The following is a 144,179-nucleotide window of genomic DNA, read 5'->3' on the forward strand; positions in this document are numbered from 1 at the left end:
GCACTGAACTGTTAATTCCCTTAAATTTGCATTCTTTCTAATAGTCAGCAGGGGGCGACTCCTCTGGTTGCAAAAAGAAGTCAAAGTCCTCCGTAGACGACCCTCCTCTCACTTGATCTACTAACATTTTAAACATTAGTTTCAAGGTGTCAATCGCCAGATGCAAGATGTCAGCAACCAAAAAAACAAGGAGGCATTGATTTTTACAGCCATAGTTCACAAATCAAAGGGGGGCCTTTGGAGTTCATGGTTTAAAGGTCATGGAAAGGTTGCCCCCCCACATGCAAAAAACCTCATTACTCTCAGAGATATTCCTCCCATTTTTTTATATTACATCGTCTGTTTCATATTGTTATGACCAGATCAACCAAATGGAAGTGATTCCTCCCAGTGTCTTACAGGAAATCAGGCAGCAGAGTTTCAAAGTTTACCCTGATTGTGACTGATTGTCTCGCCGAGCAAAGGCTCAAATGACATTACGATATGCTGCTCTGATAACTGATGCAATAAGCCAATCAGGCTCCTGCTGTGCTGAACCCGACGGTTCCTGATGCGTCTCATCTCCTCATCAATCAATATACCTCACTATATTGTATGTGTCGCCTCCTCTGAAGCAGCACTTCTCTTTTGCGCTGAAAATACAGTTTATAAATGTGTGATCATTTTCTTTTGATGTGAGCAGAGGAGCTATTTTTTTTTTATGCCTGGAGAGTTCAAATAAATCCTCATAGAAATAGAAACATATTATATTGCATTATGTTGCTGCGCTTTGTAAATCGTGGATGTTTAATTTCTGATTTTCTGTGCTCTCGTCGATTTTTGTGAACATTTGAAGGGTTGCGAACTCCAGGATTATGATGCAGCCAACGCCAGACAGTCAATGAAAGAATAACTTATAACATTCATTTCAACATGCACATGAAAGGAATCTGTGTCGAGCTTCACCGCTGTGAATCAAAAGCGTTTAAGAAGCCGCCTCAAGTGCTTCACTCCGACGCTGCTGAATTCTTATGATCCTCCGTCGCTTTGTGTCCACGACGCGTACCGTCAGGTCAAGAGATTAGACTCCGCCCCACCGCCCCCCCTCCCGCCCCCCCTTTGTGAACACGTTTCCTTCTGAGCAAACTGTCCACATTTTCTGCTACACTGGGGTTAGAGTGGTTTGAATGCTTGGACACGTTGGGAGTGTCACTGCGTCTCAGCAGGCGTCTTGAAATAAACAATTAGAAAAAAAAGCCTCAGCCTCCGACTCCTGTTTCTCTTTTCCAATAATAAGTATGTTGACACCAACCAAAGAAAAATAGGAAATGACTGGCAGGAAGACTTCTGAGTTGGGACGCGAAATGTCATATCGCAGTGCGTGTGTGCGTGTGTGTGTGTCAGGTAAACAGTTTCCTTCCACCAAAGTAATTTCAAATAGTTTTTCCACACAATTCTCTTTTTGCCACAAGCTGTGCATGCACGATATACATTTATTAAATGTATTCTAAACTAAAGCCTTTTAGAGGCCAAACAATGTATGAACAGTGTGTATCGCTCACATTGTGTTGCCCTAATTTTGCAGTGTTGTTTCCTGTGTTCAGCGATTCCCTCTTGGATTTGAGGCGAACACGGTGTTGTTTCTCGCTATGAATATCAAATGCCGATGCGTTTTAATCAAGTCCCCTGGCAAGCCAGAACAGAGGCAACCTGCAAGAAGTTACAGTGAAGAGCAAACATCCTGCTGCTTGTCAATCAAAGTTTGCCTTCAACGTCTTAATTAAAGAGCACGGTGTACTCACCACTGACCTTACTCTTAGTAGGCAATGACTATGTTATTATGTCTACCTCCACTTCGCAAGAAAGTGAAAAACTTTTAAACTTATGCAAGCCTCATTTCCCTCATTCCTTAGTTTTGTTGAATTTGCTGAGGCAATCTTCCGCCCAGGATTTCAGGTAACACCAGGGAGCCGGCCTGGCGGGCGGAGAACCCACTCAAACCTCAAACAGACTCCAGACGTGCGACCCGTACAATCCCACTGATTTGAAGCGGCGCTCCATTGTATCCATTGCATTCAGAACAGCGGCAGCGTCAAACAATCAGACATTCTGTGAGCGCGCTGCTGATGCTGTTGCTGATGAAGGTCTGAACTATTGCCGCAGAACCATCAAGACTCGGTCGTTTCCCCGTAGGAGGCAATTGAGTTCAGTTTGCTGGATTCAACACATGGGCTCTTTAGGGTATTTGTACAGTGTGTGCAGAGGTACTTACCGAGCGAGGCTGCGGACGGCTTGTCAGGCTGCATGGGAGACCATGCACGCCGCCGCACCCAGTGGGAAGCTAATCACCGATGCAGCGCTAGCTACGCCACAAGGATTTTCTCCAGCAGAGCTTTCCAGCTCTCTGTGGCAGAAGGGGGATTTTCTCCGGTAATTGGAGCTGAGAGTGTGGGTGCACATAGCGTTCTGGAAGGGAGAGTGGCTGGAGTGAGATGCCATTGTTGATCCGAAACCGAGGCAGCTCATCGGCCAATCATCCTCGGGGAAACAAACACATCAGCTACTGCAAATGCAAACGATGAGGTTGGGAGCGTTTTTTCGCTAAACTGGCTCTCGGCGTGGCAGCGACGGAGCAAACTACGGCAGCAGAGGCTTGACCTCGGCGCGATGCGTTCACAACAAACAACGCCCCGCTTGGTTCTCCTCAGGCATGTCGCCCCCCCCCCGCGCCTGCGGGCCCTGATGGCGAAAGCACCTTTTTATTCGTTTGCAAGCATCGACTTGTGGAAGGCGCCAGAAAACGCTCGCCGCCGTATCCACGCTGCGGAATTTAAAACGTGTCGCTTTGATGTTATGTAAGAGGAAGATATGAGGAGACTTCGCCTCAAAATTCTCAGTCTCAACGTTGTTTTCACGGGAGATGTTTTCATGTGAGTGGCCCCGGAAGGATCACGTCCCCCCGGTGTTACATGAAGAAAAAAAAAAAAAGGACTTGAAGTACTCTGAGGCTGTGAATTAATGGAGGGGTTTAATTTGCTTTAAGCATAGTCCGCTGCCCAATTGTTTGGCCAAGAGAAAGATCGCCCAGGTGTGCTTTGTGTGCAGAGCCAGGTACACACACACACATATAGGTTTGCATGTATTACCATCCAGACAGGGATGTGGTGTGCAAGCACAAGGGGGAAACACTGTTTTTATATTTTGCCCTGATTTTTCCATTAAAAGCGTTTTTTAAATAATCATGGATGGAAGATGCTATGAAAGGGGTTGAACTAAATCATGAAAACCAAATCGAGCGCCTTGGTGGCATCCCTCAGTACATGAGGATGATAAAGAGGGACTTTCATATTATGTTTTGGAATTTAGCTGTTCACAGAGCTTCAGATGGTGGCTTTCATTGTGCTTTAGCTTCATTCATTACTCGGAACCCCTGCTGCTTGGAACCATTGTTGCCTTATTTTAGGTGATTATGTTGTTTTTCTCACTGTGGAACTATAATGGCATCAAGAATGGCTATATATCTACCTATATATATATATATATCGCAATACGTAAAACAAGTGTGAATTGAACAATGTGAGAAAGTATTATATATGAGTGGGAATTATATTTCTTAAATAATTTACTTTGGCTCATGTGAAACCTCCATATCTTTTCAAGGTGTGTTTGTATTCTGCAACAAGCCTGATATACCACCTGAAGTTGGTCCCCTTAATCTTAAAGCCGGTATTAGCCATAAGTCCCACAGCATCTGAGGCCCAGCAACGTGAGGTGGGAGTTTAAGTGGGCGCCTCTTATTTCGACTCTGGGCCCGTTTCTGCGACGCGCGTCGGAACCAATGCAGTGAACAAGCTTCCACAATACCAGCGCCCCGGCCCACCTGAGCAGAACAGGGCCCTGTAATTAATGTTTTCAATTCCAGTCGTGTTTGCTCTGCAGCGACGCGTTCAAATTACCGCCGCGTTAAAGGCCCTATATCAAACATTTGGCATTTAACCACCAAAAAAATGTAATAGAGCGGTAATTAAAATGATTAGAAACACCTGCGTTTGATGAGTCAAATGAATCCACTGCGGACAGAAAGGTCCGCTGCAGACCAGTTAGCGGCTCTCTTCCTACAGCTGATGAGTGATCACACGCAGGGCGTTTCACCCGCAGAACCGCGGTCGCTCTCCGTGGTGCTGAACAGTCCACGAAGCGCTGCGCCTCGCGGACGGAAACGCAAAAAAGCCTATTTGCTTTTTGTCAAACGTCGTATTTTTCCTCGTTGGGAAAGCTCGACTGTTCATCAGCAAATTCAGGGATAAACACGTCCAGAACTGTAAATCTAATCCGGTCCTCGTCACGCAGGCGGGAACCGCGCTCACGGAATTTATCAGTTCTCCAGAACCTCGGCGGCTTGTGAATGTGTTCGCATGAATCAGTGGTGGCCGCAGATCCTTAAGTGCCCGGAGCGGAATTCCAATGAATTCAGAGAATATGAACGAGCACCAAGTACTTCAGAAAAGTACAAGTGAGTCATGTTGATGGATGTGGAAATAAGTTGAATTACACGCGCCATGTAGCAGTAAAACAGAACATATTGTTGTTTTTGATCCCTCGCGTTGTCTTTCTGTATTGTTACTACAAATATCTTGCATTCTCACATTTACACATGCTTAACAGCATGTGCAAAAAATAGCTTAGCATTAGGTTAAATGTCATCTTAGTCATTTAATTGACTACCTGTTGAGCTAACGTTAGCATATTGTTGACACAATAAACGGTTCCAGTTCCAGATACGTACTTAAGTGTTATTTAAGAAACTCTTATTATTGCAGAGGAATACCTTTTCATAATACTTTTAATTTTGTCAGCATTTACTTAGCATTTTGAACCCTCCATCATGCTCCATAATACGACTTCGGTTGCACAAAAATCCCTGATCCCTGATACCAATGTGCTAACTGACAAGTTCCACACAAGGCCCACTCCCTGTTTCATCATAAGGGATGAATGTGGCTAAAAGTTCCATCAAATAAAAATAAAAAACTAGAAATACCATTTTCTTTTAGCAACATTGTTATGTCAGACAGATGTGGCGCATAATGTGGGGCGCTTCAAGCACTGAGCAGAGGTAACAGATGTGGAGCCCTCCACCCTGAAAAACATAATGCCTGCAAATTAGAGTGTGTTGTTTTTGTGTGGTTGTGTGTGTGTGTAGCTGTGTGAGGTGGCGTAGACTTGCAATGCTGATCAAGTCAAGCTTTACTCTTGCATTCTTTTTTTTTTTTTAGGTCGTTCCATGTTCTGTTGTCGAAATCTACACCTCTTTTAAGTTGTATTAACAGGAGAACCAATGGACAAAGACGTATAAACAGTCGCGAGTGGTGTAATTGAAAGTCTACCTGTGCTTGTGCCGGAGATATATCAATATTCATTTCCATGTCCCTGCCTCTAGCGGCTGGCAGCTCCGTGCTTAGAGCTCATTTGTGACTCTGAGGAGTAATGACACGCACGCCGCTGTGATACTGAGCAAATGCCTGCCGGCCACAAACACAAAAGACTGATATCCAGTCCACCATAGAAGCTGGCTTTCCCCACATCCACACATTTTTTCACATTTTTTCGTCGACGTTATTTGCAGCCGAGCGTTGTTTACCTACGTCTCATGCACTGCTTCCGTGTGACCGCGTAGAGATAAAAAAAACCTATGTGTAATGATGATGAGGTGCAGCGTTATCGTATATTAAAGACAAAAAAAAAAGGTCGTCAAATTACTATGATAGAAAAAAAGAACTGAGTGTCTGAGATAAGCGGAAGAATAAAATTAAAGGAAGCGTGACTGGAGTATCTTCAACTTGTAATAATGTTTCTCACCAAACCGACACAACGCACTTTATTTTCCACCTGATTGAATGTCTCTTCAGTTCGTCAGGGAAATTCAATTTTCTGATTGTGACGGCTTCACCGGTTTCATTCTGAACTTTTGATTCCTTTTGATGCTTGCATGCGCTAAAGATCCTCCAGCGTAAAAACTACGGACTCTTCTCACGCTTGTGGTTAAAGGTAACCGCGGTTGAAGAAGCAGCCCGTGAGTCTCTTGCTCCCTTTAATCTGTGAGAAGCAAAAACTCAACAGATCTTTCCGTGGTGATTTTTTCGCATTTTTTTTCTGGAAATTGCAATCCTTCAGAAAATTGGATTGCCTTTGGGAAATCCCCGCCCCCCGTAGGCGCATTCAAGTCTCATGCTCTCGCCCCCGGTGACCTTGAAAAGCCACCCGTTAGGTGAGCCCTTGGAAATGGCTTTCGAGGGAGTGACATTAAACTCACCTCCCTCCGCTTCCTGCGACAGCGGCGCTCTGATCCCCTCTTGTTATCCAGCGGAAAGGCAGGTAGCGACTCGCTAACACCATCGGGACTCAATTGCCTGGTGCTTATTATCCTTTGGCATAGAAACATCTCACGTCCTGCTCACTGCACAGGCTGACCTCTATTCCATCACTTAACCGCTGATGGTAAAATCTGGGGGGGGGGGGGGGACTCGGGCTGACTAATTCATGTTGAACAAAACCAAAGGTGAACACACGGCACGTCAGAGTTCCCGGGTCAATCGTGTTGACACATGTCAGCTGTTCAATGAATCCAAACTGTAGCAGCAAAGGTTAGCTCTGCGCGCTCAAGTCGCACGACGTCTTCCTCCCCTTGTGTTTTTTTTGGGGGGGGGGAGTTGAACAATGCCGTCTCGGCGCGTGAGATAGCAGCTGCGCTAACGGAACAACCCTGCACAGGGTAATGTGCCTCTGGATGACGACGACGACGACGCATGCCGTTACATTTACATTTTCAATTTTGTGGCTGCTGCGGGGTTTGTTCTGGAGTAAAGGTCGGCGGTGTAAGGTTGGCTGGGGACACCGGATGTCCGAAAGCTAAACCAATCAATGCTCGACCTTCGGATAGAGATTCATAGCTGCAGCCATTCTTGAATATTAATGTCAAGATTTTGGGGGTTGTGAAAGAATGAAGGGTTTCAAGCATTCTTGGGTGCTTGACACATAATACGTGCAGGAGGTTTTTCTGCTTGATTCCTTCTTTCTTTCAGTCTGTGCATTTGCCTGAAAACACACAACACGAGTAATGCCGAATGATTTCATGGTCATCTTAACAAATGCATCTTATATATATATGACTAAACTGTCCACCTGTATTGTTGTTGTTGTTCTTTTTTTTCCTTTCATAGGAAGAATGTGGAGTGATAATCTTTTGTGTACCCAGTTAATGGAGGATTTAATAGAACGTTCAATGGCTTTAGAAAAGAGAAAAATGCTGATAGTCTCTTAAGAGCTGATTTATTTTATTTTCTCCGGCTGTTTTCTCCATCATGTGCTCGGCAGTCGATTTATTTTGAGATTTAGTGTCCTCCTCGTTGATAATTTATTTTGATATCTTTTTAATTTACCATTGGGCGCATAAGAAGCCAATTAAAACATAGTTGGGTTTGTGCTTAATGTGCTGTGTGAAATAAAAATTACAAAAATCCCGTCTTTATTTAAATGAGTAGTTGCGGTGAATTAATCATGCTTTGACGTGATAACTAAACAAAACGAAAAAAAAGAAAATCTTATTTAATTTACAATCAGTATTTAAAAAAAGTGATTCTCGAACTTGTATCATGTCGGTGTTATGCACAAAATGACTTGTCGGGTTGGACATTTGATGACACTGCATCCACGCGGACACTTCTGTGAACCTGTGATGCATCTTCACGTGCCATCTGTACAATGAGAAGGTTCATTTAAACCCATCAACACACACACACACACACAAAATCAACCACTCTGCAGCCTTTGAAGGGGCTTTGCAGAGCCGTGTAACAAACACGCGAGTGTTTCCTGCACAGCCGTTGATGAGAGGAAGCCCCCCAAAACAATGACGCGGCAGGGGACAACAGGCACACAGTGGCTTAAATACACTAGGGAGGTGCAGGTGATTGGACACAGGTGGAAACAATCAGGCAATCACAGGACAAGGCAGGAAGTGAAGCTCACCCAGGGACACAAGAGACATGAGACTACAAAATAAAACAGGAAAGGAGAACCAAACAGTGACAGCATCATCCGTTGATATTCTCATTATTAGTGAGTATTAGTGTGTGTTCATTTTGTACCCGATAAACTTTTAGATTTGTGTATTATTGTAAGTCGCTTTGGATAAAAGCGTCAGCTAAATGACATGTAATGTAATGTATCAGTTGATTAATGGGTGGTGTAAATGAAATTGAATCATGGGATCATTTTAACAAACCTCCATTAGAAACCTCATGAAAGCAGTAGTTCTTGCTTCGTGTTGCACTTTTCCTTCAAACGGACCGTGTGCAAAGATGTAAACGGCCAAATCATGTTTTTTATTCATACGTTTCTTTTAAAAGGTTGCCCCTATTTGGAGGTGAATGCAAGCACCTGCTAAGACAAAAGAAGAAGTCAGCTTAAGAAATCAACTTTGATAAATAGAATCCAGCTACCGAGTGAGAGTGGACGTCAGGAGGAGAATAACAACGGGTTGAAATGTGTCTGTCAGACACGCACATCCACACACCAGCGGCGCTCACAGGCGGGTTGTGTGTCATCGCATCAAACTGTCAGCGAACAAGGCTGTCGGGCCAACCGTGGGTCAAAAGATGGACTCTGAAACACCGCCCGGCCTGTCAAAATGCGGCCCAGATGAAACTGCTCCATCCCGTTTTTGAGATGTGCAACGAGCGGAAACCAGTCAAACCGGTGGTTTTGGGGTCTGATTCGGAGAGTGTGAATCTGTCCCTTATTGTAAGTCGCTTTGGATAAAAGCGTCAGCTAAATGACATGTGATGTAATGTAATGTCCCTCACAGGAGGACGTTCATCTCTTCCTCCCAGGTCAATCTGAGGGATTCTCTCTCTTCTCCTCTCGGCTGCACGTTTAGATGAAAAAGCCCGTGTTCTCACTGTGTGAGGGTGGACTTTTTTCTCCAGTTTCTCTGTCTGCTTCCAACAGGCCAAAGACACGAAGTTCACGTTAGTTGATAACGAAGGCGTGAGTGGGTGTCCGTCTCTTTGTACCTGCACCTACCTGAGTTTATTTCCCACTATAGATGAACGGGAGGATTGACTTAATGCAGAAGGTAAATAGTAAAGCAGAACATAGTGTCAGAAAGGTCATCATTCAGCCCAAAACACGCACTAAGGTGAACACTTCTGTGAATACGGTTGCTTCTCCGCTTCCTCCTCTGGCTGCGATGTCACGGCGCCGTGCATGAGCACTTTGCTAAAAACCCTCTGAACTAATATGTGTAGCCCGGCTGATAAAGCGACACGCCGCCGCACACGGTTACTCCACTTTGTCATACCAGAGCTGACAGGAACGCGTTAACTGGGGAGCTGACGCGACAACACCCGGCATCGCAAACATCACATCAGTCTAATTACGCATTAAATGGATAATTAATAGTAATGAACATTTCCTTTTACGATATTACAACTCAAATGGCTCAAGATCATAGCCGCACGAGTACCGTGCGTGTCTATCTGTGTGTATCTGTGTGGGGATTAATGTTGGAAAATTACACGTTTCCCAGATGGCGAAACTGATCCTCCTCTGTGATGTCACAATGATGAAATAATAATTAAAAGCAGCGATGGCTCTGAGAGGCCGTGCTGCAAAACATTGCTAAATACCCAATAAACGAAGAAACTCCTTCTAGGCATTGTTGTTGTTGTTGTTGTCCGTTTGCACCACAAAGGTTCCTTCTCAGAGCTCGGGCCGCAAAGATTTCGCTGGAGTCCAAATCTCGGAGATCTGCCAAATGACGGAGTCGAACATCCAATCAGACGAGGAAAAGGACGAGGAGGGACGACGGCGCACCGCGTGTTGGCTCCATGTAAAGTATTGACGGTGCACCGCTGCAGCAGGGTAATCCTGTCGGGGACAAAGGGAAATGTAATTGCGGTCCACCGAGCAGGAATAATCCATTTCCCAGGCGGGGGAAATTAAACCCCGAGATGATCACCTATTTGTCCGCAGTTGCGCTTGATCTAATTTCGGATTCTGCATCTCCATTTAACGTCCTGCTGTTGTTTTCTTCTATCTTGGTTCACTGTAGCAGCCGTCATGGTTGACTGTAATGCAGTACCATTTCCCCCTTAGTACTTGGATACTTCATCTTGCATAATGCAGTACTTTTTTCCCCCTGAAATACTAGGTATTGAATAGCACTCATAGATGTAAACAAGTGAGGGTGGATTAAAGCGCTAGATGATCCAATCTGACAACACACATTGCGGGAAAGCTTTCTGAATAATCCTTGACTCCAAAGTGCTTTGTAGGTCTTTAGCTTCAGTCTCGGGCTTTAAGGGCTGCCCATTGTCATGTAAGGAAAACAAAGGATATTCATATTAAACATCTACGAGATTTATTCCAGCAGCGTTTTTTTTTTTTTTTTCCCCCACAAAAACGACTTTCTGCTTCACTATCTGGTTTCGCCGCATGTTGTCAAGGTGGTTTATTTATGGTCGGTACCTTTTGTGGGCGCAGCTCGGGCACTTGACGGTCTGACCCGCCTCCAAACACCTCGCGTCTCTGGCTCTGTGGCGCCTTGCCACCGGCAACGCCATCTGTGTTTAATGACACAGAACGTTAAGTTTACCGCACGTCTTTCCACTGACAGAAGCTCCCTCAGACGGAGATAGATTAGCAGGAAGATGAGTGCATCTGAACGGTGTCGATGTGTGAAATAATGCAATCGCTGATGTATGAAGCAAAAGCAGGTAACGCGAATCCCCAAATATCTTCTCATTCAGAGCCATCACCTCGACCGGGGTGGCCCGGGAAAGGACGACTGCCCCCTCCCAGAGCCCCGTGAGCTGTTAATTAGATCACACCGAACCACGAACGCTTCATCAAATGAGTAAAAAGTGAAATTCAGACATCCCTCTCCAGTTTGTTCTCAAAGCGGCGTCCAGACCTAAAGACGTTCTGTCCATGTCGTGCTTCTCACGGGGCGCAGAGGGTAGATCGGAACTTTTTCCGCTCAACCACGTGTGCGGGGCGGGGGGGGGGGAGAGGGCAACCTCTTCTGGCCTCATCAGGGCTGAATTGATTTCAATCTTCTCCCCGAAGACCCGGCTGCAAGGGGAAGTCGCTACAAGGATGGTAAATATTAACTTTAAAGTCGTTTGTTCGGCAATTATCAAAACCATTCGTTTCGGCACCTGCTCTGATTCAACTGTAGCTGCAATAATACTCACATTACACTCTATAATACTGAAATATTGCAACATTGAAATATTTGCTCTCCAACTGGGCAGAATCAGTGGTTTTGGTCGCCTCTCTCTCCTGTGGCAGAGGAGCCTCCTACTGGATGGATCGTTGGTTTGTTAACGTTGGGGCCTGCAGGGAATCAATGCAACAACTAAACCAAGAAACGTAAACAAATACATTCAGCCGTTGACTGTTGTTTGCGTTGCCTGGTGCCTCCTCTGCGTCGGGGGAACACGGGGACCATCCCACTCGCACGGGTTTGTAGCTGAGATGGCATTAAAAGACTTGAGCTGTCAATCGGGCAGTTGTTGCCGTTTTTTGGAACCCTAACGGATCTCCTCGATCTCCTCTGCAAACAACGATGGGTGTGAATACAGACGGCGAAGGCGACTAAACGTAACAACATGCTGTTTACCAGCGCGCGCGCGTGCGAGTGCGTCGGGCGCTCCCGGAGTTTTGATGTAATCCAAATGCGATGATGTTGTTTACAGATGTGATGATGATCTAAAAGGCCGGCTCTCTATTAACTTTAAAGCCACACAGGTTTAAAAGAGATTGTGGTGTAATGAGAGCAAGTACTTGGCAGTGCAGCTGGAAAAAAAAAACACATTACAACAAGTACAAACTTTGACTGCAGTGGAGTCTCTTACGTAACCAGATAGGAAAGTGCAAATGTTATTCCCCAACATCCTGACAGTGACAGTGACTCTGGTGAAGCGTCGGTCACTCAATACCCGGGGCCCCGATGGAGAAGCTGTGCACGGACCAATGGAGAAAAATAAGTGTCCACGCAGGGATTTTTTGACCATTTAAAAAAAGAAAAGAAAAACTGATTCAAGCTGGTTGTAAATAAGGTCTTTGTCTTCATTCAAATGTAAATATAAAGGAAGGAAAATTACAAAAAGTATCCAGGTACGTCGGGTCAGAGTTTATTTAACTCAAGCGATCTTTAAATCATTAACAAATGACAAATAAGGCTTTGACTCAACTAATTAACTCACTTAATACTTTTCATAATTGGCAGTTCGTGCATAAAACGTTTGTCGTGAAAACGTCACTGAAAATGTTGTAACACGTGTTACAGTTTAAGGCAGAAGAAAAATAATTTCAGATTCAGAATTGCAACCTGACTTTGATGATCCAGTCCAAAGCTTTCACAGCTTTCCGCCGTTTTCCACCATTTGGCATCAAGCGAGTCAAAACATGACTGACTCCTGCTCTGTCCCTAAAATACACTTTGATATCAACACCTTGATTTCACTTGTCAAATAAATTGACATTTCAAATAGTTCGTCCGTTTCCATCTGAGGAATCAACACTGCACGAACCCTTTGATACCATAAAAAGATAAAAAAAAGATGAAAAAAAAAGACACCACAATCTGGCACAAGTGGACACAGAAAGTGTTTTTTAATCTAATAGAAAGCTTTTGAGCTTTGAATTACGGTGTGTGTGGAGTGGAGGTAGTAATCCTCAGCCTGGCATGAGTCGGGCCTCTGAGTCCTCCCACGCTGCTGCAGGGCGACACAGACAGTCTCTGCACTTCCTCCTCCAGTCTTTGGCCGAGCAAACGGCGTATGAGAATATTTGTGAACAGCCCCGGAAGGACCCCGCGTCCGCTCAAATGCCGAAGAACATCCGCCGCACTGAAAAAAATGGGCCTCGTCCAGCTTCGCGGGCCGCGCGTCATCTCCTCTGTTGGACGGCGGCCGCGTGCTACATTAGACTAGAACGGTGCTTCATGCTCCATTTGCGCGTAAATACACTGCGCTTAGCGCAGTGACCTTGGCGCGGCGTGACATCTGGTGCCTTGCTCAAAGGCGTTCTCTGACAGTGATGGAGAGTTTTCTTTTTTCAATGCTAGCTGCTCTCCAGTAACTGGCTCGCAGTTGCACTCGCGTCGCCGCCCGTCAGCACATTGCAGTTTTAGCCCGACGCGCCTCGCGGTGGAAAAACATTTCTGTTGACCTTGTTTTTTTTTTTTCTCCCGAAATCGAGGGAGAGTGACTCCGTGTTTGGTTTCTTCTGTTTGCGTGGCTGCATGCAGGACACAGTAGGATCGGGAAGATGCACGCTGAAGGGAGAGATTCCCTAAATATCACTGTGGTTAATTGAAGCGTTGCATTGAGCGAGTCTCCAGGGCCCTGATCTTGCCCCCCCCCCCTCCCCGTGTCCTGCTATCCTCGCACACTTACAAACGACAGAATTGGACAAAAGTAGAATTGAACAGTCTTCATCTTCAGACTTTCACCCCACTCGTAAAAATTGCAAAGACCTGCACTGAACCGCAGCATTTATCTTTAACAGTAGATTGTCATGGAAACATTACATTATCAAGCATCACTGCACTTCCTGTGCCTAGTGGGGACCGATAGTTCACGTACACAAGTCATTGTAACGTCTTGATTAGAACCCAGATTCAATTTGATCCGTATAATCAATCAAATGCAGAGTACGGGGGGGGGAGGGGGGGGCGTTTAAAAGGGTCGGCTGGATGTGGCAGTCTCGAGTCAGACTCGGAGAACAGCTAGACTTTTAAAAAAAAAAACGTTTCAAGCGTTGAACTTCGGCGCCCAGACTCAGCACTGAAAGGAATACCAAAGATTTGAACACAGTTATTTTGTCATCCGACTTATGAAAAGAGCCGGTTTTGAGCTCCGGTTTCCCAGAGTGGCACAAAGAGAGAGAAGTGCACTGATAGCAGCCTGTCAAGGGAGCGGTCCCCATGTTTTCTTCTCTGAAGATCTTCTCCGCTTGCACTCAAACAAGGTGCTGATGCATATACCTGTCAAGATAGCAAAACATGTTTATTTAATGCACAAGCATGTGGGATCCACACCTTTGCACAAGGTGGCGACTCAGAATAACAAGTCTTATCTTCTCATATATAATACTGTCGTCGTCATATAGATTCTTTGGCTCATTTTAAGAGAGAATGATCATTAGACATCAGCCATGACTAACATTTGAGGTCCTTATGAGGGGTTGTTTTGTTCTTGTGAGACGCACTCAGGAAGTTGAAAAAAAGTAGATTAGTTGTACTATGAAATAGGAGAAACTCAATTAAACCGGCTGAAGCTTCTTAAACTTTTGCTTTCCGCTGTGTAAAACATGTTCCGGCTATTACTAATTATATTGTTTTGGCCCTTCTCGGCTTGGGGAGGAGGATGCCGGGTTTCAAAAAATAACACAAACAGTATTGACAACCAATATAATCTGTGAGTGGAGCTCAAAATCTTTCCTTTTTGTTCAAATATCTGGCCCACTGTTATGTTTGAAAGCGGCAAACCCCACAAATTATGAACATCCAACTGCCTCCCACGGCTCTCAACATGGCGGCGGAGAGATAGCGGCGGTAGTGGCGGTGGTTTCGGCTCGTGGGACACCTTTCGGATGGACCGAAAGACCCTCGGACTCACCTCAATGAAGACGTTCCCAATAGGGTTCCCAATAGCGAAGGTGGGTCTCACAGGGCTTCGCGGTATCGGAACCAGTCGGCGGGTTCGCCGGCCGGCGAAGCGCGGCCGTCTGAGACTTTCCATCAGGAGTGATAATTGTTGTCTCAAGAGGAGTTTTGGTTGGGGGAGGAACACCAGATGTTGCCGGCGGAATGAATCTTCACACCCGGGGATTTGGAACAGATGCATGTTGGGAAGTCTCAAACGCTGCGGGGCATCAACACTTGAAGACGCACACTAATGAAAGTGGATGTAAATGGTCTTCCACGAGAGCCATTTTACAAACCATGGGAAGAGCCCTGAGCAAGAGGAAGAATAACCGAGCCCCCCCCCCCTCCTGGGCCTTTCACTTACCCTGTTAGGTGATGTCAAGGAGGTGAGACCAGATGGCTGCTCTTTCCACTTGAAGCTTTCTAGACAATAAAATTCATTTATACCCTGGAGACGTTGAATTCATCTTGGAATGTAAATAGCAGGATGTCTAGAGATGTAGAACCACAAAACTTTTTTTGTTAAGTTGTGTGCACTGAAACAAAAGTCATTGCCTCAAAGAATAAGTGGGGAAACAACTAAATGTGTCTTATGGTAGAAAAGAGTCTTGGTTGCAGAGCTTGGGTTTATGATCTTGTGAGTCATAAGTTATTCCCATAAATTTAAATAAGTTATTGATTAAAACATTTAGACAGTTATCTAATTCAAGTATCCACTCTGCGTTGGGTTCCCGCACACATGAATACTAAATCATTTAAATCATTTTTACAATCTATACTCAAATCAGATATGCATTCATCAAAGTATCATAATATGGAACATAACATCCCTTTCAAACAATATCTTTGATACAAAAAGGACACTTGGAAAGTGTAGCTAAAAAAAAAAAGCAGGCATTCTGGGTTTATTCCAAGGCTCTTGTCCATGTGAGTCTTTCTTCTCATTGATTCTTAAGTGGATGATACTTCAAATGTCTGAATGTGATGGAGATCTTTTTTGTTCATTTCCTACGCTGAGCCCACCCAGTGAATCCCTCCCCCACCAATGCACAATATACCGCATGCAGGGAAGCTCATCTTATGTAACAACACCTACTGACTTCTATGCCAACTCATCCATAAATTCTCCACATGCAGTCTGTGGATTCCCTTCATCTCAGTGTTAAATTTGAGCCCTGATAGAACACCAATCCAACAGACGCCTTGGGTATTTGAAATGTTTGCGATACAGTGATGTACGGTTCTAGGACAGATCAAGGTTAGCCTTGTGTGGTCTCTTTACATGAATTATGAATAGCTGATGCAAGAGTGTGTCCTTTGTGTGTGGGCAGTTTTTCATACACAAAACTGCAGGGAAGAGTATAAAGGCTTAATCGCCCTGCGGCGATGGATAACCTGTGTTTGGTTTGTGCAATGTTGTTTTTAGTTTAAAAAAACTGAAAGGCTGTATTTGAGAATCTCCTTGACGAACTGAACTCTGTTTGCAGACGAGGCTGTTTGTGTTTTTCTCTCATCACACAAAGAACTACCTACACGCTTGGGACTGGGAGGAGGTCTTTGCTGACATCCCGCGACCCCCACCACTGGATGAGGAACGTTGCTCAACACTGCACTTCTTTGATTCTCTGAGCAAATAGACGGAGGAGATCTTATTTATTGAATCCACGCACAGATAGGAACGTAAAACAAAGCGGTAGCATTGTTGCAGAAGGAGCTCATTTGTGAATGGTTAAAGTATTTTTAATCATTAAACTCTTAGCGTAGAATTAGACAAGCTCAGTTGTCTTAGAGATACATATTTTTTCATTCGACTCGGAGAAAGAAAACCATTTTTCTCCCCAAATTTTGAACTATTCCTTTAAGGCCCTATTTGGAAATTTGCTGCGTCGCCTGTAAATTGATGCCCCTGGTATCAAAAGTATCGTGTTGCAAGGGTGCTTCCAATATTAATTGCGTCTAGCTCTTACACGCAGGATGATGCATGCGGCCATGAATACCAATACGATCTCAAGAATGATGTTTTTTGTACCTTTGTTCCCCGTATCGTGGGTAATTTAAACGCTCCACCTGCTCCACTAATTGTACATTTACCACAGTCTTGTCGTAGAAGCCTTGTTTGTGGACGAGCATAACTGATGGTAGAATGCAAAATGTTTTATTTGGCCTCAAGCTCAGCGCAAATGCATTTACCTGGCACAGATTACTTTTGAATTAAACTTAAATAACATGGGGTCTGAGCAATCACACCTTACCCGCTAGCTTCCCCGCGACTCATTTCTTTTAGCTAGTTTAATTTTCTTTAATGGCAAAGTCCGGCTCTGCATATCTGCTGAGAAAAAAGGGTCCATTCTTCATGAATCCACTGTACTGGTGGAAGGTGGTGCTTAAAGTAAATGTCTAAATATGGAAATGCAGTGAATGCGCAGCTACATTTGATCGTACATGGTTATAGTGTAAACATATTCTATTTTTGGTATTAAATAAGCCCAAAATATACATTGCAGTACTTTTAATATTTTATATTCGGTGAGACAATATTATCTCAACAAGCACTCCTCGCACAGCTGCCCATGCTTGAAAAAACAGAGCAAATAGACTAGTAATTGAATGAAAAGGGAGTCGGTTAAGAGATTTGCTTGGATATCAGCGGTTGGGTGTCACCGCCCCGTGTCACAGGAGACACGTAACGTGCTGTGCGTGCGTGCGTGTACGCTGCCAGGATTCATTTATTAAATTGCGTGGTTTTGAATAATGCAAACATGACCAGGTTGTCACGGTGGCGATATATATATCGTCGGCTGAGTCGAAGCTGGGCAGGTGGAGTCGGACACCCGGCCACGCGGCGTGTCTCCTGTAACATTCCTCTCGAGGTCGAGGGAAAGCCAAGAGGCAGCAGAGGGGGAGGGGGGGGGCGGAAAAGATACGGAGGAACTGACAGAATGTAATCGAGCTAATTATTTTAATGTGGGACAATCGGCAACATAATTAGTTGGTAACCGAAAGTCGTCAATTAAGCGTGCCGGTTGTATCAATTATATCTTGTTAGTGTCAATAACTATAGGTTTCTTTTCACAGCATCACAATAATGTGTAACAGCTGTAGCCACTTGAAATAGATCTTAATGCAGGGGAAACCTTGCCAAAAGTTTCTGTCATTATGAAATTGATCCAACACAGAATTGGTTGTTAAAATATGTGAATACAGGTTTATTCCATCAGAACCTGTGAGGACGGAAGTACATTTTGAAAATGATATGCATGTAACAAGCCAATATTCCAGCCTTTCATAGGAATATGGTTAAATAATAAAGGATGATTTTGACATGCAAATACAAAGAAATTAATGCTATGTAAGTTCCTTTATAATACTGTGTGAATAAGTCCTCTCCCTTACAGAGCTCATTAACAAAAGTAAGAAAGACCTGTCTGGATCTCTCCGGTACAGCCGAACCATGCCTGGCAATGGCTCGATACGGTATCCATGGAAACTAGAAAATAACCTGGCAGGGCTGAAAAGGGACCCTGGCACAAAAGAGATGGGTTGTCAAGTTTATTGGTTGAAAACAAAGCAAACAGAGTTGACGCTTCCTTCTCAAAAACAGTAACCCGACAAAATTAAAGTTCATTAGGAGAAGCCTTACACCTCACAAGGGACACACTGAAGTCTTCCAGGAGGTCTTCCAACATCGGTGCTTGTGGCTGGACCAAAAGCTACTGATATAAGTGGTTCTGCTAATGGAGCCTCAAAAATGAGAGATTGGCACTCATCCACTAAAATAAAATAAAATCTAGCTTCTTAAATAAAAATCTTCAATTCCCACTCAAGGTACACTGTCTGTTACCTCGAGGAAATCCTGCCAAATAGCTTTGCTTCGTACTTTTTGAAACATGAGCAAGTGAAATGTGCTGTTTTCTATCGCATTGGCTTCCAGGGTTGTTTTGAATGTCTTATTTGATACAGAGAGAAGCTTAAGCATCCTTGCGTTAACACAAACCTTTGGGACCGCATTTATTTAAAACGTGGCACAACCACTCAACAATTTGGAAGCTCTAAAGCGGCCCACCTGCACGAAATATATTGTCTTTTTCTTTTTTTTTGTCTTTGTAATCACAATCCGCACTAAAGCATATTTAAATTTTGTTTGCATTGCAACGGCCAGGAAGGATCTTTGCCTGGGATACGGCTGCACCGATTGACTTACTGCGTCAGCACTTATTTTTCTTTTTTACGATGCTCCTGTTTCATGAGCCGTAGTGTAACAACTCTCGTTTACGAGATGATGGAGCTTCGAAGTTCCCTTTAATGTTTCAAAACGGTCAAATCCCTCCAGGAGCGGACGGACGTGTCGCAGATCCTCCCGGGACAGCGGATTCAAGATGATAGTCCTTCCTCTCTGGCTCCGACCATGGTTCCAGACAGCCGAGCCTCATTCAGATGTTTGGCTCAGATTCCCAGTAGAGCAGCTCACGTCCTCAACGGGGGCCAGAGGTTCCGTCTCCGCCACGGTTTGTGCTTGAGCGATGTGATGTAGTTCAGCGACATACAATGAAGTGAGACAGAAAACAACACGTTGGTGACATGGTTTTTTTTTTCTTCTCGCATAAATGGAATAGGAAGAGTTCACCCCAAAAGTCCCGAGTGGGAAGACGCGCGTCGTACGCCAGCAGCTGTACGAATCAAATGCTCGGCCTTTATTTCTTTGGCAACACTCTGTAATGAGACACCAGCCGGTTCCTCCGACCTCACGTCGGGAGCGAAGTTGATTGTGGCCTCCACGTCAGAGAGAGTTTGTTGAGCCGGTTCTTGAGGGTGAATCGGGGGGCCTCCAGCAGAGGAGCGGACCACCAAAAAGAGCTCAAGAGACTTGTTTCTAAAAAATATATATATTGAATCTTTGTTTAGTGAACATGTTTTCCACAAGTCCATGTGATGTAACATGCAGCTGGATGAATGAACACAAAGGAAACTATGTTTTAAGGTTGGTGCTTCTGGAGTCTTTTTTTTTCAAATCCATGATGTGCAATTGAAAAAAGGGGGACATTCATTCTTTCGGTTTAATGGAAAAGCAGAAGTAGACCTGGTGGTCAGAGGCTTGCAGTCTGTTTGTGCAACATGCAGAACCAACCTGCCAAATGTGAAACCTCAGCTCAGGTTCTGCTGTGTGGTCAGGAAATGTACCTCTTAATTTGACTCTAAAGGTAAGAGAATAGGTTTTCTTGCTACAATCTACTTGCAAAAATACACAGATCTAATTCATACACCTTTTTGGTTGCTCCCCAACAGTCAGAATGTTTATTGTGTCATTGTTTATGTGTCATTTTTCTCTTCCGTCATCCTTAGTGACACGTTGTTTTTTACTTGTTTCCTGACACTTTTGTAAAGTCCCAGTTGCTAATTCATGTTATGTTAGTTATTACTAACGTAGACAATCAGGTTATGCTGAAAACATCTTTGAGGAATACAGATTCTGGATGAATATTAATTATTAAGCTGCTAAAAAGGACAAAACAAATTTTAGGTTGAGTTATTTTGCCGTAACTAGTTGGGTCACCTTTTTTCCTGGCTGCCCTGAAATTGCTAAATAAAATATATAGCTTAGAATACCAAAGGAATGTGTGTCTGTGGGTAAGAAATGGGTTTCTTGACTGTATGGTGGCCTTATAGTAATGACTACTGCATAGAAGTTCTGCCCTTTTAAAGCTCACGCTGAGGTAAGAACTTAAATCATCACATGGTCCATTTGTAAAAAGGTTGAAATCAAATAAAAGACACACGAGCGTTGGTATTGATGTGCTCTTGATGAATTAACAAAGACTCTGAACAGTCTAGATGAGTACACGCCGTGTTTTTTGTCGTTGTGTGATGGCTGAAATTCAGCGGGAACAAAGGGAAATAAAAGTATTTCCGATCACTCTGAATTCATTCATGAGACAGCGGATCTCAAGGGCTCTCCTCCGCGGTGTTATGTGAGGGAAACAGCATTTTCTTACACTCGCCTTCCTCCTTTGTGACATCTATTATCAAAGTTACTTCTAATTGAAGGCAATTCTGTCCCATGGAATGACGTACAAATGTTCTCTGGTCTCCTGTGGTGACAAAGCCCCCCCCCCCAAAAAAAGCTTGGATTTGTAAAATCTCCGAATGGCCATGGCTGTATTGCTCATCCTCAGTGCTTTGCAAAGAGACATTAGTCATTCCTGAGGCACTCAACTGGTTTCTGACATCTGCACAATTCTCAAAGAGATTGAGGTTGTCAACTGCAAACCACTTCTGCTCGATCTGCTGAAGTTACCCCCGTGGTGCAGTTATTACCTCTGTTGAAGATCAGCAACTGCCTCAGCAAATTGCTGGATGCCATAAAGCACACTCCACATAATGGCATATAATAATAATGGTGTTGGCAAATTAGCGTGACTTTATATATGTCTGTATTTTTCGAGAACAGCCTGTAATTAACATCAGTCAATGGTGACTGCTCTCACTTGTATTCGAACGACGATGTTATGCGCATAAAATATAAGCACAGTTGAGGGTAATGGTGACATGATTTTTAATGAATTAATGTGACTGTGCTCGATTTGGGTATCGTTGCTTTGATTTGGCACAGCTGTGTTTTGAGGGATTATTTAAGTGGGATTCGAGTTGGCAGAGAGTCAAGATCCTCCATCAACCGCCCCGGGCTGTGAAGGCTAATTCAGAGTTCCTTACAGTAAAGACACTGTGAAATACATGTTCTCATTTACCCTTTGCTGTGAAAGTCTCATGAGTGTTTGGTGTATTTTTATTTAACCTAAATAGACGAAAATAATGCATTTCTTTCTTTCAAATTAGTAGGAAAGCTCCCTCGGCCCGTTTTAATCCCATTGTCCTCGCAAGCAATTGATCTTTATCAAGAAGCGACCAACTTAGTCGAAACTCAAAGAGATCATTAATTGATTATTGCTCATCTTGCCTTCTCTGCGACACAATCGGGAAGGTCACTGAGGGAACTTCCAGGTCTGTCACCACCTTAGAATGATCATTGAGCTGCTACAGAGAAGGAACTGTTAGGAAGTGTTATCTTTTGTTGTGCTGTTTTTTTTGCATACAATGTACCTTTTATCACATCACTGAGATAACCTGACAGACAAAACATAACATTGGAATGCAGATGTTGAGAATAATTAAAAGTGAAACCCAAACTCACTAGCAGATTATGATACAATGCTGACAAATGGTAGTAGAGGTCTGGCTGTGATGTTTTGGTCAGATCCCGTCGTCCATCCAGCCTCCTACCTCCTGCCTCCAGCCTCCAGCCTCCTGCCTGCAGCCTCTAGCCTCTAGCCTCCAGCCTCTAGCCTTTAGCTTCCAGCCTCCAGCCTCTCGCCTCTAGCCTCCAGCCTCTAGCCTTTAGCTTCCAGCCTCCAGCCTCTCGCCTCTAGCCTCCAGCCTCTAGCCTTTAGCTTCCAGCCTCTCGCCTCCTGCATCCTGCCTCTAGCCTCCAGCCTCCTGACTGCAGCCTCTAGCCTCCAGCCTCTCGCCTCTAGCCTCCAGCCTCTAGCCTTTAGCTTCCAGCCTCTCGCCTCCTGCATCCTGCCTCTAGCCTCCAGCCTCCTGACTACAGCCTCTAGCCTCCAGCCTCTAGCATTTAGCTTCCAGCCTCCAGCCTCTCGCCTCCTGCCTACAGCCTCTAGCCTCCAGCCTCTAGCCTTTAGCTTCCAGCCTCCAGCCTCCAGCCTACTACCTTGTGCCTTCAGCCTCCTGCCTCTTGTCTCCTGCCTCCAGCCGCTAGCCTCCTGCCTTGTGCCTCCTGTTTCCAGCTTCCTGACTCCTGCCTTGTGCCTCCAGCCTCCTGCCTCCTGGCTCAGCTGTCGAACGTCGGCCAAATCATTTGCAAAATGGTCGCCTACTTCAAGGTGAAACCACAACCGAGCTCTCAATTATTCCACGCTGGCATATTCAGGCCTCACACAGGGGTATTGGAAGTGGAACAGAATTATGGGATGGATGGCCTCCTTACCTCCTCACCCCCATCACCTTGAGAAAAACTTCCCAGATCACCTTGCTGATACATCTGACTACCTGCTGCCCCCCTGAAGAGAGCCCAAATTACAGGTTCAGTATTGACTTTCCCCCTCAGCGGGCTGCCAAATAGACGGTTTTAATAGCAGACAGATGCAGCCTTTTGCCGGTCACATTTTCTTTTTTCGAACTGGAAACTCATGAGTCTTTCGCGGAGTTGTTGAATAAATGAAGAGGGAAGATTGAGTTGCCTGCAAAGACGTGGACTGCGGCACGTGGCCCCGGGGCACGAATGGCCTTTTTTTTTTTTGGACGCCATCCTGGCGCATGCGAGACAGCCACGAGGCGGGCAGGACGGAGGAAGAAACAGCAAAGCAGTCGAAAGCAACTAACAGTGGGGAGTCAGGTGGTTTTTTGTTGTGTAGCAGCAGGACTCGGGGAAGTATTTATTGACTGTGCAGAAGTGCCTGCTTAACTTCAAAGCAAACGCTGAATCCGCTCGTGGGAACCACAGCAGACATAAACCCCTGAACCCAGAAAGATCAAAGGCTATCCCATTATTCAACTTAAAGCACATTAAATATTCTAATATGTCTCAAATCTAAATAGACAACACACTACCAGGAAACCAACCTTTACGTGGATTAAATGGTAATCATGGATGTTTTTGAGATATTGTTCTGGGAATTGAAAAGATTATTATTAGCATTATTGTCGCGATCCACTTGTGCAACTGTATGTTAGTTTATTCTATAGTTAATCAATGAAAATCCGGCATGCACACGTCTTCTATTCAATTATTCATTCATTTTCCGTCTGCTACGCTATTGAGGATCCTGTTGGAAACGGTCAGTCAATGTCACGGTGGTATTGTCAAATAAAGCAGGCAGCATCCCAGCAAAGGGGGATTTAACGCAGGCCTGCTGCTGCTGTCTGGCTCCTGCTGGCATGGTAGCCTCTCAACCTTCATCATTCATGCCAGCAACAAAAGAAAATGTCATGCCCACTTTGCCCACCATGCTGAAGGAAGACTTTCGGTCCACAGCCTCCAGAACTGGACACATTGCTTCACACTTCTGAAAGGATGTTGCATCTTTGATTTCAACTTCCACAGAAACGCAATGAGACACTCGTGTGGGTTTGTGTGACTCCATAGAAGAGCTGCAAATGTTCAGCCTATAGGATTCATCAAAAGTAGTTATGGTGTGGTATGTTAACATTGAACGTAATATTTGTTTTAAATTGTGAATGGACCAGTGGGAGACACACAAAATGGAAGATTCTTTTCCCACTGGCAGGTTGCACCATTCTTGTCAGATTCAACTGATAACAACAAATAATGTTCAACTTCAGTTTTACAAAATGCAAAGCATATTTGCCTGTATTTAGACAAATAATCCACGCTATCATCTTGTAAAGCGGGCAAATTCTTATCAAAATAAAGCGCCATGTATGATGTGGAATTATGGACCTTGATACCGATTAGAAACAGCCTCCCTGTCATGGGTTTATATTCCATATCAAAACACAAATCTCAAATGCCATTTCATTTTATCATCTCGTTTTAGGCATCTGATGATTCCATTGTGTGAAAGTCACCGCCAAGAGGAAATTGTGCCTGCGTCTCTGAAATGTTATTAAGCACAGGGATTTGGATGAGTGCAAGGAGGAACCAGAGGTGTGTCTTTGTTTTCACGCTCAGTTAAAGAGAAGTGATTCGTCTCACAATGTCACAATCCATCAGCCTGTTCCTGACCTAGAAATATAAGCACGTATCTAATACCTGAGGATTGAGTACAATGGATGTTTCCATCACTCCGAAAGGGCTCTGAAACCTCAAGAATAGCTTCTCTCCTCGTCTTTTCTGCCTGTCTGTTCTCAAGTCAGATGAAAAATGAGCATGCTTTGATACAGCTTGGGGGGGGGGGGAAGGGAACATCAAAAGTCCCCATGGTGCCCTAAGCAAGGATGCAGGGATGGGGAATGAAAAGGAATAGGAGAGAGAACTTAATGCAGACCGGCACCATGTTTCATGAAAATGAGGCTGTCCTGCCGGTGTCCCTGGTCCTTTCCCATAACCTTCAAAGGGTAACCTCATTTGCTCATGTTTTGCAGAGAGACACCTCAAAATAAAGTAATGTTGCAATGTTACATAATTTTAAGGTTCACTAACTGCTTCTGTATTTTATGACTACAAATACAATATTTTTGTCTGATATAGATTTAAAAAATAACACAAGCCTAACTTCCTGTGTTAGAAATGTAGGTATTCTACGTGTTTCACTTTCATACATCTATTTTATATTATTGTAGAACTATGCATCATCTTATCTGGACCATTTTAGATGATGCATAGTTCTACAATAAAATGGATTAAATTAATTTTCACAGCCATATATCCCAGAACCAGAATAGCACTTAATGTGCCATTGGTAGAAAATAATGCTTCCCAACACATGCAGCTGTACCGCTAATTAAAAAAGAAAAGAAAAAAGACCATTGTATGTTTAAAAAAGTCCATAGATTGTTTAATACAACATACCATATTTTCAACAATTCAACATCAACGAAATTTTGTTAATTAAAAAAAAAAAATCTGCATATTACTGTTATTGCACAGAACAATTTGAATGTATTTTCCATAGATTTATTTTTTTGTATCTTTTTTTCAATTTTTTTGTAAAAAGTTGGCTTGGACTAGATGTTCAGTATAGCCCGGGGTCAAAAAAAAAAAAGGAATAACAGGAACCAAAAGAAAACTGAATGCCGTGGTCACTCAGGATCAAAAAAGGCTAGGTACAGTAGCCACACTTTGAACAAAGAGAGCATTCATTATCAGCAGAAGGGAGAACCATGAGCCATGTCCAGTGATTTTCTTCTTTTTTTTTTTTTCTTCTTCCTTGATGCAAAACGGATTACACCAAAGCTGCTTCGAATTGCTCCACGGGTGAAACCATCTGTGTCACTGCAACCATCTGCATATTCTGTCCATACTTGCAGCCCGTTGCTGCGCTGTTGTTGTCTGTAATGTCATCCATCATAAATAACTTAGCCTTTTTTTTTTTTTCTTCCTCACACACGCCCAGCTGTCCACAGTGTGCACTTGAAAAGGATGAAAAGGCTGTAACCTCAGATTCTATATGCAGGAATAACTAGGAGCGTACTATGCACAGTTCTTTTTCCCCTGACAAACATTGCACATATCCTGGGAATAGCCAACCTGGAAATTATCCTGGAAAGTCCTATTTCCGTGGCTTTAACGAGGGGAGCATCGGCACAAATAAACCTTTGATCTCCAAAAAACAATCAAGAAAAAATAACCAACAATGAAAGAAATTATTCTACAGCTTGAGGAGCACATTATATCCCAAAAATGCGGGCACCACAACCTTTGTTCCTCACAATCGCGTTGAGCAAAAAACTGCTTTCATATTATTTTTTGAAAGGTCTTGAAAACAATGTGGGGTAAACGCTTACACTGTTGTATTAGGGTATCAATGTCAATCTTTTTTTTTTTAGAAGGGTAAAGCCGCAGGATGGATGTTGCATTTATTCTTTTAACAGAGCCCCATCAGCAGCATCTCACATTTCCTTCTGCATCATGCCCTCCATCCATGTGAGGGCCCTGTCTGGCTTACATATGAGAATTAAGGATGAGTGACACTGATACTGATGTCATGTACTGGGCGCAGCATGTTTCATTAAAGCATTTCCCAAATGCTCGAATCCAATATTAAAAGCCACATTGAGCAAGCTAATTTGCTGCTAGTTTAGACCACTAAATACTGTTTGTCTATTCAAACTTACGGTTGTGAGAATTGGTATCAATAGTAAAAGTTGCAGAGATGTATTTGTATATCGCTCCGTGCACGCATTTGCCGAGCACTTGCATTTGTTTATTCCACATTTCACGTTACATTATGACCCATGTAAACATTATTCGTCATTGTACTTTCTATAAATGGTGTGAAATTAAAATCCGCTTTCATATAGTACACATAAAAGTGTTGTATTCCCCGAAACAGTATTTTTGCAAACCGCTTTTTTTAAAACTCAGGTATTGTGACACAGACCTACTGTACATTTGATGGATTACAGACATGTTACAGAATTACAGAAAACAGACCAATTTGAGCACATATAATAATGATGAAGTAGTTTGAATGCATCAACTTTGTATAAATGTGCTCATCAACCCAGATAAATCTCACTCATAACTTGACATCTAACCTTGGCGATCAAAAAAGAGAACAAACGGTAAATTAAAGATACAGACACAAAACAGCTATGGCCAAACTATGATCTGCCCCTCGCATTACGGTTGTTTGAAGTGTTTTTCTTTCCGATATATTTTTCCCAGTATAAATCTGCAGGAGTATGAACTGTTTATGACAAATTTGACTTCCAATTAATGCCCCTAAAGGCCTTGTAGGAGCCACCAATAGCCGTAGCGGTGGATGTGCTTTTGTTCCCTCTCATTTGCGAAAGTCAAGAACTGCCTTCCTTCCTAGTTCTTCGGTCAAAAAAAGAAAAAGAAAAATGTTAATAGACCAGAATCCACAATTTCGTAATGGGGTAAAGAAAATGTCTTCTTTTCCATTCGTCTTGTTTTTGTCGTGGCCGAAACTAGCTCCGTTAAATCATTTTCATGTTAAACTTGCGAGGAGCATCCACCGTGCCGCTGCTCATGCCAGCGTCCGATTTCCGGGGCACATACTCGATCTCAATGTTGTGCTTGGTGTTGCCTTTGCCTCTGCTCCAGAGGAAGAGCAGCACCAGGCAAAACAAGACGACGCCGAGGAAAGAGATGAAGCCCATTGTGGTGGCAATGATCAACGTCTTTATATCGAAGGGGAAAGGGGCGTTGGCTCTTGTGCCGTTGCCGCCGGTTTCTGCGGGCTGGTTGGAGATGAAGGCAAAGGTTTTGTTGGGCTGGTGTGGCCAGTCGGGCGAGTAGCTGTGAATGTGCAGGTGAGCGAGGGAGGTGTCGTTTCCCCCGGCGTTGCTAGCTATGCACACATATGTGCCATTGTCTTGAATCTGGGCGTATCGAACCTCGAGGGTGCCGTCCGGCAAGACCGAGAGCCTCCCGATGGTCTTGGAGGTGATGAACTTTTTCTGCGGGGAGAGCCACATTATCAACGGGGCGGGATCTCCGTCCGCCTGGCAAGCGAAATGAACGATGGCTCCCTCGTCGACAAACTTCTGCTGGGGTTTGCGATCTTTAATCCTGGACTTGCGGCACGTGAAGTAGTTTGGCTGCAGGACATCCGGAAAGTCTTTGAATTCTTTGCCTTGGACGAACTCGGGGGAGGCGCAGGTAGGCTGCTGCCTGTTGAAGTTCAGCCTCCAGCGTCGCCGAAAAACCCATAACAGTCGGCAGTCGCAGGCCAGTGGGTTATCGTACAGGGCAAGGGTTTCGAGGTTGCCGACTGAGTGGAAAGCGGACTCCTCTAAGGTGCTGAGAGAGTTTCCAGATACATTAAGGATCTTCAGGTAGTTGAGACCACGGAAAGAGTAGGGCTCAATCATTGCAAGTCTACCCCCGACCAGGTGAAATTCTTGCAGACGCAAGAGATCGTGTAGCTTGTTCCCCTCAATGGTATGGATGGGGTTATATGAAAGATTTAGAAAGCGCAAATAAACCAAGTGCCGCAAGGCCACATAGGGAATTGTGGTCAGGTTGGCGTTTGCAATGGTCAGGGAGGTCAGATTTAATCCATACAAGCAATTTGGAGTCATCGTATCCAGGTATGGCCAATTGGCTATTTCCAACACTTTTAGCCGATAGAGCCTTTTGAAGGAATAATCCCGTATGACATTGATATTGAGAAGGCGCAGCCTGAGCGTGATCAAACTGTGGAGGTGGGTAAACGCCTCCGTTGGCACAGAGGACAGGTTGCACTTCTCAAGACTCAGGTGCTCGAGGCTACTCAAGCCATGAAAAGCCCGGTGAGAGATGAAAACCAGGTCGTTATCACCCACCTCTAAAGATCGCAGGTTGTACAAATCCTGGAACATGTAGTCCAACAGGATGACAATCTTGTTCTCACTGATGTCCAGCTGTGTGAGATTGCTCAAGCCTGTGAAGACCCCCAGCTGGATCAGCTTGAGCTTGTTGCTACGCAGGCCCAATGTCCGCAAGCCGTAAAGGTTGTTGAAGGCTCCAGGTTCAATGGTGGAGATCGTATTTTCGCTGAGCTCCAGGTGCTCCAGGTTGGGGAAGATGCCAAACTCGTCTGGGTTGATGGTTCTGATGCGGTTCTTGCTGAGGTCCAGCAGTTTAGTTTCTGCAGGAATGCCCTCAGGGACTGTCATGAGCTTCTTGCGGTGGCACATCACGGAGCGCTCTTGAACGTTGCACTCGCAGCGGGACGGACAGCCTGTGGTGGAGCCAGAGAGTACAGTGCCCAGCATCAGGATCAGAATGGGCTGCCAACAAGCCACCAGGTAGCTGTGCCCAGTCGCTTCCCTGGCCGCCATCTTATCGGTTACCTACGGAGACGCAGAGAAGAGAGAAAATATTTAGTGACAAACCGATGATTTAGACTACCTTCACTTTTGGCAAATTCTTTTGAATATATATTTTTTCAAGCTACGGTCTGATATGCAAATATGCTCTCATAAATTCAGCAATTTCACATCATATGTGGTGGAAGTGGAGGCGGTGTAAAGTGTAAACCTACATTAAAACTATTGCCTTTGGTTCTTTTGGTTACTTCAACCATAATAAGTGCAAAAAAGATGGTGTGACACAATTCCGAACAGAACAGTGAGTATGAAAACTGCTGCGATATTCATGCTACACACTCGAGATGAATAGAGGTGGGTGGTTACAAGGAATAAGCCATGTGCTTCCATCAATGTGAGAGTGCTGACAGGTTAGAATTCTGCATACAGCACTTTTCTGCACAAGAGCTTCAAAGGGTATTTCAAATGCAAGTAGCTGCTGTGAATGGACTACGGTTTACCAAACCTATATTTGTGATATGAGAGAGGAAGATAGTTTCTAAACAATACAATCAAATGGCAAATGATGACACTGATGTGCATACATCTTGCACTGTACACTCATTGTGCATGCTGTCAAGTGCCACAGCGGCCCCTCCCCCCGCCCCGGGATGGTGGCAAGCGTGATGTATGAGCTGTTGCAAACTCTCGACTCTAGCAATCCTTTACGATAAAATATAGACCATACACCAACAGGGAATTGGATACAGAAAAATAAATACAGGGTTTTAGTGCAGAAAACAAACCTTTTGATTCAAATGCCATCTGTTAGCATGCCTCAACCCCTTCCACTAGCAATGTAATTAATAAATGATTGTGTCTTTTTAAAATGCGTCGTTGTTTTTAAACATCCATTATGGTACAAACATAATTGATGATAATAATTATGAAAAATTAGTTTCTAGTGTAAGGTAGATTAAATTAATATGAGGTTTTAATGATTCTTATTCATAAGATATATTTTTAGTTTTTCTAGTTTCTCTTGATTACAATCCCTAGTTTTAAAGGAAATTATTTTCTATGTTAAACAATGTATAGTTGAATTAAAATTCACTAAGGACATAATGCAAATGTGCAAGAAAAGTAAAACAGAAACCATGTAATTCACATCCATTTCACACTAAAAAGACAAATACAAAGCCTCTGGGGACACTTATATGAGTGATGGCTGTTGTCGCAATACGTAGAATATTACAAGTGGTACCAGGTTAAATTTGCTTCAATAGTAATTGCTAACAAACAAGGTTTTGTGAAGGATAGTGAAAGCACACGTTGGTCCTTTCATGGATCGTATCATATAGGACAGATAGAGACTGTACAGTAATGTGGGAAATATCTCTGACATTGTGGTTGTATGTTGTATGTTGACAGTTAATTACGGGGTGACGTGTTACTCCCATTGTGGTCAAAACCAATAACATTTTCCCACTAAACCCGCGGACAAACAGCATCACACTCATCCGAAGATGATTCATGGATTAGATTTACTTGACTCAATTTCATCTTATTTCCTTTGAGGTTCAAAGTTCAGATTGGAGATTTGATGACACGATCTATAATCAAGTGAAACCAAGAGATGAAGATGCGCTCAACGCCACGGGCTGAGCTGTGTCGGTCCTGCAGCCATCGTTAACCGTTATTCCTTAACCCACATTCATCAAGTCAGTGCTGAGGGCAGTGGGGCTGCGTACTGCATGATAAGACACGCAAGAAGGACTGGCCTTATCACAAGTTCAATTCCATCCGTCACCACGTATCATGAGCCCATTGCATATTGGATGTGTCATTGAGACGCTATTATGTCCATCTCTATTACCACTGACACGGAAACCCAATTAAGAAAAATGATAAAATCATAATCCCTCGTTGCTAAAAGTCGGCAAACTGCAACCTCAGCGGGTTGTGGCCCCCGGTCCGGCCCTCTCAGCGAGCCTTCGATACAAGGCGGCTCTGATGCTTTTCGGCTCCAGCAGCCAATAAGGGAAACGAGTTAGGACGGGGACACATTAGGATGAAGAATGCCGTCCACGAGGGGAACATTTGCGGCACTGTTTTGTTAATGATCTGGTGTTATCGTTCCTTACCAGGCATGTAGTCTGAATACACTTCTTCATACCAATCAGAGCGCGAGTGAGCGCCCGGAGAATTACATTAATCGAGGTGAAGTGGGAGGGGGCGTGTGCGTCAAGAAAAGCATGTGGTGGAGGAGACGAATGGCGGCGACGCTGAATAAATTAGGACCCGCTAGTAGAAAAACGTCACGTTTTTGAGAGTGAAAGTCCAAATCAAATTGCTATTGACTGTTACAGTTGCAGTCTAACGTTAGATCAAGCCAACGATTTTTATTTATTGTTCATTTATCTGCAATGAGCACAATCAAGCCTGTTTCGGGAAGAGCTATTGCAACCACACACGCATCCCCCCCCCACCCCAGTGTCCTCGCCTGCCTGTCGCAAGACATCACTCCTGAGCCTTGTCCGACACCTTGGTTAAATACCTGTAAGCTGCTGGGAAAGCCCTAAGATAATGCTGAAGTTAACTCCAGCACAAAGTGTTAAAAGCCTTTAAAGCCCCATTCCTGCTTAGTCAGCTGGGGGGGGGGGGGGCAAATCCCTGATGGACCCAGCGGCGGGAATTGATGCACTTGTTACTGTTTACAAGCAGTTGCTACATTCATCAATATCCTCCTTAGTGAAGCGGTATCCCTTTTTTTTTGTTGTGTTAATTTTAAACCAACACTATTCTCATTTATTGGGGTGTGTGTGTGTGTGTGTGTGTATACGATACAAGATCAACCACACTTTGGCTACACCCCAACATAACCAGGCGAGTGCGACCTTTGCCCACCGGGCTCCCTTTTCACGGTGCGATAATGCCGCCGCGATGAGTTTCGGAGGGAAAGGTCACCGTGGTGTCATTGAGAATCCGAGCCTGCCCGGTGAGATTGGACGCCGCGGTTCGTGCCCGCGAAATGGCCAGGGCTTAAACGTAAGCCGACGCCCGACAGATGGACCGGGCGAAAGCCCTAATCCGGGGGGGGGGGGGGGGGGGGGAGCCAAGAAGAAGCCGGGCCGCCGCAACAAGGTGCAGAATTCCAATCGGGCGGCCAGCTGTTTGTGCCGAACTCCGCCGTGACACGTGTTGACTCCAGTTCCTCCCGATCTTCAAACCAAAAGCGGGTCACGCGACGTTTTGCGCGGCGGTGCGCTGCTCACTGATGTCTGATCCCATCCGACCAATTTGAATCGGGGAGGCTCATGTCCAACGAGGCACTCGTCGATAGGCTTTCTTGTGCAGCTCGATAATGCAGATATCTGCAGAGACGGCACGACATCCGACGTCGTTTATTGTCCAAACATTCCGCGAATTTACATTAAGTTCATGTTTGCCAATGACCTATATATCGGATTTCACCTCATCCGGATGAGCTTTCCTTTTTTTCTACGAAACAAACACCGTGTGGATGATAGTGGGATTCATTTCGATCAGTAGTCTAATAAGGTAATGAAGGTAATGTTTCATTAAAATGAAACCTGTGAGCTCTTCCCCGACGTGTGAATGTGGGGTTCCTTCCTCATAGAACTCATTAGCCTCCGTTCAGAGGATCGTTTCACTTTCGGCTCTCCAGGAGACGTGAGACAGGGGAACAGCCTCCAGAATATCAGACTTCTATAAAGCGGATGCGGATGGATTTTGGGAGGACTCACTAATCAGGACTACTAATGAGAACCCGCTTTCCTTTCACAACCCCCATCACCAAAAAAAAACCAAATTATTTGTGTGTTTGGGGAATAACACAACAACTTCTAGAATGTGTGTCATTTTACAGAAAAGTTCTATATTAAATTTAATTATCGAATAACTCTGGGTCTCTGAATACCTTGTTTGCTTTATAGTAGGCAGTAGGCCTTTTGGAGAACGGAGCTAAACAGGTGCACACCTTCACGGTTCATTTCATTCATCAAAGAACAGTGAACGAGCTCATCATTTTAGCTCCTAATTTATGCAGCCTTCATGTCCAGGGAAGGACAACATTCTATCTCGCCAAATATGAACAAACAAATTGCAATGGCAATAATAGATCTTTCATCTCTGAAAAAAAAGAAAAATCCGGATCTGGTGACATGACCGCGAAGTTTATTTCTACACTATTCCATACCTTCTGCTGAAAGGTGTGCTCTGGCCGCACCTAAACACGGACACTTCAACTGGTGTACCACGTTAACCAGGCTGGTCGGGTGTGTAAACAACTGCTCACTGGCTCTCAACCCCAAGTACAGCCGAGGTTGATGGGAGCGTCGTTAGTAATGTTTACCGAGGTAATAAATCAAGGGAGAATTAGCGTCATTTTCTCATAGACCATTACACACAAAGAGACTTTTTGCAACCAGTTTCCGGCTTGAAAACACTTACAACATTTCTCCACTCTTAAAAAAACCTGAGGTCGACACCTGATATGTGGTAATAAATCAAAGTAGTGGATGATGATGGAGTCGGATGACAAGCCAGAGGATAACCTAAGCTTTCTATATATGCTTCTACACTGTATATATACTGTATATATACACACACACATACATACATATATATATATGTATACAAACTACATATAGTAACTTTAATAAGTAGCAGGCGTGGTTCCTTTAATGCCGTAGTACTAACTATGCAACACTAGGAGATAACACTATGTACATTTTGAGTGAAAGTAACTCTGTTGTGAACAATGATTTTCATATTTTCCCCCCTAAGGCTAAAAGAAAATGCTTCACAGGCAGGAGGGCTGCTTCTTACACACACACACACACACACACACACACACACACACACACACACACACACACACACACACACACACACACACACACACACACACACACACACACACACACACACACACACACACACACACACAGATGCTGTTGAATTATTCTGCCTGTCTGCGTGTTGCTTTGTCCCATATTGCGCCCCCTCCCCTCCACCGACAGGCTCTCCGAGGCCTGATCTTTTGGGTTTGGGACAACTTGCTGACACAGCCCCCAGGGCTCAGGGGGGGGGGGGGGGTTGATTGTGTCCCGGCGGCGGGCGGTTACACGTGAACTGTTTTTTTTTTTTCCAGCGGGAGAGACGGAGACCTTCGGTGCTACGGAGCATCGCTCGCCGCTACGCAGGAAGCGCTGACAGCATGGCAGTGGGGGGGGGGGGGGGGGGGGACTGAACCTAGCTGGTTTAATTAGTCGGAAGGATTGAGAGGCCCAGTGAGATGCCTAATTGCCAAAAATGATCATTGATGTGATTCATCAAGAAAAAGTAAATGATTCGCTGGATCTTGATTACATAATTGGATTCGAATATCTTTGTCTTTTTGGACTGTCGGACAACGCAAGCAAAAGCTATTTGCATTCAAATTCAAATGTAGCAGATTGTTGGTAAATCTGAATCTTTTGAATTTGGACAGGTATAGATCAAATGTTCTGAAGTAGAGAAAAGGAGAATCTTTTGCTGTTAATGGACTTTAATTTTGCCAATATTCCCCGATGATCCTACATTAGTTAAAAGAGGATTACGTTTTTAATGAAAATGGGCGCAAACATTTGGTTCAAAGTTTTTGTTATACAAAGATAAAAACTGTCAGTTTTACTACATAGTTACAAATAAAATTCCTATTTGTTTTTTATGACCGAAATGTAATGTTAATCCAAGGTAAAAAACCTCTTTACTTCTCCTGCATAAGCTCCTCACAAGAGAATAAACACTGAAGTCTCATCGTTATTATTGTAATGAATTCACAGGCTGTTGTTCAGAAAGTGAAGGACCCCCTCGTTTCCCCCCCACGCAGCCACGAAAAACCATCCCTCGTGAGATCATCCTTCTCATCTTCACCTACACGTGGCATCTACTTGTCAAACCAGTAATTGTTGTCATCATTATTATGTTAAACCGGTTATTTCCATTACCTTCTGTATGGATAAAAAAAAGAAAAATAAGCAGTTGAAGTTCACATCCCCCAAATGAAGAACGTGAGGAGTTCAGTCTCTGTCAACTTTCTGCCGCCAGTATCTAAACTTCTTTAAATAATCCACATTATGGCTCAGAATTAATCATTCATGAGTGATGAGTTAATATTATGCAGCTAAATCAAGCCTTAATTCTGTCTAGATTTAATTTAAGAATGAGGCCGCTTATGGAAATCAGAGCTGTTAAATGGAGAAATGATCTGCATTTGAAAGGTGAAAATGTTAAAATTGCACACAACAGCTTTTCTGTATATCTCCAACTCAATGAATCCAACGCTTGGCGGGAGGTTAAGGGAACCTTTGGCAAACGTGTCGCTGTCCTCACCCAACTTGTGAGTGAAGGTGTCCTTTACTTGAGAGGGAGTGAGTGAATTTGACGAGCGAGCGATGACGACGCGAGGCTTTTCCGTGGGCGTCCACGTGGAAACACGCCTTCATCTCACGATCGATCAGCTAAGCAGTATCTCATTGGCCCATCTCTTTGGGTGCGATGGGCACCGCGCGCAGCGCCTGAAGTGCCGTGTTGTCGTTTAATTGTGACTGGCGTCCTCCCAGGGCTGCGATTAAAATGTCCCCTTTTGCTCAGCTGACCCCCCCCACCCCCTCCCCCCCCTCCCAGTGAGGCCTTTTAAAGGGAAATGAGCTGTAATTAGTAGATGGAGAGGTGACCACTTTGCAGGAAAATGCCACACACGTGCTTTGGGTTCAGACGGGCGGGGGGGGGGGGGGGGGGCGACGCCGTCGTCTGCTGCTGAGGAGGAAAACGGCAAAGATGGCAATGAGTCCCACTGGAAGAAGCAGAAAGCTCGAATACAACAAGGGGACGTGATCTTCCCCCCACTGCTCACATTTTGATGCTACAGCGCCCCTCGTCTCCGGAAAAAATTCTACCGCAACAACTGACCTGAAATACGATAGAGATGGTTAATGTCAAGTTGAGTACAAAGGAGTGCTTTTTTTACAACAATAATTCCGTTCGCGACAAAGTAAATAAATTTAACATTAGCTAGAAATGTAACCGCATGCCTCTTGTAACGAAACTGCCTCACAGATCAGTGGCATGAAAACCACTCATTGGTCGCCTGGAATCAGTGGCGTTAAGATTCTGTTTCAGCACCACAACAAAACAAATGTTTGGGGGGGGGGGGGGGGGGGTTGTGTCGTTTTTCCTTTCTGCTCCGATGTGAAAGAGTCGAGAGGTCCGTCAGATTTGACCTTCCGAGCCATTAACGATGGGTCTGGCGGTACATCACGGAGGCCCTTTCTGTTCACTCGCTATTTAAAAAGGCGAAAGTACACCGGACAGGTTTTTTTTTTTTTTTTTTCTATGCGTTGACCCGGACTTTCATCGGCGGACTTTCGACACTGGATTATATTTCGACGACGGACCCCCCCCCCGGGGAACAACGGCGCATTTTTAAAATGCATGCGGTGTTTTGTTCTCGCATTGCCAAACGGTGACTCAGGATCCCTGCTTCAACCCCAATGAATCACCCCCATTGTATTATGCAAACAAAATGGCTCCCGTTGAGGCAGGCAGACTTTTTGTAAATGAACCGTCCGAAGGCTACAGTCTGTGCCGGATGATCGATTCGATTGGCTCGGTGCCGGGGAAAGCGGGCCGGGCCAATGGCACGCGCCAGCATCGGAAACTAATGACAGTGTTAAGGGAATAATGGGATTCGTTGCACGTTGCATCTGATATGTAAGCATGAGACGGATGCTTTTCCGAATCGAATGTATATACTCAATTATTGAATTCCTTCCAAAAACGATACGACTGCAAATCAATAGATCCAGTAATTTTCACGTTTATCATCTATCATTTTCTCTTCTTTTTTTTCATGACTGCTATTTCATAAATAAACAAAAATCTCACGGAGAGCGGCGCGGCTCCAGTGCAGCGGAGATAGGGGGGGGGGAGTTTAATCCATGTCCTCCGAGTGATTGCCCTGAAAGATGAAGTCTTAATTAGGCTGATAAAAAGCCCCCATCATGGCGCGATTGACACAGGGCTGGGAAATGAGAAAAAATGCAGAGACGACGGTGTATAAGATGGCTGAGACGGGCTGGGGAGACAGTTTGGGGGGATGGGGGGGCGGGGGGTGAAATGGGCTGTTCACTCTGGTTCTCCAGAAAGAGGGAGGGAGAGGGAGTGGGTGGGGTGGGGTGGGGTGGGGGGGGGGGAGCATTGTCTCATCTCTCTGAGCAATCCACCTGCTCCAAATTCCCTCATAAGAAGCTTAGAGAAGAATGCTGACCTTCATATATAATCAAAGATTATGCGGAAGGAAAAACAACAAGAGTTTTTCGGAGTACTTAAGCGGCAGCAGCACCTCGTGGGACGTTCGAGCAATTAAAGACAAAATGACTTGACTAAGCTGTCCTTGCATCCTCCCCGTTCCTTATCTCGGGTTCCCTGTAGAACGAGAGGAGGTCAGGAAGATAGTGAAAGGAATAGAGTCACATCTCACTCGCTCTGCTTATCCAAAGGGGGGGGGAGGGGGAAGGGGGGGGGGGGGGGGGGGGGGGGGGACCTCGGCTCTAGAAAGACAATATAGGTGTTCCGCATGCGACGCGCGGATCAATGACAAGGTGACCCTGTGCGGTAATGGCAGATGGCTTTAGGGTTGCCAAAGACGCTGCGAATCCCCCCCCCCCCCCCCCCCGTCGACACTTTGAAGAAGTGAAGTCACACAATTAATGCATTTTGAATTCTGTCCCCTTTTGAACCAGAATGAGCGGCTTTTCCCTCCCTTTGGCGCCCTCGCTGAGGCAGGCCCGGCGGCCGGGGGGGGTGGGGGGGTATTCGTTCCATCTTTGACGTCGCGTCGCGTTTGCCTTGTTGTGACGTTACTCGACATTTACAGAGGAGACGTAAGCCGACAGTGCCGAAACGCAGCTACCTGCGCCGAATAGACCCCTTTTCCGCGTTCCTTTTGTCTGTGACTCAACGCGATGATATTCACGGTGTTGACACGCGGCTGAAAGAGCGGAAACGGAAGCGGATGATCAAACACATTCGTACCTGAGATCTAAAAAATTGATTATAGAGAATAGACAAACAATTTCCCTGCAGAGTTTCATATTCAAATGACATTTAAATGTTGCATTTTGAATTGTAGTGTTGTTTGATTTTCATTTCAAAATACCAATTTGCTACTTTCCTTTGACGGGTGTTTCTCCACTATTTTTTGACCATGATTTAAAAAAAAAAAAAAATGTTCATTACAAAAATGATGGCGGAATTCACATGATTAAAAAATGCTTGGCTTTTCCTGTCCTTCTTGGGTCATATTTCCCTTATTGCTCTTTCGCTCATTATTGCAGAAGCAAGCACAAAAAACAAATGCAAAAAGAGCTGAATTATTTATCTGGTATTTACGTATATACCTCAGGACCAGGGTGACTGTATTAGTGGGAGAAGATTACTCTTGAGGTTTTTCTTTTTTAGGGCATGCCGTAGGACCAATTAACTGAATCCATTACTTCAACCATCAAAAGCAATATTTTAATAAATTGAGTAACACTGCAAGCGACGCAAAACTATCACCTGCCTCCGTCACGGCAGTAACGCACGCTTTCCCCGTCTTTCCCCTTTGCTAAATCCGTTATTCCAGAGATGCCGGGGGGGGGGGGGGGGACTCGATCCCTCGCTCTCTCTCTCTCTCTCCTCCGGGGGTCCCCGCAGGTCCCCGAACTACTTTGCACTTCTGTGGCGGCACGTCACTCGCGTCAAATGCAAGGTCAAATGCCATTTGGTTTTTCTCGCCTTTGATCGGCCGCCTGGTCCCTTTCATCAGTCCCCACCTGCCACCACCCGACCCCCCCCCCCCCACCCAAACGCTCACACACTCACACACACACAGTGACAACGTGACTGGCAGCAGCCGAAGTTAGAAGCTGTCTCTCGAGGGGCGAAGCGCACAAGCAATCAATGAACTTGAACTCAAACTCCCGACGTCAGAGGTTCGCTTTTGGAGGAGGAAAGAATCCAACTGGACCTCACTGTGCTTTTTAAAGTGAGTCCAACAGGGGAAAGCGTTCTCACAATAATTCATCTGTGGTTCTCTGTCCCCTGATTTGAATACGGGGGGGGGGGGGGTCATTAGTCACATGTCACCTCTCCACCACGACACAGAAAGTACCCCTAAAAAAAAAATACAACTGGAGTAATTGGAGTACCTGTTAAATCCAGTATGTTACGCTTTGAAGCTCACAAGTAAAGAATGTTGTAATAAAATTGGCCTACTATGGATAAAGTGAAAATTTTAAATGATCCTGATGTTATGTTGAAAAACTATTCTTATTCGTTTACATTAAAATAACACACATGAAGAAAATATGTACTATAATACTTATTTACGTGAAATGCCAAATTGTCCTGCTGTATTTTGATGACTTGATAAATGGAACACAAGATTTTTGGACGCTGCTCACACTGAATATGCAAATGTGATGCATTAGTTTGACAGTGGAAACTCGGGGATTCATCAATATTGTTGAAAGTTGCTGTAGCACAAATGAGGATGTTTGGATAACATTGTAATTAATTATTTGTTGGGACCTTGTTTGATTCAGGATTTTTATGCTTCATAAACATGTTTCAGATTTAACACAAATGCAGGTGGCCAAGTAGCAAGAGCTCATGCATTTTACATTGAACTAATGAAAGAGGACGTTATATGTTATATACTACACGCCTTATATGTCACACAAATCCAAGCTCACGCACTCAAGTGTTCATTTTCCAACAAATAGCCGTATCCCACAACGCAAACTGGATTTGGCGCCGACAATCAGTGCCAGAGCACAAGCCGCCGTTATTTCTCCGAGAACTCTCTCTCTCTGCAGGTGAGATTACTGCTGCTGCTGCCTCGTGTCTAGCAAACAACGTCTCCTCGTGTGCCACCCAGCCGGGTCGATAGCCTGAAATCGGACCCCTTGTTTCCTCCGTGCACTTTAGCTCTCCTCCAATCGACGGCATTAGCGGTTCTTTGTTACAACGCGCTGTCAATCCCTTCCCTTTCGCTCCCTCTGCGTGGTGACAGTGAGTGGGTGAAAGAACCGAGGGAGGGAGAGAAAAAAAAGAGAGAGAGAGAGAGAGAGAGAAGAGACAGAAAGAAACACACGGAGAGACGGAAAGGACGGACGGACGGACGGGGGGTGGGGGGGCTTCTCGGGGAGTTAAACAAGAGAGAGTGCGAGCGAGGGGGGAAGAGCACCAACGAGGTGGAGGGAGTGAGCTTTTAGGGAATTGAAAGCCTTTGCCTCTTTTATGCCTCAAAGCAAAAGGCCCCTGCTGTCTTGCATCACATGATGAATAGGTGCAGACGCCCCGATGGATGAAAAGCACCTACACATATCTGACCAAAAGGAGAGCATAATGGGCTTGAAGCACATTAAAATGTTTGAATGATCGGAGAACACTTTAGTTCATGTATCACAGAGGGTAGCCTCTTTATACCGTGGCAGAACAATGGAGGGGGGGGGGGGTCCATGGTCATAGTGAATGCTAATGGAATTAGCGACTGTTAATGGCGCTTTCTGAGTGCCGAAACAGGAAAACCTTCAGCGGATCCCACGTACGCGACAACTTTCCCCTCTGAGTAGATCCTTGGTTCGGACTGCCACGCACAGAGGTGCTGAGAGCCGAGAGTGCTCGTGTGCCGCGTAAACACTAGACTCGGTGAACTCGGGATCTCGACGAGGTGTTCTAACAGCCATCGAAATCAGGCAGGTGGGGCGGCAACACTAATCTTCTCGACACTCGTGGAGGATATCGTTGGCTCCGTTGGAGTGTGGCCGCGTAAGTGGAGCTTCTGTCGCTCCACCAAATGGGTTTCCAGTTGCGTCCGTGAATATTAATTGGGGACAGTTGCATCGTAAAAATAGTGGATTCTTACTGTACGTTGAAAAGAAGTCCCTCATTGTTGATGCCTCAGCAGTTCCTTCTCTCGAGCTGCCAGTCTAAAGGCAGAAAATGCCTTTTCATTTGCCTCCGTGCCCAATTACCTGAGTAACGTGCATCGTACAATCGTCTGAAAGATGGGCGTCTTAATTTAAGTCTGCCTGGCAACAAGGGCGTCAGCATAGGCACTGACTCGTCCCTATAGGGACTGCATATGCAGAGAATACAAATGTCCCCTCTAGTGGGTTGGGGGGGGGAGAACTTTCCAAAAAAGCATTCCAACACCTCCCCAAACCCTTGGGCCAAACCGTCGGCACCACCGACGCCGTCGAGGCGGTTCGCGTCAGGAGGTTAATCCAACATTGGCATTGACGCAGAGGTTGCATATTTTGAATTGTGCGTGGTCTAGATGATCATTTTATTGAAAGCTGGAGATAAATCCACGGTGAAGCAATGTTGGAGTGAAAATCCCGTGTTTAGGTGAAGACTGAGGAGGGTCGAGGCTCACAGCACAGTACACGCGGGCCAAGGATTCATTCCTGCTCGCTGTTGCCGTTTGAAAACATGTGGTAATCCAGCTTTTCTTTGCAGGCACTTTGGATTTTTTTTTTTACACAAGCATAAAAGGTGAAATTGCTCTCTCGAGGCCCCTTTGGCTGAAACTCTCCAAAGACATTTTTCACAACACTGTGAAGCTGATCAGGATTAGGTGCACCTGTATGAGGTTACATGGCTCCTTTAAAAGTGAATGGTACAGGTTAATAGAAATGCATGACATTCATTAAACAGGCCTTTATCAAGGCTCTTCATGCAATCTTGATTAGTCCCTTCAGATGGTTTCAAACTTCAGATTGCTTTGATTAAACAGCCACTAATAATAAATGCCAAGTCACAGTGAATTGTGGATGTTATCACATAGCATCGAGCGTACAGGAGTGTACTATTCTTATTTTTGGAGCATTGCGACCGGTAGCATTAATACGGTGACTGCAGAATCCCAGATTTTGTGGAACTTCTTGATTGCGATTCACATTAATTATGTTAATGTGTCCACCACCATGAGATTCAGGGCAACGCCATCCCAGTTGAACAAATTAGATTCCAGAAATCACGCAATGAAAAGCCACTATCACTCCGATGAAGGTAAAATGGAGGGCAAAGCATTGGCTGCATGCCCAAATGTGTGTTACTGTGCAGTATTCACTGTAGGAACCAAGGCTACATTAATAGATATTCAACACAGCTTTGTTGAAGCAGCATGATTTGTTTTGAGCCGACAGCGTGAGACCTTCAGATGTTTGGTCACGAACAACCGTTATAAGGAGAGGAAACACTTCAGAGACAGCAAAAAAAAGGACTTAGAACTGTCCACATTTTGTTGGACATTATTACAATGTCATGCTTCCTCTTTAAAATGTGTGTGGGAAAAATTACATATTTTTGAATTGGCGCAAAATACTTGTACAAGACTTTCACGGCAGGGGGGCCTCCAGATGAAGGCTTTGGGTGTTGGCCCGATCGCGTTTAACGGACAAGCTTCGTGCCCCGCTGTTTGCAAGTGAGTGGAACCATTACCCTTTGTGTAAAGCAATATCAGCCTTAAATCAAGCTGCCTCATAGATTTGTAAAACAAAAAGATGGCAGTTCAACGAACGTGAATATGCCAAATCGTCCGTACCGGATCTGCCCCCTTTGTTACTGACACAGACCCCAACGATACACTTGAAAGCTGCTTCTCTGTTCCCCTCACATGTCTGAATCCACCCAACAAGACCAACAGCGGCCTGCAAACAGCTACTCCGGTCCCACCGGAAGGCTTTTTGTCAACACACCGCCCAGCCACGGGCGTCGTCGTCGTATCCGGGGCGTTCGCACCCAGCGGGACAGGCGGCCCGGATCGCACGCAGGACAACAAAAGTGCCTCCGAGGGGTCGAAAAGGCTCCCAGCGACCGTCGGGGTGTGGAGTCACGTGGGCATCGCGGCCTCACCGCTGGGAGCTAATAGACACCTTGTCGATGCAGTAGGTGTCGGGTTCACACCCAGGGTGAGTGTCTCCAGGAGACGCGCTCACACGTCACGAGGCGGCATTATCCCCGCCCCCCCCCCCCCCCCCTTCCCGACCCCCGCCGGCGGACGGCATTGGTCATTTGGTGCGTTTGTGAGGGTTAAGGTCTGTGAGGCCTCGTGGTCGGTCCATCGCGTCCACGCCTGCCCCCGCTCAAACGCTCTTCCGGCCCCACGGATCCGTGGAAAGGGGGGATTTCTCTCACGGGGGTTATGAAAAATCGTTAACATTGGTTTGCTTCCATTCTTTCTGCGTGTGATTGAATTCACAAAACATGCCCAGATGTGACCGTGTTCCCTAGAAATATAATGATGTTACGAGGGGCGTGATTTTACTGTGATATCCGATACTCTGTATTATTTTGGCCACTGTGTGGAGGTGTAGTTTATTGCAAACATTGATCAATGGGTCCACAGCAGCGTAATGTGGAAGATGGTACGGGGGGAGGGGGGGGGGGTCTTTTCTACCGCGTCCTGTAGCCTACTGCGGGGCAGAGGTGAATCCTACTGACAGCACTCGCAGCCAAGGTCAACGGCTGCAAATTTGTTTAATGAAGGCAGCCGGTACAGTCTGCACCAAGCGGATCAAACAACCCGGCCGCCACCGCGGGCTTTTTTTTTTTGCAACGCAGCCATGATTGAGTCAGCAGCCTCCCGATCATAAGATGGGTAAGGCCCGACAGAAATACGTGAAGTTAAAAGAACAACAACATGGAATATTTCCAACAGAAGTCACTGTGGAGTGCCTTAAAGAGGCTCTTAGCGAAGGGAAGACTATGAAAAACGAGGAGTGAATACCTCTCTGGGTGGGATTGGCTACAATGCCCCGTGTGAAGCCTCCTGTGCCACACCCTTTGCCCCCCCAGCATCCGTCCGATACCTCAAAGTGCATCAGCTCTATATATCATCTCGGATGTGGAGGCCAGATAAAGCCGGGGTAGAGGCTGTGCTGCTGCTGCTGCTCGAGCTACCGGAGGCTGCTCCTGTTCTATCTGTCTGTCCGCTCCCTCCGGCTATTTATAACCAATAGAGATCCAGCGCTTTATGAATGTCCGCGGGCACAGCATCACACACTCTTCTGATACTCCGCAGCAACTCTTTTGGTGTGTCATAACAATAAGAGGCAGTGGTTGGAAAATAAAGGGGGTGGGGGGGGGGGGTGTTGGAGGAGGGAGGGAGCGGGGAGGGAGGGTGGGGGGGGGAGGGTACATTTCAGGGGCAAATCATATTATTCTCCACGAACGCTGCCTTGAATAACAAACAGCAGACGGCGTGTGGCCCGCAAACGCACGCACCCACACACGGGTTTCACCCCATGTCCTGTGCAGTCGCAGCTATATATAGATCCCATCACTTGCTGGACCACCCCCCCAAACTAAAATGTCCAAAGTCGTTCTGTGAGGATCGATGAAATGCACGACTCCTTTTGCAGTAGGAACCCGCTCTGCTGCCCATCTCACAGATTGCCATCTTTTGCAGACGAATAAAATGGCACATGGGGAGGATCACGACTACCTCACACTTTCCAACACAATAAGAGCCGTTACTCAATACAGCCTATATGTGGCCAAATAAAGGCTAGATCGAGATAACATTTTGCAATTCACCTCCCAATCCCCCCCCCCCCCCACACACACACACACACACAAACTCCACATCTTCTCTTTCACACACATACGTTTTCCGTACAATTACATTTGATTAATGGCTCAAGCCGTCTTCCTACCAGACACGTGCGCGCGCGCACACACACACACACACACACAAACTCCACATCTTCTCTTTCACACACATACGTTTTCCGTACAATTACATTTGATTAATGGCTCAAGCCGTCTTCCTACCAGACACGCGCGCGCGCGCGCACACACACACACACACACACACTCACCAAGAAATGAGCGGACACAGCAGATTAGACGTGTGAAAATTGTGCACGGAAAACACATCTATGGATCCATCTTGAATGTGCGGGTATTAGATGGTGTGTTTTGTTTTTTACCTGCAGAGGACGCGCCTAAACACACACACACACACACACGCGCACGCACGCAAGTCCTAGTTGTGCTTCTGTCCTGTCAAACCCATTCGTCCCCAATCAAAGCGGACTCAAAGGGACACCTCAGCTGATTTGACATCGGAAACGAGATCCGAGGAGTTTTGCAGCTTCTCGTACGTGCGAAGGACGTTCTTAAGTATCCCAGAGAGAGATCGCCCTTCGCTTAAAGCTCGGCCCGTGATCCAACTGGAGCGACATGACAACACACACGCACTGAGAACATTTGGGACACTCACCTGCTGTTTCCTTCACTGCTTCCGAGCATCCTCTCGCATTATTTCGTCCCCGACGGCGACTCCCGGCCACCGAAACAATCAAACCGACACGCGCAGCCTCGAGTCCATCGCCTTCAGACACCGCGTCAAAGCGAACGCGGGGTAGAGAAAAAGCACTCAAATTTGTCGCGGATTGCCGGGGAGTTCCTCCACTACGGCAGTGCGGCGGTTTTCTCGGCAGACAGCTGGAGTTGAGGAAAAAAAAAGAAAGAAAAAAAAAACAGCGCGCAGCCCACACGCACGCACAAACGCGCTCACCGGGCGCTCCTCCCTCGGCAACGGGACCTGGCGGGCAACCGGACTCGCGTCCAAACGAGTGTGGAGGAAAAAGGAGCGATGGAAATGCCAGGTGATGAGACAGAGATACAGAGACACAGAGAGTATGTGAGAGAAAGAGAGAGAGAGAGAGAGAGAGAGAAGGGGGGGGGGGGGGGCGACAACTCCCACGCACACGGTCTCCGATGCAGGCGCGCAGTCCTCGCTCCTTGACGCGGTTTCTCCACAGCCTCGCGCTCACCACGCCGTGCGACTGGCTGTCGTCAGAGGCGCAGGCGATCTGCCCGCCGAGGGGAGGGACGGGGGAGGATCGGCGGAACGCACCCTGCCCGGTGTCCTGCTCAAGAGTGAGCGCGCGCTCACGTGCCGCGTTTGCCCAAATCCGTTTGACGACCGTGCGCGCGCGGTCTTTTCATTGTGTTTGGACAGCGCGTTTTGTTAGCCGGACTTATACCCTTAAAGATGTGCGCATCCCGAGTCGCAGCCTGTTAGTGCGCGCGCGCGCACACAGACGTTTGCGCGGGCGCACGGGTAAAGGGGAATTAGAAACGAAATAGTGCTCGTATTGCATGTGAATCATGCACATGTTGCAACGACAAGCTGCAGGCATGTAGAAATGTAAATGACATTCAGGTGTGTGCGATCGGGGGGGGGGGGGAATGCAGAGAGATTGCTCTGTGAGAAGGTAGCAGTTCCTCTTTTGAGAGCCTGATGGCACTGTGGGCTTCAGATACAAACACACACCAGGCCATGCATATTTAATATCTGATTTCTTGTCTATCTCCTGTGATTTTAAATGGGGTGTCATGCACAATCCGTCAGAGATTGTTGGGGGCTTTAAAAGCACAAAGAGTAAATATTTCATTTGAGCAAACTACCATCTTGTCCGGTCCACCGTTCTCATTTAGCTGTCTTTGATGTGACGCCAAAGTATGAGAGGATCAGATTGATGTCCTAAAACATTGAATTCAGCATCACTGGAGCCCCTTAAGTAGCCTGCCATCCATTCAGGCCGTGTGAAAGCTCAGGGTCGGGACGCGTTTCTAATCACGGCCAATGGTGTTCTTTGATTAGCTGAATTGTGTGAGAGGACAGAAAATGGGATGGATTCCTTACTGCCGCTGGCTGCTCATCCACTGGAGGCCCACGGTTCGTTATTATTAGTTGGTTTCACGTGACCAGGGGTGATAACTATTTCACATGTGGAACAAGAATTCAGTCACCCGTTATAATTTGAGGTGAGACGGAATTGAACAGGAGGCTGGAAATAGAATTCATCTCTCGATATAGTCCACTTTAAAATAAAAGAGAATCCTCTCAGGTACTTGGTGTTAACAAGAGACTCTGCAAACAAGAACCATATGAACCACTGTTGTATTTGGTCTGTTCACATTGAGTAACCCTTTAGGGTTCTTGGTTGAATAAATGCAAATAATTGAATAGTTTCAATGGAATTCGATTTTTCTACGTTTTTGTCTGGTCTGACGCCACGTGAAACACTACCAAGTAGTGAGGCTTCAAGACGCAAATGACTCAAAGCACGACCTCGGCCCTGTGTGAAGGACCCTTTTTGTAGCTTCTCTCTCCACATACAGAACCAGCCTCCACGCATAGAACTGAAATGTATTCACAAAAATATATCCTCAAGTTATTTGCCTTTAAAGAAAATGAAGTTAGTAATAATAAGTGTTTGCCCTTTCGACATTAAGAGTAACTCGGGCATTGAAATCCAAATTACATAACCTACATCATCAAACACGCTCATCGCTTCACTCACAACCCACAACAGAGAAAATTCCACCAAAGCCGTCGTGTGGTTAAAATGAGCCTCTGCTGCATCCTCGAGCTTCTCTGCACGTACCCTCAGAGCTTAAAACCACTGAGGCGTCACAGCTACATGTGAATGTCATCAGCATCAGTTCACGCATGGCCACGGCCCCCCCTGCTATGAATACAGGGGGTTTTCTCTGTGTCTAAGAGATGTTTCCCAGACCATTCCTTAAAGGGGGGGTGGGGGGGGGGGGGGGTGGACTTGGGCTTCATCTTTTCCAGATCAGCACACTATATCCAACCAGATACGAACTTAGCTGCCCTTATCCTGAAATCTGCTTGACATTATATCTCCTTAAGGATATGACGTTAAAGTTGCTCAAATTGAAGTGAGAGCACGCACATGGCTTCCGCGACATGAATAAAGGAAACTGACAGTGTGAGAGCAAATGTGTTCTTGGCTCAGGTAAACATTACTCCATCTCTCCACTTAAAGGAGTACTTTTCTGCCGTATCTCATTCCTAGCACTTTCACAAATACACTATTTGAATGGATGATATCATTTATTTAAAAAAAAAAACTTGAACTTGAAGGTAAAGAGAGAGACTAAGTCTGTGGTCTTTATCCCCGTCATCTCCTTCCCTGTTGTCCTTGATAAGAGGTGCAAACAAGAAAAGGGGGAAACAACGGATACCTGGTGACGTCACAGGGCTTTGAAAGCATCCCATCAATAATTCATTTGTTTCTGCTGTGTTCCCCCGTAGCGGCACGCATGCTTGTCCTTAATCTTTAGCCATACTAGGTGTGCGATGTCAGTCACTCTTGACTCTATAAAAAGTTAATGGTTCCGCGATGAGATGATTAAATAACCATTTGCTCGTCCTGATGGAATCGTTTTCCTCTGTTGTTCAGCAGGTAAGTGGTTGTGCATTCTAACCCGCTGTCATTGTAGCAATTCATCTTTATTGATAAGCTCCGCCTTTTTAATGAGCATCAATCCTGTCCTCAAATGGACACGTGTCACAACATGCTTCCTGTGCTCCTACCACATACCATTTTGGTGTTTTTGATGCACTCTTGATTGAAACAAATAATATCTGATTGAAATAGATCAATAATATATGTTTTTGAAATAAATAAGCAGTAATGTATTCAAAGAACAATATGCACTTGCTCTAACAGATGGCCACACTGGATATATTTCTTAGCACAGTTGTTCATAATGTCTATATATCTATATCACAAAAAGGCTGAGGAAGGCAAATACACCCTCTAGGTGAGCTGGTATATTTCAACAGTAAAGATGGATGTGATGTGTCAATGGAGGCTCAAAGGTTTGTTTTTATGAGGGGGAGGTTTATTTCTTTTTTTCTTTGTTGTTCGCAGGTGCCGAAAGTGTCTTATCGGAAAAGTTTTTTGACTCTTACATTGAAATTCAAATGAGATGAATTGCTTTTGTTCTCCCCAGAACCAGAAATAAATATCATCTCTCTTGTTTCTCTTGATTCAAGATGTATTAAGTCGCATTTCTACAGCCCGATATCACGCATTTCATCCAGGGTGGTGCAACATGGACACATTCTATACCTTTTCAGCTGCGCCGTACGATTCCAGGACCACGGAGAGGTCCAGCCACCGGCCTGCTTCTTATTGCGCTCAGCACCACGGACAGAACCTCGCCTTCTCCTCTCACAGCGGTTTAGAAAGGAAGCTCAGATGCACTTTATTCTTTCCACGTCAGCAACAGGGAACGAATCTCGCTTCCTGCAAGACAGGAGGCAAGGACGCACATATTCTGCTCCTGGGTGCGACAGGGTTAATGTTCCTATTGATATGCTGACATGCTGCCTTTTCATAAGTTGCTGTTAAAATAAGTGCAAGCATCCAATTGTGGGAGCAGTATTCAGACGCTTTAGTTAAGTAGTAGAGGAGGAGAGGGACTAGTACATTTAGTCATATATTCAACTTAAGTACATTATTTTTTTTTAGATGCTTCAGCTTGAGTTTTTTTCCATATTCTGCTACATATTGACGACCTTTCAGAGATACAGTGCAATTCATACTGTTTACACCACATTTATTTGATTGTAGTCCCTTTGCGCGTTCTGTTTAGCAACACAGAATTTAATCAAGAAATAAGTCAAGATATATTGTTATAGATTGAAGCAACCCAGCAGAATAGAAAGTAATTAAAATGAGGTTAACTTAAACAACTACAACATTGAAGAGATGAAGACATTGTTGTTGTATCAATTACAATCCAATTATTGGTTTAATTGTTTTGAAATGGGTTATCCTGCGTAATGAGTACTTTCTCTCACGTATCTTTTGCGTGGGGGATTTGTACCTAAACAATGTGATTCTACACTTGAGTATTACTACTTTAAAGTTTAAGATCAGAGCTAAGAAGATTTTAAGGTTTTTAAGGTTTTAAAAACGTCACCAACAAAGCAATTAGAGTACAAGTACCTTAAACACATGGTTATGTGGGAATTACAATCAATGCCCCATGAAATATGACAGAGTATAAATGAAATTTAATTCATATTTAAACACAAAAAATGTTTCCCCTGAAACTCTAAATTGTACTAATTGTGTGGAACTTCATATCACAACGTCTTTAAGCTCTGATCCCCCTTTTCAATCTGCTGTTGGGTCGGATTAACACCCCAATCAATAACGCTGCCGTTTGTTAAAGCGTCCCGAGCGTTGCCACAGCACCACCCATCCGTCCTCCCGTGCTCCACCTGTCGTGGCCTTTGTAGCAGCGGCCCGGCCGCTAAAAGCCTCTGATTTACCACCATCGCGCAGCGTGCGTATCCTTCTGACCTTTTCAGCTGAATATGCTTTCGTGGCGCCGGGAACTTATTACGATCCTGAACGAGCTCTTTGCACTTCTTTGCGGTTTCCTGGTCAAAACAACAGCCGGACTCTCTTCACTTTTGTCTCCTCTCACTGGGCGAAGACGGGGCGCGAGTCGTGGTTTGCAAAGCAGAGGCCGTTCCCCCAATATTGCTTCACAAAAGCACTATTTTAAACGAGCAATTGTCCCAATGTGACACCATTTTTTTTTTTGTATTTCAACTTGAACAACTTCTCAAATAGAGACGAGACAAACAAAAAATCCCCTAAAGTGACTATAAGGTGTTGTGTTTGTGTTTCTATGTATATATTATTGCCTCTTTACTCTGACTTGTATTATTGTGCTACTACTGTATGTGAAGCGCCTGCTGCAGTAGAAAAGGGAAAGCAGTGCAGCCTGGCGAGGTTGGAGGGGAGAACTACCCTCAATGGGCTTTGAATTGCCAAGATCCTGAATAAGCATTGTAACATGGGCATGCAGGCAGCGACCGAATGTGCATCAAAATGGATCTGGCATTACTGACATCTAGTTTTTACCTTTTGCAAAAGCATCGCCCACAATACGTTGTCAAAATGCAACACTAATAACATCCTGTCATAGTACTAAGTATATTATTGAGGCACAGCATGGGTTTTACAGCCGGGCCATTGTGGTCGCGCGCCGTGACGTCCTCGCGTGAAAGCTGCTTTAATGGCGGCGGGTTTGAAGCCGTGGGGTTGGAAAGTTGTCGAAAAAAACCGACGGGGATGGTGAGTCAGTGGCAGCGGACCAGAGGACAGCCTTTGTGACGGTGCCAAAGATGGAGGAATAAGCACAATCAACAGCGAGCAAGCGCCGATCTCGTCAAATCAAATCGCTCATTGGTTCCGTGGTTCACACACACACACACACACACACACACACGTGGTTGGAGACACACGACGGAGGCCAAACAGCCGCCTTGTAACTCATCACTTATCGACTCATTTGCTGTTATCAGGTCGTTTAGTGCACGTTAATTCTACAAGACTTTCTATCAGGGTGACATTAGGAAAAATATCTCCTTAATTTCAGGGAGCCTTAATTACAACAATTAGACCTAGTTAGGTCAGTGGTAATTTGAACAACACTTCATATTCAGTGGGTTACATTTTCCCACAAAACAAGTCTGTCTCTCTCCCTGAGAAAAAAAACCCAAACAGATGCTCCGGTGCTGCTTTCACACACTGCTTTGGGCGAACTATCACTCCCATTAAACTACAGTTAGCCTCTTATCACACGATGCCTCGGCAAAGTCACTTTCACCCTTGAACATAACACAATGTCTTTGAAGGCTGGGGCTTAATCTATCGCCGAGGCCCAAATTACACTGCATAATCCTGTGCAATTTGCCTTCTTATACGTTGTACATGTCACATTTTTTTTTGTACACAAATTTGTGTTTGGAGGACAATAAGGCCATTCCTCCACTTGAAGAGCAGGCAGAATGTAATTATTAGTGAGCTCAAACAACAAAGCAGTGTATTAAGGATATCATACAGGATTAGTCGTCTTACAGCGACACTCATTCCGTAAACATCACACTTGAATGTGCACCTATTCAACAACGTCTGCAAAGTGTTTTCCTTTGTATTTTTGCACAACTCAGGAAGCCAAACACCGTGCATGAACATGAACGTGCGTTAGTTGAAGGCCTGGCGCGTCTCGTACGGGTGGGTCGGAAGGGGGACTCCTCTTCATCGTTAATGTGAGTGTGTCATGGTGCACGCTCCTTCTTGGATGAACATGGTTTTTGTAGAAGTAACGTTACAGGTCTGTCAAGTTATCAGTGGAAGGTGAGATCGTTCGGTTCGTCAAGCGCGACGTGCACGGCATTTAGTCTTTGCGCTCGAGTTTCGGACATGTTTCGTACCTCTGATACGTACGGAAAACGATCATCTATTTGGTGTTTTGTTCCTTATCGGGAGAGTGGTGAACGTATTGATTAGGTTGAGGGTACCTTTCCATAACCCATCAGATGTAAATCCTGGGAGAATAAAGCGTTCATCAACATTTCCAACTCAGTCATAGTTAAATTCTGCCTCTGATTTCAGGGACAACTGCTTGCGATTGGATTCCTTTGAGCCCATTAAAGCAGGGTGAGGCCTGATAAGGCTGGTTTTATCTGAGAACTACGTACTGCGATAACCTTGACGATCCCAACCTTTTTTTTGAAGATAACCCAAACATCAGAGTTTAACGCCGAAATTGGACAAAGACTTGTGTGTTTTAAAAGGAATCGTTCCACCCTAGAAAACAGGCTCGAAAACAAAAACACGCCAATCCCCTATAGGAGGCGTCGGCCCGGCCGGAGTCGTTTGGGAGAAATGAGTCTTAAGTGCATCACGGGTGGCTGAGGGGCCCTTGGATGCCATCTAAATCAGCGCATTGTGCTGTTGGCGTTGAGCGGTGAGGGTGTTTAAGATCTCATGGAGGGGAAAAAAAAGAGCATCAGAACTATTAGTCTGGATGACAGGCACGGCTGGAGGCCTGACGGGTTTGAGGAATGGCATTGTTTTTGTGCCATCACCTTTAGAGTCATTGGAGTATAATTTGTAAGACAGACCTGTGAAAGCATTCTTCACCCGTCAACATACAATGAATAACTCACATTCCCTTTTGACAGCGGCTGAAGGTGAAACTCCGGCTTAATTTAGACTCATAACAGCCAGACTTCATAAAAGGAGGTTTCTGTTTTTATATATATATATATATTAGCAGCTAGTCTTTCAAATAAGGCCATTTAAGAAGTCGATTGTCTTCCTTGAAGGGTCCCATTCACGCGCTGTACGGCTCTCACACCAAACACAAGCAGCGGTTTCATTCTGGTCATTCTGGTCCTCAGACAAGTGTAACAAATGTGCGCCACTGTAGACGAGCCATTACGAGCGGCGCTTTAGCCTCAGACCCCGGCAGATATTCTGCTCGTGGCCTCTGAAACAATGGCTCCATTTTTATTTATTTCTTTTCATCTGCGGGGCATCATCCATTGTGAGGGCTCCTCATCCGTCAACCCCGGCGCACAGACAATAGCTCCCCGACACCGGAGCCCCCTTGTAAAAGATGTTTGCCACACGTGAAAGCGTGAGCGCACGCACACACACCCACACACAAATCTAATCTGGCCCTGAATCAAATCCCATCCTTTTGTTTTTCAGACAGTAAAGGAGGGAGAGGGAATTGTATTGGGAGTACTGCTCACTGGAAAAGTAATCACAATTTTCAAGCGGTTTTGGGGTCACCCCCCCCCCCCCACCTCCCCCCCTTCTCACCAACACATCGCACCATTCAGAGAGGAAGAGAGATTTCAATCACTTTATAGCTTCCACCGTGGCTTCACTAAGTTGTTGACAGCCAAATCCATGTCGATCCGTTGAGTGATTACATGCTGCGAAAGGTCTAATCTCATTTCCTCTCCAGCTTCTCACCCCTCGTAGACGAGCACACCTCGAGTTTCACTCTATATATATATATTTTCCTCCATGCAGCGTGCGGTTGTTCCATGCAGAAAATGCGATCAGTGAATTTAAGGGTAGAACGTCTCCAATCAACGTTAGAGCCCTACAAGGTGATGCAGATTTTCCTAAATCTATGTTTTTATTTTATTTTCATGCCATTTGTACACAACTTTGTTTTAATCTTGTGCATTAGAGCTCTTAACTGCCACAAACTACGGCGCGCAGCCTCTGAATGGTGAATGAGCCTCTGAAATCCATTCTATTTCACTATGTGATGCAGTCAATACACGCTGATGTACATTTTACACATTATAACTGGAATGGAACAGTCCCGTAATGTGTATCCGAGGCCCTCCCCTCTTGAGTTTATCCTCCGCTTTGCAACACAATAAACTGTCTGATACGATGGAACTGTCTGTCATCTGCTGTCCATCAGAGCCCCTAAATGCAAAACCCACTCCTCTCGAAACATTGTTTTCTTTGAGGGGACATTTCCACTCGGAGAAAACGGATAACTTTCTACACCTCATGTATCTGGCAAGTGAAAATCTGAGTATGCAGAAAGCTAATGGCTTGCGTCTGACGCCTCATTGGATCATGGCGGCCCGTTGGACTAAAAAGATTCCCTCTCCATCATTGTGTCTCTTAAGGCTAGCGCCATTAACCCTAATGCGCCCACGTCATGTCTGTGTTACCGGCTTCACCCTTTTAGAACCCCTGGACCTTTCAGCATGTTCTTACAGGAAACCTCACAAAGGCGGCCATATTTTGTGTCTGGCGGGGGGGGGGGGGGGGGCTGCTAAATTGTGCTGAAAATATTTAAATAATGTAAGTAAATGATTGAAAACAACATTTATGTAGCAATGATTGCGTCCAGTGTTTTGATCCATACACACCGATCATTGTAACCCTGGTGGTTTGATGCCATACAACATGTGCGATAGCACTGGAAACCCTCCTCCCTTCCCGAACTGTCGTTTTGAAAGCTGCTGCTCATGAAATCTCTGTTTCACTGCAGTAATTAAAAGGTCACTGCATTCACTCCCGGCCTCGTCCCATTTCCCACGATTCACCTGGGACTCCATCTACGGCCGTCCAGTCACAGTGGCCATAATTCAAATGTTCAATGTCTGGAATACACCGGACTTCTCGGGGTGCTGTTTGTAGCCATGTAACCATAGCGATTGGCAGCTAAATAAAAAGGGTTACACACCAGGGCCGCATTTTCATTCTGGTGCTGGAGATTTTAGTTTTTTGGTTTTGATCTTGCTTGTAGTCTTCAAGATGATTTCAGAGTTGACAACGGAACCGCGGGGTACGTGTGGCTTATTAATCTGAAAGATTCGGTCTTGTTTGATTTATGACGCTCCGGCGCGGACGACCCGCTGTGATCCCGAGTCTGTCAGCGGCGCAGTCAAACAGTCAACATTTACTAAAACACAAAACAGAACAACCAGCTTTTATTTAATCACCCTGAGGCATTCCATCTTTTATTTTATTCCTTTCAATTTGGACTCAACCAGAAGTGCGACGAGTCTGGAGATTTGACAATTTTCTCGACTCGAATGTGGAATCATCTCCACGAAAAGATCCCAATTCGTGAACTTTATTGATTTCCGTGGAATTAATGTTTACCACCCAGGTCCAGGCTCCTGATTGGCTACAGAACGTCACGACATCTCACAACGGTTGAGAAATGTTGTCCCTCAACATTTGTATGTGTATGTAAATGATCATTTGAAAAGAGCGTTTGGACAATAGAGAAAAAAATACTAGACTTTTGAAGAAATCTTGCGGGGTTCCCTCTCTTTTCCACTCCGAATCCTACACAATCACAGTTTCTTATTGCCGAGTTAGAAGCAGTTGTTTGACGGTGTCATTTCTTTCGCGCTTTTTCTCAGGTTTTAAAGGACCACTGTGACACAGGCGCGTCGTCTCGGGGGGGGGGGGGGGGGAGGAGACGGGAGTTTCCTCGGCACAAGCAAATCAAGCCATTCTACTTCTTCACACACACACACACACACACAAACAGCCAAGCAAGCAACATGGGGAGAGGTTTGATAGAACATATATTGCATTCACTCTGGCCTCTGCATTGTTTCAGCAGAATCTCATTAACGTGCACTTTTTGAGGCAATCATTGGAGGGCGGGCGGGGTGGGGGTTGCGGGGGGAGGGGGACCGGGGGTGTCTCTTTTTTGGCTGGCTCTATTAGTTCCAGGGCTATGACCGTTTCTCATTGTGTGGCTGCTAGTGGCTGTGTGTGTGTGTGTGTTGCCCGTTTTTTGGTCCGAAGCCGTTTCGATTACGCCAAAACAACTGCTGGGAGTTAAAGGGTTACACCAGTGTTTTTTTTAACCCGCCCCCCGTCACGCCATGTTTTCGTGTGTGCAACCACCTGGCGGGGACAACGGTGTTTCCGAGCCGCAGACTGTAGCAGCTAAACAGAGTCAAATGGAATAGGGTCCATTTGACCGTAGGGTCCTTTTCCTTAATGTTCTCAGACACTTCAAATGAGCAACTCCGAGCCTGACGGTGGCCTCACGGCTCGTTTCCTTCCCGTTTAGCTGCATAAGTTCATCTTAAATTGCAGTGAGGATCCATAGGTTTGAAACATGACATTTACTGATTTGATGTCATGACGTTGTAACAACAACAAAAAACCACTAGTCACCCGAGAGCCGGTCGGCAGTTACTTCCAGTTAGAGGTGGACAGAGAAAAGCTGGATGACTCACGATGTTCATTTTTCCAACGTTGGCAAAAAAAAAAAAAAAAAAGCCACAACAAGCAGAAACTCTGCTGCCAAACCAGGGCCCACTCGTCTCCAAATAGCCACCGCTGCTGTTATGTGTTCTGACGTCACTGGCTTACTACAGACGAGACTTGCCTCTCTGCCTCTATTTCCATCACGGGGAGGAGAGAGATATTTACAGACGTCAAACCCCAAAAATGATGCAGACGTACCGATATCTAAACCCTTCTGTGGCCGCTCTGCGTTGAACGGGATCGACTAGGACTAGACTTGAGCTTTATTTACACTGTTCTACTGTACCAATTAGTGGAAATACCAAAAGCGGAGTCAGAATTCTGATGAGTCATCATAACAGGGCAGTTTCTTTGCCCCCCCCCCCCCCCCCACCACACACACACACACACACACGCTGATGGCATCCCAGCAGAGGCGAGACCAATCAAAATCACAATCACATAGAAGAATGTTCCCTTTTTAAGCAGAGGAGGCCAATCGGTGTGATTCTGCATCACGAGTCGTTGCTCTCTGCTCCAACTCCCACTCAGAGCCTCGAGGTCGGCGAGACGGACCCGACGGCGGAAATTAAAGGTGAGGCGAGGCCACCACAAGCGTCCTACTGATACGGAAGCCAGCAAACACTCGCGGGCTCCCAGCTGGACTCCGGTCAGCACCGGAGGAGGGAAGCAGCGGGAGGAAAAGGTCTCCCGAACGATTGCGAGGCCAAGGTGGGCCCGGCGGAGTTTCCACACCGGTGTGAAACCCGAAAGCACTTACTGTTGCTGCATGATGGAAGTGCTGCTATTGTTCTTCACAATGGATTATCACAAAAGTTGATTTGTTTCTTCCATTCCTCCCTGGGTTCTTGCTGGTTTTGTATTTAATAGACCGGTTTAATGTGTGAGGGGGGAAAATGTCATTCCACACGGCCAGTTAACCTCCCTCCGATGTATGGATTGGAAGTCTGCAAATACTCAAATTAATTGTTAATGAATCAAAAATAAAAATAGAAGATTGTGGATCGCAGCCGTGTGTACGTAATTTCTCTTTTTCGATATCACAAACCTTCAGCGTTTGCTTTTCATATGATAAACAGTGCCTTTTGCCACTGACGCAGCCGACAAGAAGAAGACCTTGTATCTGAATGTGTGATGCATGTGAAGCACTAATCAGTAATTCCTGGCAGCAGTTATCTTTACATTCCTAAACGACGGCGAGGCGGTGCGCTTTTCAACAGGAATAAATAGAAGGGCGAAGTGGTACTATTAATATTAACTGTGTGGGATCTGAAATAGTTTATCATAGATACAGACTGGTTACAGTGCGTGCTATTTAACTGCTAAGTCCAAGGCCTCGATTCCGGCCTTGGGACCTTTTGAGGACAATAATACCCACCTCTGTCCTCCATTTTACACGGTTGGAAATACAAATAAAAGATCAATTGAAAATCAGTGTGAGATTGGTGGGTTTTTGAAAAACTATTGCAAGTCTTTGGTCATTTTAAGCGTCACTCTGGAAATAATCTCCTCCTCTCAGAAAGAGCCGAACACATTGAACGACTCTCTCACCTCTGCAAAGAAGCCCTTCCTCGGCACGTATAGGTCCGAATGTGACCTTGCGCGGCCATATTGCGCAAGCCCCTCGAGTCCCAATTAGCCCGTTACTTTTACAGCCATTGACACGTGGCTGTGGGATTAAAGGACAAACAGGCTGCAACTGCTCAAACGAGGAGCCCTTCTCTCCGAAGGGGCCTGTAATGCAGGGGCATTGCCTGTAATGCAGTTCCCGTGATATTCCTGTTATGCAACGTTGCTTCCACCTTCCTGCCGCGACGCGCTCCGAGCCGCCAGTAATCATGCGCTGGAGGAACCGATTAGAAGCCGCTGATGGGAGGGTTCTGCCTCTGCTGTCACCTCGGTGCATCTGCTTTTTGCAAAAATGATTAATTGGCCTACGCTCTTCTTTTTACCTTTACCGGATCATTAAAGCACCTTTTGGCTTGAACCACCTCGGTGTGGTACCCATCATCCCCCCCCCGGAAACGCGTCATCGCCTGGGGGGAGGGGAAACGGAGCGCCCTCCTCCTCTCCTCCTCTCGGGTCGGCCCGAGTTGGCAGCGGACAGAATAATTGGCCGTATCAATTAAGGTCTGCCGACCGTCTTACCATCACGCCGCTCCCTGGGTGGGGGGGGGCGGGGGGGGGGGGGGGAGACGAACAAAGGATGTTCAGCGCTACCCAAGAAGCAGTTTAGTTTTGGTCATTTTGAATTAGCTCAGCAGAATTTTTCTGTGGAATCTGCAACCTCTTAAAAAAAAAAAAAAAGGATTCAAAAGATCTGCCTCGAAGAGCTGCCAATCTTTTCTCTCATCCTCATTTTGTCTTGAGGAGGAAACAGACAACACGAGTGAGGAAAGTGAGCTTCAAATTGAGCCAAAGTGAATAAAAACATAACTTTTTTTTTGCTTTTGAGAATGAAAAAAAAAAGCAATTTCTTGACTCCTCAGTTGCTCAACTTTTGACCCTGAGGAGGATCATTGGGTCTTTCATTCCATCCTGGGTTGCTGTTATTTGTCTGACTTTCCCTACGTACGAGTGACTCAGTCTGTTTCGTTTTTTGCTTAATATTTTGTTCAATCATTATTTATGACAAACATTATCAATCCAGAAATCATAAAACTGAATCATAAAACCCCTCTTGAGTATGTTATGAGATCAACAGTTTCATGCAATAAAAATCAGACCGAAATTTATTACTATGATATCAAATGATTTAGATTTGACATTTTTGGGAAGAATTACACTTTCTGTTTAGAAAGGCAAAAATTATATAATAAAAAACTTTAATAAAAGATGGAATGACACACAATGTTGACACCTAAATATTTTTTTGTAGTTTTCTGACAGAAGAAATGTTTTTTTACATCGTGTGGTCTACAATTACAAACTAAATTTGTAGGTGTATTGAACACTTTATACTATACACTGTGTATAATCAGATTTTACACAAAAGCCAAGCTGACAGCAGTTGCATTGTTGATGCACCACAAAGCAATTGTAATCAACTTGTCCACTTAAGGGTGACCTAACAGGCAGAGTTCTAGCACTATCACAAACGGCCTGCCAGCCTTAGTGATTCTAGGATAGAAAACAGCACATTTTGGATCAGGCGCAACAAGGTCACGCCACAGACCCAAATCATCCCTTTTTTGTGTGTTTTGGGGCGTTTTGAGATACCTGTGAACATCAATCGGGTTACAGAAATACAATACCTAGCTCGTGTGTGATAGAAAACCATCCGTGGAGGCAAGGTGGGTACCGACAGAAAGGAAGTTTATTCTTCCCTCCCTAAAAAAAAGACTATTTAACTGAATCATGAGCACACGGCAGATTCCTGTTTCCACATCTGGGCCACATCCCTCGCTGCCGGCTGAGGGTCGCTCCCTCCTTATGAAGGTAATTCACCTACAAAACCAGAATAAGCAATAAACCGACCCATAACCAAAACACAATAAGCTAGCGTTGGCCTCTGTGTGCGTGTGTGTGTGCGTTTGTGTGTCCTTTTCAAGGTGCCAGAGGAACCTGATTCGGTGTCTAGCGAGATAAAAGTCTCCCTCTTCACTTCGTACTGCACAGCACCTCGCACGACGTCACCTCCGCACACCCAAGTGAATGCTACTTGTGTCGCTGACTCACAACAAATTTGCTGTATGTTAAATGACTTTTGTCTGTTCCAGCGGAGTGGAGAAAGAGACACTTAACCTTCAGCGAGGTGCTAAAGTCAAACAGACTCAATTGTAGTAAATCAAGCCTGATAAGATTGTCTGTCGAATGTCAAAGACAGGATGGACACGATGAAACTGTGTGTCAAATAGGACTAAAATAACTAATGTTGCGGTTTATTGTGCAAAATGTGTCGACCTCATCCATGTGAAACTTCCATGATTCATTCATCATTGTGTTGTGACCTTTTATCTCTCTCTGTGGTTGAGGCCATGGCACACAAAGAACATATCATTGGGCTTACTGAACAAATCCACAATGTGTACAGTTATCGCAACTTCATTTTTGGACTCATCCAGCCTTACCTTGGGACCGATATTCTTTTTCTTGGAGTTTTTGATACTCAACACACTTTATTATTACTGCATTTCATAAATTTACATCCACGTGACTCTCCGACTCTGTTTCTTGCTAAACTGCATCCACTCTAATCCGTTTCTCGTCAGTTAAAGGCATCAATATTTCATGCACAATGGCCTCTGAAACCACTGAAGCCAACCTTGGATGAAGCTCAGCCGCGTAATCTCCGGCAGCGCGGCGCACCCGCCGATGACCTTCGTGACCCTGATACTCTGAAAATCGTTTTAAAAGCAGAACCTCAGCACAGCCGCATGCATATAAGTCTGAACCCTTTTTGAAAGAGGAAGTTCACCCTTAAAGCAGGCGTTCTGTTGCCAAACGGAACTATTCAACAGTTCCATTCACTGTTTTTATGAGTTGTGACATAACAAGAAGAAAGAAAAAGAGCGATCCCGTTGCCTGCTGCGACTTTTCATTAATTCAGCAACTACATTGACGTCCTGCAGTCAGTTATTCCGAGCAGGATCCGTGTGGAAATAATTACCAAAGCTACTTCATAAATTTGAGATAAATGACTATTGAATATCCATTTGGAGGACCATTAAAACATAGATCAAAGGCAACGTAGATTCATTCCCAGGGGGACGCTTTAATGTCAACACACACGTACAAATTGTTGGAAAACGAAGGTTAGGGTTAGGGTTAGGGTGACATTCACACTAATGCCGCTCTATGTTAGAGACGAGCTTTGTGTCCGTATTCACTTTCCAATCACAAACACCATGGTAACGAGGCGGGTGAGTTGCCGCGAGAGCGTACGTTCAAAGGTGTTCTCTTTCCTCTTCAGCCTTCGCCTGGCGTGCCATGTTTGCATCGTGTCAGTGTTCACTAAAACGGTAGCAGAGCACTTATGCGTTACGAAGCTTTCCTTTCACACGATAGCAGCGTGCCCCCCCCCCCCCCCCCCCCCCCGGGATCCTGCAGGAGGCTGACCTTGAATTCTTGTTTTGTGCTGAACAAAGATTACAGGAAATCTTTAACAAACACACGTTTCCGAGAGGCCTTTTGCCTCCGCTTTGTTTTGAGCTGCAATGTGTTTCTGTGGATTTTTATTATTTTTTTTATCTCATCATTTTCTTTTTGTGAGAAAAAGTAGGTTGGGCTGAAAGACGAAGCGACTTACTGATGTTCAGTTCTGTGGGAATCTTTTACGGGCCTTTTAGATCTCTGTCACGGCTGCTTTTTACTGAACTCCTTGCGCTGGTACATGTCTGGACCGCACAAAGTAAACATCTCCAATTAATCCATCATTAATGGATCGTGAAAACTCCACCAAAGGTGGGGAGGATTTTTTCATGTGCGATGTGAACTCGATGTAAACGTCCATCCTCGGTCCAAACGTAGCATTTCAGTCCAGTGGTTCCTCATCTTGGTCATTAATGCACTTCACGGACGCGCTTGGAACATCTTCTGATCACTGAAGCGCGCTTCACGCCGAGCTTGATGTGTGGGGCTGCTTTGATTACCTCCACACGGTTGCTTTAATATAGCACACTTGAAAAGCTAATGCATTCCTTGAGAGACACCTGCGCAGGATGAGGATCCCTCTTTGAAGTAAATGGCTAATGGAAAGATTGGCAGCTCGCTATTTGACATTCTACATGTTGCGTTTTATTGTTTCTGAATTTTAACAACGCAATTTATTTTAAGTCGGTTGCCTCTTGTCGCTTACGACATGTTACCGCTACCTCCGATAACCCAAGTCGGACAACAAGGACGATGAGAGTCCTCGATAACGGACGCCATGCATTAGAAAAAGCTTGCATGACGCCGAAGCTCTGTGGCTCGAATGCTGGAACGAGAGTAAACACTGACTGTAGCCCTGGAATATATATTACGCCTGAGCCAAGGTCATGAATGAAAGATATCCATTTGTTTGGTGGGGAGACATATGTGGGAGAAATAACAGACATGGCACATACGGAAGCTGTTTCTTTGAGACTGGTTACATAACAGAGAAAAGCTCTGCTGGTTTTGTGCATATCTGTGAAACTGACCATTACTTTTATTTACTTAAGTTATTACAGCGCAAACAACTGATCAGGGTCATGGTGTCCAAACACGTTGAAATAAAGCGGATCCGAGGGAATTTCGTGTGTCAACTTGCTGTGGATTAGTAGCCCTAGTGGAAGTTGAAACTGCAAATGGAGTTGTTGAACACTTTTTGAAGAACATACTATTTTCTAGGGGGGGAGGTGTAAGATATTTTCACATTAAAGGGCTGAAGTCAAAGGATGGAGATGGTTGTCCACTCAGCACCTTAGCAGAGGATGACATGAATCTATTCTAACAAATAAAGCCTTACTCACTTCCCCTTTATTTCCGTTTTCATCTCTCTGTCCTCATGCAGCTCCTTGATATTGAGCGAACGTTTCCAATAACACATAGTTATGGTGTGATATGCGATGAGTTGTTATTTGTCGTTACACTAGCAGGACATTTATAATGCTCACACATCATATTCAACACACCTACAGCTCGGCAGTGTGGGCCCATGCAGAAGGTAGAACACACACCAACACTGTGCTTTCGGGCCATTTTCAGCATATGAATACTTCCGTATCAGAGCAGATGTTGATGGAGCAGCACCAGTGTTGGATGAAGTCCTGGACCTCCGTGTGAGGTGGTGTGAAGTGTTGGAGACGGGCGACTGGAGAAGGTGGGCGGGGTTTGGGGAAGGTGGGCTCGGTTTATGGTTTATGGGCGGGGTTGGGGGAAGGGGCGGGGTTTGGGGTAGGTGGGCTTGGTTGGAGGAAGGAGGGCTCGGTTTGGGTAAGGAGGGCTTAATTTGGGGAAGGTGGGCTCGGTTGGAGGAAGGAGGGCTCGGTTTGGGGGGAAGGTGGGCTCGGTTTGGGGAAGGCCCAAGTTGCTTATATAATCCCATCGAAGGTGGGCTCTTTAGCTTTGAAAAAATGCAGATCGAGGATTCAACAAAATAGGTTGTTTTAGAGAAGAAAAACAAGATGTCATGAAATCTAGTCTTAAAAAACATCACCAAACAACAAGGGCCAATGAGATGAAAGGTAGATCATCCAAAGCGGTTTTGAAAGTGGGATTTTTTTCCTTTAATTAGTAATTATAACCAATGCACATTTCTGGACAAATGGAATTAAGGGAACTTTGATGGATAGAAAAGGTCCAACACTTTTATCTCTGCCTTTGTTTCCTAATTGCTAAAATTCTAATATTGCTGTCAAAGTCATTTGTCCAAACAGCTTTGATTGTTAGTCCAAGCAGAAGTATATTGCAAAGTATTTTGTTCCGGGAGATCAGACGCAGCTTGAAAGGATTCTACAATAATACCCAACGGAGAATTCCGCTGTAGCTTATTTGATTTTGAACGGTCGGTGTGAAGCGATCCTTTGCTGAAAATCAGAATACAATTATCTACTTTTGAAAACTTGTATTGAAAGCTGAAGGGTTAGAACCAGAGGGATATTGTTTCTAATTGGACAAAGAATGATTCACTGTCCTGAAGCACAAGAAACCAATTATGTTGCTAGACGCCGGGTGCAAACAGACGTCTTCAGTCAACCGTTCTTTGAGGAGACACTTCTGAAATGCAGATCAATCAAATACAGTCAGGGGGTGTAATGATGTGTACGGATAAATATTGCATTTGCAAACCAACAGGGCAGCATGTTTGAAATGCAGCCGCTGTGACGGAGACAAGAGGAAACCCAAGCTGACTCTGCGCCAGCAGCGCGTAGATGTTGGCTCTCCTTCAAGAATCTGATAAACAGGTTTTCATAAAGTGAAATGAAGTGACTCGTAGCCATGAACTGAATATTCTCCCGGGATGTTTCACTCACGAGTACTGCCCTGTTTTTGCTCGGGAATGGATGCAGTTACACGCAGTGGAGGATGTTCATGATTCAAAGGTCAAGTCGTAGGGGTTTTGTATGCAGGGTCGAGTGCAAGTCACAGGAACAGGAGCACTTCTCATTAGCCCCTTTTCCTGAGAGGTGTCCCTTCATTGTTGTTATGCAAATTAGGAATCATCTTCCGATGCTCTACACGGCAGATATCCTGTGCACCAGAGTAAGTCAGCTCCATTCTTTAGGTACAGTACACGCTACGACTACGGCTCAGTGACTCCATAAAGCGATGTTGAACATAAGAGGATGACGTGTGACGTTTTGAATACTACTGAATATGCGTTGATTCATATTAGATATTTAAATTGACTGTTTTGTGCACACATTTAGTGAACGTTTAAGAGCCAGTTTGTTTCTCTTCTTTCACTGTTTGATTTGGGGGTAAAAATGCACACTAGAGACAAACAACACAATTTGGACCCTTTCTGAGGGAAGCGACAACATCTAAGAAAGTGTAAACAAATAAACTGTCACAGAAATATAAGGACACAGATGTGTGGATGCTCATCTAATGGTTCATTAGTGCATTTTTCATACAATGCACACAACTCACAGCTTGGTAATAAAGAGTCATATTGTGTAATTAAGAGAGTAACATACAGGTAATAGACTGTGGGTATCTCTGGGTAATCAGGAGAACCTTCATACAGGGGCCACAAGGAGCCAAAGGCTAGTAATGCTGAGACATTTGAACAAGATAAAAGTATAGCGTTAAATCATTGCAATATTTAGAGGAAAAAAAATAGTGATATGGTTGCATTAATGAGGTAATAACCACACAGCTTGATACATTTTAAGTTCACAGGTATTGAAAACTGCTAAATCAAAAACAGGAGAAAAGGAATGAAAGTAAGCACACGTCCTCATTCAGGCTGCTTTTAAAACAAACCGCAGTTGGTTTCGTTGTACAACGACCGGTAACTGGAGCTGGTTTATAATTTGGAGAAGCCTCACAAAGACACACAAGAGATGCCGGGTAACCTTTGGGTGCAAAATGCTCCATTCAGTCAGAGGCGCATGGCCAAGCTTCCCTGTTCTCCCCGTCAGCACCTTACGACGGCGCTGAGGAATAAAATAAAGAAGAGCCCCACTAGCCTGCCCGTATGTCTCGTACATCTTCAGTCATGCGGAAGGCCGTCCGTCAATTTTACTGCACATCGGCTTCCTCTCCACCGCGGCGTCGATGATAGATGGCCCTAAGTGCAACTAGATAACTACGGCAGGGGATGATAAAAATGTGAAAACACACACCCTAGACAGGAAATTGGCCATTTTGGAGCAATTGACACAGAGGAGCTCGGAGTGATGGCACTTCCTGTAATGCTCATCCTCCGTAAAGCCGAGGTGTCGGGTGGACTGCTGGGAGATGGCTACAGTCCGCTGGACAGATGGCTGACTTGCCAACCTAATGGATCTCATTTATTCCTTTTTTTTCCTTCTCCATAGCGATTTCTTCCTTTCAAAGGGTCAAACCTAAGATGAAAAAGTTCTATTTGATATCCTCTTAATTGTAACAAGTTAGGATACGGGGGAGCTGAAAATAGGTAGGTAGTAAGTAGTACGATAATTGATCGATGGATCCATCCCCGAAACATTCATCATTGACCTGACCATGTGTTCACATGGCAAGATGTCGTTGTCCCTGTTTTAGAGCCAGCGGTCTGTACACGTGGGCGTGAGTATCACTTCGGTGCTGATTAATAATTCATCTGTGTGTTGTCAGAAAGTGCAACTGGTCTAATGCTCGCCAAATCGCGTTACCTCTGAGACCAGAAGATTGCGTTGCAGGAGATGATTTGCTTATGGAACCGGCCAAAAAATACAATTTTCTGCCGTTGATTGGGCAAAGCATCTCGAAAAGGCAAACGGGCCGCTACAACAATCACAGGGAAAACACGTACATTCGACTCACGTCAAGCACATAATTGAATAAATGCAGCTAAATAGAAGTGCACTTTAACACGGTGCAATTACAACCCAGAACTTTGCCTTCGCCCACATTCAACGTCAACTGGATTATTACGGTCAGCCAGAAACTACATTCATTTACGACTAAGTTAAACAAAAAGATTTTTCAACCCGGAAATTGACGCCAATTACTGTTGTGCAGTGCCTGCTGCAAACGGCGCGTGAAGCCCCTGAAGTTCATGCATCCTGAGATGTGTTTTCGGGCGTTCATCAGCGATGTTGATTGGCGCTAATTAGGACACGAGGACATCGGGAAAACCCCACTTTTTAAATGTGACGGCTGCGAGGTGAGTTCGTCCGTCGACCTCAGTCGCGTTGTTCTCTCTCCGTCCTCAACCGGCGTCGAATGTCGCCGGGTTATGAAACACGTGTTATTCAGTGCAGCCCGAATTTAGAGACGACGTCTGCATTCTGCATGATTTTTGGTTGTGCAATGATACTCACAGGCAGTAATTGCTGTCCTGCTGATTCCAAGGAGCTGCTGGAGCTGCTACTGCGCAGAAAGCTGGAGGCTGGAGGTGTGAGGCGGGCAATTTCTCCCCTTAATCCACATTCCCTTCGCAGCACTCCTTCTTCACTTGATCAGCCACCTGCAGGGACCAAGCAACAGTGGAAACCTTACTCCCAAGCTGCCAACTCACACATGCGCGTATTACCGCGCCTCTGTTGCCGGGGAAACATTTTGACATCGTAATAGGACCCTAAAGCACCGATGCATCTCATGTGGATGTTTCTGCATTTGTTCAAAGTCATTAAAAGTTATGTCGTATGGAAGTTATATATGTCACAATAACAAATATGAAACAAAGCATGGTTTACGTTACATTGTTAAACGACATTGTTTCACAACTTTTATCCAGGGGACCACAGTTTGTGTCTTTTGTGTAAGCAAAGATGCGCAAATTATTGAATTAAACGTGGTTTTGGTTCAGAAAAGTCAACATTCGTTGTACCTTGAGAAAAGTACAATGGCAACATTTCCCTTTGCCGACTGGATTAATGAAGTACAACTCATTTACTTGAATGAATTGCTTCTTTAATTACATTCTTTTAATTATGCGCCACATAGTCAAAAGCAATTTCGAGGAAGACATGTTTCAGTGCTTTTTCATCCTGATCTTAAGAGAGCTTCTACTGAAAGACCTCACATACCATCACCGTGCAAAACACAGTCATTTCATGTTTGTCTTTAATTAAAAAGACCTAAAACATTGCAGGTATGTGGTATGAAAAAAATCTCCTCCGTTACTGAGAACAGTCTTTTATGGTTTAAATAAAAAACTGGTATAAACAATCAATACGAATGGAGGGCATCTTTACACCTCAAGCTGAATTCAGAGAAAAAAACGTTGGAGTCAACTTGAATGTCAGGTTGAATTAAAAAGATGAATAGACTGAGCATAATCAAAACCTCATATACTCCTGATGTTATTAGTAGACATGACAGCAATATCATACCAAAGAGGCTATTCTGCTCTTGAATACTTGCTGCCAGTAATAACCATCTGCTCCATTTCCCTCTCTGTGGGTGACCATCAGATAACGTGCGAGACAACAGATAACAAAATGATATTAACAATAATACATGAATAATTGATTTAGTTTAACCCTGTTTTAGATGCCAGCAGGGGGGGCCGCGTGTTGTCCGTCGTACTGACGTACTCGTACCCTGAACGCGGTGACACCCGCAGACCGGCAGCCGTCATCACACATTTAATCTTTCACACATTTTGATGCACACGCCCTAGAAGTGGCTGAGGCATGGATCAGCGGGGATGAACCTCCCTTTGATTTCCTGGCTGCTGGAAGTCAGACCTTGGATCCAGAGCAACGTGCCGCTGTGGTTTCGTCTGCTGTGATTTTTGGCAGAAGCGGGGACGCCTCGTCCTTTCTCTGCAAGATGTTCTTCATCCGCCTCGCCACAGGCGTAGCAATTCCGTTTCAATGGTTGTTTTTTTTTACAGATTATAGCATCTGTTTCAAGGTTTACGAGTCACATTGTTGGTGACGTATTTTTTTGGCACAGCCGCAAACTCACCCGTTGCCTCTGTGCTTTGAGCTTTGAGCGCACTGTTACCGACAATGAATGAAATGTGAGGGGGAACATCCGGATGTATAATATCATTCTGTGTGTATACACTAGGTGGCGCTGGGCTAAGGGCCTCATGGGTTCATTCAAGGAATGATGGCATCACTAGCCGAAACTTACTAGGAATCCTGGACATCAACTTCGGGTGAGTGAGTGAAGCAAGGCCCGCTTGAAAGCTGTCAGCTCGGGCCTGCCAAAGTCCTTCCTGCCACTCCCTCATTGAGAAGGGACCTCCAGGAATATCCCCCCCCCCCCCCCCCCCCGCTGCCACCAATAGGCATGTTTACTTATGGACCTTTTAAAGGCCCCTCTGACGCTAAACTGACTGAATGTCAGGGGATACCTGCAGGATTCATGAAAAAGAAAACCTTATAGACCCAAAACAAAAATCCAGGGTGAGAGTGTGAAGTGAGAAATGACATGAATGACTCACGCCGGTAAAGACTTCGGGAAGAAAGAAGACTTTTTGCTCGTGTAACTTTGCAAATCATCTCCGTAAACACAAGTCTTAGCTACTGATATTGTGGCTTGGAACCCCCCCCCCCCCCTCCTCCCTCCCTGGCTCTGTGACGAGATTAGACTATCTCTAGTTGTGCACATGGATGACTGACTCCTGGGGGCCGGTCGCGTCTCTCTCGCACGCCCCCCCCCTCGACCCCAAGGCGGAAAAACATACTCGTTTTCAAAAGGGTTAGCTCTCAACACGAGCCACCAGACAGGCTAAAGCATCAACCGCGTGGCCCCCCCCCTCGCCCTCCTCCCCCCCCACTCCCCCGGGGCACACAGCAGCACGTCTCATTGGCCTCAGCGACTAACACGGGGTCCCGCTGTGCGCGCCGCTGTAAGGTGACGCGCACAGCGGGTGACGCGGTTGCAGCTCCTTTCAGAGACGCCCACCCGCCTCAAACATCAGCTGCAAGATGCAAAAGTCCCTCGGCAGAGGTTAACAAACTGCGTACTTGGGGTGTTATTAACTTAATAGGGTGGGTTTATAAAGTTGTTTTGATCACGGCCCTTTGCCAATGCACCGGATACATCGCCTTGCAGAAGAAACACTGTCGTTGTGTTGGTAGTGACCGTAGCAGAAATAATGTTTAAATAGTTTGCTATCATGCAAACTGCCTTTAAATTGGTTTTCATGATACTAAATTCTGTTTATTATATATTATATGATTTAGCCAAAAAACTCTTCAACCATAATTTGTTTTTATACCACAAAACCAGGAACAGCGGTATTGAGAAAAGGTAAATGTGGCAAACTGCAAGCTGTTACCTTCACTATTTATGGACTTGAATAATAGAAATAAAGCATTGTCTTCTATGCTCTATATTGCTGATTTTCTAAGACTAATTGCCATAAAGGAAAATAACTACAACATAACCACATATCAAAATGGTTTAATGATGGTGTGAGACTTTTGATGAACATCACACACTTCACATCTTCATTAAGGAACAAATATCTGTGTTCATTCATTTTCATGTTTATACTCTTATTGATGACTGATTCCATCTGCTTCCCAATATCTTTTATCGTTTATTTTCCTAGTTTGTCAGTTACAGACAAATGAAAAAGCAGGTCTCTTTTGATCCACTGTATATTTTACAACCTTTTATTCATTCATCAAACGTCTCCTTCTTGGGAGACAGAAGTAAGTTATTTGAAATTCTAATTTGAAGGAGAAATTAAGAGCAGAATATCACATTCATCATGTGTCTACCTGTTTGTCATTAGTCACGACATGAGGCTCAGCCTTGATTTACAAAGCCTGTGATTAGTTTGGAAGTTTTTAAGAGAAGTGGACAGTTCAAATGAATAACTTAACGTTCAATAAAAATAAAAGAGAAGAATTAGTCAAAGTGCTATTTACTGTGTGTGGTCCTTGGCCAAAGATTTACAAAAGTCTCACTAGAGTACATCAGAGTATAAGCTACAGCACAGCGGGCCGCTTAAAGGTTAAAAAGAGGACACGCCGGTTAAAAGCACATCAAGAGATGGCGACATTTGGACAACATTGCAAACAAGGATGACATTTAGTCAAAAGCAAGAGAGTTTTTTGCCAACACGGAAATGCATTAATCATCCTGTTTTAAGATTTACTAGTTGTGATTTGGAATTATATTCCAAGCATGAATTATTTTTGTGAGCTTTTTGTGCCAAAAGATACACTTACTGTGAGATTCCTTTCGAGGCATCAACTGAAGTATGATGGTGGTGCGTCGGAGAAGCCCGGTGCGCCGGGAGCCGCAAGGTTATCGGTTCAAATCCTGGCTGCCCCATGTGTCACGTTGAAGTGTCCCTGAGCAAGACACCCAACCCCTAATTGCTCCCCAGGCAAGCGATGTAATGCATGGCTTATAATGCAATGTAAGTCAGCTAAATGACATGTAATGAAACAAAGTGTGTGATTGGCGAACACAAGACTCATAATACGAACCGCGACCAGATGTCCCCTGTGTTACTTCCAGCGTGTCCCCTGAAGGAAATTGTCTTTTTGTGTAGCTAAAAAACAAAAAACACAACCCCCCCGCAAAGCACAAAGAAAAAACACTTGCAATGCAAAAGCAATCATGCGCTCCCCGAGCCTTTGTTTTCACGGTTCATGATTCCTGACACCCCCCTCGACCCCCCCCCTCACACACTCTCAAAAAGGAATTTAAGTTAAATGACTTCATATGAAAGTAGAACACAATCAAGGCAGGGCAAAGTTTCAGGTCTAAGCCGTTCTCACCGAGGGGGGTAGACGCCGCCGTAACATCACGGGGTCCAGCTCTCATTAGTGCTGCGTTTTTTTTAACCGGGGGCAGATGAGAGGGGGTGTCCAGGGGGCCTCCGCGGGTCCACTCTAATTAATGAATAGGCAATTAATCAATCACTTATTTTTGAGGAGCAATTAAAAAAAAAAAGAAAAAAAAACGACGGCAACATGTGATGTGACCTGCAGCGTTCTGGGTGGCGCTGCAGGTTCGAAGCCCGCCGTCACCGTGAAAGGTCCAGCGGCGCCTGAATCCGCCTCGATTTGTTTTCGCCCATTTTTTTTGCGCACAACGACAAAACTGAGCGCTGTCATTTTCTCCGTTCCTTCCCAATTTCCAAGTAATCCGTCAAACAATTGGCCCCACGCAAGGAAATGAATCTTCGACGTATAATTATAATATCATTAGGAGGCTGTGTGTCGCTGAAAATGATGCCTAAATTATTTCATAAATCATTCCGTCCACAGTGTTACAAAACGCTGAGATGCAGATTCCACTGCATCTTTCCCCAAACACGTTTTTTTGGGAGTCATGAGCTACAATGCAAAGTTATGTAAAAGACATTGTTTTGCATATGATACAGCAGAAAACACATCAGGATCATAATGGATGCAATGCTTCATAGTATCTCATACGCTTCAGGAAAAAAAAAATCTATTAATACCCACTTGGTTTTAATAATGAACAAAAAAATGAGCCATTTATTTAAAGGGTTCTGTGTTAACTCTTTCAATTAGTGTATGAATTATGTATTATTTCATTTTTTTTAAACTTAACAATGATAATTATTATTCATGTAATATTAATAAAGAAACAAGACATTTTTGACCATGGTTGGCGTTCATCCAATGCCTAAAAAAAAACGGCCAATGAAACAGCCAGATGTACTTTTGTGCTGCAATGAAATCATGTTGAATTTACAGCCTCATAACTGGATGCTTCCGCCAGACAAATACATCAATACGTCTTTTAACCAAATGCATCTTCTTTCTTTCTTCAGTTTAAATCATCCTAGTTGGTATCTGTCTCATAACAAAGTATTAAATATTGCCTTCACTTACATGGTAATCTGGGTTAAAGCTTATGTAGCGGCGCGATTGCCGTATTAAAAAAAGTTTACTGGAGGGATCAAGTTGAACCTTTTTACCTCCACAGCATTTTTCTAAAGGGAATATCGTCCTTTCAGCGGCCATAAAAGCACCAGCATCGCTTTGAAGGCCGGGTCTTCGGGGAGCGGTTGATGTAGCAGCACAGAGCTATGATGACAGTGGCTTAACTTCAATGAGGTAAACAGCTTCTAGACGGACCACTTTACGGTCAAATCAATGACTGAAGGACATTACTGGGGACAAGTTTTGGAGTTTTTTTTTTAGAGACGCACCGATGCCGGGCTGGTATTTTACAGAAGACATTGAGATGAAACAAATGTGATGTACCATGAAAAATCTCAGTCTCTCAGCGCCAGTGCATTTGGGAACTATCAAATCGCAAACTATGAAGTGACCAAGTCGGCCTTGTTCTTCTGGCGCATTGATTAGAAAACACACACATCAACAAGACCATTTTCAGAACAGCTTTCCAGCTCCTTTCCCAGAAGAAGATGTACAACCCACACTACCACAGTGTGAAGTTCTGATGACCCCGACCACAGGGAGATCTTTTGTACAGCGTTAAGATGGTGTAATGGCGGATCTTCTTTACCAAAGTATTCCAGAATCTCTGTCTAAGGAAAAAAAACACGGCCTTTGCAGAGGTGCACCATATTTCTCTTGCAATCCCATCACAACGTTTTATTTTTGGGGGAGTGGCTGTAAGAGATGGGTGCTAAAGTGGAAACACGAGTAGGTATATTCAGACAGTGTGAGACTAAATGGTTTTAGTATTTTTTTGTGCATGTGCACATCCTCTATTGGAAACCCACAAAACGAGCATCAGCCTGAAAGCAGCCATTCGTCCTCTTTAAAGCTCATGAATAAAGCTGATAAACGTACTGCATACAGTATTGGACGCAGCTAAGCGCTAAGAGGACAACATGTTCACGTTCAAAGTGCGTGATAGCTCCACTCATCAATGGATCTCCACTAGAAACTAAAACACAATGTTTTGGTGTGATGACCGTCTTGACAGAAGTGTCCACCTACACCTGCAGCCTGCAGACGTAAACGCTGCATGAATAGCACATGCGGCAAACAGTTGAAATTCACCAATTTTATGAAGAACCGGAAAAAAACTGCAAACAAAACGGCAACAACTATCAACATATGCGCTTCGCTGTGAGCATGTGTCTTCGCATGCGTCGACTGTTCGATGATTCATTTTGCAGCTTCGTAACAGCTGCTTCTATCTGCATAACATGCCCTGACTGCGGCAACAGCGTCCCCCCCCCCCCCTCCCCATAAATGATGCTGCACTGTATCTGATGGCCAGATGCTACTCTGACGCCACACGGCACACGGTCCCGGAATACACACACACAGATCTTCTTCACCTTGGACCGGCCGCCATCAACAAGGTCAGCAGTGCCTCCTGCTTGGTGCTGACACCATCGTCCGATCCGAATGGCCTCCGAGTCGAAAAGGGAAAAGAGTGTCCCGCTCTTTGTCTTCGGGCGTGAACAATCACCAGCGCAGCGGCACACGGAGCGCCGCCGTCCTCTTTGATTATAATGACCCAACAGCGGCCACGGAGTCCCCGGACGCTTGCGTTTAGTTTTATTCCCTCAGCGATGCTAGAGGAGCGATCGGTAACCCTGCGGCCTGATAGCGTATTCGGCCCGCGTGGCATGAGAGGCGAACCGGTCTAATTTATACCCGGAGACGTTTAATCCACAAATGGATTGAGGAGTGGTCCAAGGAAAAGAAAGACGGGAAGAGGCAAATTGTAGAGCAGCAGATGGTGTGAAATTACTCGGGATGTTGGTGTGAAGCAACTCGAGATTTAGTGCAACAAACAAAATGAACGCTGCCAAAAGCAGTCAAGCTTAAGCATAAATGGGATAAAGTGCAATAGAGTGGCATTTTTGGGTCTTGAGATTAATGGCGAATATGAATTTCTGATTTTGTAAGACGTCCTGACTGGCTGAGGCTCAGAAGTACAAACAGTGAAGAATGTGGGTAGTACGATAATAACATGCTGACACTTCATTCAGTTGGCCTCTATCAGTGGTTGGAAATTTAAAAATATATATATATTTTAGCTCTGTTTTCGATTTGATATGTGAGGGAGACTTTACTTTTGGAAAAAAAGGGGGTTTAAATGCTAAAAAACAGTGTCTGTAAATCTCAAAATGTGAAGCTGTTCCAAGACGCATCACAGAGAACATCTGTCTGCCAGTTGTTTCCAAACTGGACTGCAAGAGTTTGCAAGTCAAAATGTTTGTTGTAACTGTGAAATAAAATAATTGGGATGAGAAGTACCGACGTGAGGTGAATTTGAAGGTCTTAAGATTGGAGCACTGCTGACTGCATGGTAACCCCCCTCCCCCCTCACCCCCATCTCAATAGCCTTATCTGTGATGTGGACTGATGAACTCCTGGAAAAACTCCCTGGGTTGTGCCCGTATGGATCGTCTGGCGGAGGGAGGGGAGGCGAGGGGAGGGGCTCTGCCCGTTTCTCTCCCCGTGGGAGATAAGCCTCGTCTGTCAGCTTGAGTGACGCATCAAAGAGGTGCGGCCTCGGCCATTGTGGGGCGACTCGACTGCGAGGCGGGCCTTCTCAGTCATTCCGGACCAGGCAGCCAGACGCAGATGCTCTCTTTGCAGCCACAAAGAGGTACCACGATGCTGCTGGATGTTCGCTATGAAAAGAGCCCAGGATTGAATAGCAGGATGCAGCAGAAGCAGAAGGGGGGCGAGCCTAATGGATTCGAGATCCGGGATAAACACCTGGAACGGATGATTGAGGTACAGGTATACAGTGTACGGGGTGCGTTTGTTTATTACCCCCTGAAGTGGCATCGAGGGAACGCGGTGACTGCAGCCCACCCCGGCCCGAGCAAACGAGTGGAATACGGGGCCTCTGAGCCGCTTCATCAATCTGGGGCATCGCGTGGAAGAAAATGTTGATCTGCAGAGGCTTATTGACTTCAAAGTGTCAGTGGTGAATAAAAGACTGTAAATACTGACCGAGAGGCCAACTCACAGGGAGCTCTCCTTTGATACGGAGGGGGGGGGGGGGCAGGCGGTTAGCCAAAACTCCTGTATCCTCGGAGACCCGCTGCTCAAATGAGGCTTCAATTATTTAGGGAGATACAAGCAGAGAAGGAGGAAGAGGAACCTGTTTTTAGCGCCAACCGGGGGGCTCTGAAATGCGTTCCTCATGGTCTCCACCCGGCTGGGGCCCGCTTGACGGAAATTGGCGCCGAGTGTTTTTCGAACCTGCTTGGACCTCCTGCTCCGCTCCTGTTTCAACATGACATTGCATTACGACCCGCACAGGAACAACAGAAAAGGAGCGAGGAAAAGCAGCCATACATATTGCAGACGTGGGCTGTGGGGGGTGGGGGGGGGTTATACATCAAAGGCCGGAGGGCCGCCAAACCTCACAGAAAGCCTTTTTAGAATTCTCCTCTCCGTCCTTCAAAAAAGCTGCAAAAATACCGTCCAGACTGGAGAAGCCTGGGAACAGAAATCCCCCCCCCCCCCCCCACCCCTGACCCCCCTCCACGAGGAGCCATCAGTGAGTGATAGCGGTAGGATTTTTAGTTATGGAAGGGCATGAAAAAGCCTTTCCATGTTGGGTCATTCATTGCTTTTATGCAGCAGATGCTGATCCCAGTGTCATCTGGCCGCTTCACGCTGAGACAATTAAAAAAAACGCACATCTACACACTGACATATCACTCTTATCTAGTCGCTGTGATCAGGAATAAGGTCTTGTGCTTATGGAGGTGAGGGCCGGTCGTTCCGTGTTACATCAGAGATGGAGGTGACCATCTGCAGAGGGTCCCACCCTGCGTTCCTCCAAAGCTCCTTCTCTACACAGTGCATTGTGACTGTTTACCTTTTTGGGCCCATTCGGGCTCCAATTGAGATGCGTGTTATTTATTTCTTGCCTGTTTGCTGATGTGACTTTTTGAGGTTGCCCGTCTTCTTTTAATTAAACCAGATAGTGCACACAGGCAGTGTATCAGGGTTAATTGGCTGATTGATTAATTGACTAATAGCTCCAGCTTCAATTGCGGTACATTACTTGACGGAGTGAGATAATTCAAGACAAGAGAATAAAACCCCAAATTGGTTTTGTGCGTTTTAATTCTTTCCCAATGCCCATGTTTTTCTTTGTTCATTGCCTTCTCTTCAGGATGATGTTGCCTTTTGCTTTCTTTCACTTTCTTTTTTATGTCATTATTTTAATCAAATCTTTGTGGAACTATTCTTTGAGCCATGTAGCTGGGACAGCAATTAGATTTTTTGTTTCTTTTATATGCAACAAATTGATCCAACAAAAATGCAATAATTGTTTGTGTAAAGTAATAGCTATTCTATTGCTGTACATCACAAGACTGTTACCATTAAAAGCTTCCCTCATGTCTTTCATGTACTCAATTAGTGCTCTTTTCATCTGACGGTAAAGTAGCCTCCAGGCCTCAGTAAGTGTGAACAGCTCACAAACGTTTATGTCTAATTAGTTTTGGCAAAATTAATCTTTTACCGGAACAACAAGTATTTGGCCGATTTAAGTTATTGTCGACCATGTCAAAAAGCTGTTAAAACAACTTTACTTCGCCAAGACTGAAAAATAAACCAGTTTAATTTTTTTTTTCTCCCCCGGTTTGTTTACCGAAGTCGACTCTTATCTCCTGTCTGTTTATTGATACAGCATGCCATCTGTGAGCCCCTCCCGTCCCAATCCACACAACGACCCCCCCGCGGGCGTGCAGGGAGAGGCGCAATCAAATACAAGAAGGAGAAGAAGAAGGCGTATTTTTTATTATTATCAAGACAGATTTCAAGGTGGCAAGAGAGGTGTCGGCCTTTTGATTGATGGCGCCTCAACTCCAATGAAGCCCGAGGACGCGCACGGCCGAGTCGGACCACCTGGATCGATGGAGCTCCAGCAGGCCGAGATGGATGTGCACTTGTCTTTCCCGTGAAAGCATTATGCAACCGTCAAGTGGCGTTGGTGATTATATCGTACCCTAACTGCCAGACGTTAGTATTAGCTTGGGGGGGGGGGTCATGGTTATTATTATTGCCAAAAGCAACTGAACACAAACAAGGGGCTAGTTTTCACAAGATGTGACAAACAGAAACAATTCAAAGGCCAAACAGCACTGAAATCAATAGTCGCACTTTGCCACTTTTTTAAAGTTCTCTGTGTGTTCGTCTCACAGCTTTGAAACACGCGTCCTGTCACGTCCATTAAAGTACATTTCGTAACCTGTTGACTGGAATTCAGGCTGTAATAATGAGGGTCAAGTGTGTGGCCCAATCATCATACAAGAACACGTGAGAACCCGATTGTCTTCCCCTTTTGCGAAGGCAAAAAACTCTCTCAATCGACTTAATTTTCACTTTAAATTCAGCTGCACTTTCAAGAACATAAAACCCGAGTTGTGCAACAGAACGGAATCTTTCACTCAGGTTGCTCAGCCAAAAGACTGCACCAGATGCTTCTGTTAGATTATCATGCATACTAATGGCAGCAGACGCTTCCCGGTACTGCATCAAAATTTTAATTTCCCAAAGATGAAATAATCTACCCTCCTGCAGTTTTAATTAGCATTTAGTTTGTCTGTAATTTTACAGACAAACTACAGTAGTGTGTTGAAGCCTATCCGTGCAAGCTATTGTTGGGGGGGGGGGGGGGTTTCGCAAGTCAGATATTTATAATTTCTTCTTCGACAACATGGCATCCCATAGGTGCCTTGCTTTACAGGCCGCTGGAAAATGTCTCACCGGCAGCATGAAATGAAGCCAGCAGGGAGGAAATGCAAACGTTTACATTTCCAATCCTCTTAGTCAAGATGATTCTGGATTATTTAAATCTGCACGGTATAAAAAAAGACTAAATTGAAGGAGCCGTGCAAATCAGAATATACCTAAAATGAATTTAATGTATTTTGAATCAAGGGGTACTTCATCCAATCAAATGCTGTGAGTAATCACACTCTTCCTTAATGTTTTAGGCTTTCTGAAATGGTGATAGCAGAGAGACGTGAAAACAAGACTTCTCCCAGACATGAACCCAAAATAGCACTGCTCAAAGGGTTCAGGCTTGAAACCAGACCAATTGAACTTAGACTTCAAGTGCAAACCCTCCTCTTCCCTCTGTTCTAAATAGTCTCCTGATGAGAATAAAACCTGCATTTCCCAAACATCTCCCAAAGTTTTGACAAAATTCTAAAAACAACCCTTCCGGTCAACAAACGATTGTTGGTGAAACACAGCCTTTGAGTTTCATGTTCAATCTCACAATATTCCCCATTAAAACTAAAAATGTAATCTAAAAAGCCTCTCCTCGCACACCACGTGCGCCTCTTCACTAACAGCCGGATGCTGACCTGACTTTTCTGTGAGCGAGAGCAAACACAGACAAATATTATCCACGTTGAGAAAAAGGCTATCTGAGGTTTTGTTTAAAGAGAGAAACGGGATGCGAAAGAATGCTTCACAGCCTCACCTCCCTACACTTTCCTTCTGTCTTGTTCTCAAAGCTCCAGGGAGCTCTTAGAGGGAGTGAAAGGGGATATTTTTAGCAGAATCCACAATCCCTCCTGTAAATAATTACCCTTGTTGGCGTCGAAGCTGCCAGCTCATTGGACCGGATCAGCGAATAGCGCGAAACGTCAAGATGAAGCTGACGGGGACGGAGACGCCGCGTCTAAACGGGCCCCTTAGTGACGAGAGGCCGCCGTGTTATGGGAACGCCGGGCTGATGAAATGTAGTTGGTGGGGGGGGGGACGTGAGCCACATATTCAATTCCCCCCCCCCGGTAAGAAAAAAACTGACCTGCTTCAGGGAGCTATTGACGAGAAGTAAATGGGGTATACGTAAAGAGCGAAATGGTGCTGCTTAGTGGCCAACAGTCCCTGTCCCCCCCCCAATCGCTCCTATTCCTGCTATAAACAACAAAATGCTCTTAGCAGAGTTTGCCCTTTGTGGTCAAATGAGGACGGAAGAGAGGAAACAAGAAGTTCGTTGTTCTCTCGCCTCTTGCTTTCGCGTATTGTTCCTGATACGGCAGGGTCAGTTTGAGTATTAACGGTGGTGTCCTTTCATGTTTGTTTGTGTTCCCTCGGAAAAGGGGATGGTTTCCTCATGTTAATACGCAAGCACTGTGCAAGCTGCCCAATTGTTCCAGCTTTTAGAAAGTACACTTCTTTGCTTTCTGCTGGGAGGTTCAGCACCGCTCTCACCACTGCACTTTGAATATTCCCCTTATAATGGCCTGTGCATTGTGTCGTTATTTTAACTCTCTCTTCCAGAGAGGGAGTGGGATTACCTTTGCCCTGAATCTCATGGTCCAGTTGAATCATTTTTACGCGAGACGATGCCCATCAAGAAACCCGCGGCCATGACGACCCGGTTCACCCCTGTGTGTTCAACCACAAAGTGATGAAAAGTAATTATCGAGATCCAGCAATTTGTCAATTAGTGTATCTTTGCAGAAAGACAAGACACTAGAAGCATTGGCATGCATCTGAATTGGCTGTTGGCGGTTTTACTCTTCCGATGCTTGTATATTGGAAATTTGTAACCGACCATTTGACTTCATTCCCCCACTTGCCGTCTTTGTGCTGAATTGAGGCGAGGCGAGAGGATCATCTACTTATTCATCTCTGTGTGAGAGACACCATCAAAACAATTAACTTTTCATCAAAAATGTTTTGTTTCCCAATCTGAAAGTTGAATAAAGATGCTTTGACAGGGGCGTCGCACCTCCCCCCCCCCCCCCCCCGATGCTCCTCAGAGCTTTTCAGGGCAGAAAGTGTCGCATTGTGATTACAAACACACCGTCAACACAATCTCGTGGAAGAATAGACATTCGGCTCTCCATTGGTAATTTATTAGGCCCCGTTTGAAGAAGCTGACGCAATTCTCCCTCCTCTGTGATGTCACCGGTGTTAACGAATCCGGCTTTCATCCTTTTTGCGGCTCCACTGCCTCTTAGCTGCTCCTTTTCTCTCCGTCTAAAGCCTGCCGTTGAGTTCTCCTCCTCGGGGGGGGGGGGTGAATTAAAGAAAGCTAATTTCGGGCCAAACAATGGCGAATCCTCCAGTGACATTTATCAACCGTGGAGCCGATCAATTAACATGAGTCATTGACATTCGATACCCCTCTGTCAAATATGTGTCCCAGAGAATGTTCCCAGCTGTCGGTCCAAACATTCCCGAATCAGAGCCTTGCTTTATAGGTCAGGACACAATCATCACATCATCTTTCCTACGCACAAAAAAACCCAAAATGTTTTGTTGTATTTCTGTGAGGTAAAAGCAGCAGATTCCTCGACGGCAAACTTTGGACCTCGTGCGAAGACGTTATCCTGTTCTCATCTTACATTTCTTTTGGTATTTCATGTACCCTGAGCTTGTAAAACGAGTGGCGCATTGGATGCTTCTGGCGTGAGGCGACAGCGTTAACATGATGAATGCCAGCAGTTTGTTGTGGTTAAAAAGATTTTCCCATGGCGGCGGTGTAGAAGGAAAAGGATAAAAAAATCCATTTCTGTAGTTTTAGATGTGTGCGTGCGTAATACAGGAAGTTTTTATTGTGACAATATCACCGACAGAATAATGTTCCATTGCAACTAAACTGCTTCTTCAATTAAGTTCTGATGGCCCGGTATTTTCTGCTGTATCACAGTCAGAATCTAAAACTTATTAAGGTGGTTTATAGACCCAAAATAAACCAAAGAATGCTAACACATAAAGTTCAACATACCTGCTTGGATAGTTTTAGTTAAAAACATTACTATTTGGCTCAGAATGACTCTAAAGAATAAAGAAAAAAACAACTAGATACATACAAAAACTACCATTTCGTTGAGTTCAGGCCCAACTTTTATTAACTCCAAACACAGGTACGGTTAAACAAAGCTGGTTTGTTTATTATATTCATATTAAAAAGCTGCATTTTAATTACTCTTTTGAGCTCTCGATGTCTCTGGCTGACACTCTGATGATGTGCCTCTTAAAGACTTCAGAGATGCATCAGAACAAGGGGCCCGTTATCTCTCACATAGCATAAACAATTCTGTTGTTACAAGGATGTTCAGAACTCCCAGAGCTTAGTTAGTCATCACAAATCGTGGTTCTTCTCTTTTCAGATCTGGATTATCTCTCATTTTATGTTGCCAACGCAATATTTCCATCATCTGGGATTCTGTCAGTAGACTGACATTAAAGTCGTTTTAACGAAGATCAAACTGTCTGTGCAAACAAAATGACAGTTGTTCATAAGTTCATATATACGCTAAAGTATAATTGTTGTAATGCTAAACATTTCACACTATACAAAACAGCAGTAGCTTTAAATGTGTTCTTTTGCAAAGAATGAAGAAAATATTTGTTTTGTTTTTTTCATTTTTGACAGGAACAGTAAATGAGTTAAATTATTTTTTTCAATGTCTAAGCAAATAGATTCACAAAACATCCCAGTGAACAGTGAAACAAAACAGAAGCTCGAAGTGCCATTTGTGAGTCAGGCCCTTGAATACCTTAAAAATGTCATATTTGTGTTATTTCCATCGTTAGCTGATGCTCTCCGAAGGAACGACAACAAGCCTGCATAGTTTTGGGGTTACTTTGTGTGGCTTTTTACACATAAATGATTCTTTGAGATATCTTCAGAAAGAAACAATCTGCTCGCAAGCTATTAGGGAAACCTGAGAAAAAAATTCTGCTGACAATAGATCACCAATGACACATCTGTGGCAATAAGAAAGATCCTCCCTTTACACTTCAGGCTGGGTGATTCAGGTTCTTTAAAGAAATACATTAAAAAAAGACTTGAAGAGACAGTTTCCAGAAAAAGGAGAATTGTGTAATTCTTCAAGCTGAAGAAGTAAAGGATGACGTTGGAATTCTGAGCATTGGTCTCAAAAAATGTTTTTTTTTTTAAAGAGTGAGGGAGGTAGAAGGAAACGGACAGATGATAAAAAAAAAAAGATGGCAGAACTTCTAAGACAAGAAGCAATTCTCCCCCTGTCCCTCCTCCCCTCCCACTCACTCTCATTATCGCCGCGTTCTATGCGGCTTCTCTCAAAGTGTCAAGCTCAAGAAAGGATGTCGCTGTTGTTGTTGTTGCCGAGATTACTAGTGCGTGCAGTTAGAGGAATGCGTCTTCACTCCTGGCGCAGGCTGGTAGAAAATAAACAACTGTCAATCAGCAGGGAGGTAACGTGGTAACGGGTAGCACATGGAGCACAGAAGCTAGCGAAGACTCGGTGGAGAAACCGTTTCTAAAGAGCGTACTGTCCTCTACCTCCCCTTTGATCGAAGGTTCTGTACGTGGGATTTTGTTACAGCTTTGCTTACGGTCAGCTCGGTCTGCAACATTGTCCTTGTTGGCACCGCTAGCACCGCTAGCCGCTTGCTGCCAGCTCAGAATTCCGTATAGAGATCTTTTGAAGTAGACAATCACTTAATATAAGTCAGTGAATTACCCCTCCCCGCCCACACAGTTTCTTCTCCATCAATGCCGCCGTCAACATGTCTGCAACTGCAGGGTTTCAACAGTTGGGTTAAGTCTTTATTTGACAAAAAAAAGATACTTCTTTGTAATTCTCCTTTTTCCGAACGCTAGGTTTCCTGACTGGGATTACTAATAGTAAATTCTGACTGAAAAATATTTGTTTTAAATCCCTTAAGCACTAATCAAGTCAATCCAGCGTCGCTTAATGCAGCTTTTCAATTAAGTCAATGAAGAAGAAAAATAAAGTCATTAAAAAGCAATTGAAAGTCAGTCCTCGATTCCTCGATCATATCTCACCTTTTCACTGATGGAAGAACACAATGTGAAAGACAATCAATGGGTTTTGAAAGCGTGAAACATTCTGCACCCAAACAGATGGTTGATGGGATGCCTTTTAAGACACTGAGTGAATGACTCATTTCCAAAAGCAACAAACAAGCTTTGTGTGTTTGAGTGTGTGTAGGCCTCTGTGTGTGTGTGGTGTCCCCACTTGACTCCCTAACCGAGCCCATGTGAGCATCCAAAACAATGATCGTCTCTTAAATCTCCCAACAGATCAAAACGCATTAACGAATTTAATGTCCCTCTAATTTATTCATTTACCCTTATTCCAATAGCTGAATATGTTTATTAACTTGGGCGTGACGAGGGATTTCTCTTCCCTTATGTCTCCAATATCTTGTATAAAGAGAGTGCCGAATATTAACAAACTTGTATGAATTTTACCCTCTGCTAAAATCATCTCCCGTGCCAAATTGTCTTCCTCAAAGCATAAAATTGCGGCGCTAAATCTAGCATGGCCTTCAGCTTTGGGTGCCGCTGTGCGTCACCAGAGTGGTGTCTCACGATGGCACCCAACCTGCTCTTCGTAAGGCAGCCGATTGCCGATCTGTATTGATTTCATGCCATGTCGGTGATTGCCATTCCAGGGGAGCAACTGGTGCTGCATCAACATTTTCCCTCCACTCTGACCCGTTAGGATCAGACAGGTTGACTGAAGTTCACGGTCACCTCCGATTGACAGCAGAGGTTGAGGAATGGAGATACACAGAAGGTATGCGGCGGGGTTTATTTACATGAACGACATTGATTTTAGATGTTGATCTATAGCCTGCAATTAGCAATGTCAGTTTACTTGAAAAAGAAACCACCAGGAAAAATAACCTTGTTACAACCTCGTGTCACATTCATTTCAGGAGCATATTTTTCTTTTCTATAACAGATCACACAATATATATAAATTGATTTATAGATATTGATCGAAACCCAAAGCGTAAAACCCATATTTGCTGTCCCTTGTACAGAGGAATATGACGCTGACCAATCACGGCCTGCGTGTGTACCTCCAGGTGTTTCCACGTTACCATGAACCTGCTCATGAGAGTAAATGTTTGCTTTTATAAGGAAGAGAGTCCAGCCGTAAACTAGTTCCCTCTGAATGTGCCGCTGAAAAGAAGACATTCCATCCAAGCAATGTGAGAGAGAGATTCCTGTCAGCTTTGTTAATTATTGAGTTATTAAATGTAACTGCGGGGCATCTCTTGGATCTTTTGGAGGGAATTCAGTTTTAAAGCACAGGAACTAATCACCAATTTGGCGGAGTATTCAATAAAAAGGATACAAACCCTCCTGCGTGGCTTCCTCCCACCGCCTGTGCTGAGTGTGGCAACAAATTGGTGCTTCGCGTAGATAAACCTGCCCAAACATGAGAACTAAAGCACATTGCTAATAAGTTACAGCATTGGTTTCACCTTCCCGCCGAGCCGCAATGACAATAATTCTGCGAGCCTGCTTTTAATAAGACAGGAGTCCTGTATTAATTGCTGCAGCAGGAGTCATTACAACCCACAGCATCCGTGCAAGCGGGGCAAATAAGTCCCGATTCACAAGACGCTGAAGCCCAATCTCTCCGGTCCGACTCCATTTTAATATCTGACAATACAGCAGTTAACACACGGTCGTCTCCTGTTTAGATGTTTCCTGTTTTGGGGACAAGGACTCGTGTAACTCTACTGGCTGTTCACATCCTGGAGCGTTTTCATTAGTGCTTTTAGAAACGTCAAAGACAAGAACCTGTCCTTCAATGCCTGTAACGTTACCATGGAAACAAGAGCAGAAGAAGGGAACATAGCAAGTAGATTTATATTTTCTCCTCGAGTACAAAGAATACAGTAAAGTGCTAAAACTGAAGTGCTAAAACTGTGGCTAAAAAGAAGCGATAGCCCCGACAAATAATGAAAGGATATGAAGGTCCTTAAAAGTATATTTTATATATCATAACACAACATTAAAACCATATCATGGTGTCATTATTGTAAGTTATCCCAGGGTTTATAGTGTAGGTCAAATAGCTTCATGTTGAACCACTGTAAAAAGACATTTTCTATTTGTTTGCATACACTGATTTAAAGGTTTCACTCTTTCGGTATGTGGCAGAGGCGACTCCTCTGCGCACATTCCCACAGGATTGACGCACGGACACCAGGCAATTTGGTATGTCCGTTTTTATTGTTCTAGTGTTTCAGGTGGTCGCTCGGGTTCAGAACACCACCTCCAGTCCTGCTCACTCAATTTAAAACCCAGGAGAGACAATCAGGCTGATGCTCCTCAGCTGTGCTCGTTAGCGGCCTTCCCTGAACCCCTCCCCCGAGTTCCCCCCCCCCCTCTGCAGCTGAGCTAATCACACCCCACCACCACACGGTACTTTCGGTAAAGTCCATCAGATATAAGACAAGGAAATGTACTTTTTACAGATTGTGCAGATTGTTAATTGATAAAAAAAATGGTTAAAAGCGGTTAAATAATGAATATAATCTACTTTAGAATGTTTTAGAGCAGTTGTAAGCAACCTATTGATATAAAATACCATCTAGACACATCTAATTGTAAAACATCAACATCTGGACCTCTGGGCCGTATGTATGACCCAAAGGTTGAATAGTATCAATGAACGTTAGTCCTGCAGGATGGATGCTCATTGCTTTGGTGTTTCTTTTGGGACTTGGGCGGCATGAGAATGAGGTTTCTAAAAATCATTTTTGATTGAGAGCAGCCTTCGTGAATACACTCGTCTTAACAACAGCACTAAGCTACAGGGTGCCTGAGGGAAATAAAGAGCTCTTGTGTGTTTTGGGAGGCCGGCGTTGACTTTCAGAGTCACAAGTCAATAAATAATTGAATAGCTGCTCTTGTTCCACAGGTTTCTCCGTCTGCTTTTGTCCTTAATTAAGAGGTGACAGATTCGCTAATCCAGAATTGGCGAGACCAAAGTCACAAAGTACAACGTGAGTCTTAACGCGTGACCAAACTTTCCCAAATAAGGACCATAAAAGTTGCAACTTCACCCGCACCGACACACACGGACGCTCGCTCTACCCCCTTGTGAGTCTTTTTTTTTTACGGACAATGACACTGCAGTACCTTCAAAAACAAAAAAATCGGACTCAATTTGTGAGGATTGTTGATCATGAGTATGCTACGACACCCCTCGCCTCGGACTGTCGGCGCGGCAACGACGAGGAGCAACGACCTTCCTTCCTGCGCCTCCCCACCCCCCCCGGGTGAAGCCACCATTCACATGGTTGTATTTGCATAACTATCCCCACCTGCACCGAATTATTCAAATAACCTTCAGTCGGCCAGTTGAATGGGGTGTGACTCATTAATTGTGCAGTTTGCGCTCGAACCTCTCAGACTGCACCGACGGAACACAGGAGACACGGAAACACAATCGCAGATTTTTACAGCCATAAAACTCTTCATTGGCTGCTTGAAGCCGTAAGATCTAAAGGATGCAATTAGACTGCGGAGTGATAGCCGTGGTGGTGAAGTGGTGACTTTAGCCATCTCTGCTCTGAGTAGGGAGATTGAAATAATGCATGAGGTCATACGCTCTCATCCTTTTTGTCAAAAAAGAACAAGTTAAACACGGGGAAACATAGAGAATTACATTATATTTCATTCTAATAGTGGCACGCGAAACCAGAGAGGAAGACGGAAATCTTTTTGACTTCCATCAGACAAGGACCAAGGCCTTCAAGCAAGACACTGAATGCTAATTTGCTCTTTCATAAGCTCTTTTTTTCCACACCAATGTTGAATGGTGAATCATGTGTTTTATTTTGCCATCCAACAGTTTGATAGCGTCAGATATTATCAGGGAGGCGATGAAAACGTTGGACCCTGATTTGCAGGCAGCGGCTCCTGATTGAAATGAAGGAAACCCGCTGAGTGTAAACATTCTGGAGAGAAATGACAAAGCAATGAGCGCGAATCCAGCAGATTGGAGGAGTTACACTGGCTGTTTAGGATACCAATCAACAGCAAGCCCAAATAGAAATGAATATAAATGTGGTAACTCTTCAAACCTTACAAATAAGAAGAATACAAATAGTAGTAACTGCACGGTATTTACTTTTTCCTCTCGTTCTTTTTTTGCAGGCATTTCTGGCTGCGGTCTTCTCCCCTCATATGTTTTCAATATCAAACAATAACAGAAATTAGAAAGCTCTCCTAAAATCTGGGCTTTGATTGATTAATAACCATTCATTTAGCATGGGTCGAGGGCTATTTGTCAAGGTATCAATCAAAGAGCACCTGATATCCGCAGTCTGTGTGATCCCGCCGCCATCAGCAGAGTGGCGGCAGCCGGAGGGCAGGACTTCACTATAAACAAACCAGCAGCACGGCCATGAATTCCAATGAGAGCTTCTCCACAACATCGCCTCCTACGCAGCAGCACCCCGGCCACTAACTTTCACCCGTGTGCTTAAAGACGGGGGGAGGGGGGGGAAACCCGGGAAGGAGTGGCCACGCCAGCAATGGATCAATAATCAGATGGGGGGGTCACGGGTAAGCATTTGCAAAGAAAAAGTGGTCAAATTAGCCTGGGGCAGGACGCGTTCTGCACTTAAATGGCCTCCTGCATGGCGGGACCCGAGCAAAGTAGGGATGCATGAATAAATTATGAAAAGCAGTCGGGTCTGGAGTCAGCGGGTATGTGTGGGGGGGGTGCTGGTCTCTTCCAGGACAATACGGCCTGCATCCAACGCGCCTTTCGCCTCATTACAAACACGTCAAGAGCCATTTATGGCGAAACACGTTTATTAATTGCAATGAAAACCCACTTTCACCTTCGATTAAAAAATGGTATTAAACATGTTTTTTTCGCTTGAGCTTATCATTATGAAGTAAATGTCGATTGCCCAACGGAACGTCCGTAGAATAATGACCATTAAACATTTCACTTTGGTGGAATAACATTTTCTAATTAGCACTAAACACAAAGTACAGCTGAGCGTGATGGGATTTCTTTTGCAGATTTTCTCTTAATGACCCGATGATGGAAGTAGAAAACGAGTCATGTGATCTGAGAAAAAAAATAATGAGGATTCATCCTCCTTGAAAGATCAATATGTTCGGCTAGTTTCATGCCCATCCATCACATAATTAAAATAATCTCTCATTCAGGACCACAGCGAGAGGCCGACATGGACCCGGAGCCACACTTTATAAATAAACTCCACAGAAATATTACTGAGGAGATTTTATCATTTTTGCTCCAGTGAGTATATTTTATAAGTGTTTTGTGTTTTCCAAACCACGGCTACAGCGTTCCAACGTCGGGTTCCAGCTGTTTTTATGAGACACATATTGCTTTTGTCAACCAGTCGGGAGGTAGCTGTTCTTTAAGCCCGTAAAAACACGACGCCCTCCTGCCCAACGACTGCGACGCACCTGTGTCACCGTCGATAGAAAAAAAAAAAAAAAAAGCGCCTCACTGAGCGGTTTTAAGCGGCTCCCATCACCGCTGGCAAAACTGGGATGGCAGGTGGATTGATATCGTAAACCATTTCCAGATCAAAGAGAAAAGGAGATACGGAGGAAGTGACTGTGGTAACAGATGCATCTAAAGGACGGGGCAGAATTCGTGTGATCGAGGGTGCGTTCATGCACAACTTGAATCGGTCCTGACGTCTGCTGTGAAGATATTTTTGTCTTGTTTTTTATTTTTTTTTATTTTATTGTTCTTCCTAGTTTTTTTTTTTTCTCTGTGCAAATGTAGGATCTAATTGAAGAGGCGCAGCTGCAACAGATTGACTGTGAATCTGCATGTCCTGCCAGGAGAGACTTCACTTGCTTCCGTTTTTTTTTTTTTTCCGAAACCCGCGTGACACCGACGGAGAGTGTTGTGTGCCACACAACCGCACAGCTTTATAATTACACCCAATTACACATGTGAAGAACACAATCGGCTCCCAAAAACAGCCCAAGCTCATCTCAAGTTCAGTCGGCGCTCACAGCTATTTCAGTCTTGTCGTGTATTTCTAGGTCACACAGATTGTTTGGTGCTACTTAAAGCTGTAAGTAATGCAGCGGCTGCCATTTCATTGTTATGTTCCATCGACAAGTGGAAATAACACAAAAATGATTGACTTCCAGAGGAAAGTAGCTGTGTGATTTGGTTACCTCGGTTGACTCACACCGGGCTCTCTGGAAGTACCTCCAGCAAATAAAAGCGACAAAGTATCTTTAAATATGTACCACCAGTTTTTCATTTCATTTATCAAATCTAATATCTTAGCCACGAATGTGACTTTGACCAAAATATTTTAATTCAAAAGAAAACCTGGACACCTGAAAACACCTTATTGTGGATTTGTTTCCTCCTGATGGGTGCTGCCATGCAAGTGTGGCATACTGTGCTACTTCCCCACAAACAACAAGGCTATATTTAACATTACTCAAAAACAGATTTCCTCCTGTTGACAAGCGCAGACACAGCGACTCCCCGCGGCAGCGAGGCCAACGGCGGCTTCCAGGGAGGCGGGTCAGGAGGGACCGGAGTTGGCCTCGAGCACACTTCATTCCACAAAAAGCCAAACTTTAAATGAAAAGTTTTATCACACAATCTGTTATTATGTCAAACATTTCGCAATGTTTGGTCTTGATTGATGATTCATTTTGTAATGAAGTGTTTTCTTTCAGCAGTAATGATTTTTTTGGAGTAGCTTATGAACATGATGAGGACGCTGCTGCGGTACCTCAATGCCGGAGATGAAGAACCATCCTAAATACAGCAGCTCACATCTTATAAAAACTTTGAATGATCCTTGTTGTCACCGCATGCTGTGTAAAAGCTGTTTGGCATCGCTGATATCACAAAGCAATCCCATACCCCAAAAACAATGTTCATATCTGTAGTGAATTTATATTTTCATTTCAGCTGATATTTCAGGAATCGGGTGGAGATTTGGCCAATGTTTCATTAAAAGCCATCACAACAGTTAATGTAATCATTTACATCCATAAGCAGATGCTAACACCAACATAATTAAAATCATTGTAGGATGAATCTTGCATAAATAAGTTACATTTGATGATGCATCAAATTAAGCCACTGAGGCTTAACAGGAGCACGATTTTGCATTGATTAATTCAATTAAATGCAACTTTTAAAAAGTTGCAATAGTAATCACAACATGTTGAATCCAATTATCACTACTATAACAGGATGATAGTAAAAGCCAGTGCATACAGTATACAGTAATATCCTCCTAGTACTCAGTGTTTTCCACATGTACTGTTTGCCCTCTTGCAAATGCTATTAGTAGCACTAAAAGGAAGCCGAGGTACTTGCTTTCCTCACAGATCGTCTCTCAGGATAGAGTGAAAGATGACTGAAAACAATAAAAATGTCCGTACTGTTCTTAGTGTCCAACACCGGGACCAAGCCCCGCCCCTAACCACCCAGCTGCCAATGGGATGCAAGTACCAAGTGTGCACGATTGAGCAAGAAAAGTTAAAAGTATTCAAGTAAAGATTGTGAAAATGTGTGAAATTAGAAAAGATGAGTGAGATGTTAGTGTGAGACGGGAACTAAAGGAACATCCTCTTTTAGCACTGAACTGCAGACAGAAATGGAAACAGCGGCGGTGTGATGAGCTGGTTTTTAGCAGCAATAAGCTTTAAGCTTTCGTAATTTTCTTCCTGGAAATTGGGCCACTGATGGTGCAAACAGTGAATGGATCCAGCGATGTATAAATATAAATGTAAAGGGTTATACAGAAACTAAAAGATACATTTATATGCATATATAGGACACATGAGTAACATGAGGATATCCGTAATGCACAACTTCAACACAACATTTCATAGTTACTCTGCTAGTGAAAAAGTCGCCTTGCCTTTGGTCTTATGGGTGTTCATTCCCAATTTAGAAAGGATGCCTCGTTTTAAGGACATTTAACATTTAACACTTTAAGCTAAAGCAAGGGTTTCACCAACGTGCTCAACCGTGAAATTCAGCTCTCAGAAATAAATGTAAAGAGTGAAATACTTAGAATGCAGTATTGTAATTAGAAAATAAATTCAGTATGAGACAACAATATGATAAATGGAATGAAGATATTTTCTATTTGTCTTTTGTTTTTGAAAGCTTGGCTCACAAAGCACCAAATCTTTGAACATGTTCAAGCGGAGCGTATACAAAGACCGAGATTTGAGTGTGAATGTGTGTGTCGATGGCTCTTTATCTTATCAGAAACTCCAGATGGAAGTGCAATATGTACAGGAAGATGACAGTGTGTAAGGCACATGCGAGTTTATTCTGTTGTTATTTGACTGCAGAGATAATCAGACTTTATTTATAGACCAAAGTAGCTTCTGCACAAAGAGATAAAAACTTTCAGATGCATGCATCAATTTCACAAACAAACCGAAAGACAGACGCCAGCACGCCGGAGAGATTCCGCTTCTGCACTAAAACAGAACAACGTTGGCAACGTTTTACGAGGCACGATCTGACCCAAAGGTCACGGAGAGCGAGCCTTGTCTGTAACCCCCGGCTAACGAGCCGAGACGACCAGGCCTTTCAGCTCATGAACTCTGTTTCCTATCAGAACGTTTCTTCTCGAGACCCGAGGTTTGTGTCTTTTTGTTTGTATCCTTTTGTGATGAAACGAAGGCCTTTGTGTTACACGTGTGGTTTCGTAGGTCATCTCGTAGCCATTCAGGATCTGAGATAATCACCTCCATAAATACTTTATACGTATTCCTAAAGTAACGGGGACGAAATGTGTCTCCTTCCTTTGGTCCTCCTCGTCCGTCTGCACCTTTTTTGAGGTGTTTTTTGTCCACAGTCTTCTCACGTTGTAACACTTTTTTATTTTTTTTCTCCACGCGCCAAGTCCACGCCACAGACTTCGCTTTGAACTGCAAACGCAAGACGCTCTCCAAAAAGGAGCTTCAAGTTGTCTTTAAAGGCTCAGTATTCACCTTCATTACTGTCGGACACTTTTGGATGAAAGAAAAGAAGAAGAAAAAAAAAGTAAAATGTTATGTATATTTAATGATTGCGTTTGAAATTATGAAAAGGTTATGCTTGCACTCGCACTCTCCAACGTGCACGTGCACATCCGCCGCCGTGTCCTCCCATGCAGTGAGAGCCAGATTAAGAGCAGAGAGGGGGCACCTCGATTACAGCAATAAAATGACCCGCTTCGCACACAGTTCACCTCATTTTGGCTGCAAATTAAATGTCGGCTTTGGTTTAGCGAGCTGAGCAGCGAGCCTCGCGGAATGCGAAAATGCTGTGGCCATTCCTCCACATCATCCTCTATAACCCGATAGGGTTTTAAAATGAAATCAATCAACAGTTCTTTTGCTTTCAATATATATATTCATTTCATTCAAATGTGCAGTGTGCTCTTAACGATGAAACAGGAAGCGTTTTGTCGCAGTGGGAATACACAAATTGATCTCATCAGCTCCAATTAGACTGTAGCCTCTGTCGTATCAACAATTCATCATCATCATTAGTTGCTTGACCTCAAGTGTAATCACAGTGTGCTGCGGGTCATTCCAGCAACGAGGTGCAGGCCGCGTTCAAAGCCACGCAGTTAATCTGCTCCACGTTGTCCCCCGGGGGGGGGGGGAAGTAGATATCACCTTCTTTTCTTATATTTTATATTATATGGCTTTAGTGGACAAAAAAAAAAAAGCATGTTCCTCATTGGTTGTGTCTGGATAAACCCAAGAGTCAACCTTCCTTTTTTAAGCCTTTACCGACTGTGTTTTAAAGAAAACAACAAAAATGATGAGATCCAAAATTCTGCCCTGAAGCTGGGCTCGGAATAATACTTTCCTAAACCCCCTCACGGACAGATCACTGGCTCACCAGTGCCACTTAGCCTTCTGCGCCGAGGGTCTTTTCCAATTTGGCTTAAGTGTGGAAGTCTCACCTCAGCCCGGGCCGACTGGCTGAAGACTTCAGTTACAGGTCGCCTCCTCCCCCGCCTGAACCTCTTCCATCCTAATCCTGTCCCTCGCCTGCTGACGGTGTTTACTCCTCGCTGCAGGAGGTGTCGAGGAGCAATGCAGCGTTAACGTAATGCTATGTAATCACTTGGAGAGACAACAAGCGGCTTACCCTTTACGCACAAGCAGGCTCAGCAAACTTCACAATACAAGCCAAGCTCTCAAGCGCTTTCTTTAACTTTTTGAACGTTCACTAGGGCTGTCAATGGATTTGTAAAAATGAACAACAACAAATTAATCGCACACTTTGACACTCATTAATGGCGATTAATCGGGATCTGGGTCGGAAGACCGGAAGTAGACTAAATATCGTTAACTGCGTTAAAATAACCAATAGATCAACTGAATGTTTTAATTTACATCAAAGGGATTCACAGATGGGGTACTGAGTGTTGCTATATGCTGATGACCTATTTGTTTATGTTTCGGATCCGGTGGAATCCGTGCACTAATTGAGATTCTGAAGCAATTTGGGACTTAACTCAGAAGATAAATCGGATTTTTCCAAAAGTGAATGCTTTCCTCTAAACAATATGGACATAAGTACTGCAGGAATATAACTGCCTTTTCACAAGTGTGTCTCTGAATTCAAATATTTTGGTGTCTACATCACTCGTGAATTGGAAAGCTTATACAATAGAAATTTCTCCCTATTAATTAATCTCATGTGGCCCCAATATTTACATATATAAAAGAAAATAACATGCGATGACTGGAGTACTCAAAGTGTCTCGATCGATCAGACAGAGACAAAGCTGCTGAAAAAGACGGAGACAGATGAGCAGCACCCCTGTGAGGTGATGACAGACCAACTCCCACCCATGAAAAACATCCCTTGATGTGGACACAGGTGTTTTCATCCCACCGCTGGTTATAGACCTCTGCTGCGATGTTAAATAACGTCCAGAAGGTCCGTGTACTGATAGCATCGATAAGGTGTGAGCTGTTGAGGAGATGTTAAACTTCGCGTCTCTGCACACCCACATCGTCCTGAAAAGATCTAATCAGGCAGAGTGAGTGAAAATACCTGCGTGGGAGGATCGTCGGCTTGTGGAGACAACCGAAAGCTCAAAAAACAAAACACAAAAAGACCACATAGAACAGAACACTCAGTTTTGTGTATTCGTTTACTCATAATAGTTTTAACGCTTCACAAAAACATAGATCAACTGAACGCAAAGGAAGGCAAATTAGGAAATGATGCTTAGGTTTCCCAGTATTTCTTTAATTATCTGTTGAGCTTAGGTGAGTTATTACAGAACATATGTTACATATATTGCAAAAAACAAATGTGATTATGCTAAAACATGCGTGAACAGCATATACAATGTGTTCTGATTGTGTTTTGTCTTGAATCTGTGCTTGTGTGAAGAATCCCTAACAAAGTCCTCTCGCCTGCTGCAGTATTACTGGTAAAAAAGTGTGATTCATTTAGCTGATGAATCCGTGCAGGTTTAATTCATTTAAACCTGGACAGATTCATCAGCAGTATTTGAGTGGAAGCGACTGCCGTGTACAAAAAGGCTAAACTAATTTCAGATGGGAAATGAACAACGGCGATGAGTGAAAACCACCAGAATATGACCAGAATACCGACGATAGAAGGGCTGATGAGGGTAGAGGCTCTTTTTTATCAAACATCGTCTGCTTGAACCGGGTTCAAACAGGTGACACGGTTACTCATGACAGTCATCCATCCGTTTGCATCTTTTACAACGCATTTACATCTCCTTTTATTATTTTACTGCTCTTTGAAGTAATATTTAAACCATGTGTGGGTTCATCCTGTGTTTACGGTATCAGGAAAGATATATTGGTGATATTATAGAGACAGATTTGGATTATTTCTCATTCAGAGACTATTTAGATCAGGATCAAATGTTAACATTATTTTGTTTTGTATATTAGACTTATAACACATTATGAGGATGACTTAATAGGACAAGCGTTTCACAACATGTATTCAAATAGAGTAAGTTAGATGCCGCCGCTGACTCCACGGCTACGGACAATGTAAGAAATACATACAATTAAAGTAATACATTTTGCTTTTTGACCGTAATGAGGGTTATATTCTAAAAATGTGTTATATTTCTCAATAACATCATGGATGATGTTGATTCTACGGTGGCCCTGAAGTGCAAATCTCAACGGCCAAAAGGAAAACATTTCAACAAATCATAAAACACAACGGCAAATAGGACAAAACAACACGTCACCTTCCATCGCGGGCGAAAGCCTTTGGATTAAGAGGGTTAAAAGACAGTCAGTCCGTCTGTCCAATCAGAAGGGCCCGTCCTCTGCTTTATAGGCCCCCCCCTTTTTGTAAAATCAGGTGTTTTTTGTCTCTTTAATGATGATAGGAACTTCAAGTGGTCTAATAGACATTTGCTCAATTGAGGTAAATTACGTCTATTTATATATCAGAAATCACAAACTTGCCTTGGAGGGCTTACAACGGTTCCAACTTACTTATTTTCTTCCTTGCTCGGAATCACTGGCATCGGAAATGGAAAAATCGCTTTGACCGGGCTGCATTATGGTTCCACATCGTCGAGGGCGGCTGGAGAGGAATTTGAATCAAAATGAGGCTACAGATCTGACTGATGATTGATAGGCGTCCTCTGATCTGAAATGGTTTGTCCGAACTAACCCCCCCCCCACCCCCCCACCCCCCACTCCGGGGAGCCCCTTCCTTTGGGCCGAATTAGAAAGCCTAACCCTGCGTGCCAACATCGACATGTAACAACAGTTGCAAAAAATTGTCTTATTGATTTTTGCGCTTTATACCTCACTGGCTTTCTTACGCCGAGCCAAAAATAGAGCTGCGGGTGCAACCATCCGAGGTGTGTTGTTTTTACCGTGAGCTGACGCTGGTCGCGCTGGAGACGTCAGAATAGTCGGCACTGGGAAAAGATCCAGCAGCAATGTTTTCGTGCAGGAGGCACCTCTCAGCAGCCGACGGGCTTATGTAATGAACTAGCTCTTTGGAGCCAGGAATGAATCTAAAAAACAAATAAATGCTATTTTCTCGCTCTAATTATATCTTGTTTTAACATGTTTCCAAGCAAGCTGGGAATGTTTCGGCTTTTGAAATATTGGTCACAAAGCAGGATGTGAAAGGAGTAACACACACAAACACACTGTGGGAGCCCAGGGAATAGGTCTACACTAAATGTATAATTATTTTTAATTTATCTCCAACTGTGTGCGTGTGCATTTATAAGAGGGGCAGGGTTAATTTTACGACTGAAAAGCGGTGTCAACCAGCCAAAAAAAAACAAAAACAATATTTGAATGATGCCTATTTGTATGTCACCCCTTCACTGACTCATTGAAAATCACCATTTTCGCTCATGGATGCTCACAATTAGTCCCAGGTTTTCTTCACACAATAAGGCCCATGATTCCCTTTTTCAGGCCACTTGTGTTGATTGTGAACAACGTACTGACAGCACATATCGATACAGTGACCAAGCAGAAAGTTAAAGTAAAGACGATAAGACGTTGAGTATGAGGAGACACCTCTATAAATACCTAAGGGGGGGGGTGGCTTAAGTTGAAGCCAACTGACTCAATATCGTGGGAGCATCTGAATAAATATTTGAAAATCTAACCTCCCCTCAATTTCAAAAGGTCGGAGTGTCCGAAGAATCTATTGAGCTTCAAGCTCAGACTATTGTTTGTCCTCTCACTCGACTGTCGGTGATGGAATGCCACAATCAATTTGGACCCAACTAGTGGGGCCAAAATGCCTCTAAAGGATTTGACTTGTATGTTATAATTCGGGGCAGAGCTCTCGTCAGGTCCTCGTTGCAAAACTTCCATCACTCCTTCCTGCAGTTACACTTTCTATTGGAAACAGTATCACATGCTAGTGTTATTTTTTTTTTTTGTTCCCAAAACTGACACGGAACAAAGGAATCGTGTTACTTCCTTTTCCTCAGCATGACTCTGATGAAAAAGCGGTGCCGGCTCATGTGCCTCCATTTCCAGGGTGTAAATACAGACTTATAAGTGGTTCAAAGTGCACTTTCAAGAAATGCTCCCCACATTATGATCAACAAAACAAGCACCGCGTAATGACGGAAACCAGGACTCCAATCAGGGGCCAGTACTCAATGTGGAGAAATTAGATTACTCAGAATTGGATTAAATTTAATCATCATGGCGCTCGGAGACAGGCTTGTTTTCATATTTTTCTGTATAAAAGACAGCTCTGAGTAGCATTATCCTTTGCCTCCTCAAACACAACAGATTGATGGATCTGCAAAAGATCAACAAGTACATGCTGAATAACACCGGATTGGGAGGCAAAGCATCTCAAATGAAAACTAGGGGCAAAAAGAGAAAACAGAATGCACAAAAAGGTCATTGAGGGTTGAATCCTTTCACGATATAACATACGAGTACCGCTATTATGTTGGCCTTGCAATGCATCCAAATAAAAAAAAAAAAAAGAAGATAAAAGCCATCTGTGCCTGAATTATTTATACAATTTCCAATGTATAACATGCTGAATCGCTCAGCTGGCCGGAAGGAACCAGGCAGGGCAAGTGAGCAAACGTCTCTCTCACCACAACAAGTTGAGTTAATGTCCTTAACCCCCAACCGCTGAGGACCACAGCTGTAATTTGACAAATCTCAAATCTGATTGCTTGTGTGGCTGGAGTGCTGATTCTAAAAAAGAACACAACACATGTTGGGAGGATTTAACAACTAGGCTTTAGTGACTCATCCTCTGCTTCTTTTTTTTGTGACATAACTTTGTTTTTTTTGTTTGAGGGACAACTCGTCTGTTCAGACGTCACGAGGCAGAGGGATTGAGATGGATCTCATCAGCCACTGAAATGCAAGCGTCATTTCATACAAACATCAATCAATTTGGGGAGAAAAACATGTGCACTGTCATCAGGATTATTGTATTATTTATTGATCCTCTATCATCTGCATTAAATGTGCCTTGTTCCGTTTTTTCCCCTTGACACTTCAATGTTACAGCTGGATCTCTGTTAGGATGGCATCGAATTCATGAAATAATGTGTGGCACTTTGTTCCATGTCAGTAAAGGCGCTCTGATAAGGTGTCTTTCGGGTCCAACTAACCAATATTAATGTTTTAGAAAATTAGCCTGTATAACAATGAACATATTTAGCTTTGATGAGAAGTTTGTCCTGAACTGGACTAAATAAAATCGAGATGTGTGTTTTTTTTATCCAGAGGGAAACTTAATAAGACCTCAATAAAATACAATCATAAAGACAATCTTGTCTCTTATTAACTAATCTTTCAATCCTTTCATGTCGTGGATGGGGGGGGGGTTTACCCAGGAGAGAATTCACTTCTAAGAGTGAGAGTCACAGACTTTTACACTTTTTTTTGACTGGGTACTAATTACATTGCTAATTAAAGGATTAAAACCAGTGAAAAGGTGTCTCTCAGGAGACCCGAGCTCATGTGCACGGTACTTAACGAGGCCCGGCCCACCGCTGCGGATACCACCGGCTGTCGAATCGCCGTCACGGTAAATCATGAGGCCACATCGGCAGTGACCATCGCTCGCTGCGCCGGCCTCGGGGGGTGATTGCTTCGGAGGTTGAGGGGGAGAAAAAAAATGGAGTGGATGAAGGCTTCCTGGGTGCGGCTGCAGCAGCAGTCGCGGGCGCTGCGTGGCAAGCGTTCACCTCAGCCAACGCAGACATCGCTTCATGATCGCCGAATGCAACCCACCAAGGAGCAGAAGCCCACCGCTTCACGACACAGGCAATCGGCTCTGAGTTTAGCTTCTCGATTCCATCTTTTCGTCCGCACTAAAACCCTCGCCAGAAGCCTCGCTGAAGCTTAATTGGACGCAGGCGGCTTGTGAGTGCATATTTCACAATTAACACTGGCAATGAGCGCCGCGGCACGGAACGTGAACTACTGCGGCTGCACCTGGATCTCAATATGCAACAGAGCCTCGCAAGTGCTGGCTAGGAATTATAAATTAAACAGAAAGAGAAGGTCTGCCAAAGGGAGGGGGTTGTGTGATTTTTATTATTGTCCCATCCTCCAGTGTTTTCATGGCTTCTTCGCTGAAATTCGGAAATGTGCTGAATATTGATGTTCTTTGCGGGGGGAAAAAAAGCAGCCAGGCCGTGACCTGATCTCTCTGTTTCCCCTTTAGAGAGGATGGGTGTGTATGTAAACTGTCCCCCCACCAGAGGAGGTTTGCATGCTTTAAAAGCTCCACCCGAGGCTCAGTTAGTCAGCACATGCTTTCTTCTCTTTCGTCCACCTTTCTCTGACTTTCTGTCAATATTACATTGCTCTATCCTCTCTTTTCTTTTTACCTACCTCACCTTCCCCGTACACCTCACTCTTATTCTCCTCATCGCTTTCAGTACAAGTACCGCCTTCCCCAAATGTCTCTCTCACTCCAAAATCTCTCACCCGCTCCCCTCAGACTATCTGTCTTCATTCTCCTCCCTGAAGAGCTCACAGAGACAAGAGAGATGAACAGAGAATTAATAACAAGACAGCAGCAAAGATAAAAGGAACCAAGCTCATCCGCTTTGCAGAGAGGACCAAAATAGCAACGTGAACTTAACCCTGTGCGTCCTACTGATAATATGGAAAAAAGGGGAGATGCACACACCTTCATCCTCTTTATGTGAATCCCAAGGAGGAGGGTAGTAAGACTTAATGTAAAAGAAGGTTTCAATCTCTTCCTCGACACGTATCGCTACGCTCTGCACCTGGTGATCTCTTCATGAGTCACAGTCCCTGGTGGAAAAAGGGCCCAATCAGGTAATCAGACAAATCAACATGGCGGGAAGCTGCAATTTCTCACTCTCTGTCCTTCGAACCGAGGAAGCTCCTCCACGAGAATAAGCGCAGCCTGCAGACCGGCATCCAGAGACGGGTCATTAATCCCACGTTGTCGCATCAAAACACGCACGTCAAGGGTGCCCCCCCTCACACACACACACACACGTTCTAAACACAATGTCCCATGTTCTTCTTCTCTCATGCATTGAACAGAAGGCAGAACGCAAATCCATGTTGTTAAATTTAGCCCTTTCCCCCGGCAGCTAAATTTACCTCCTAATATGACAAAGTGCCGGCCTGCCGGCGTTGACTAACAGTCATTTCCTCTAATATCGCTGTCAGGTAGACCATGCAAAGTTGTCTCCTGGGATTGGGAGCTGAAAGTAACGGGGGGGGGGGGGGGGATCAATAGCGAGCACGGGGCTGAGCCTTTTCTCCCTCCAGCATGTGACAGCATGAGCAACACCGCTGCCTCTGCACCCTCTCTTTCCCTCCCCAGCCAGCCCACCGTCATTTTCTCCCCCTCTCTCCCTCTCCCTCTCTCTCTGTCTCTCCGTGTCCCAAATAGCTTGCACTGCTTTCCTTTAAACGCTGCCCCGTCCCAAAACGTGTACGGCTTGCACCTGTCAATACGCTACGGGAAGCAAATGAGATGCATGTAAGGTGAATAAAGTGAGAGAGAGAGAGAGAGAGAGATGTCCTTACCAGAGCTATGATGCAGGGAATCCTGAAAACACTTGCTTCATTACACGGTGGCTGCTCGTTAAATCCAAGATACTGGGGGAGGCGTTGAAGATTCCATGGAGATGCTGCCTTCGAGGGGTGGAAAACTGAGAATCTTTAACGTTGGGAGGATTTCAGAGTGTTGTGGTGAATATGCACGAGGAGAAGGATGTGAAATCCGAGTCCAGAGCACTCTGTGGGTCCTTCCCGTCAGCTGCGAAAGCCACACGTGTGTACACACACCGACACATGCGGTTCACACGGCGAGCCGCACGCACGCACACACACACACATTCACAAGAAGACGGGAGGGTGTATCCTCTGCCACTCTCAGCAAGGATAAAAGATTGAGAGAGAGAGTGAGAGAGAACGGCGGCGGGATGGAGACAGGAAGGGAGACACAGCGGAAGGGAGGGGGATCTGGAGAAGGACAAGGTGGAGGGAGGAGCCGCGGCGTGTGATGAGACAGGGGAGGGTGGGTGGAGACGGGCGGAGGCAGTCTCTCCATCCTTTCTTTTTTTCTCCCTCCACGGGACTGCAAGTGTGATATAGCAGAAAAGGACAGTTATTTAGACCATTCCTAACATCAAACGCGTGGAAACGTGAAGCCGTGTCCGTGGGATGTTTCACCTGAACACGGAGAGAGGAGGTGGATGATGGATGAGAAAGGGAGGAGATGCGGCACAACGTCAAGATCCCCCAAAATAAAGCTGGACAGGACAGTAACTCTACTTGGTTCCGATACAACTGTGGCATTTGTTACTTTCGATAGGGAAAGGGGCACGAAAAAGGCACTGTACAAGAGTTATTTAACAGTTAGTCAACATTTGGATAAAAGTAACTTGGCAACATAGTTAACTGTGAATTGTCTTTATGTAAAAGTGACTCAGACTCATGTTTTAGCATGGAGATAACCATCAAAGTCAACGAAAGTCAAAGGCATCGATGTAAAGAAACTGGCAAAAAACAGAAAGGTCGGTTCAGTTCAGTCTCCTTGAGAGTTCTCCCCCCCCCCCTCCCCAAAAAAAGAGCCTTTCCTTCAGTGTTGTCCACCCAGGCGTGCACATCACAAAGTGTTTCCGCCAACACACCCTTTTGAACAGCACAGTCGGCATCCCTCGACTGACGTGACTCACTCTACATCATCCTACACCGATGATTCACGCTCCACGACAGCGTACACTTCCAAGCGGGGGGTGGGGAGGGGGGTTAGCAGTATAGGTGGCATAAGCGCTCAGGACACCCCACTCAGCTTACAGACAGGATTAAGAATCACTGGTGCATGGGTGGAAGGGTTTGGGGAGAATATCTCTTTTCCTTTTTTTTTCTTCCGCAGTGGAAGGGCGGTTGTCAGCGGGACGCCCTTCAGTGGCTGAGGCTCTTGTTTGGCCCGAGAGCGAGAGGATGACTGTCCTTTACACAGCTGGCATGAAAGTAATCAATTCCAGTGGGCGAGCTGACAGGAATTGATTACACGGCACAACACAGATTGCTGTGGAATGTTGTCATTTGCTTTGAAATAGACTAGTGGGCTCTCGTTGACGTCCATGAAAGCCCCCCGGTGCAGGTCTTGTGCAGCTCTCGGCTTGCTTCAGCGTGTCATCATTCTCACACCGGCAAAGCTAACATGCTAATGTGCACGTTCACCATCTCAGCGTGCTGATATTCCATAATAGTCATCAAAAACAGAATGCGGCTTAAAGAAAGAAGTCTCCGGCTCTTGGAATAAGAATAAAGACAAAGGCTTTCGGTTGTAAAGCGGGGTATTGCGTTTTCAGACTCAGGATCACAATACCACGCCACCCAAACCCCACCCAGTCCGAGGAAGCAACAAAGCCACTCCTTCGAGAAGAAAAATGGTGTGTTACCATGTTAGTTCCTTAACAAAACAAACACAAATTCCACCATTAAAAACAGACGGAAAGGAGATACATGGGTTTTATCCATGAGGCGTTGCTCCTGAATGCTTTTTACCTTTATAGACAGACTAAAGTTTTGCTTTGCAGGACTTTCTTTCCTCATATTTTATTATATATATTTGTGGCCACCCAACAGCAGCAGGAACAACATGTGCTTCTCCAGAGTGAGAGACGAGCTGTGCGCACTCGCACACCTGGCAAAACAGTATAACTTCATTAATTATTCAATGTCCCTGAGACACAGGTGGGACCGGTCGCAATCTAACAACTTCAATCCAGTCATTTTCAGGTAATCATTTTATTATTACAAATTCTGTGATCAGAAAAAGAAATCGTTTGATAAGAAAAACTTCAAATGTCAAATCTGTGTCATGTGTGCATCCTTTGACTTAGATGTGTGACAGAGGTGTGATGTTAGCCCTCTCATGTCTACAGAGGAAACACACAATATTGCTTATTATTTACAACAGCATTGATGTAGACCGCACACACACACACACAGACAATCAATCCTATGCATATGGCACACCGGCCGGGGGATCCTTTGGGAAATCAAGGGGCTCAACACTTTCTTGGGATGACAATAGCTTGGAAAAAGGAAAAATGGCGTCATGCGAAAAGCTACCGTGTTACTACCCCCGGAGACCACACAGCGCGGCAAACAATGACAAGAACAAACGCCTGGATTGCCGGGATTGTCTTCTCTGTGGAGGGACAAAAAGTCCAGGCCTTTTTGGAGATGCTATCTCAGGAGGCTCGGTTGTGTATGATTGGCTGATAGCTTCAAAGTGTTTCCACCCTTGTGCAGAAGCATCCGTTTTCCTCAAATTAAATATCTATATATATATATTTTTTTATTAACCAATAAGTCTTTGAAAATCTAGTTGAAATAGTCCCCCACGTAAGATTTATCGACTTTATTTATTGACTGGAATGTTTAAAAATGTGGGCTGTTTCTACTATCAGCTTTACTACGATTGTAAATTCTGATCATCATCATTGGCTCCATTTCTCCTTTTAAATCCCTACCTCAACATAAACACACTTCTCAATGGATTTCCTGATAGAATGTGTCTTTTGAAAAAATAATAGAGGTGAAAGTCATAATTATGATGATACGTTTACAGATTTAGACGGTTAACCGTTTTGAAAACAATCCGTGTTCCTAACACCTGGCTCCGCTGAAGCCCGTGCGTCCCACCCCTAGACTCCCTCTCATTAAGTTGACCTTTACCCTGCAGTCTTAATAACCCACAATATAACTACCCCTAGTGACACATGCATATTTATGAAAGCCTCATTATGCCATCACTCAACGTAATCATTATCCTGGGGCCCATTATAGCAGATTTTTGGCACTGTCCTCCTCGGCCTGTTTTTCCAATAGACAGAGCCCGGGCGAGTGTGCTTGGCCGACTTTCACACCTGGGGGGGTATCCCAGAGATCACAGGTGCTATTGAAGAGTGACAGAGAGTGACCCTGGTATCAACCACTCTGCATAAACAAGCAACATGTTGTGTTCAAATCATGAGGCCCAAAAAGAGCACAGGGGACGCGATCCCACGCTGGGATGCAACGACAGACGACAGAAAGGAGGCGCTTGGCTCTAAACCTCAGATGCCTTCCAAGGACTCTGTTCAGGGAGTCTTTCACATACTTTCCAACAACAACGCATACACAAACAATCCTCTCTCCCTGCGCTGCTTTTACGTTTGTTCCATTTGCTTTTTTCCGCTGGGTATTGATTGCTCCTCTTCCTGCTATTATCTGTAAGTCAAAGATGTGATGTGCGTTGTTTTTGCCTTCGGATCTCTCCCAGTGCTCAAGTCCTTGGAATTGGAAGCAGTGTGTGTGTGTGTGTTTTCTGAGTACGCCTCTCATTTGGATGTGTTCCACTGTGCAGCCTGCAGCTGTGCTACTGTTGCCCTGCTGTTGCTGATTCTGCCTTCGCTGGTCCTTTGCTTTGTTGCTTCTGTACTTTGTTGTTTCATTAGCTGTGTCTGCGCTGTCAAACCACTATGAATAATAGACTGCACCAGTGCCAATAGTTACGAAAGAGGAGATTTGGCATGCAGATGAAAGCATGATACTTCCCAGTCTTGCACCCTTTTTGCTAGTGTTCTGTTGCTCAAGTCAAGGGCGCCTACGCCTTGTGCAAAACAATTTAATTGAGATTTCTACCTTTGCTGGCAAATTCTATCACTTTTTTTTTCTCACAACAAAAACCGGATTAGCTATGTTAAAATGTGAGATCTAGTTGAAAATCTGTTTACACAACAGCTAGATTTAGATGTGTCCAAAAATAAAGAAAAAACAGCTGTTGCCAGGTGAAATGCTCCGTGAAGGTGCAAAACAAGTGCCTTCCAAGAAGGGATTAATTTCTTTTTATTAATTTATGCTGCGGCTGAAGGTCTCGTCAGGAAAGCTCTTGAGGGTCTGACCTGCTTCACAATAGAGTGGCTGATTAAATGAACGGTGGCCGTGTCACACACATTGGTACATTATGCATTCAGTGACGCAGTGCTGGAGATATAACCCTTTGGTCTGTAGAACCAAGGATGTGCTGCACATCTAGAACTGATGCCCGGGTTCAGACCTTTGAGTCAGTGCACTGCACCAAGTTGTAGGTGACATTTCTGTGGCATCGCGACAAGGAAATAGCTCATTCTCCATTAAAATGTAATTATTTGTGAGCCATGTGGGGTGGACTGAGGATTCTGGCGACCCGGGGCAGGGTTGGGAGTAAAGCCGTGGTCGAGCTGATGTTAAGTGTTGTCAAGCTGTGCGTCGCACATGTCACCCAACATCAGTTTTTCTGCGATAGCAGTGGCTATGCGTCAGTGTGGATTATGCAAGTAGATTCAAAAGGATGTGTTGGTGTCTGGTGAATGGTTCAGAAAGTCTGCGTAAGCTTTGGAGCTCCGCATTGAAGGTCACAGGTCCACCCACCACACGAAATCCACATGCAGCGAAGTGGCTCAGCGTCCTGCCAGTAGAGTAGAATTTGACATCACATCATTTGGTGAAAGTTTTCAGGCTCATCATCTTGCAAGTAAGAATTATGAGTCGTATCTCGCACATAATCCTGTTTTATTTCAGATGTAAATGAAGACAAAACAGAACAATTTGTAATCTACTATTTCCCAGAGAAAAAAAAAGAGAAAGTTGTATCACAGCTAGAAATGTGAAACAACAAAAGACAGCCGTAAGGTCCATAACTGGCAACCTGCAGCAACAACGTCCTCCAACCCCTTAATTATTCTGCTAAGAATGTTGCAAAATGTGGCCTGTCTATCACTCACATGAATATTTTATATGCAAAAGCATGAATGTTGAAAAGATTATGATGAAGTTAAGAACCCATCCCACTGTTCAGGGGCTCAAAAGTCTAACTGTGCACTTGCATTATTTAAGACGCGTGGTTGGTTGCTACTTTGGCATTCACATGTAATGCTTAATATTTGACCAAATAAATGCACGCAACCTGGACCTATGAAATCTGATATAGGCTTACTGTACAGCATAGTGTTTCTTTTAATAGCTCAGAGTAGAGTGGAACCACTGATAATGGGTGAGATATTTGGCTTTGAGTGACAAAGACTGCAATTGAATTTAGATCTATGCAGGTACTTGAATTACCGTAGAAACTACTCATCAATAAAATAACTTTATTAAAATTATACTAAAATTGTATTATTCTAGCACTGGGCCAAAGAATACACTACGGCTCATCCTCTTTCATGTGTCTATACATATCAGCAAGTAATGAGTATTAAGTATTTCCATAATGATGATATCGTATCGATATCGCATCATCCTTTAGATTTAAAAATATCACACAATAAGATTAAACTGGGAGGTATGTTTTGTTGCCACGGTTAATAATATGACATATATTTCCCAACTTTCTCAAGCAGTTACTTATTTATCTTCCTTACCACGTGTCCTTTTCACTTTTTTTTAATGCATCACCACGATTTGAAATCCAAGTTCCCCCACAGAGACGGAGAGTTTTCATTGATAACAAGGTGAGGGCACGAGACCTGACTCAGGCCTTGTATGCAGTGGGTCACAGTTATCAGCTTCTACGCTGCAAATATCTGAGAGGGCTGGATTAGATTAGATAGATTTTTTTTTTTTACTAGGGTTATTCAGAGAGGCTTTTTGAAGAGGGCTGGTTAATGTGGCGCCAGTGTTCATTCTGCCGCACCACTGGGGACTCAAAGTCTCTGTGTGTGTGTGTGTGTGTGTGTGTTTGTGTGTGTCTCAAAGGGATGCACTGAGCCGCAACCTGGAGCTATTCCAGATTATCCCTCTCTGAGCTCCAATACCTCTGTGTGTGTGTATGTGTGTGTGTGTGGCGTGAAGACAAACGCACGCCCACACACACACACAGCACCCAAAGTGAATGGATGAATGCTTTCAACGGATCTTCTTGGGGGGTCATAAGCTCTGTTAATAAATGTGATTGGGTATCCTTCATGCGGTTTAAAACACACACCCTTGCAGTACATAGGTAGAGGAAAAGTGATTTGCGGCTGAGTTGCTATAATTTACCATACTTTGACATATTTGAAAATGTAGTTGATTGCTTTGCCGCAAAAGAGAATTCAAACTGAGAGTGAGACAGCGAGACGTGTATTTTATTAGCATTGACTTACCATTAAGTTTGCACGAATGGACCCTTTCACAAGTAACCTTCGAAGCAGGTGAATCCCCCTGGTTATCTGAATGTTAGATTATTCCATATCACTTAATATGGTCAAAGAGACCTGTCAGAATGGGGATAAAGTCATCTTTTTCTTAAAGGCACCCTTTCCTTTAATGCTTACATTGATAAGTGAAGGTTACCCACAATGGAGCTGCCATGATAATTGACATTTAGTGATGAAATGCCTCGCACAATGAATGCTAAAGGGGGGGAACTAATTACTGCCTATCAAAGAGTCAATAGCGTATTCGGCTCCCTTCTAAATGTCAGTTTTACATTGAAATGCTGGAGGCACGGCTGCCAAGCTCTCACGGCTGGTCATTGACAGCAGTTGCTTCGGACGCACACTCTCAGGTAGTGCCGTGACGCACGTTCTGATGGCTGCCATCGTCCTGCAAGCTGCAGTGATTGAAATTGCAGCATTTGGGAAATGCAAAAAGGAGAGAATGTGTCCCGTGCACCAGCGCCGTCTATTTCTGCCGTTTGCCGGTACTTCTGGCTAAGAACCGAGCCCTGTTCAAGCTCCTTCTCATCCCCGAGGCATCAAATACAAACGCTCTCTCATTTCCTTGGGTGTCTGATACCTACGAACCATTTATACCCCAGATTTTCAAGTGACTGCAACCATGAACCATGTTCACGATCCAAAACGTTGTTTCTAATGTTTTACGTACTGCTGTGACAACCAGCACGTTTTGTTAAACCAGATAAACATTTTTTTTTTTTCTAAACAAGTATTTTTTGTCTTTTAAATTTGTTGACCTTGAACTAGTCCTTGGCCTCAAAAAAAACAATCCCAGTGACTATGAATGTGCAACTAACACTCAAGAATTCAAGAATGAATTCTCCACGCTAGAAATTAGTCAAATATTGGCTAATGAGTATGAACTAATTCGATGTGGAGCAGGATAACACTCTTCAACAGTGAATTACATGAATTTTAGCTCAATTTTCTTCAAATCAAGTAACTCATCTTAGATCTAGACATTTTTAAGCTAACCAGAAAATCTGTAGCGGATTACCTGTGCATCCAGGTGTACGCTAGCCATCCTCTACCCTTAACACGTGTCTTCCTGTCACCATGGTTGCTCTTTTTTTGGGTTTGCCTCCTTTCTGACCCGTACACGGCGCTGTCACGGTTGAGGTCCCGGTTCTCATTACCTGCTGCAACAAGGGGTCACGACCACTATGGTGCTGGCGAGGGAAGGTCACGGCTAATTACAGCGACATAGCAATCATGTCGGCCCGGGAGACTGTCGTCGGGCCTCATTGTGCTGGAAATGACATTGGGGACAAGTTAGAGACGGCATCCTCACTTGGTCTCAGAGAGTCCGCGGTGGAAAGATTTGCCTCTCCTGGTTTCAAAGGACGGGGAAAGCGAGAAGAGATATTAGTGTCTAAATGACTCATTTTCTGTATTGTTACTTACCTTGGACGGACATAAATAGCTCAGTACACTCTGAAGTTCAGGGGAGTGAGTGTTTGTTTCACCAGTTGGAATGTTGTGGGCCCAAAAAGTTAAATTTAGGGATTAAGGGATGGTACAACCCAACATTATAAAAATTCACTTACCTTTTACAAATAGCATACAAACAAGATATTTCATCTATATTATTTACTTTACAAATGTTTTTGCTTTAAGCGATCAATTTCTCTGCACCGTTTGTGTCAAAATTGTTTGTATTAGATGCCGTATAAGCAATTGTATCAGCATACATATATTTAAATATAGGATAATCAGAACTGGACTTCTGCTGAGACATAATGGTTCTCTAATTCTATGTTAGGAAAACAACGAGGATCGTTGTCATGCCAACACTGTGGTAAAAGTACAACAGGCCGTATGTTGCTTGTATCCCCTTAAGCTATTTTCTCTCCAACTTGAATAATTTATTAATTTTCAGTAGCAGTCCATTAGACAGGGTCACTATCTAACACTCAGAATTGGTTCTGCGATGTGAGATACTCCATGCTCCCAAAGGCTACAGCTTTCTCAGAAGATGTTGACAGGTGTTGACAAGTCCAAGCAGTTAGTAGTTACTATCTCCAACAACTGGCTGTTTTTTAACTGCCATCATATTGCTTTTGACCCTGGCACACGGGTGTTATTGCTGCTGTGTATGGACTGAGGCTGAGAAACATGGCAGACAAGCAAACAGACTGCTAATTTTCACAGTCGTGATGGCAGAAGCCTCCCACAGGGTATCTGCCGGCTGCTGGAAAGAGAGAGAAAAAAAATGACAATGCCACCTGATGTAGTCCAATCGTTCATGTCCCAATCAATTAGTAATGGCTCTGCCATAATGAGCTGAATTGTGAGTGGCCGATGGAGGTTAAGTGTTCAGCGGTGGTTTGCCCGGGTATATTTCAGTAGCAATGGAGGGCTTATTTTAAAACATTACATTAAGCAATGGGGAATTGGGTGCGCACACTTTTGATATACCAAATCCGTGGTTTGAAGAGCCCAGTGTCAGTATTGGTAATAAATGGGCTGCTGTCGGTGCTTCATTGGGAAAATTTGTATATAAAATTGTAAATTCAAATATATACCGGCCCCCAAGGTGTGTCCAAAGTGTGTTGGCAACCCCGGGAAAAAATCCCCTGCACGCCCTTATTCCCTGTAAAGCACTGCCTCTCGCCTCCTGTCCACAGACCACATTGGCCGTGGGCCTCTGACCAGCTGCACTACGTCTCCCTATTGCACAGTTAGGACTTCTGCTTCCCCTTCCCCAGATGGTCAAAAGCACAGCATGTCCAGTTAGCTCCACTGGAAGAAGAAAAAAGTGATATGGTGACAACAAGAAAAGCCCCCAATGTGCCTGCTACAGGCACATTGGGGGCTTTTCTTGTTGTCACCATATCCCCCTTATTGTTGTTTCGATAGGTAGACCGAGATAAGTTCATCTGTTACTTATCTAATGTGATGTCAGATCGTTACATGGCTCCAGGTGTTTTGGGCATGAATACAGAACACGATACGTCACGTGATGCCGTCACCAGTGACCTTGGGAAAACTCATCAATGCATGGGCTGATTTTATAGCTGCAAGACTGCAGGCATTTACACAGACCCATATTACCGTGATATTTAAGCATGACATTCTCCAAACACGGTAAAACAAATAGCTTGGAAGGGACACGCTGTTCCACAGAGTCCTCGTAGCGGTACAATGACCTGGAGCACAGGGGGGGGAAGAAATAAACCATTTCTCAAGAACAATGGATTTTGATCCCAAGCTTGATCATTGATTACAACGAGCCACATTTCGAGGCCAAAAAGGTACAGTTTGTTAAATTGTTGATGTCTAGTTTAGCTCTTTTTTTGATAGGTTTCAACATACCATTTGTTTCTGTGGATATTTTTTTGATTTCAATGCATTAATGTCAGCATGTTAAAAACATAAAAATATAACAGTATGAACAATGTTGATGCCACTAACCATTAGTTGAAGAGCTTGTTATGCACAGCAGGTGTGTACTGTTGAAATGAACATTTTTCTCAGGAAACAAGACGTTTTCTACAAAAAGAAGATTTTATTGGTCTTCACCCGAGGCTAGATACTTAGAGCCTATTTCTGAGACTGATATAATTGCGTTAAAATGTAATTAGTGAAAGGCAGGTCTCCCTTATAAGACCACCTCCCTGCATATTAGATATATTAAGCTTTTTGAGTAAATCATATTTGGTCACCAAGTGGTGATTAAAATCTGAGTTTGGATGAGCTGACATCTGGTCGAGAATAAATATGATAATGCTTTTAAATTTGGGCATTGCATACACATTTCAGCATCTGTGCCGTCTGCTAATTGTCGTCATCATTGCAAATCAAACTGTAATTTAAAAGCATGGACGGCTATAAAATAAGTTATGTGGCATTTTTGTTATGAAGAATAAAAATGATGGGAACATAATGTTTGATGTAAAGTATCTCTCAAGTATAGGCTTGCAACTATGCAAACATTGATCCGTACGCATGTGATCACAGTAATCAACGTACAACAAGACCATTGTAAAGGTATATATTGTCACGGTGTGGGTTTGTTTCCTGTTTGTATTTTCCTGCCTGGATTAACTTCACTTCCTATATATATGTTTATTTATATATATATTAAGCCTGCATTAAACCCCAACAACCTAACAATTCCTTACATTACTGTTTAAATCATGTGATCACACCAGTCCAGAGCAGACTTTTGGGTCAGTTTTCATGTGCCAGATGCAAGTGCGGGCTTTCCATTTGTCTAACAGGTCTTTACAGCCGTGGTAAACGCTAAATGCGCTTTGATGAAATCCTAAAATTTGCCCAACAAGCTTTTTTTTTCCCCACCTCTACTATATGAGGCAGCTGGTTGTATAACCTAGGCCTCTACAGTGACTGTACTAAATGGAATCCTACCAAGCCTTCATTGTTCATCTGTGCTCTATTAAGCTTGCATAATGATGCAGAGAAAGTATCAAGGAAACGTACAAAAATAACATTACCATTCTTCACCGCCTTACCAAGGAAGCCAAACAATGCTTGTAAACCTCTGTGACTCCTCTCAGCTTCCGTAAGGCTAATGAGCCTGCCGTTTGAATTAAAGGCCAATAAATTAGCCTCGGCCTTACTTTTAATCAAGCTTCAGATAAGCAGCAGATTTCATTGCACTACTTCTCCATTTTCTTGCAGGCTCAATTATTTAGAACTTCATCCAAGGAAGTCTGCACTGCCCCAAATGAAAGAGGAGGGGATATAACACTGCTCTACTGCGCCACAATATGTTTGTGTTGGGTTAAAACTGTTTTAGATTCCAACTGACTTTCTGCCTTGCTTTATTACTGCTACACAAGTCAAGTATTAGCAGTAGAACTGGCTCAAGTGTCACAGGCAGGGTCCCGTTCGTTCATACAGACACTATTATCAGTCGGGTATATATCACCCACTATAATGAACGCCATAGAACACATGGAATCAAAATAATGTACAACCTTGAAGCTCATGTTGCTGCAGTGGTTTAATGTACAACAAATGTGCAACAATAAATAAAACGTCTTAGATAAAATAAAAAGCATGCCGTGGGGGGCATGAAAAAAAGCTTCAGAATTAGTGAAAACTGACGATAAAATGGAGAAAAATAATTGGAGGGTAGCTTTACGGAGTCCAGACCACATCGAACCTTGAAGCTCATGTTGCTGCAGCGGTTTCCCTTCATTGGGCCGTCTGCTGAATACTTGAGGGAACTGAAATACAAGTAAATTTTGATTCCTCACAAGGGCTTAATGCACACCGTACAGTGGTTTTTATATGGTTGCCATAGTCACATCATGAACTGTGACTGCACTGGCTGCCCTCCCACTGATTTCTCCTTTGGAGGCTTCTTCTCTTCCTGCTTTGATGAGATAAATGTGTTTTACATCCTCGTGTCTCATTAGGAAGACAACTAAATTGCGGATTGTGTTTAGTTTAATGTCATTTGCTTCCTAACATTGCTTTTAATGTGCGCTGAAAGGCTTGGCAGTGAAAGGCTGATCGAAACGTAGTGAACATATTGTGTGACTTCATTTCTGTTATCCATTCTGTTCATACAGCTGATTATTTAAAAGATAATGATGCAGAACAATGGCACACCATCATGTTTTCTACACACTATTAACTTGTTACTGGCATTTCTATTATTTCTTTTTCTGACCAACTGGAGGAGAGAAAAAAAGAAAAGGAAAAGCAAACTAAATCTGAATGAAAGAACTCATTCTATGCTTAACATTTGCATAACAATCCCTGGCCTTTCTCTGACATTTAATATAGCCTATGAATTCTAATCAGCTCCAATAATGAGATGAGAAATACCAAGTGTGTCAGTAACAGGTTTGCTTCAAATGAATCGCAGGCCTACCCCCGCCACCCCGAGACAAGCATGTCTTACGTATCCTGCTAAAGGAGGCTATTTGTTTGAATAGAACTGGTCCAACTTGAGATGCAAACTTTAACCTAAATGCACACAGTCCATGATTTCATGAACTAAAGAATTTTCCACACACTGTTATCCCCCCTGGGACTTGTTGGTGTATCAAGAATTGATTCTGCGGAGATGGATCAAAGTCTAATACATTTATTAAAGCGTGAAAAGTTTCAATTTATACATACTGGGTGATAAACTAAGCCTGTGTGACACCTCCAATGGGTGGTAATGGAATAATCTAATGAGCCCTCTCAGCTCGATCTCACTCCCAGGGTGTCAAACGTAGGTTTTTGTTTACTGCGACTATTTACTATCCTTTCAGGTGCAATGCCTAACATCTTCAAGGCCTTTATCCCTCTTGTCGCATGTAATTGCCGAGAAAATATCCCAACCAAAAAACTGCTCCAACTAGCTCTCCAACTAGCTCTCCATCTAGCTCTCCATCTAGCTCTCCATCTAGATCTCCAACTAGCTCTCCAACTAGCTCTCCATCTAGCTCTCCATCTAGCTCTCCATCTAGATCTCCAACTAGCTCTCCAACTAGCTCTCCATCTAGCTCTCCATCTAGCTCTCCATCTAGATCTCCAACTAGCTCTCCATCTAGATCTCCAACTAGCTCTCCAACTAGCTCTCCATCTAGCTCTCCATCTAGCTCTCCATCTAGATCTCCAACTAGATCTCCAACTAGCTCTCCATCTAGCTCTCTATCTAGCTCTCCATCTAGCTCTCCAACTAGCTCTCCAACTAGCTCTCCATCTAGCTCTCCAACTAGCTCTCCATCTAGCTCTCCATCTAGTTCTCCAACTAGCTCTCCATCTAGCTCTCCATCTAGCTCTCCATCTAGCTCTCCATCCAACTCTCCAACTCCCCATTTGAGCACACAAGTTCCGTTGATGTCAGCACTCGGTCTAGTTTTTCATTTGAGATAGTGACAGAAACATACAAATATACATACATGTAATGTTTATGTTAAGATACATGACTAACATGATTTAAGTCTTTATCCCTCGTGGAACCAAGAGTCCAAACTGAAGCACTGGTCCATAACTTGCATGCTCCACCAGCCAGTTACAAGTAGAGAGGAGTCAGCAGTGAATGATGATATAAAACAGTCAATAATATACGAGACCAAGAAGTATGAATCACCGTAACCCAGAGAGGCCCTCGAGCATTCAGTCCTTAATGAGCACGAAACATATCAGGCTTTTGGGTGAAGCATCACTATGCAAGAGTGGCAATGCATACAAACACACACACACACGAACACTGCAGACTAACTTATCTCCTCACGGAGATAATAAACTTTGTTTACTTTAAAGTCTTGCATTTAAAATTTTGTATTACACAAAGAAAGCTTTTTGTTTACACACCATCTGTTGAAGTTCATGTCAGACATCAGACCCGCATTTCAAGGAACTGTTGACCCGAACGACTCAGAAGAATCTACAGCATTATCGTCTGGGTCTTCCTTCATATTTTGTGTTTGTGTTGTTGCCGGAGGCTCAGGGATCCATCTCTGCCGGGTTGTTCCACATGCAAACTTAATCGAATCACAAAACAAAGGAGGGAAAGCTCTGCAAGAGCTTGTGCCTAATTGCATTACATTCCATGCAGAGGGTGATGCTTCCATTCAACATTGTGTCGCAATACGGTCTGGAGTTTTGAAATAATGTATAATGTCTGGAATGGATTATTTAACAGAAAATGCATGAAAATTGAGTTTTTTTTCAGGCAACCCAGTCCTTGGATTGCTTTCACAGCATGAAGACAGACAGGCTCGGACCTTTGTCTTTTGCCCAGGTCAACTGCTTACATTGAATGCAGATGCAACAGGGATCATTTGTAGCGTGTATTTAAGAATGAAAAAAAAAATGCATCATGAAATGGGATCATTTCTAATTATGCTTTAAATTCCTGGCTAATGACCCGTTTGAGGCATTTGGATAAGCATAAACACCAAAAAAAGATTATGTTACAAATGAAAAGGATTTTTCCTGAACTTTAAAAATAAATTTGAGGTAATGGGTTTTTATCTTTTTACATTATTCATTGTACGTGCTCACAAAAATGCTATGTACAATTTTTTTTTTATACCAAATACAAATCACAAAAAATATTTTTTATCAGGATAAAACTCTTTTAGGATGAACCGACTAAAATTAGACTTTTCTTTCCAGTATGTAAGAAAACCCAAATAAATTATCATTTCATAATCTTTGAAAGTCCATCAAGGGTTCAACAGCTTTTTTAAAAAATCACAAAATGAACACTGAAGGTTAAACTGAATAACAATCAGTGTAATCAAGCACTATTGCCAAGATAGATATTTAAGTGTATTGCAAACCAGGACTGAAAGAAAACCGAATCACTCAAGAACACCTACTCGCTCTCAGTGAGAAACTTCATAATCAGCCAGAGGAACAGATTGCACACCTATATTTTTGTATTATCATCATTTCTGGCTGCTGGAAGGATTGGCTGATCCAGCCAAAATCCAGATGATTTATCAATCTTTCCAACCAAAGAAATAAAGAAAATATTACTTATAGACCTTGTGTGCTTCACCTACACAGCATGCCGCACCAGTTTTGAGGGTTAAAATCCTCCTTTGCCTGGATCTGTAGACATAGCGAAGTGGACATCAATTGTCTAGGAGCAGGAGCTTTTACCACGTGTTTCAGTAGAATACGCAAATGTTGACCGTTTTATTTCTCAGAACACTTTGTTGCACAGAAATAGGTGATTAATTACCTTCATACGTTCACAAAATAGCACAGTGATACTTCATTATTGAAAGAAAGAACATAATACCCATTGGTAATAAGCCTATTTGGTACAATCAATACTCACAAACAATTCCATAGCATGTTACTGGAGGATAAGTTGTAGTTTAATGTTTTATTGTCGGTACCTTTAACGGCCATCGCACCTCCGCAGGCTTGTGAAACTCAGTACCTGCTTTGACGGCAGTTCTCATATAAATCGCTACATAGTATATATAATTGATTTTCGGAAACTATTCTCCTCGTATCCCCCTTAATTAATTTAGATAATTACAGTATTTGCTCTGTGACCCCATTTCTTCATTGACTTAGTCTGCAGTGGTTTATCTTCAGAAACAGATGATACATGGTTCATATTCAGATACAGTTAATAAGTAACATACGTTGTAATATTAAACTAGCCCCATTTGGCTATGAAGTCTTAGTAATTATCATTCTTATATGTGGAGAGCCACCCAGCGGTTTCTACAGAAAACAGTGAGTTCATTCAGAGTGTCTTTGCCAGCCGATTCGTTCATTGCTGCATCACACTGCTGCTGAGTGGACACAAGGACACATCTGTATGATCATACATTAACCATCCATTGTTTGTGCTCTAACATTTATTATGCGTTACAACTATATGATCAAACAGTTCCTTTGTGTATTCCATATCACGTTACAGCTACTATACTTACTTTGGCCAAGAGACAGTGGGGACTGAAGGTGTTAGTGACACAACAGGGACACCAAGAGGAAACTTGTGTTCACCAAAAAAAAAAAAAAGGTTCTTAATCTCTCACCGGCCTTTTGTTCTTCGCCAGCCGGCCCGTCAGTGTGATGTGAAGGAACGACACCTCGGCTCAGACTGAATGTTAATCTGAAACTACTCAGTATATGAAAGGTCATGCTATGACACTACGTTATTTTATGTGCATAAAGAGTGCATTCAGTAGAAGAGGAAATATTTTGACAGTTAAAAATACCTGCTTATCAAATACTTCACCCGATCTCCTCCTTCAGATTTAGTGTGGTGTCTCAACGATCTTGGAAATACAGTTTTATTAGACTCAGCCTTGGGCACCATTTCATTTAAGCAAGCTGCAAATGTCTTGTTGCCATAGTTACTGAAACACCGAACGTGAAGAACACAGATTGCTTGAGCACATAAATATGCACTTAGTTTACATTATATAGGAGTCAGGTATCCTCCTCCGGCTGCGTTACAGTGATGCAAAGAGATGGTGACGCGGGTTTAACAGGACGGCCGTCGCCCCCTCGGCTGTCTAACCACGTGTGCGCCGCTTAAAAGAACCCAATTAGGGAATGGACACCGAATACGAGGGAATCTCAGTACAGCAGCTCCACCGAGTAACCCAATAGGTGCATGCAGTGCTTGAGTACAATTCATTACCAAGGGAGTAAACATTTATCAAAGTCTAACTACCTACTCATCATTTAAAAGGTTGATTAACACCTCACTGCTTGTGCTCTGATACATCAGTGTGTGGTTGTGATAATTGGTATTGTGAAGAATGAAGTGTCAAAAGAAAATCTATAAATAGAGCACGCTGGCTGACTTATATGCTCGCTATCGGACTGACTGTAACCCGGATTTATGTTCCCTTTGTTTCATACACGCAAGGAAAACGTGGACTTGAATTTGAATGTTAACTGACTACACTGTCACATCTGCAGGCAGCTCCACCGTCAACCCTGAGATGAACAAAGATACCTGTCGTATCGCCATGTTCACGTTTCCCTGCTCACCGCAATAGGAGATGAAGTCCTGTCCATTTGTGGCTTTGTTGCACTTTGCTGATGACGCGTGTGATTTAGAACAGTTGTGTGCAAGATACCTGCGCTGGCAGTTATGCTGCCTTCATGCCCGGTAAGCCTTCATGTCTGTGTTTGTTTTAGTCAGGGTCTAAGAGACCAGGGGGGTGGGGTCATGAAAACAATAAAGATTTGAAATTCTTCAAAATAGGAGACCGGAGGAGTGACGCAAACCTCACGTCAATATTTACCTCAGGACTGCTCTGGAAAGAAGAGAGAAAGACTGCATGCAGAGCAAAAAGAGGCAATGTCCTTTTTCTTATTAATTTACAAAATAGCATTGGAATGCTTTTCATTTTGCGGCCTATTCTCTACATGAATGAAAAACAGATTTAATCAAGACCAATGTGCAAAATAATATATCAGGTATTTGCAAAAAAAGAATGACAAATTCTCCAGTGTTGGAAGATATTACGTGACAATATCTCCCCTTTTGCTGGATGCTTTCACCCAAAAAACCTACACAGCGCTGAGAGTGAATGCATATCGAGGGTTGTTGTCCCCAGTGAGAATCAACCAGCCGCAGCAGCCGAATCAAGATGAACAACAATCCGCAGTGCAGCATGTTAAAATCAAACACTTCTGCGGCGCTTCGGCGAAAGCTGCTCTCTACAAGCAAGACTGATTCTTACTCTCTGTGTTAGACCTTCAAGTGCGTCTCGCACAAACACACACAGCCACAAGGAAACAAGGAAACAATCTCCCGCAGGAAACGACACGTGACCCTTCCACCTTTATCGCTTGCAATCGATGACTAACGGCGATGCCGTATAGCGGTTAGCCTCTCTAACAATTGAGCCAGTTTTTTTTTCCCACACAGGCTGAGCTGATTTCTAAGGGAGAGGGAGGCGGGGCCTACATCCGACACGCCCTGGGGTCCGGATTAATACAGGGTTCATTGTTGTATGCCACTACCACCAGCGTAAATTCACCTTTTCCTTAAAAGCCTCTATCACTGAAGGCGTATTCTTCCTCGTAGTGGATATTCAAATCATAGATGGTTGCACTGTACGATACGGCGTTACCTGCCCCCCCCCTCTCCCCAACCTTTCAGACCTCCTCGGGTCCGCCGACGCAAACTCCCCGAGGACCCTCAGGACCAAGGCGCCGGACCAGGGGTGACGGGGGCCTCCCCCTCTGGAACGCCCTCCCCATTGACATGCGTAAGGCTCTCAACCTATCGCGTTCAAACAAGACCTCAAAAACCCTCCTCTTTAAACTCTCCTCCTCCTGCTAACCCCTGCACCCCACCCTCCACTAGTGGAATCACTGTTGTCTTCTATCTACAAAAATGTTCTGTTTGGTTCTCTTTGTCTTTGCGCTATGCAAAGCATCTCTGAGTATTTAATAAAAAGCGCTTTGCACCATTAAAGTACAATTGCAATCATTACAAAAGGAAGCATAGTTGTTGTAATACGTCAGGATCTGACGGATAACAAGACAATGGAGTATTGATCATATCATGTTTATTGTTGTCTGACCCATCAGTGATTCCTTGTGACCTTCCTTTGTAATTGGCTCAATAATTCCGATTTTTCTTCTCATACATGCTACACTTGACACAAATAGAGCTTGACCTTTTTTTTTTTTATACCCTTGATTTCTCCCCTAATTCCCAAATCAACCAGCATCAGCATTGTAGTTAGAAAGACTCAGCGTCACCGTAGCTATACGGAAGTGCTTTCCCGTGTGTCGGATTGATTATCTTCCAGTGATGCACTACCTCTAAACCGTCTGTCCCGGTGTGCTTCCCCCCCCCGGCCACATCCTACCACTCACATCTGCAGATGAGTGTGGGAGGAACTGAAGTGCTCCCTCCCTGTCTGCCTATAGGGCCATCCACAGGCCGCCCCGGTGCCAGAGAGCCTCGGATGAGGAGTTTCAAGTGTGCATATCGAAAGGCCAATGGAGACGGATGGAGGACAGGGACGTTTAGACAAGCTTCCCTCTCATATCGCCTTTGAGCACATGTGAGGTATTTTTCTGCCTGTCATCGCCTGCGGAATAAATCACTTCTTACCCAAAAGAGATGCCACGCAACAGCGTAAGAGAGATAAATGGTTTGAATGCCGCTGGCATGGAACGCGGCCCCCCCTGTGCACGTCACCGATATTAGCGGAACATAACTAGGAACGTCGCCCCCCACTCCCCACTCAGACCTCAGTCGGAAAGACGAATGCCTACCCGGCGCTGGTGTCGCCGCGGTACGTTCCTCATGGATTTCCAAATCATCTAAAACCCAGAAGAGCTGATGATTCCTACATCAAGCCATAATTCATGGGGAATTGAGCCTAAATAGCTTTCTGGCTTTTCAAGTGATGCGTCTTGGCGCTGCCTCTTGCCCGATGGGGACGAACCTGATTAGCATTAGTGTGTGATGGCTCAGAGCGGGCGCACAGTCATCGTTTACAGGACCTTTGATTCTGGTACACTAGATCCAGAGTGCTCTGCATCACAGCCCACTGTAATGTGTCGACAGCGTTTGACCTTGGAGTTGTTTCTCAGAGAAAATAACCCGACAACCTCCGCTGATTTTACCGAACGAGTCAATTTGGGAGTGTAACCGCGGAGACAGAGCAGCTCCAGGTTTTTAATCTCCTTTACTGGAGGGATTAGATATGATGGGATGCTGGCACTGCCACTTGCACTTTTTTTGCATTTAGCCAAGGGATAATTTACATCCAAACCTCACTGCACCTGTTTAGTCATGAAGCAAAGATCCATCAACAACATCGGGAAGGGATTATTTGTCATAACACAACCCTAATGTAAAAGCATCAGTGCCGTGGTCTTTGTGATGCAAAGAGGAAATAGCTAATTAATCAAGTTAAGAAGCACATCCCTGTGCCACAAGTTGATGTGGTTTGCATGTAATTGATGAGGGCCTGATGGAAAACAAGGTGAGGCTGGAACAACATCTGAGTTGATTTCTAAGGTCTTTTTTACTTGTCAGTGATTGACATTCAGGAAAAGACATCCGTCTGTGTTTTGACATTAGTACATCTTCCCCTTCATGTAGCGTTAGCTACGCCTCAGCCAGTTGACTGGAGGTTTGCTAACGTTAGCTCGGTCAACCCGTGATTTCATGTGATCGTCACACCAAAGTCATCTGACTTGCATTGTTTAACCCGCAATCTTGAAGGACGGTTGCAGTGAGGTTGGAGTTTGATCATCCACAGTTCTCTGGCAACTGAAAGCTGTGGAGTACAGCGAGTGAATGTTGTCCCCTGTTTATATTTACTGGTCCAGATCAAAGTCTGCGTTGGGAGGAGGTCGGCTGTTTGTTTTGTCGGGTGTGAAATGTCAACTTAATTCAATTTTGTTAAAGAGAACAAACATTACAGAGCGCACAGCGCAATGTGAGGCAGCGGGACTGCAAAACAAAAGAGGGAATTCCACTTTAGGTATTATGCCCACATGATTGACACCCATACTGTTGCAAGTGAGACAAAAATGAAACATTGTTGCCATGTACTTTTGAATTGAACAGATTTCCGGTTTTGGAGCTTTTTAGAAAATGGCCAAAAATGACGAGATGCCCTGACCGACTCAGTAAAGTTTCACTAAAACTTTAGTGAGTGATTCAATTTACATCACAAACATGGGCCACGGGGAAAGGGCATTGCAGACAACACATATTGCCGAAAAAATGCTGTAAATGCCCAGAGCACTTCCAAACAAAACCCGTCAAAACTTTACATAAACAGCATTGAAACTTTAGAATTTGTGTAAATATATGTGCAATTAGAAACAAACCAAATTTAGGTAGAAAATAGTGAAATGTTAAAATCCTATTACTCCCCCTTGAGGGATGGGAAAAAAACACTGTGTTTTTGGCATCAATTTAAATGCATTATGTCAGTAATTGCAACCCTCCCCATTCAAACCAAAAACAATTATTGGATTGATTATGGGGATAATGTCATGTGCTCATTATCAGACAAAACTGCACCAAAGTGTCGCTCGTTATCGATTATGTTGCGGTAGGTCTTTTTTTTTACGTCAAAGCAACGTGCCTTCGTCTCTCGGGAGGCTCACTGGCCGCCGCCTGAGTGTCTCTCTGAATTAATGGCCCTCTGTTTGAGTGAAAACTAGAACAGGAGTATAATTAAAATCCTCTTCATATGGTGCAATAGCTCCCGTGCTTCACCAGGTGAGAACCACCTGCTTCTTGCGTTTTCTAACCATGTGTGTAGAAGAGAAGAGATTATGTCATGAACAATCTGATGCGAGGTCAATGGAAGCGTGCGTTGAAACATAAAGACTAATTAAAAGTCGATTTCTGATATTTAATAGTCCAGAAAAACTATGCATATGTATCTCTACTAAATACACATATGTATATTAAAAATAGTAAAGTAAAGTAAAAGGTTACTATCTGCCTATAAAAAAACAGGCTGTTATAAACCCTTTAAATAGTTACTGAATAAACAGACCAAAACACTCAATATAAAGGGACACCTTATAGAATTTTGCAAAGGGAAACTTGCTGCGACATTTTGCTGGCACTCAGTTAGTATTGGGACTAGATAATCATCTAAAAAAAAAGATTTAGAGTTTTCTTCCACCAGGATTAGAAGTTAAGACCATGAGAGAGAAAGCTTCTAACAAGATTCAAAGGTGGCATTTGAGAAACTGTCAGGAGATGGAATCTGTGGTCCTTTGAAGTTAAATGATAAATGTGATGCCCATCACTGATTTTCCTTTTTTCATTCAATAACAATTTAAAAAAGATAATTATTCCCTGGCTCTTTTGTACTTTAGTAGAAGCTACTCCAGTTGCTTTCACACATAAAATATAAAAGCCCAAACCAAGACTTTTTTTTCTAATACCTTTGAGGCATCAAAGAAATATCACTTCTTGGTCAGAGAATAAGCAGGTCTGGACTTTTATGACCTCAATGCTATCATCTGAAATACATTTTTTTGGGCAAACACAGTAGTGGCTGTGTAGTACCCCCCCCCCCTCCTAAAGCATGTTAATTCCAAAAAACAACCAAAGAAAAAAAAATTCTGCTTCAAGCTGCATTTTCATTTTCTTTTAACCAAAATCTGAGGTTAGGATCATTATCCCCTTTTTATGATATAATATTTGACAATAAAAAAAGACATTCACTACGGCGCCAATTCGGTGTCCTTTGCCCCCACCATGCTGCAGGGAGAGCGCTAGGAATCAATTACTCTCCTCCGCCCCGCAGCCTTCCCCGCCGAGTCATGCTGCGGGCTCCGGAACGCAGCAAACCCCACAGCAGCCATATGCTGATCGGACTCACATATGTCGCCTGTGAGACTATCAAAGAGCCCGGGGGTCCCTGGGGGGGGCGGGGGGACGCTGCAGGGACTGGCCTGGGCGGTGCTGGATGAGAGGCGACTTGTTGTCCCTGTGCATGTCTGGTGGTGGCAGCATGGAGAGAGAGAGAGAGAGAGAGAGGTACCCGGCAGACACCGGGACAGATCGGCTGGCCGCGTACTGCCAGATGGAGAGAAAGCCCACGGACATTTGCACCTGGTGGGGGGACTGTACCCGGTGCCAGAGGGGCCCCCCCGAATAAACTCCTCTTTGCTCAGCAGTCTTTTGACATTAAAAATAGCTTTCAACCCGTTTGGAGCCTTTTCAGGGCTGTCAGCGTTTTCACTTTTTACAGATTCAGGGGTTGTACGAAATCAATCAGTTGTATAAATCCAGTGTGCGTACGATCAACACTCATTTCTCAGGTCAGTATACATCGCTACGGCCTTTTCAAACGTCACTCACTACTTATTTCAATCAAATCTTTTCTTTGCTTTCTACTATTTGTCACAGAGTCCCTTCTGCCTACTCAGATTTGCATTTGCTCAATCATGGGCCAGCAAATGCTGTCACAAGAAATTTCAATTACAAGTGCTGCGGAGCCCTCCAGCCAGGATACTCGCATTATTCCAGTGTTTTGCATCGCAATGTGCATTATTGCCTCTCCATGATTCTGAGGGGTCTCCAGTCCAATCCAATAGCTTTTCTTCCTGTTGTGTGGCTCTGACTACACATGCAAGATGTTGATGTGATGGGAATATGGTAAGAGATTAGTTTGACTGCACTTACTTGCTGACAGAAGTAGCCAAGTACTCCATCTGATTTGGGGCCCAAACATAATATTGTTATATTTTTACACATTTTTACACATTATAGCACTCACAGGGGTTCCCCTTTACCTCCAACAGAACAAATTGTACAAATAGACAAAGTAATTCCAGAGCTATTAGACTTTTTTCGGAGCACATGCCAAAAAAAGAGGCTAGTCTCCAAAGTGTTAACCACAAACAATTAGTGTCCATTGCTTTAAGAAAGCCGGCACGCATTCAAAGTAGAACCCATCAGGCCCCGGCTGATGGAAACCACAAGAGGACATGAGAGAAGGGTCAAGGCAAAGAGCATGAGCTAGTGACCTGTGCACCGTGTTTAAGCAGCACAGTTGAGCTTCAGACTACATTAAGACTCCTCAGGCAGCCCAGAGGCAGCGCTGCACAACGCGGCAGGCTCGTGGATGATGCCCCGGCATCGGCATCTCCACGCTGAAAGGTCCTCATTTCCAGACACCCACAGGCGCTGTGACTCAAGAGATCCTGACCGGTGTGTGGACGTGGGTTATTGGCACTTACACTGATCCGTTTTCATCAAACGCAGAGAGAAAACAACTTAATCTCACATTCATAATACTTCTTCTATTGAGTTTAAGAGGTGGACATGTCCTCCTGGATACTGTTTTGCAGGGTCTTTTTTTCCGTCCGTGCGATGTTCTGATGTAGGAGGGCAACTGTCAAGGCGGCGGGCCTCCAACGCTAAGCACAGACCAGAGATGGGGAGCAGGGTGTTACCGGGTAGCCTGACCCCTGTCGCACTGAATTTAGTCTGCCCCGCTGCACATTCTGTTGGCTGGTGCACTTTATCTTTATTTTTAATTCTTTATTTTTATTTTTTATTTTAACTTAACTAAGATTACTAGATTACTAACCCATAGCGTTATATTTTATTATATTTTTATCTCATTTCTGCACGTTGTCTGTCCATTGTCGTACTGTCTGCTGTCATGCACCAACCGCCAGGTCAAATTCCTTGTATGTCTGACATATTTTGGCATTAAACGCTTCCTGATTCCTGATGACTCAAGCCAATGGATTCTTTCCGATTGCCGAATGGTTCGTACCAAAGACCAACGGGCCTTTTGTCCGGGACGAACAAATGTTCGTGCTACGCCATCGGTATACTGTCAGGAAACAGGCAACGTCTCTGTGACCCGTTTCTATTTGGAAATCCATTTGCTGAAGTGCGGTTCAGCCTCACTTTCCAAAATAAAATGCAAAAACACATTTAAAATGAATTTACTTTAAAAAACATTTCTTTCAAATGGAACATAGAACTGGTACTTAACATATTTAGTCCTTCCTGAAGCTTCTTTAATTGGGGCCCCTGGTTGTCTGTGGATGAGCTTTGGCAGTAGAATTCAAAGTGCAGCCCATTAAACCTTCTCCAGAGGAACTGAGGTGCTCGGGGTGGGGGGGGGGGTTAATACCCAGAGACATTGGGTCCTGCTCCACTGGACCGCAGAGGCTGTCATGTAAATGCGTACATTCCATGTCGGAGTTCAAAGAGTCCTTGTGAGCCACAACACAGTATATAGCAGCGTTAAATTACGCATGAGTACCTGAGAGCCTGCCCTACGAAGGAGAGACTGTCACACCATATTTCTATAGTCTAATTGGATGAAAAACCGTCTTCAGCGTAGTTTGTTGTGCTTCGAGTCTCGGAAGTATTGAGTGTCTGGATGTAATTAATCAGAACTGAATGATCCTCACTGAAGCATTCAGCACGGAAAACAAAGACAAATGCAGCAATAGACACTGAGCAGGAGTCGAGTACAAAGGGGAACAATGCATTTACCTGATATTAAGGAACGCACTCCACTTTTAAACAGGATCCAAAGCTCAGAATCTTACGCACGTTGTTTCTGTTCCGTCTTAGTGTCACGTTTAAAAACAAATATATATATTTTGATCCCACATGGTCTTATCATTATTTATTCATTTCTTAAAACAACAAATATAATTCTCTTTTGGGAAATGATTTTAGCTCTTTCAAAACCTTCAGAAAGAAATGTGCTTTGGTCTCTGTGGTGTCATTTGAAACTCCAAAATCGTAACCGGGTCAGAGTGAGGGCGTACAAATGTCTGTCTGCCTGTTTTTTTAGACAATTTAAAAAGAATTAAAAACTAGCACAGCAGACGCTTTAACTAAACTGCACATTAGCTAAACTGTCAGTGCCTAAAACGCCCTGTAAAAACTGTGATAGGGCTTATTTCAATCCCCAATTCCATCTTTCAGTCCACGATTGTGTCTGTGATCCGCCATTCAGTCGCACATTCAGAAGGCGCCTGCCACTCGGCCTGTGGCATCTTTTTCTTTTGGACAGCCTGCCATATGTCCCATTTGAAGTCTGTGTCCAGGGGGAGTGTCCTGGTTTTGTGGGACACATTAAAAAGAGTTCAAAGCCCAGTCCAAGGAGAGAGTCTGTCAGTAAATAAGCCATGAGATTAACACAGTTCACATCCCAGTGTATACTATAGACCGTGTGCTCCCAAGAAGACACGCCATGCATAATGCATTTCCCAGACATCCAATAACAATGGAAGTGAAAGTGCACTTTGAATAGGTATTGAATGTACAACTGCAGAGTCATGCATCGCTGTGTGGCGGATCGTGGCTCCGCGGTGGGTTGTGGGATGCATCCAGTCGAACTTTCTGACATCTTCCCTCTCGCTTAAGTGCACACATCTCAATGAAGAAAGTTTGCATCTGAAACATTGATCACTGAATCTAACTGAATGGATCGGGTCCACTCTCCATCCAGGACATGGTGAACCCCTCCATCCCAACCCGCTCACTCCGCTCTGCATCTGCATCAAGCTGCTTGTTCCTCCCTCTCTGAGAGAAAAGCACTCGGTGAGATGGCGACTCTTTGCTGTCCTGCGCCCAGACGGTGGAACGAGCTCCCTGATGACATCAGGACCACAGAGAGCCTTTACATCTTCCGCCAAAAACTCTAAAACACCTCTTTAGACTCTACCTTGATTAAAACACTAGCAAACCATAGCACTAACAAATCGTAGCATTTAAATTGTACTTATAATAGTACTTATCTATAACATCTTTTGAAACTGCTTATTTGATAAAAATTGTACTTTCTTGTTTCTTGTTCTTCTGAGTTTGTATCTCTACGGTGGAAATGCACTCATTGTAAGTCTCTTTGGATAAAAGCGTCAGCTAAATGACATGTGATCCAATGTAACAGCACTACTGACTTGACCTCACATGTGAAATCCACCTTCTGCCTGGCAACGGTTTATTTGGCTCTGGCCCAATCCATTGAGCAACCTGCCTCTGAACTGACTGATGACAACATCTATTTGATTACCTGTTTACCTTTTGGAAACGAGAGGAAACAAGCCAGAACCAGGTCAGAACCAGTACCATAAGATTCAACAGTAACATTTAAACTGATTGTTACACATTATATCACTTACAAGGGTTCCACCTTTACCCCGACAAACATAAACTGTACGAATAGACAAAGTAGTTCCACAGTAATTACACTTTTTATCATGTGTCTGCCATTTTCGGGAGCAGATGGCAGTGTCCAAAGGGTTAAATGTTATCATCTCTTTCTACAATCACTTGTTGTCATTTTTCAGTCTGGTCTTAATCATCACCCCCCTCAAAAATGAATCTTACTGATTAATTAAACGTTGCTATTGCGCACTCCTGTGCAGAAATAGCTCTCAATCTTTTGAATTGCACAGTGCAGCTTGGGTTGTATCATTTGAGTGGGTAATTGTACATTTCGTTATGATTTGCAATTATTACATCAATGGCATTCCTATAATTACAGTGAACTCTTGCAGTGATTACCCCATAGCGAGTCACGATTTGTCTCGTATGCATTGCGGCTCGTCGACACACTTAATTCAGACATGCATACTGATGTCGACTGACTCAAACCTCGGGGGAAGAGCCAAAAGGCCTTTTAGGGCTCGTGAGGCAGCTAATTTAAGTCGTACGGAGAGAGTTCAGCCGTTTAGTGTGCAATGGAGACACATGAGGTCCAGTCTAAAACCTGCGCTGGGTGGACCCTCATTTCAGTGTGAGCTTTAGATATATATTGAACTAAATTACTTCATGAGCATGCACAACTTCAAATCCCTGATTGAGCTCAGGGTTTCTAGCATTGTTGCATCTTTAAAGTGATTTTTAGAAATTATTATTTTGTTTTTTTGTTTATACTGTTTATGCACATTAAATAGAATGTGTGGTTGAAATGAATATTGGAACTTAATTCTTCACGCTTACAATATGGGTAACAAGAAGATTCTGAACAAGCATTTGACCTTTGAACCCTGTCTCCAAACAATGAATGCATGGACGGCTCTCGACCAGCTTTCGTCCCCGACCCGCTGAACCACCAACATGATGGAGCAAATGTTATTTGGATTCAGAGGGATCACCGTATCTGGAAATGCTGTGAAAACGATTTGTCTCTCCCTCTCTCACACCAACACAAACAATTCTTGTCAACATTGTGTGTGTGTGTGTGTTTTTTTTAAACAATAAAACGATGCCTGGGCCTATTTAACAAGCCTCCGACACTGATAGAACTCGCAGCTCACCGCCATCTGACTCAGCACCAACTAAGTATAGCGCTGCTTCTTAGATCTGCAAAACTCTCACGCTGGGCAACATCTGTCCTCTGGCTGGCCGAGCAGACGCGCCGTCCCTCACGTTGGTTGTGGTAAAGCAGCCGTATGACGGATGGGTTATGGACGTGTAAATAGACAGCGGAGAACAAGAGAGTGTCGTCTCGTCTAAATCCCACCGGCCCGTATGCTTCCAGATGCCAACGGCGACTGAAGAAAATCCCACAGGTAAAACTTTATCAGGCATGACTAAGCGCCTCTTGAGCTCAGTTACCTTATGATTGGGAGGCTGAAGCATGTCCTGTGGTGGCATGATGGAGACGAGCACGGGACGTTTAATACTGTACTAAGTCTTTTGACGTCACGCCACACAGAGACCCCTGCAGTTAGGAGAGGCTGAATCTGTAGTCGTCCTGACGGCGTGTTGGAAAGTAGCTGTGAGCATCATTAGCATGTGCGGTCTGTGCTGCTCATGGTGAGGCCGTATCGATTTCCCCCCTCCCTTCTCTCTTTCTGAGGCCCTCGTGGCTCGGGGGGAGCTCCGATGGTGCTGATTATCTTTGGGGGGGGGGGGGGGGAGACTCTGAATCAGCGAGATGTCGCTCCACCCGAAAACCCCGAGCTTAACGAGCCTTCACCCCGGCTGACCCCGCCTTCACCCCATCGCTGGCTCCCATTAGAGGGCCCGTCCTCGCCGGCGAGCCCGCCGCGTGCGCTTGTTTTCGTTTCCAGCCTCCACAATGAATTGACCTGGATGAGCATCGGAACGGATACTAATTGGTCCGTTAGGGAGCTCTCTCTCTCTGACTTCATGTTTTAACATGGGAACGACACGTAACACTTTAAAACAATAAAGCCTAAATACCGTGGGTGAAGAGCCTCTATGGTGACTTTTCGCTCTTGGTTATCCTAAATATATATTAGTCCTGAACAATTTTTCATTCATTATTGTTCCTTTCTCTGGAAAATGGGGGATGACAGCCACGTCTAACACTATATATATCTGGAAACACGGAAAACAGGTGCATTAGCAAGGCACACTTTAGTGCCACTTTATTTTTAGTGTTTATCGGCCACATACAAGGTATTATTTACTAAGGGATAATCATGAGCAAATTGCATATCTTCAATCCTCTGACACAACTGGATATTAGATTATCTGCATTAGGATTACGAATAAGCTAAATGATGCCGATCCGCTGAGCCTGATAGTCTTCCTCTAACTGCTGACCCCGTGTCTCTCGGAATACGTCTGCAGATTCCCCTCTGGTGCGATGCCGGGCCAATCTCCCCTTCTTTTTGTCCTCATCTAATTAGTCACACATTAGAAATGCAGTGAGAAACAATCTCATTAAGAGGGCCCTGACTCAATTTGCCCGAGAAAGGTTCAGTAATGGAGGTGGGCAGAGCGAGGGAGAGGTGAGGAGGTGAAAGGGAGCCTAATCTAAGCCCCCCCCCCCCCCCGACGCTCCATCTCTCCACCAATTAATGACTCTCCACTCGCAGAAGCAGAGGAGCAGCAGAAAGCGGGGAGCCGAGACCCGCCTTTTGTGTACGTTGACACCCCGCCGCGAGTTTTGAGCCCATCGAGATGTCGGGGAGCGATAAATCAGCGCAAATTGGACCGCGTGTACGTAAGCAGTCGCCTTCGCTGCGAGTGGTGCATTAGGAGAACATCCTGACAAAGCAAACACTTGGAGATTAAGTCGTTTATCTTCAGGCTAATTCGATTTTATACCTGTAATTGTTTTAAGACGCCTTCAATTCATCTCGTTGTTGTTTCTCTCTTTTCCTTGGCCGTTAGAGATCCAGAGCCTTAACGACGAGAGGACAGAACTTTGCTACTCTAGAGAGCAGATGTTGAGAAAATTCCGTAAAATAGTAAAAATAATTCTGTCAGTATCCAGATTGTTAAGGATCTATACGGAGGTTAAGGAGTGTTATTTGACTCAGAGTACTTTTAAAGAGAGATGATTCATTGACTCATCACAGCTGTTCCCCACCACAATATCACATTATTCAAAATGGTTTGTCTATCATCTATGTTGAATAGACATGAACACGAGTAATTATTCAATTTAGGAACCTGTTGAGGGGCTGATGTTATTCATTTTGCTTTAACATTACCTGTTAGAGCTCCAGAATGCTTATAAGCAATCGTTTCTTATTTACATATAAAAGACATTCGGTTCTTCTCCATTCTAACCCATTTTGTGCCTATTTAAATATCAATAGCACATAATGTATTGTATAATCCCATATTATCTTTTTGTCTGCAGAGGTGATGAAGATCGTAGAGGTGGAATCAATACATTGATCTTGGTTTGCTATTAGGGGTTTAAAATGAAAAGTTATTTATTAGGTTTGGATATGCTGCTGCGCCGGAAATTGTGGGCACAGGCGAAAAAAAAAAACCTCTCTTTTATTTGATGTGACATTCTCCTCCAATCCCATTTAACCAAACGTTCTATATTTTTACCCTCCCCAGAGCGAGGAAATCATCGTACAGAGCCTGAGAATCCAAAAGGCGCTGCTGTCATGTAATGTCATGTAGTGTCATGTATTGTCATGTAATGTCATGTTACCACCTCCGCTGGCTTCCAATCGACTTCATTACCATTATGTAGAAGGAACCGTGTCTCCCGAACTCCGAGAGAGAGAGAGAACAGGACCGTTGATTGAATCACACGCTCATTATTAACTCAGACGCCAGATGAAAGATGTACACGAGCCAAAAAGGTCACATCAAAAGCAAAAATGACAAACAGAAGTTTTGTCTTTGATGCCAGATGTTCAAGCCTTCTTTGAACATGAAATGAGTTTGATTAAATACTTGTCCTTTAGTTTCATGCGTCGTGTTCCTCGGGGTGGATGTTTTAGAACGCGATGCGCACCAACGGCCACTCGGGCCCCTGCGTCTCCTGCTGTTCCCAGGAACAAAAGGGTGACGAGTAGACTGTCTGAAGGTCACTTTGCCGCCACCAACCAGTGAAGCCCCCCCCCGCGGCGCCGGTGGATACGGCTCCCCTTCTGGAACAGTCATTTCCTGCAACGTAGCAACATTCGGGGCGAATCCACAGGCAGAGAAGCCGTGGGAGGCTTCCCTTTTCTACTTGGTATTAAGAAAATGACCGGTGATTTCACCTTTGCACAAGGTCAAGTGGTGCACCATGGGAAATTATCGCGTGGTGAACCACAGCCTGAATAATGCCTGTTTTGATTTTATTAAGGTCTCTTTATGAAAGGAAGGATAAAAAGTGTTCCCTGTGATTACAATAACCCCCCCCCCCCCCCCCCCAAGGTCAGCAGGGGTTAAAAGGTGAATGGATACAGGGGGGGTTTAATGCTCCTCACATTGTAGGTTCCAAATAATTTGCCAGCTAAGGAAAGAGCCGAAGGCGATCTTGGACACGCTGCCAAAACATTGTGTCCCAATTCTAGCCCAAACATTTACAGACATTTACAGACTGGGCGACAAAGAGACAGGAAAACAAAGTAGAGAGGAGCGCGTTGACGGATCACAATGGGGGGAGGCTATTCGCATATATCTCTGCTTGTTGAAATCGGCCAAGTGTTGATCCAATTTCAGTGTTTTGTTGTCGTCAACGGAACATCCGCCGGTTTGGTTTTTTGAAATCGATGACTGTATCGCGAGGTACTTCTTACTTAAAAATGACATCATCTAAACATCACATATTACTGAGAAAAGTAAGAACTTTACATGACTTTACCAATTCCTCAACAGCAAAAGGAATAATTTACTCTCAATTTAACGGGGTCCAATTAGTTATTTCTGAATCCAGCAAGATGGCTAATAAGACACAACATGTAGATGATGTGGATACAAAGTAAAAGACGGTTATTCAGATGAGCATCTCATAGTATTAGTAGTACAGTAGTAGTAAGAGTACATCACCCACCACTGGACCCCACACATTTAAAATGAGGAATGGAAATACTGGCTGAATAAAAATGTTATTCCTCACCTTCTTTTGTTTACATTTTGTTGTGGCCGTTCAAGACCAAACGAAACCAGAACTTCCCTTTATAATATTTGAATTCATTCAAAATGTTAAACCCTGCGAGGTGTTCCCGTGTGAGGAGGCTTCTCTAACATAGCTGCTCTAAACGCCTGCACTTCATTCAGGCGTAAACCATCCCTTTCGAGGTGGCCGGTGATCATTCCTGCCACAGTCACAAAGCTGCCTTCCTCCTTCGTGAGTGGTGACCTTGTGAATATCTTATATGCAAGTCTAAGTCCCCTTTCACAGGCACAGCAGGGAGGGGCGGGGGGGGGCTTTGCACATAACAGAATGAGCTTCTGCACATGAGGACAGGCGGGCCAGTACTTGATACTTGATGCGTATTTTGACAAAATCTCCATCTAGATGACTTCATTTTTCATTCAGACAAGTTAAATGCAAGTGTCATGAGACAAAAAAGGCCTCATCTCGCCGAATTATAGAGCTGTCTGCTAATGTACAAGCGACCTAAACACAACTTCTGTCTTCCATTTATCCCACTTTAACTCTCTCTCTCTCTCGGGTAGATATTCTTCCAAGTGCGGGGCTGATTTTCCTACAGAATCACAGTGATTTGGGATTTAATGAAGACTCTGAGTGCAGCGGCGACACACCTAAGCAAACTGTGCCACTCAAGAAGCCGTTGAAGGCAGTCCTGGCGGCGGAGAACTGGGTGGGAACAGCTTGTGTTTTGGAGATTGCGAGCAGGAGGGTTAGCACACGGGAGGAGTTCTCCGGGGTTTTTGATAAACGAGGCCGCGTGGTGGCTGCAGCACTAAAACTGCTTCCCTGCTCAGCTGTGGTGACAATGTGATTAATATTTGCACGGCATTACTCTAATTCATCACGGCCACGTGCGAGCCGTGGGGAGAGTGTGCTGTCACATGGATGCCCGGTTTCAGAGAGCAGAACCGGTTTGGCGGTTGGGAACCAATTATTTCGAGCCAAAATAAATACGGGGATTTATATTAGTGGAGGCGAGTCTGCCAAGCAAGGAATTAAGGGAATAAAAGAGAAAAGGTGAGGGAGAGAAATTGAATTTTGCCGAATGTCTCCATCGTGTTTGTGGGATGAACACGTGCCGTGCGAAAAGCAGCTCCAATTTTAAACACAGTAGTTATAGATGAGAAAATAAATTGCACATTTATGTTGCAATCCTGCCTCGTGTGATGGAATTACAGTCAACTTAATTTTGCATTTACCGAGGGAGTGAAGTCAGATTTCTGATTTTGATCGCGTCGCACAGTAAAAGCATTTGTTATGGTTGTGTTTGGCGGCGTAACTCGTTAACTCTTTGTGTCACTTATCCAATACGGCAGAATCTCACCAGATCCCGGTTGTTGGATCCCGGTCCAGCGTCCCCACTGCTGGAAAACGTGTTCTATCTAGGATTTCCCAAAGCCTGAACCGAGCAACACGTCTGGCTCACCTCCGGGAAAAACACAAGATCGAGGCTCCTTTCCTGCAGTGCAGTGTTGGCCTGTATTCTCTGTCGAGGTGGGGCGGGCCGGGGTGGGGGGGGGGCTGAGTATCCAGGGGCCCGCCACTTGGCGGGGAATCTGGAGCCTTGGTCAGCAGCCAGTATCGAGATGCTATTGCTGTCAAGGGGCCCTGGAAGACAATTCAATAGCCAGGGCAGTAACTCACCCCTTTAAGGCCGTTGCCTTGTTTGGGAAAGTAATCTACCCCCGAGCCGCTGCCTGCTTTCCACACGCTATACATCATTGACAAACACCGGCTCAGCAGAATTCAAAGCAGCACCCCCCCTTCCCTCCCCCCCCCCCCCCCCCACAGTCCTCGCAGTCTGCGTTGAGGTCCACCTTCCTTGTATCAAGGGAGCACATCACACTGTACACGTCGCATTTTAACTCCACGCGACACCTGGACTCAAAGTGTGGCTGTCGATTCTCGCATGTCCTAAACTCAACTGTGAGGTTGAGACGAGACGCTGGTCGGCCAATTTAATTGGTCCCTCAAAGGTGTCCTCAACCGCAACAATCCAATTTATCCGTCTTTGATGTGCAGTTTACCCACGTCATCATTTTTTCAGTGGTGATGCCAGTTGAACCATTTAACAAATGAACCGGTCGAAAAGCACAATGTTCGTCAACGTGCTTGTTAATATGAGGGGCACTTTTCTCATCTCTGTCTGATTCAGGCTTTTCTTTTATCTAGCCTCGACTTGGCCAAACACCGAGCTTTGAAGCCCAAGAAATAAACTTTTTTGGGGAAAAAACACAATTTCAAAGTTCTTTGAAGCAATAGACCCAAAAAGACAGAACACAAGTGAACGCAGCAGGGGGACCTGATGGGTATTAATGATACTTCCACAAATGCGACTGCTTTGCAGTTGTTTGGCATGGTAGAATTATTAATTTAATTCATTATTGAACAGCGTTTTTGAAAAACTTTTTTCATGGCTGAACCTTTTTAATCCTTAGAATACGAGACACCGCGTGCTCTTGGACTCCAAGGGAAAGTGCTGCTGATGGTCAGTCCACCTCACATCCTTCACTCAATGGTCAATGAATCAAAGAGATGCAGTCGTCTGTCTCGGCGATCTTGGTAGCCATTGAGTTTATTCTAAGGCAAACTCATTATATTATTCATGATAAATCATTGTTATGGTTTATGTTGACAAGATATGTACATTTGCCATATTTTACCAGATGACCTAGAAACAATAATATTTTTTTTATCTAGAAGAAAAATGTTGGGCAAATGAGTGGCATGTTGTCCATCTCCTGGTCCATCGCGACAAGTTGACATACGCCAAAGGGAAATAAGCTGTCCCTAGCTCGGCAATAATAAACTGTTATTACCCTCAAATACTTCCACCACATCAAGTGGTTGGGCCTTGAGGCTTCATAAAGACTCAACATCTTGCAATGATGCACAAATAATCCTTCATATAAACCCACACAAGTGTTGTAGTAGTATCATGTAAACGAAAATCACCAAATATCTGCGCAGAGGGACGTGTCTCTACCTTGGTTGTTTATCCACTTCACACCTTTGTTAGACACCTATGCCATAAGACATCACAACCTCAGCAGCAGTCCCCTGTGATAGATGGGGGAGGAGGGGGGGAGGGGGGGGTTGATGCTGCTTTGCCTCCGTTGCAGAGACATCAATGAGGATATGTCAACACGACACGGACACACTGGCAGGGGTTTTGGCACGTACGCTACTTGTGACTTTTGGCATGAGACGAATAAATTTAAAAAAAGATCCAACAAGGCTAAGAGGTAGCTTACACACTGCGGCAGACGGACAACCGCCTGGCATCTGACACCCTGCATCTAAAAGCAGCAGTGGAGGAAAAAAAGAAGTGAGAGAAAAGGATGTTGCTCCGTCTGGCTTCAGTCTGGAACGGTTTCACTGCAGCAGTGGGTTCAATATGCAGGGACACATCGACGTTCACTCGGTGTTACATTCAGTCGGGGTAACGAGGCTGTTGCAGGAGGAGACAGAATCAGTCTGGCATATTTTCTTTGCGCTATATGTGTTTAAAATGTTATTTTCACCCCAGGTGTGAACATAAGTTCAGTCGAGGACTTCTTCCTTCACATTTCTTGACCTTGAATCTAGTGTGCTGGCAGAAACCTTTTCAGACAATGCCCGCGAAGGCTAACAAGGCCACAAGGATCTAACAAGACCACTCGGATCTAACAGGACCACAAGGATCTAACAAGGCCACAAGGATCTAACATGGCCACAAGGATCTAACAAGACCAAAAGGATCGAACAAAACCACAAGGATCTAACAAGACAACAAGGATCTAACAAGACCACAAGGATCTAACAAGACAACAAGGATCTAACAAGACAACAAGGATTGAACAAGACCACAAGGATCTAACAAGACCACAAGGATCCAACAAGACCACAAGGATCTAACAAGACCACAAGGATCTAACAAGACAACATGGATCTAACAAGACAACAAGGATCTAACAAGACAACAAGGATCGAACAAGACCACAAGGATCTAACAAGACCACAAGGATCTAAAAAGACCACAAGGATCGAACAAGACCACAAGGATCTAATGGGCACTTTTGGTGGCCAATTCACAGAAACCTGACTGGCAAACTGTCATTCAATACAGTGAACTTTAAACCACACTTTCTATTCAGAAATGCCCCCCTCCCCCCCGCTTAATGCAAAGGCTGTCCGAACCTGCACGGATCTTTTAACCATCACGCGTGACAGTGTTTACGCAGCACGTGGCGCCTCCTCTTCCACGCGGCGGCATCACTTTGTTTTCATATCGTGGCTGTCGGGATGTCAAGGTGTGTTTACCCTTTTTGTTGAAAATTCTATTTGCAAACCATTATGCTCTGTATCGCGTAGTTCATACCATAATCGCTACCACTTCACGCTCCACAGTCCCTTTGTACTTGTAACGAAGCGCATGGCATTTGAAAGGTGCTTTTATCTCGAGTGCCTGGAGGGCCCCAGTGGATTTGAACCTTAAATCTACTTGTGACGTGCTCAACAAATCAAACTGTGTAGCATGTTGTGTCTGCTTCCAGCCCATGCCCTGCGTTTAGTGTCCTTGATCATATTCAAACCTTATTTTGCAATAACCTTATTTTGACACATAAAAATAAGACGTTAAATGGACCATATGTTTGTTGCAATTTTTTATTTGTCATTAATTGTGTTCTTAACGTTAGATGCTTATAAAGGCCCTTATAAAGTTGTAGTATTTAAGGAGTAGTTTGGTCAGTGAGTAAATGGCAACTAGACATCTCAAGTAAAGCTTTTAAATCGATAACATACTTTTTTTTCCTTGGCTCTAAGAAGGACCATGTGACAGAGAAAACAAAAAAGAGTCTGAAATATCTAATTGGCGATGAACTGTAATGAAGCAAAGGGTTTAAATCTTATTCTAGATGTGCCGGCATGACGATACAGAATATCTCCGTAGTCACTTAAAATGCACACTCAACAATCTGCAGAAAAAGTTTTTCTTTAATGCAAAAAAATGTATTATTACATGGCACTATTTGAATTATTTTGATACATTGGATTGACTTTAAAGATACTGCTGTTACTGAAGAAGTCCTGCACTGTCCAAGTCCTCTGTCAAGTGAAGACTGAGAAGAAAGGATAGAGCATCCGATGCATCAATCAAGTCCGGAGGAATAATTACCGACAGCCGAACCACAGCGCCACTTAACATGATTTATTCACCATTCTCTGCTGATTCTTTGTCAGCTCAAGTTTTGTCCAGTAGTCCAAAAACCAATTAAATTATTTTTAATGTAGTTGAACAATAGAGAACCACAGCATCTTTTTTTGTGAACTTTGAGGTCCTGTTACAGTTTAAGCAGCTGAGGCAACCTCATAAGATTTCCTTTAATGAATTCATTCACGTTTCCCATGTGTGCAAAGGCAAAACACCCGTGAAGGAAGTGATGGTCCCGGCCAGGCTCTGACAGTGCAGACCACGCACGGAGCACTTGGGGTTCATGTTGTGGACTGTGTGAGGCTAATATGGACTGAGAGAGAACATCACAGGTCCCTGAGCTGGGCTTTCTCTGTCAGCCCGAGATCCCTGCGGCTCGCCTTTCGGGACGTGTCGGCAAAGAAAGCTCCCGGAGCGTTCCACCTGCAATGTCACGTTGATTACACGGGGGAGGGGGGGGGGGGGGGTCATTCCTCATCACGTTTTGCTCTCTCTCTCTCTCTCTCTTGCTTTTTTGACGCTACTGAAAACCTGAACTTCACAAAAGGAAAACGAGAAGAGAGGACGGGTCAATCCTCTCGATTCCAATCGCCCGAAAGGCTTAACACATCTGTCAGAATCTGCCGAGGATGGTTGAGATGAAGCAGGTTGCCATGACAACGGCTCTGCCACTTTGCCACCTGCGCGTGTCTCCTTGGAGAGGTGGTGGTGAAAGAGGGGTGGGGGGGGGGGGGGGGGGCGACGACGGCTTCTACAGCCGCCAACCGGGTCTTTTCTCACCCGCGCTGTCCGAGATGAGGAAACGTCCCACTGGAGCAGACGGATGTCACCTCTGAAAATCTGCCTGTGTCGCTATGGCAACGTTCCATCAGGTGGGATTTCATTTCAAATGTTCCCGTTTATGGAACTTTTCCTGCTACCATTAATACTGTTATACTAAGGGCTTGTGCGGAAAGTTGTCCACTGAAACTCCTCGAAGGGTGTGTGGTGTCAAACTGACAGGAAGAGAGCGGGAAGAACAAAAAAAAAACTCGTTATGGCTCCTTGTTATCCGGGTTCGGGAGAACAAGAAACCGAAATCTTCTCAACAAATTGCGAGCAGACAGCGGTCTTTTCTCCCCGCGCGCTGACACAACGCACAACCTCGGGTGTGGGAGAGGGAAAATAATAATGGCTGGTGCTACCCTGCTCGGTAGATTCAAGAGCTTCGTGTGTTTCTTCCTCTAATTGGTCCGGCCTCCGTACTCAGGCTCTCGGCGGCTTTGCTTCACCTTTTGGGGGCGGGGGGGGGGAGAGGATAGTTTGCACACTGCAGGGTGAGAAGGCCTGGGGTGGTGGTGGGTGGGGGGGGGCGGAGGGGCGTTAAGGGGTACATCCAGAGGGCATAATTAATAGCAAATCTTTGCGTGAGGTATTAATGGGTTTTGTGGAGCATTATTTGTTATCGGGCCGCCTCATTAACATTTCTCACCTCTGGAGCAGGAAGCAGTGGAAGTAAACAAGCTAGGAGGGGAAAAAAAGAAAGGAAGTTCTCTTTTTTTCCACACAAAAGCAATCACATCACGTCTGTGCGCGCGTGGAAGCAATAGCGCGCGCACACTGACACACACAAAGTTTTACTTTTTGTAGGTTGATGAGAGAATGCTGTGAATGTTTAGGCACTTTGAAGAAAGTCTCAGTTAATACGAGTATTCTTTCTCTTCTCGCCCGTTGGTTCCTTTCAACAGCATCTATCATGCAATTTTAAGAATATACCATTAAATGTGCTTGTTTTACTGTTTTTTTTTCCCCAAGCGTTGCCTCAATCCTCTTAGACGTCTTCATTTTTCAAGATCTAAAAATAAATGAATGAAAAAAAATAATCTCTGAAAGCCATCTGAAAAAAGAAAAAAAAACATCAGTGAAGCCTCTAAACTGTCCCTGGGTTGATGAAAGCAAATCTCGCACACTTCCCCTCTTTGTCAAAATGTTGTGACATTTTGTCAACATGATGAGGAAAAACACATCATTGAACAATTCAAAAGACCTGCTATATTACCTTCAAGTTGATGTACATTAAAATGCCACATTTTGTAGAATGTTGTATGATGTGAGAAGCTGTGGAGATACAGTTTTTGGATCTGGTATTGATCTAAATAAAGAGAACAATAAAACCCATCTTTTTCGCCTCATGGGTCATTTAAGTTCCAATTTTCTATTCCAGTTTTTATACAATTATTATTAATAATATGAATAACCACTATCTTATCTACACCCATCTACACCAAACCTCTGCAAGTTGTCATTTTTCACACATATACTTGTTTTTCTTTTAGATGCTTTGCCGATTTACCGTCAGAGTGATTTCCCCCCTGCACTGGTGGTCAGATATTTAACTTTCTAGTCTTAGTTTTTAAATAACAGTATTAGATATGCAGCGTTGCGATGTAAAAATCCATCTTTATTCTCCAGAAATTCTCCAATATTGCTGTTGTCTCATTACGTTTTCCCTGCACCTTTCGCTTTGCGCAGTATCCAATTTGTTGAAGCGGGGGCCGTAACATTTATTTTTTGGAATTTGAGTTTGAATTATCGGACAAACTCTGAACAATCGGGAGATGGGGGATTGATTTAAATGAGTGTGTTTACATTTACACTGTGCTCCGGGGGGACTGCTCACATGGCAGCATAAGGCTCAGCGGTCGCAATTAACACCTTTAACCCGATGTTCCCCCATACATTTTTAATAGAGACTACACAAACAGGGATATTGTTGTTATGCAACTAAAGCTTGGTGCAGTGACGCACAGAGATTATTGTTAGCAGATCAACAACCGTTTGTACCTCATCTTTTTAAACATTTATTGTCATGATTAATTTGACGATGCTTTTGCATTTTTCACAGCAACACTTTGACGTTTCTTTAGAGGATGTCTGAAGTCAGCATGACTCCATCATTGAAAAGTAAACTGAGCTTAAATAGATAGTAGAATAAGTCACCATATCATGAACATGAGCCGAGGCCCGCTAATGAAATTAGCAGGTTTCATTGGGGCGGCACGCGACTGATCCGACTGATACAAATGGAGACCGGAAGACATCCCCGAACCCTGTCTGAATTTATCTCACCGTTATCGGCCTCCTTGGTGTCTTCCTGTGTGAAGGACAAAGTAAAAGGCTGCAGCCCGCCATTGATCTGACGCCTTTGACACGAAAATGCAATTAAAGACTGGCCACAAGTCCGTGGGTGGTTATCAGAAGACGCAATGCTGCACATTCAGATGTCTAAATCGGGATCCACACAGCGAGGATTATTTCCTAATTATTCAGGTCGGATTCCACGGACTTTAAGACGGCAGAGGATCAATTTATATAAAGGGCTCCTAGTCAATATGTGTACTTCTTCAGCCTTTAATTGGTCTGAAAGGTCCATCTCCCAAATTCGGACCGTGGGCACACTCGCTGAAAGTGAATGATGAGACTTTGAGTGCTTTGGTGTGTTGATCATTTTGCCGTATTCACTGTGTTCAACTTTTAGGCATTTGAGTGTGTCATATTTAACTGCTGATGAGGAGTTTTAAATGTCACGCAAGGATGGGGTTGAATCTGTGATGCCAGACACACCCTCCTGAAGCGAATGGCTTCTACCCTTTGAACTCATGTTGGGTGAAAGATTAGAATTTTGAAAAAGTCAAAAATATTAGGTAGAAAGATAGAAATAATGACTAAATGTAGTAGGTTGAAAAATGTTTGGAAAAAAAGTCATAATGTGATGTTGAAAATTGAAAATTTGAAAATGAATTTGGTCGAAAAATGTTTTCAAGAAAAAATATATATATTAGGTCAAACAATTTTAGGTTAAAATGTTTTCTTAAAGGTAAAAAATATGAAGAAAAAAGTAAAAAAATATTTTGATAAAAAATTAAATATGTTTTGAAAAAAACAATAATACTTTTGGAAAAAAGGAAAAAATGATTAGGTAAAAAATTGTTGAAAAGTTATTATGTCAAAAAGTATCATTGAGAAATAATTTAAAATCTGATCAAAGAAATAATAGCTAATATCTTTTCAACTAAGTGTTTTGTAAGATAATCTGAAAGATATGTTTAAAAATATCAATAAGTAAATAATACAATGGAGATATTTGATGCACTGAACTGAGAACATCTGGAGATACTCGCAGACCTAGCAGGCATCGCCCACTGTTAGCAGTACACCTGGCTGTTCTCCTTTAAACCACCACTAAACTCTCTCCTGTCACCCCGGGCTAACCTTTGAACTTTATAGCACCTTTATTATTTAGGCAAGAAAAGATTGCATGCGAGTGAACTTATTATGTCCTAGATTTATTCCCTCGCATGCCTGAATGTGTCCAGTTATAACTGTTGTGCACATTAACATAACCAAACCCTATTTAAGTTCTTCATTTTTCTGTGACATTTTGCTAAAGCCACTAAAGAGATACTTTTCCTGTAGTCAAGGCTGCCACACAAAAAAAAGGAAATTCAAGTGAGGCACACGGATGGCAGAGATGAAGCTGTAATATTCATCCGTTTTCACAAGGTTCGGCCTTGAGAGTTCCAATCCATCAACACAACGTAAGAGGTAAAATAGGTCAAGTAAAAACTTCAGCACCTAAGGAGCCTTATTTCACTTTACTTTGTAAACTGTTAACGGTTTCCCACCGTTAAAAATTTCAACAGTTTTTGTGGACCAGCATAAAGTATCATATCATTGTCACCACTGTTTGCAGCAAAGTCTGATTTACCCTCCTAAATAAGCTATTAAAATGCCTTCAATAGACACGGTTTCTTTTCAGCTAATGCTTTCGGCCGATATTGGATTCTGTGCCCGTGTAAACATGGTCGTTTGGGTGAGGGATTTTGGAAAGAGCACACTGACTGAGGTTTCACTTTTGTTTACATGTGTTGACAAAGTAATTGCTTTTTACTTGGAAATGCTTTACTGCTACAACAGTAACGAGCCGAGTTGTCGTCAACTCAAAGTCATTTTCAACTAATTTGGTGTATCGAACCGTCTCCGGCACACAGCTTGATGTTGTCCATGTGCGCGTGTATGTGTGTGTCTCTGTGTAGAAACTAATCATGACCCATGTGTACCAGGACAAGGGAAAACAAGATTGAATAAGGAAAATGGATCAGGTGTGTGACTGATCCTCAACTCTTATTACTCCCACACATACCTAAAGGTCATGAACCGGTAAACAATCGTCTCCCTCAACACAGCAGATGCAACGAAAGCACTCAGACGACGTCTAATCAGGGACACTGAGTGAAGACACCTGCGGGACCGTCCACGTAGGACTTTAAAGCACACAATGCCCTGAATTTGGAATTGCTGCCAGTGATTTATGCTCCTCAACCTTGACATTTTTATTACATCAAACCCCATTTAAGATATTTATGGTGAGCAATTTCGCAACAACAGTTATTCAATATATTTTCATTCTGCCATTGGCTCCCTGTGGTATATTTCATTTGGGCTGCTGGAGCATGTACCTTTTTTTTTTTTTTTTTTAAATCTGCACCAGCACATAATAGATTCACAGGAAATGATGAAAGTGTGAATACGAACGCTGATGCTCGCCCGCATTTCGCACAACCTTTTCTATACTGTAAACAGCCACATGTCCAGTGCTGGATTAATGGTTTGCTATTAGAAATAAATGAACCGGGGCAAAAAACATTATTTTTACCGCTGTACCAAACGCTTAATGTGACATTCTGCAAAGACTACTATGATCAAAGTAAACATTTGTCTTTTCCCTGGGTTCTCCAGACTAAGGAGTTTCAGAGAGAGTAAATATTGTACTTGCATTAAAATAGTTTGACACTAACTCAACTAAATGAATGTTATTTTCGATTGAGTTTGTTTTTGGGGCAGATAAATAAGCAGCTCTTTGCAAACATGCCCAATCACTATGGAGCAAAAATGTGCTGATGTTATCATAGATGTATTGATTTAACTGAATCATTTTCTGAGGTATATTTTAAACACTTTGCTGATAATGCCTGAGAAAAGGACACTCTACAGCATTAGTGTGTGTGTGTGTGTTTGGGGGGGGGGGGGGGCATTGTATGC

General features: G+C 44.1%; 1 protein-coding gene across 2 annotated transcripts; it reads right to left on the reverse strand.

Annotated features, from left to right (window-relative positions):
- Positions 1-25,205: 25,205 nt before the first annotated feature.
- lingo1a (leucine rich repeat and Ig domain containing 1a) lies at positions 25,206-101,361 on the reverse strand. 2 transcript variants are annotated; one of them, XM_037452352.2, is made up of 3 exons: positions 100,972-101,361; positions 67,101-67,246; positions 25,206-29,194 (listed from the first exon to the last, which is right to left on the reverse strand). In XM_037452352.2, exon 3 carries the CDS (start codon positions 29,180-29,182, stop codon positions 27,335-27,337), a length of 1,848 nt encoding a protein of 615 aa, XP_037308249.2. In that variant the 5' UTR covers positions 29,183-29,194; positions 67,101-67,246; positions 100,972-101,361; the 3' UTR covers positions 25,206-27,334. The 2 variants fall into 2 exon arrangements, with proteins under 2 accessions (XP_037308249.2, XP_037308248.2); XM_037452351.2 differs by lacking the exons at positions 67,101-67,246; positions 100,972-101,361 and adding an exon at positions 45,495-46,262.
- Between the last annotated feature and the right edge of the window lie 42,818 nt (positions 101,362-144,179).

The sequence above is a fragment of the Pungitius pungitius genome, chromosome 6 (assembly GCF_949316345.1).
Source record: "Pungitius pungitius chromosome 6, fPunPun2.1, whole genome shotgun sequence".
NCBI classification, from domain to species: Eukaryota; Metazoa; Chordata; class Actinopteri; order Perciformes; family Gasterosteidae; genus Pungitius; species Pungitius pungitius.

What these genes read in the sequence shown, in the direction of transcription:
- lingo1a (XM_037452352.2), bottom strand. Translation starts at nt 29,182, where the DNA reads ATGGCGGCCAGGGAAGCGACTGGGCACAGCTACCTGGTGGCTTGTTGG.